Raw genomic sequence first — 144,179 nt, 5'->3', positions numbered from 1 at the left:
GGAGAGAAGGGGGAAGGAAGAGGGAGGGAAGGGGGAAGGAAGAGGGAGGGAAGGGGGAAGGAAGAGGGAGGGAAGGGGGAAGGAAGGGGGGAGGAAGAGGGAGGGAAGGGGGAAGGAAGAGGGAGGGAAGGGGGAAGGAAGAAACAAGGAGGGAAGGAAGAGGAAGGGAAGAGGTAGGGAAGGGGGAAGGAAGAAAGAGGGAGGGAAGGGGGAAGGAAGAGGGAGAGAAGGGGGAAGGAAGAGGGAGGGAAGGGGGAAGGAAGAGGGAGGGAAGGGGGAAGGAAGAGGGAGAGAAGGGGGGAGGAAGAGGGAGAGAAGGGGGAAGGAAGAGGGAGAGAAGGGGGAAGGAAGAGGGAGGGAAGGGGGAAAGGAAGAGGGAGGGGAAGGGGGAAGGAAGAGGGAGGGGAAGGGGGAAGGAAGAGGGAGGGGAAGGGGGAAGGAAGAGGAAGGGGAAGGGGGAAGGAAGAGGGAGGGGAAGGGGGAAGGAAGAGGGAGGGAATGGGGGAAGGAAGAGGGAGGGAATGGGGGAAGGAAGAGGGAGGGAAGGGGGGAAAGGAAGAGGGAGGTAAGGGGGAAAGGAAGAGGGAGGGAAGGGAGGGAGGGAAGGGGGTAGGGGGGAAAGGAAGAGGGAGGGAAGGGGGAAGGAAGAGGGAGGGAAGGGGGAAGGAAGAGGGAGGGAAGGGGGAAGGAAGAAGAAAGAAGGAGGGAGGGAAGAGGTAGGGAAGGGGGAAGGAAGAAAGAGGGAGGGAAGGGGGGAAGGAAGAGGGAGAGAAGGGGGGAAGGAAGAGGGAGAGAAGGGGGGAAGGAAGAGGGAGAGAAGGGGGAAGGAAGAGGGAGAGAAGGGGGAAGGAAGAGGGAGAGAAGGGGGAAGGAAGAGGGAGAGAAGGGGGAAGGAAGAGGGAGGGAAGGGGGGAAGGAAGAGGGAGGGAAAGCGGGGAAGGAAGAGGGAGGGAAGGGGGAAGGAAGGGGGGAGGAAGAGGGAGGGAAGGGGGAAGGAAGAGGGAGGGAAGGGGGAAGGAAGAAACAAGGAGGGAAGGAAGAGGAAGGGAAGAGGTAGGGAAGGGGGAAGGAAGAAAGAGGGAGGGAAGGGGGAAGGAAGAGGGAGAGAAGGGGGAAGGAAGAGGGAGGGAAGGGGGGAAGGAAGAGGGAGGGAAAGGGGGGAAGGAAGAGGGAGAGAAGGGGGAAGGAAGAGGGAGAGAAGGGGGAAGGAAGAGGGAGAGAAGGGGGAAGGAAGAGGGAGGGAAGGGGGAAAGGAAGAGGGAGGGGAAGGGGGAAGGAAGAGGGAGGGGAAGGGGGAAGGAAGAGGGAGGGGAAGGGGGAAGGAAGAGGAAGGGAAGGGGGAAGGAAGAGGGAGGGGAAGGGGAAGGAAGAGGGAGGGAATGGGGGAAGGAAGAGGGAGGGAATGGGGGAAGGAAGAGGGAGGGAAGGGGGAAAGGAAGAGGGAGGTAAGGGGGAAAGGAAGAGGGAGGGAAGGGAGGGAGGGAAGGGGGTAGGGGGAAAGGAAGAGGGAGGGAAGGGGGAAGGAAGAGGGAGGGAGGGAAGGGGGAAGGAAGAGGGAGGGAAAGGGGGGAGGAAGAGGGAGGGAAGGAAGAGGGGAGGGAGGGAGGCAAGACAAGGAAGAGGGAGGGAAGGGAAGGAATAGGGAAGGAAGAGGGAGGAAGGGAAGGAAGAGGAAGGCGGAACGAAGAGGGAGGGAAGGGGGGAAGAAAGAGGGAGGGAAGGGGGGAAGGAAGAGGGAGGGAAGGGGGGAAGGAAGAGGGAGGGAAGGAAGAAAGAGGGAGGGAAGGGGGGAAGGAAGAAAGAGGGAGGGAGGTCAGGTCAGGTCAGGTATGGGAGCATGTGCCAGAACAGCACGTCGCTGCGTCCACTTTCCGCCGGTACTCCAGGGGCCTCCGTCTGGCCATCCCCCAGGCAGATGCCAGGCCCATCCCCATCTCCTTGAGATGATGGTCAGCCTGTTGCAACCATGAGGCACGTGGTCGACCCACTGGCCTCCTCCACTCATGAGACTCCCTCGCTGAGAGAATCTGGTGAGCAGGGTCAGAGTCAGGCAAACGAGCCACATGTCCATACAGCCGCAACTGACGCTCACGGACTATGCAGGTAACAAATCTCATCCGAGTCTCTCTCAGCAACCGCTCGTTGGACACAAAATCCGACCAGCGATAGCCACGGATTCTCCGAAGAGACCTGTTACCAAAGGAATTAAGTCTCCGTCTCAGATCCTTGGTCAGAGTCCAAGTCTCGCACCCATAGAGCAAGACTGGAAGTACCAAGGACCTGAAGACTCGGACTTTTGTCCTCCCGCACAGGTACCGGCAGCGCCACACCCCATGATCCAGTGAATCCATGACTCCCCAGGCCCGACCCAGACGTCTATTGACCTCTGACTCGCAGCCAGCAGAGACATGAATATCACTGCCAAGGTAAGTGAATCTCTCCACGACCTCAACATCCTCACCACAAACAGACACAGACAGGACAGCAGCATCCAAGATGTCACCGAAAGCCTGGATCTTAGTTTTGACCCAAGAAACCCGTAATCCCAACGGCTCCGACTCCTCATTCAGCACCTCGAGGGCCCCCAAGAGGATGTCTAAAGTCTCCGCAAAGATGACTGCATCATCTGCAAAGTCAAGGTCCGAGATCTTGACATTCCCAAATGACGCACCGCAACTTGATCTCTCCGACATCCTCCCTAGAATCCAGTCCATACAAGTGCTGAAAAGTGTGGGGGCAAGTACACATCCCTGACGAACTCCAGTAACAACTGGAAATAAGTCAGAGATGGTACCACCACACTTCACAGCACTCTCAGTACCAGAGTAGAGTTCAGACATCAGATCGATCAGTTTTGGTGGCACCCCACGAAGACCAAGAATCCTCCAGAGGACATCCCGATTCACTGACTCGAACGCTTTACCGAGATCAACATAGGCTGCAAGCAGCCCCTGCCGAAACTCTCGTCTGCGTTCGGTGAGGACACGAAGTGCAAGGATACGGTCAATCGTTGACCTCTTTGGTGTAAAGCCTGACTGCTCTGGACGCTGGTGCTCAAGCAGATGGTGGCGAACCCTATCGAGAATTATCCGAGCAAAGACCTTGCCCGGCACTAAGAGCAGCGTCACCCCTCGGTAGTTGTTGCAGTCTTGGCGATCACCCTTCCCTTTCCAGAGAGGGACAACAAGGCCCCTCTTCCAGTCAGTTGGGATGATGCCTGTGTTCCAGGCAGAGCACAAAACTGCATGCAACGACACGAGTGCAGCATTTCCACCAGCCTTGAGAAGTTCGGCATGGATGCCACAGATCCCTGGAGCTTTGCCCCGTTTCAACTGGTTCACCGCAGCCCGTGTTTCCACAAGCGTAGGTGGACCACAGTTGATTCGAGGGTCAGCAACAGGGATTGTAACACCCTTGACGTCCAACTCGACAGTTGGGGGATCAGCCTGGTACAACCGCTCAAAGTAACCGGCCCAGCGGGCCTTCACTTCAGACTCCTCTGTCAAGTGCCTACCACTCTCCGCTCGAACTGTAGTGCTCCGAGGGATGGGCTTGGATGAACGTAATGCGCGAATTCCCCTGTAAGCGGGACGAGAATCACCTGTCCACAGGTGATGCTCTACCCCCTCACAGATTCCTCGCACATAGGCCTCCTTGTCCACCCTCAGTGCACGTACAGTTTTACGCCTCAGCTCCCTGAACAGCTCAGCTCTGCCATTCAGCCTGGCCCTGCGACTCTGGTCAATGGTATCCAGTGTCCCTTGAGAGACAAAATTCTTCTTTGCCCTGCGGTGAGCTCCAAGGCATCCACCGGCAACATCAAGGACGGTGGTCTTGAAGGCGCTCCACAACTCTTCAGGACCCCCTAAAGCACCCAGACCCCCCAAGTGTCCACTCAGCCTGTTCGCAAACTCCTCAGCTACTCTCTCATCTCTGAGCTTGGCAACATCCAGCCTCGGCTGGGATGGTGCCATTCTCCAGGATTTAAGGTGCAGCTTTAGAGTTGCTACAACAAGCCTGTGGTCAGTATTGAGGAACTGAGCACTCCGGTAGACCCTGCAGTTCTGGATCATCCTCCAATGACCGTCAATGAGGACATGGTCAATCTCCTTTGCCACACCGCCAGCGTTGGAATACCAAGTCCAGCGATGAGCTTGTGGGTGCTGAAACCATGAACCAGCCACCCTAAGTCCATGACTTCTTGCAAAGTCAAGGAACTTAGTGCCATTCTGGTTCATAGTTCCTGACCCATGGGGACCAACACACACCTCATAACCGTCCCTATCAGTTCCAGTCGATGCATTGAAATCCCCCAAGACTAGAAGTGTATCTCGTCTGGGGCACTGATCAACCACAGACTCGAGCGTGGCGTAGAATGCATCCTTCACGGTGAGATCACTCGCCTCAGTCAGAGCATAAACAGAGACCAGGGAAATGACACCTAAGGAGTGACGAATCCTTAATCTCATAATACGCTCGTTGACCGGTGTTACCTCAATTATCATTGGGGTCAGCTTATTGGACACAGCTACAGCAACTCCTTGGGTATGGTAACCATCAGAGCGACCAGACCAATAGTAGGTGTAACCACCCACCATTATCTCGCCGCAATCCGGTCTCCGAACCTCAGAGAGAGCTGCAATCCCGATGTCCAAACGCTTGAGCTCAGATGATAACAGAGACAGGTGATCATCCTCTCTTCGGGATAGGACATTCCAGGCACCCACCCGAAGGGACCGCCTCAGGTTAACCCAAGGAGACCGCCGTCTGGTGGACGACACTTCAGCACCACTCCGACACACTCTCCCGCAATCTGACCCAGGGATGTTACCCCGTGGTTTCCCTCCTATCAAAGATTGGGGGTCCCGAAGGCTTTGCCCCAATCCCGTCATCCGGTGAGCTGCCCTGCGAAGGGAAGCTGCACAGGAGGTACTCCCACGGAGTGGGTTTTCAGATTTTTTAGCGTTTTTGCGTTTTGCGGAATGAAGGGTTTTACGGTGGCCGGAGTGCAAATCCTGCCACCAACCTCCTAATAAGAAGTGACCCAACTGCAGGAGGACGTCCGCAGACACAGTAGGGCACTAGATATGGATGGCCGTTGGCTCACAAGGAGCTCCTCCGCCCTTTGACAGGTTTTGTTTTTAATCCTGCTGGGTGTCCATATCCAAACACCCTCCTCACCAGAAAACCTGGTGGGGGAGACGGTTTAGTCGCCGACAACCCGACCATGGAACAGGTTAGTACAGGTTTACATGGTACCTGTAGCAGGTCACAGATCGAACCTGACCTGACAGTGGGAGAGAGGGAAGGGGGGAAAGGAAGAGGGAGGGAAGGGGGGAAAGGAAGAGGGAGGGAATGGGGGAAGGAAGAGGGAGAGAAGGGGGAAGGAAGAGGGAGAGAAGTGGGGAAGGAAGAGGGAGGGAAGGGGGAAGGAAGAGGGAGAGAAGGGGGAAGGAAGAGGGAGAGAAGGGGGAAGGAAGAGGGAGAGAAGGGGGGAAGGAAGAGGGAGAGAAGGGGGAAGGAAGAGGGAGGGAAGGGGGAAAGGAAGAGGGAGGGGAAGGGGGAAGGAAGAGGGAGGGGAAGGGGGAAGGAAGAGGCAGGGGAAGGGGGAGGAAGAGGGAGGGGAAGGGGGAAGGAAGAGGGAGGGAAAGGGGGAAGGAAGAGGGAGGGAAGGGGGAAGGAAGAGGGAAGGGGGAAAGGAAGAGGGAGGGAAGGGGTAAGGGGGGAAAGGAAGAGGGAGGGAAGGGGGAAGGGAGGGAAGGGGGAAGGGGGAAAGGAAGAGGGAGGGAAGGGGGTAAGGGGGGAAAGGAAGAGGGAGGGAAGGGGGAAGGGGGAAAGGAAGAGGGAGGGAAGGGGGAAGGAAGAGGGAGGGAGGGAAGGGGGAAGGAAGAGGGAGGGAAAGGGGGGAAGGAAGAGGGAGGGAAAGGGGGGAAGGATCAAAACTAATGGTATTTGGTAAAGGCCTGCATGCAGTATGTATACACACACACACACACACACACACACACACACACACACACACACACACACACACACACACACACACACACACACACACACCCTTTTATTCGTATTGATTATTTTGTAGGTACATGAAGACATACTTGCACCCCTGTAGGATTTTTAAAACGTGAACCAAATCACCATTGAGTACTCTGTATATCTTAAATAATTCGGAGAAAAATTTGAAGTAACAAAAAAAGTATGAATCTCACGTTTCAATATAATACTGTTACAGATGTGGAAACCATGCACACTCAACATTCAGGTCCCAAAGTTAGTTATGCCGGTAAGTTCATGTGTAGTCAGGTCCCAAAGTTAGTTATGCCGGTAAGTTCATGTGTAGTCAGTTCCCAAATTAGTTATGCCGGTAAGTTCATGTGTAGTCAGGTCCCAAAGTTAGTTATGTCGGTAAGTTCATGTGTAGTCAGGTCCCAAAGTTAGTTATGCCGGTAAGTTCATGTGTAGTCAGTTCCCAAATTAGTTATGCCGGTAAGTTCATGTGTAGTCAGGTCCCAAAGTTAGTTAGGCCGGTAAGTTCATGTGTTGTCAGGTCCCAAAGTTAGTTATGCTGGTAAGTTCCTGTGTAGTCAGGTCCCAAAGTTAGTTAGGCCGGTAAGTTCATGTGTTGTCAGGTCCCAAAGTTAGTTAGGCCGGTAAGTTCATGTGTTGTCAGGTCCCAAAGTTAGTTCTGCCGGTAAGTACGTGTGTAGTCAGGATCCCTTTCCTTTTTGTTTCGTGGGAGGCTCAAAAACATGCGTTGTGACGTCTTTAGTTTGGTTATTAAATCTTTACATCCACGAACCCACCATCTACCATCCGGCGAGCCATCGAATAACCATCCCATTTGCATGATCCTTCCCCCATCACGATTCACTACCCACCCGCTGTCCACAAGCATTCTGACTTGCCAGGGCAGGGTCTTGCAGCCGTTCTTTGCCGCTCCCACCAACGCTCCTTCCACAAACGTTTTAACTCTTGCACCAACGCAACATGGATACTGTTACTCTTCGAGAGCGGAGCCACATGGAGAATGTGGGGTCTCCGAACAGGGGCCACGGCTCCGCCCGGTGGGGTGCGGCCGTGGGCCAATGAGGGACGGACAGCGAGATGATTCTCGCCAAGGCCCCTCCACTTGTGGGAGGAGATATATATCTCGGAGACTCGGAGGGTTGTTGTCGTTGGCGCTGGTGGTGTCTGAGAGCAGGGCAGTGCGAGAGCAGAGCAGTGTGAGAGCTGTGTGTGTTTCACGAGGGAGGTGGATAAAGATCCCCCAGCACGCTCTGAGAAGAAGTACTGGAGTTCTGGAGTGGTCATGTTCATCATGGTGGTTGTTACGGGAAGAGTTCTGTGGACCCCGACCATTCACAACCTGAGCTCTGCCAAGAACGAGTCCCCCACGTGTGACTGGGACCAGGCCGACGACCATTGGCAGGTGCCGCAGCACGGAGTACCCCCTTTCTCCGACGGCCAGGTACCCATTCGGACTCTGACCCCTGGCTCGTCTCTCTCTCATCGGCTGGAGGGTCCAATAAAGAACTACAGGGTTTCTTTTATTTTTGTGTGTGTGTGCGTGTGGGCCCGTCTATCAGTAGAATTGTTTCAGTGTTTATTTCATCATTGTAAATACTGCATTGCATATTCGCGATAAGTCTGCCCTGTGTCTTTATTTTACTGTAAATAAATTATTAGAAATGTTCCCAGCTCGTTTCCGCCCTTTCTATTCTTTATTTGGTCCAGCATGGTCTGAGTTTAGACGGGGTTTTATCCCCAATAATCCGTTAATCCTAGCCGGCACGGCTTTGGCAGTTACCACTCGGCTGCAACCGAGCCGGAGTTGGTAGTCGTTAGTTGGAACTCGACCGCAGTCGGTAGCGTGACCTGGTTCGAGAAAGATGTGCCGAGGGCGTGAATCCCCAGTAGCCAAGACTGCGTGGTTATTTAGGTATATTGGGATCTAGACAATTAACCCTATGCCACGCGGTCGAGACATTGGTGTTTCACGGTCGATTAATCGACCCGCTGGCTTCAGAGTTATCCGGAGCGACGGCCTATAAATTCCGGGGAGTCTGGTGGGAGACGGCGTAAACTGCCCCACCTAATAGTCGTTCTCGCCACCGACCCCCAGCCCACAACAATACTATGAGTATACTTAACAGTATATAATCATTCGATCAAAGCTACAGGAGAGGCAGAAATTAAAACTTCTTGTATAACGAAGGAATGAATTGATATCCTAAAATCTTGTTATGCAATTAGTGTCAGGTTGGAATCCCACTACTGACACCAAATGTTATGGCCCAGGGTTTGAGGTTCGCCACAAGGGGAAAGTGCTCTGGTTCCTCCTAAGCATCCGGTCTTGAGGCCACCAGCAACCTGGTGGGTTGCAAGTCAACCACAAATGCCTATTATTACTGTCAATCCTGGCAAAGTTCTACTTCATGTGTTACATTTCCGTTGGATTGGTATGATCAAAGGGGGCTCGTGCCCTCAATATGTACTTGTCTTTTCTTATCTGATCAGGTGCAGCGGAGCAGAGATGCCAAGTACGCACCGGCTAACATGTAGAGCCAGTCGGTGGGGTACAACTTCCCAGCTAAGAATACATGTGGACTATGTTGGACCAATGGAGGCAAGGACAACAGAGACAGATTGGAAAGATCAACCAACAATCTATTCATTTACACACATACACAAGCAAGCAATGGTGAAAAGCACATTATTTACAGCTCTTTATTCACCAAGCAAGTAATCATTAAAGCGAGTATTAACAACGAAAAGGCACAGGAGAGTAGACTTAACCCTAATACATATTCTTAGACAAAAGACATATGGCCATCATTCAATTTGGGAAGAAGACAAGAAAAAGAGAGAAAGAAAAGAACGGAGCAGGGGGTCAACTCCTTCTCTCACCTCACACAACCCAACGGGGCTGTGCCGGTCCAAATAAACTGGGGGTGGGGGTAGGGGTGGGAGGATGGGTAAGATTGGTGGTGGAAGGGTGATGCGGTACAGTGAGATGCGCAGCTATATCTCTAAGGGTTCCAGCACCAGTAGGCAAGTCCTCTCTGGAGATCCTCCATTTCTGCTGTGCACCTGGGACTCGCAGTTCTACATAAACCCAGCTGCATTCTGGGCTTTCTTTTCTGCTCTCCTCCACACTATGGGCTCCTTCCTCTCTCTCCTCCGCACTCCTTTCTGCTCCATGCCGTGCAAGGTTTGAGGTGACTCTGCTCCATTCACACTCTGGGCTTTCTTCTCCTCTCAGGATATCGCTTTCTTGAATCCTGTCTCGTGCGAGCCTCTTTCTCATTGGTGTGCACCTGATGGGGGTTGTGGCCACAATACAACTTATGGAAAATGCTGCTGTCCCTGATTGAGCCTTCAACGCAGCCCTCACTCCACCCCTCGTGTGCAAGAGATGCGGAAGGTGCCTTCAGCCCCTCCCTGTGCGTGCAAAACGTCCTTTGTGCTGCACGTACTGCTCGCATGCAAGAAGCACCATACTAGATTGTGAATAGGAAAAGCATTGTACTTCACTGAATGCAATGAGCGTGTGAAATACAAGAAGGAAGAATCAGGAAACACAGAGGAGGAAGAATGCAGGAAATGCAATTCGGTGCTAATTGGGAAGATCACTTGTTTACAGTGAACAATGGGTGGATGGTGGTAAATGATTAAAAAAAAAAAGAGAGTTGGTGTCAAAGCCACCCAATGCTCACCTGTTTATACATTTATCGTTTTTAAAAGACAAGTCTAATAATATTTTTTATAAAGCATTGCAGTGAAGTCTGATCCAAATAATTTTAAAGCAATATATGTATTTGTATATTGTAACCAGTAAAAAATAGTGTGGTAGATAAAAACATTAGAAAGGAAATAACTTGCACCAAAAACTTTAACATTTTCACGCTGACGCTCACGCCGGGGGTATCGCTATAGCTCTCTGTTCTTCAAACAGGCGACCTCAAAAGGAACCTCCATGCCAAATATCAGCATCCTAGGTACACATATTAAATGAATGGCAAGCTTCTTAAAAATAACTTGCACCAAAAACTTTAATGTTGATGTGCTACAAAAAAGTTAAGTTCAAAACAGGTCAAAAATTTAAAACATTCAAAAATTATTTTTTAATTTCAACTTCACTCATAGACTCCTTTCGAGAAGGACTGGAACCTCCCATGCTCGGGGTTTGTAACTTGAGTCTGAAGGATTAACTTGAGTCCGGGGCTAAAATGACTTCTGGAAGGGCTAGAGACACGATCTCGGGATCCATATCGGGGTTTTTGAGGACGGCGAGTTCAATAGTGTCATTTTCAACACCACCTGAGGTCATCTTCAAGGTCAAAAGGTCATATTTCAAGGTCAAATTACTGAATTTTGGTTTTTTTTTCCCGTTTTTGTGTCTAACTCATAAACGGTGAGAGATGGCTGATTGTAATAAGATGCAAGTGTGTAGAGCTGTCAAACTTTGATATTTATTGTCATATATCGTATTACATAAACATTATATGCATGTCACAACACTACGCCTATTACAACTATGTCTATGTCTATCACTAGTTGGGGAGCTTTTCTTGCCTCCTGAGGCATCCCAAAGCTTTTTCTTTGTCACTTACATTGAGGACATGAGCTTTCAATAGAATGTTAGCTAAAGTAGTACATGCAGCATTACTACTAGCTAAAGGTGCATCTACAGAGGATAACAGCTCAGCAAAATGAAATCGGCAACGCATTTTAGTCTTGTCATACAAATTATAGGCATTATGTACAAAAAAGATGGTTGACATAGTCGGCACACTCAATCCACCTCTATTCAAATTATCTAGAAACTCAGATGACACCTCGTTACCATCTTTATCATCAATGATCTCCTCCATACTAGTGCAATCGCCATATTTATGAACAAGGTGTCCGGCCAAATAAACTACTTTATGCTTAAGGGCATCGTCAGACCCCAAGAGATCCTGAGTGTCTTGAGGAGTAATCTCGTCAATGAGTTCACTTCGCTCATCTGGATTTATGGAAGTTGTACAGTTCTTGTCGCAATCAATCACACGAGAACTAGATTTGGGCATAATGTCATGCTTAATGAGTGTTTGCAAATTTACAATTTTAGCTGCAGCCATAATATCAACTACGTCAATGTAGAAGTTTCCACCGCTTCTTTGCCTGGCTTGGCCGAAAAACTTTTCCAAGGCTTCATCTGCAAATAGAGCAGGAAGAACGTAGTCAAAGTATTTCTCTGCCAGAAGCAATTTGGCAGCATCCACATTATTACGTGTGGACACAGTGAAGGCTTCAGCAGTTTGCTGAGTTAGCTTCAGCTTATGACAACCACCTCCTTGCCATGCGCAGGTAGATATAATTTGGCAGGCCTGCTCCAGCCTAGTGAAACTTGTACAGTCTGCTGTCAAAGGCTGTCTGGATTCGTCGCGCAGATGAATAGCTGAGAAACGGTCTTTCACGTTCATCATCTTGAACCACTCACTCATTATCTGGGTGAGGATGATTGTGCCTTCGCTGATGCCCAGTGCATCCTTGAAGGTCTTGAAAGCAGCGACAGTCTTCTCATTAAACACTTGGCATACCAATGGTACGCTCTGGCGTTGAAGGGGCTTGGGGAAAACAGCGGTGTGCGTCAGCTTGGTTAAGTGAATAGGAGTAGCCCGGTCGATCTCATAAACCTTCTGAATATCACCCCAGTAAGCTTTGTACTCATTACCATCTACGACAAATGAGAGTGTCTTGCCATCAACAGTAATCCAGTTGTTGCGAACATTTTTGAAGATGTGCACGTAGTCGTACACTAAGAACATAGATTGCTCTTGAATTGACAGCACTTGGCAACTTCCTGGTCCTTCAAGTTTTGAATAAACACTGCGGTTGGTATTGCAATTGTCACATCAAAGAAATCACAGTACCGCCAGCACCAACTACAGCTGATGCAGCTTCGATAAGGAGTTCCTTCAGCTGATCGGCAGTTAGTTTTTTGTAGGGCAAAATGCGTAGAATATAGCGTGGACCACCGAAATGGCAGGCAACTTCAACAACCATAGCATGTGAAGCAAGTATTTCGTGTTCACCACCCGCTGCTGCATTTTGAGCATATCCTACAACATGCCCTCCAGAAAATCGCAATGTCTCGACCAGCTTTACCTCGTCAAACATTAAATTGACCAAACGCTGCTGTAGTTTAAGCTGGTTCAACAAAGTTTTGAGGTTGGAGTCCTGCTGACTACTAGCAAGCATCTGTTTTACCTTTTTTGTTGATGGTAGAATGATTAATCCGGATCGACGAATCATTTTGTATGCACTGGGTGATATGTTGCGAAGCCGTATTGTGAAAATCATAGTATCAGTATCAAATTGGCGACGATCAAGAGGTTTGAACATAAGATGCAGCTGCGACAGAAGGAAGGTGAAATGAGGAAGCTCTTTGCCTAAGTCATCCAACAGAGCTGGCTTATTACAAGCTGAAGAATTTCCTTGCTTGTGTATTCATAGATGTTAACCTGGTCAGTTATGGATCTAACCTGGGACCATTTTGAGAGCAGGCTGTTCTTCTGCAAAGGAAAAAGTCGTTTGGGCACCTCAATGCCATCTTTCTCAACTCTATTCAAGAATAGAAATCCAAAAGGTGAGTGAACTTGTTGGAAATGAAAGAACTGCTTGACAGTTTGTCCAGTAGTATCAGTTCTTGATAGGTAAAGGTTTTCCTGGTCTTTTATGATGTTAAAGCCAGGAAAATAGGAGCTGATTTTAGCACAGACGTGGTCGAAATCTTGGATATTGTCTGCAGCCTCATCAGCTGCCTGCATCTTCTTAGCTCTTGATTCTGACGTAGAAGATGATGTTGGGCGTGGGGCTGAGGTCACCTGCTTCAAAGCCGATTTCGGTACTCCAGGAAATATTGATGGGGGTTCTTTGGGTCGTTTGCCACCCCTAACTGACACCCAATCACAATTGAAATCTCACAAATATATATATATATATATATATATATATATATATATATATATATATATATATATATCTCCTTTAAGCACCTCAAGCTTTCTTTCTCATTTGGCATTGCCAATATCCATCTCTCCCTCTCCTCAGGATCTTTTGGGAAGGATATGACCTTTACATAAGGCGTCCCATCATAGTTTCCTCTACAACCAAAGCAACTGCAATGACGTGGCATATTGTCACCAAAGCAGGAAACAACACAAATATCCTGTGAGATCACCAGCGGGACAGTTTCTGAAAGAGAAACAAACAAAACATACATTAGTTAACGATGATAGAAATCAGCAAGTAGGTGCAGTAGGTGCACAATGTCATGTTTTGTCATAGAATTTACAAGTTTTCCTCTACGAGTTAGACACAAAAACGGGCAAAAAATACTAAAATTCAGTAATTTGACCTTGAAATATGACCTTTTGACCTTGAAGATGACCTCAGATGGTGTTGAAAATGACACTATTGAACTTGCCGTCCTCAAAAACCCCGATATGGATCCCGAAATCGTGTCTCTAGCCCTTCTAGAAGTCATTTTAGCCCCGGACTCAAGTTAGTCCTTCAGACTCTAGTTACAAACCCCAAGATCGTGACGTTCCAGTCCTTCTCTATAGGAGTCTCTATGGTTAGAAGTGAAGATTTAGCCCAAAACTGAATTTATCGAAAGTTGGTGGCAGCCATTTTGTTTTTCACCTCTAAAGGTGGAATTTCTAGTATTTTATATTTACTAGTAAATACAACCCGTGGCTTCGCTGATGGGAATATTAGGGGGGAGGGAAGGAAGAGTGAGGGAGGGAAGGAGGAAGGAAGAGGGATGGAGGAAGGAAGAGGGATGGAGGAAGGAAGAGGGATGGAGGAAGGGAAGGAGGAAGGAAGAGGGATTGAGGAAGGGAAGGAGGAAGGAAGAGGGATGGAGGAAGGGAAGGAGGAAGGAAGAGTGAGTGAGGGAAGGAAGAGGGAGGGGGAAGTGAAGGAAGGGAGGGAAGGGAGGAGGGGGGAAATGAAGGAAGGGAGGGAAGGGAGGAGAGAAGAAAGGGAAGGAAAAGTGAGGGAGGGAAAGGAAGGAAGAGGAAGGTGGAGTAAAGGGAAAGAAGGTGGAGGGAGGAAGGGAAGGAAGAGAGATAGATGGAATGGAAGGAAGAGGGAGGAGGGGAAGGTGGAGGGAAGGAAGAGGGAGGAGGGGAAGGTGGAGGGAAGGAAGAGGAAGGTGGAGGGAGGGAAGGAAGAGGAAGGTGGAGGGAAGGAAGAGGAAATGGAAAAAAAAATCCTGAAGGGTGCGAGTCTGGCACATGGCTGATTGTGATTCAGGATAGCTCAGAGATGATGAATCAACAACAAAAAAAAAACTTCATAATGACGCCACAACATGCTTTTTCACATTTCCGCTGGACTATAATTAGACGGGGTGTCCGCATCATTTTGAGCACGTCATGCACGTGCTCTCCCAAGTGCCCTTTCAATATTACATGATAAAACCACATGTGGAAAAAGAGCGACATCGATTTCGAAGATTCATGCACCGCCCAAATATGGAGCATCGTGTCCAAACGTCTCTATTATTGGCTAATCATGGTCACGTGCACAAACCTTTCACGAGAACTGTTCAACCCTCAAGACGCGAAACACGGATTTTGATGTAAAAAAAAACAAACAAAGCGCTGAGGCCTGTGTGTTACTTTCTCAATTACTTTCGGGTTCACATTTCCGCTCAACATTCGAAGCATCAAGTCCGATGTGCAGCTCGTTTTATTTACCTCATCTGTCTTCGCAGCGCTTGTATCGACTTCGTTTAAAATAGATCATCCGATAAAAATTTTCCTCACAACCGGAAGTACTTCCGTCCATCTCGGCAAGGACGATTCGCGAGTATGTTTACAACGAGGGAGGGTTTGAAATGTGTGTTCACGTTGATATGTCAGAAATCCGCTTCACCTCCGTCCTTCGGTCTCCCCAACAGGCCAACAATGAGCCCTCCTGACAATGATCCTGAACAATTAATTATTCGTCGGACGATTGTTATTTTCCACATTTTTTTTTTTCGTTGCTTCTCAGTAACCGCTCGTTTTCCTCCCACACAGGTCACGGTCACCATGTCCGTCGAGCCTCTTGACGGTAAAATTAAGAGTTTTGTGAAAGGTTGTACTCCCTGCCGGATCGCCCTGGGCGTGTCCCTCGTGGCTTCTGGCATCTTCGTGCACGCACAGGCCAACAAGCGGCCACGTCTACCCATGCGATACGGGACCATCGCCATGGAGACGTTTTCCTTCGGTACGTACCGCTACCGTCGTGCCTACCTTCCAGAGGACTTGCACACCGTTCACAAACTCGGGACGTTTCCTTTACACCTTTGGCCCGTCACGTTTCCTCGTGCCCCCCCACCCCCACCCCTCCACCCCCAACTCCCCCACCCCTCTGCCCCAACTCCCCCACCCCTCCGCCCCCAACTCACCCACCCACCCCCTCCACCCCCAACTCACCCACCCCTCCACCATTCAACTCACCCACCCCTCTCCAACCCCACTCACCCACCCCTCCACCCCTCATGATCACCCATCATTTGATCGCCATCGTCACCCATCGCGCATTTTGATCGCGCCATCGTTTGATCATCCCATCTGATCGCCCGCGCATCGATTTTGAATAACGCCATCGTTTTGATCGCCATCTTTGGAATCATTGCCATCATTTGATCGCCGCCATCATTTTGATCTTGCGCGCATCGTTTTGATCATGCGCATCGTTTTGATCGCGCGCATCGATTTTGATCGCGCATCGTTTTGATCATCGCCTGGATCATGCCCATCGTTTGATCTTGCGCATCGATTTGATCGCCCGCATCGATTTGATCGCGCCATCGATTTGATCGCGCCATCGATTTTGATCTTGCCCATCGATTTTGATCGCCGCCCATCGATTTGATCGCGCATCGATTTTGATCGCGCCCATCATTTGATCGCGCATCGCATCGATTTTGGATCGCGCGCCATCACTTTTGAATACGCATCGCTGATGCGCCATCGCTTTGATCCGCGCATCACTTTGGTTCACGCATCACTTTGATCACGCGCATCGCTGATCGGTGGCATCACTTTGATCGGTGCATCATGCTGATCTTGTGCGCATCACTTTGATCGGTGCGCATCACTTTGATCGGTAGCTCATCCTTTGATCGCCGCATCGCCATCGATCATCGCGCCCATCGCCATCGGATCGCTCGCCGCCTTCAGCACTCAGCTCGCCCCATCATCACCACTCAGCTCGCCACCCACCCCTCCAACCCCAACTCACCCACCCACCCCTCCACCCCTCCAACCCCAAACTCACCCACCCCTCCACCACTCAACTCACCCACCCACCCCTCCACCACTCAACTCACCCACCCCTCCACGCACCCCCAACTCCCTCACCCCTCCACGCACCCCCAACTCACCCACCCCTCCACGCACCCCCAACTCCCCCACCCCTCCATGCACCCCCAACTCCCCCACCCCTCCACGCACCCCCAACTCTTCTGCCTGTTCTTCATCACTGCCTGTGCTCCAGATGCTCCCATTGCTTCCTCAATTTCACTGTTTCTTGCCTTCAAAGCATTGGATCCATGGTTCTGATTGTTTGTTTTTGTTTTGTTTTTTTGCCATTATTCGATGTATTATGGTGCACAACGATGATTCATGTTTTGCAGCCTTACTGGTGTGGGGTGTTATCATTCTGGTTGATCCGGTCAAAGGCAACAATACGTAAGTGCACTTGGACATTTTCATTTGACGTCATAGATGATCATCTGATCATCTCCACACCAAGGGTGCCAGAGGCATTATGTTTCTGGGTTGTTCCTCCGTCCCTCTGTCCGTCCGGATTTTTGTTTACATGATAACTCAAGAAATATTGGACAGAATTTCATCAATCTTGGTAAAAAGAAACCAGATCGAACCTGACCTGACTAAGTAGCAACTCTAAAGCTGCACCTTAAATCCTGGAGAATGGTACCATCCCAGCCTAGGCTGGATGTTGCCAAGCTCAGGGATGAGAGAGTAGCTGAGGAGTTTGCAAACAGGCTGAGTGGACACTTGGGGGGGTCTGGGTGCTTTGGGGGGTCCTGAAGAGTTGTGGAGCGCCTTCAAGACCACCGTCCTTGATGTTGCCGGTGGATGCCTTGGAGCTCACCGCAGGGCAAAGAAGAATTTTGTCTCAAGGGACACTGGATACCATTGACCAGAGTCGCAGGGCCAGGCTGAATGGCAGAGCTGAGCTGTTCAGGGAGCTGAGGCGTAAAACTGTACGTGCACGGAGGGTGGACAAGGAGGCCTATGTGCAAGGAATCTGTGAGGGGTAGAGCATCACCTGTGGACGGGTGATTCTCGTCCCGCTTACAGGGGAATTCGCGCATTACGTTCATCCAAGCCCATCCCTCGGAGCACTGCAGTTCGAGCAGAGAGTGGTAGGCTCTTGACAGAGGAGTCTGAAGTGAAGGCCCGCTGGACCGGTTACTTTGAGCGGTTGTACCAGGCTGATCCCCTAGCTGTCGAGTTGGACGTCAAGGGTGTTACAATCCCTGTTGCTGACCCTCGAATCAACTGTGGTCCACCATCGCTTGTGGAAACACGGGCTGCGGTGAACCAGTTGAAACGGGGCAAAGCTCCAGGGATCTGTGGCATCCATGCTGAACTTCTCAAGGCTGGTGGAAATGCTGCACTCGTGTCGTTGCATGCAGTTTTGTGCTCTGCCTGGAACACAGGCATCATCCCAACTGACTGGAAGAGGGGCCTTGTTGTCCCTCTCTGGAAAGGGAAGGGTGATCGCCAAGACTGCAACAACTACCGAGGGGTGACGCTGCTCTCAGTGCCGGGCAAGGTCTTTGCTCGGATAATTCTTGATAGGGTTCGCCACCATCTGCTTGAGCACCAGCGTCCAGAGCAGTCAGGCTTAACACCAAAGAGGTCAATGATTAACCGTATCCTTGCACTTCCTGTCCTCACCGAACGCAGACGAGAGTTTCGGCAGGGGCTGCTTGCAGCCTATGTTGATCTCTGAAAAGCGTTCGATTCAGTGAATCGGGATGTCCTCTCGAGGATTCTTGGTCTTCGTGGGGTGCCACCAAAACTGATCGATCTGATGTCTGAACTCTACTCTGGTACTGAGAGTGCTGTGAAGTGTGGTGGTACCATCTCTGACTTATTTCCAGTTGTTACTGGAGTTCGTCAGGGATGTGTACTGGCCCCCACACTTTTCAGCACTTGTATGGACTGGATTTTAGGGAGGATGTCAGAGAGATCAAGTTGCGGTGCATCGTTTGGCAATGTCAAGATCTCGGACCTTGATTTTGCAGATGATGCAGTCATCTTTGCGGAGACTTTAGACATCCTCTTGGGGGCCCTCGAGGTGCTGAATGAGGAGTCGGAGCCGTTGGGATTACGGGTTTCTTGGGTCAAAACGAAGATCCAGGCTTTCGGTGACATCTTGGATGCTGCTGTCCTGTCTGTGTCTGTTTGTGGTGAGGATGTTGAGGTCGTGGAGAGATTCACTTACCTTGGCAGTGATATTCATGTCTCTTCTGGCTGCGAGTCAGAGGTCAATAGACGTCTGGGTCGGGCCTGGGGAGTCATGGATTCACTGGATCATGGGGTGTGGCGCTGCCGGTACCTGTGCGGGAGGACAAAAGTCCGAGTTTTCAGGTCCTTGGTGCTTCCAGTCTTGCTCTATGGATGCGAGACTTGGACTCTGACCAAGGATCTGAGACGGAGACTTAATTCCTTTGGTACCAGGTCTCTTCGGAGAATCCTTGGCTATCGCTGGTCGGATTTTGTGTCCAACGAGCGGTTGCTGAGAGAGACTCGGATGAGATTTGTTACCTGCATAGTCCGTGAGCGTCAGTTGCGGCTGTATGGATATGTGGCTCGTTTTCCTGACGCTGATCCTGCTCACCAGATTCTCTCAGCGAGGGAGTCTCATGAGTGGAGGAGGCCAGTGGGCCGACCACGTGCCTCATGGTTGCAGCAGGTTGACCATCATCTCAAGGAGATGGGGATGGGCCTGGCATCTGCCTGGGGGATGGCCAGACGGAGGCCCCTGGAGTACCGGCGGAAAGTGGATGCAGCGACGCGCTGTTCTGGCACATGCTCCCATACCTGACCTTGGTAAAAGGGTAAAGTAAGACAGGGAAATTAAGTGATTAGATTTTGGGCCAGATATGATAAAGGTCAAGGGTCAAATATGTCAATACTCAAGTGTTTGTGCGGGAGAGCGGAGGCATACCCGTTGACTACGAACAATCGAATTACTGTAGTTTTTTTGTTGTTTTTTTTTTTGCTGGTACCTAAAGTGACCCAGTTTGGTTGAGACCCGATTTGAGTAGTTTGCAGCTTGTGCTGTTGAGTTTCATTCGTTTTTCTTTCTCCAGGCTGTTAAGTCGTGAACTTATCTCTGCCATTTAAAGACCCTGCTGGTTGGAATTGACGAATATAACTGAAATTATGCCCGACAGGGTGGCCTGAGTTACTTTACACCTGTTAAATCTCTCTCACCCTGCTCTCTGCCTCCCCCACCGGAGAATGATGGAGTGCGTACAGATACAATGACTGATTAATTACTGTAGGTGCTGCACAATAAAACCTCGATATTAAAAGAGTTTAAAAATGAATGTTTTATTGGAGAGGGATAAAACGACTTTCAGGCCACCCTGTAACATCCATCCATCCATCCATTGGGACCATACTCTGTGTAGAGTGTTGGTGCTGCTCGAAGCAGTCTCCTTGGCTATTGGGCACAATCCTGGACGGGTCGCCACTCCGACACAGGACACCAACATGCTGGCACTCATTTTACCGACCTCGGAAGGATGACAGGCTGAGTTAACCGCACCTGGTATTAATTCAACAGCTGATCGGGATTTGAACTCAGGACCTTAGTATCCCAAGCTCACCACCCGAACCATCACATTCTTCCATTCACTTGATGTACCTGTTCATCAAGGTACTTGTAAATGGACTGGAAGGGCACTCGGTAGAGAGCATACCTCCATCACGTAATGCCTGATCCACAAGAACATATCGGGCCCAATAAATACATTTGTTTAAATATCATGCTGTGCGTCATTTTTGGCCAAATCTCTCAATGGTGAAGAATCACTTCAAAAATCAAATAATTCTCGCATCCGGATTCGGATGCTGATCTTCACCAAAATCGAATCGGTTCATCCTTGCCACACACCCAACGTGTCCAAAATTTAATCCGGATCCGTCCACAACTTTTCGAAATATCCTGCACACAGACAAACAAACAGAAAGGGGTGAAAACATAACTTCCTTCACCTTCGGTGGTGGAGGTAATAAATGGATATGTTTAATTATCGCAAGTGCGTGAAGCAAAAAGTGGGATTCAGCAATTGGTTCACGTCTACACAGACGAATGCCAGTTTATGAATGCCAGTTTTTAGGTCATCTCTAACGAGATGACCTAATAAAACCAGTCTCGATGTCCGTACGTACGTCCCCATTTTTTTCTTCCTATTTTCTTGATATTTGGTATGTGGGTAGATCTCGATGAGGGATGCACGACGGTATGACCTTTGACCCAATTGAAGGTCAAGGTCAACGTCAGGGTCACTCCAAAGTTGCTAAATTGTCCATTTTCAAAATCTATCTCCTCCGCCGTTTGTGATCCGATCTTCAAAATTCCTTCGGATTCTGATAATATGGAACAATATCTAAATTTGGTCGGGCCGGTTTTTTTTAATTCGTCCTGGTTATCGAGTCACGTGTCTTCAAAGTTGGAAAAATCATCGATGTGATACGGTCAAAAAAAAAAAATTCGCCGATCTTGAGACTTGGTATGTGGATAGATGTCGATGAGGGATGCACGACGGTATGTCTTTTGACATGATTGAAGGGCAAGGTCAAGGCCACTCCAAAGTTGCGAAATCATCCATTTTCAAAATCTATCTCCTCCGCCGTTTGTGATCCGATCTTCGAAATTCCTTCGGATTCTGATAATATGGAACAATATCTAAATTTGGTCAGGCCAGTTTTTTTGAAATCCGTCCTGGTTATCGAGTCACGTGTCTTCAAAGTTGGAAAAATCGTCGATGTGATACGGTCAAAAAAATTTCGCCCGATCTTGATGAAACTTTGTATGTAGGTAGGGGTCGATGAGTGTTGCACAACGGTATGACTTTAGACCTGATTGAAGGTCAATGTCAAGGTCACCGATGCTGTAAACTTGTGAAATCATCCATTGTCAAAATATAATCCGCCATTTATGACTCAGAAATGTAGTTTGATTTCTGAGGTCCGGTTTCTATCCTTTTGAAGACACATTGATCATAAATGTTCCAAATCAACCATTTTCAAAATCTATCTCCGGATAACTCAGAAATGTAATTTGATTTCTGACGTTTTCGATTCCTTTTTACTCACGGGCTTTCGTCTGTACGTTGAACCAAAAGACAAGACGACATTGAAGCCATTCTAAGCCGATCAGAGATCCACATCTACAGAGCTTCAGAGATGACCGTCACCCCCAACCGGGGGTAATTTTTTTTTTAATGAATGTCAGGAACAACTTGACGTCGATCTAATGTTATATTTTGGACATAATCGGAAAACGAACCTGCAGTTTAGCAGTACTTTGGCTCTGAATTTGGCTCGATCTTGCACAGAGAGTGATGAGATAATAATTTGACTCTGCTTGCCTGCCTGGCACTCAAAACTAAATTGAAAATCATTCAAAACAGGAAACTTACTGTTTTTTGGTGACGTCATAAAGGACACAAACAACAGGCATGTAGAACTAATGTAATGTGTTAAATAAGGTGGTGTAAAAGACTGAATTGATTGTGAACTTCCAAAAATTTTTTTTTTTTTAATTCCAATTGAATTATGTGCTTGAACACTGGAGAACACAAATCGCCGTTTCGGCGCTCTCAAACCCCTTCCGTTTAGCAGTACTTGGACAAAATATTATGGCGTTTTACATCATCTCAACCAATCAAATTTTCCGCTCGCCACCCCCACCCACATCCTTTTTTTCTCAACACTGTGAGGTAAGCTCTTTGATGAACTCTGGTTTTATCAGCGATACCCTTTGCGAGATTTGATTTTGAAGCCGACTTCTTACAACCTCTAAGGCTCGTTGAAGAGTCGTCATGGGAGTGCTATCATGCTCTCACGTGCAGATCGACAATGCAAGACGACATAAGACCTGCATCGCCATCAATTGGCGGCACTTTTCTCTGCGCAGTCAGTGTAACTGTTTTAGAAATAAATCTCCTTCCCAAAGGGATGTCAATCTATGTACCGGCTTTGTCCACACTTTATCCTCTAAATGCTGAGTGTCAAGCAAGGAAGCAGCACTTACCATTTTTCAAGTCTTTGGTATAACTGGTGGGTCTGGTTTGACCTGCCGACCTCCCAGACTCGGTGCGGACGCTCTCACCACAATGCCACTGAGCTTGTTTAAATCAGTGGATCGGTGCGGTACTTCCGATTGTAAGGAAATTGTTGGTGAGCATGTCTGCAATTTACATCGGCCTATGTACAGGCTCACAATTTTATTTTATTTTCATCAGCAAAATGACATTGGATGTTTTTAAGGAAAAATGTAAAGTAATTACGGGAAAGATGATCAATTTTGTGTTGGTTTTTTATTTTTTTTTTTCAAATGAGCCTGACTCCAAGGCCAATGGAAGAGATACTCCATTCTTCTAACATTTGCATTAAACACTTCATTCCATGACTGTTGCTGAAATTAATGTAAAAGTTGAACATGTCAAAAACAACAACTAGAGGGGAGCACTCGGTAGAGTGCAAAACCTCCGCCGCCAATACTGCTAGGTCACTCAAGTGAACCTGATATCCTATTCATTCAATTTGACGTCAACAGTGCTCACAGAGTTATAGTTTGCAACTTTCCCTTTTACTTATAACTTTTACATACTCAATTCATTCGTACTCACTACTCAATTCATTCTCTAAAAAAAAATTTAGAGAAAAAAAAACTTAGACAAAATTTTGTTTTTTTTCTCTAACAAATTTTTTTTTTTTTTGGTTGGAAATCACTTAAAACATGTAGAAATGCAAAAACAAAAATTCAAATATTTTTTCAAAATGGCCGCCATAGCGGCCATATTGGACTATGGACCAAGTCCAAAATCTAATGGCATGATCCTTGGACCATACCTAATCTCCCCACCAAGTTGCGTCGAAATCCGTCGGAGTTTTTTTTTCCATAATACTGTTCACAAACAAACAGACAGGGGTGAAAACAGTAACCTCTGTCCATCTTCGATGGCGGAGGTTAATAAGATCATGTGCTGACAAGAAGATCAGTCAAAAACAACAATATTCTCCAAACAAACAGTTTAATTTGCAGTTGTTGTTCAACAATCTTAAAAGTGTCGCTGGAGGCTGGCAGAAATAGCCGAGAAGTTTACGCACTTGATTATGAGCTCTCTCGCATGCGTTTGAATCCTGAACCAGCTGTAAGCTGCCATTGTGATGTTTCACATACATGATACAGGTGCTACATCAATGTGCGTGCCGTCCAGCACAAGGATGTTAAGCTGGGTGTCCGACTTACCAGCATTGGTCAATGGTAGACGTTCAATTTATCGCGGGCTCTTTCGTGAATAGGTGAATTATCGTCGGTGTCCTGTACAAGTTCGACAAATTCCTACCCAAATAGGCTCTGGTTGAACGTAAGGCCTGGCCAGCCGATTCGCGAAAAACATTCCGGTCAAAACGTCCCCACGGCCAACTCCCCAAGGTGGTGGTGGGATCAAATGTGGCGATTTAATTATGAATGTTAATAAGCAATACAAGTAGGTGATCCCTTTTTAAGTGTGAAAATCCATGTTTTATGAAGCGTAAGGATCATACAATGGTTCTTTTTTACAGCGGTTTCGGTCATGTTGCAAAAGTAGGTGACGCCAACTTTCCGTCGGTACGAAGATGAAAGCGGCACGGCACTATCTTTTTCACTTTAATACAAAACAGACATTTTAACTCTGGCTGTGCATCATGATGAGAGATGAACTGCAGTATTAAATGAAGTTATTTTTCAGATCTCAAAGAAACGACGCCTCACACTCGGTCAAAAATGTCAAGTCTGAATGAAGAGGAATAAAAATGCACCATCATCTGCTCCACCTGATCATATTGTGTGTGACTTGTTTTATTTGTTTGTTTGTTTGTTTTTATCTCGAATGCATAGCCATGACGTCAAATGCTGGAGTTGTGATAAAGTGGGATGTGTATGTGTGTGGTTAACAAGAGGAAATGGAAAAGCAAAAGGCCTCTTGTGTCAGACAGACTTGAAAGTTGCTGTTCAAACTGATGCCGTTTATTTTTCTTTCATTCTTTTTTTTTTTTTAAAGCTTGGCAGAGATTTAAAATTCCAGGAAAAGGTGATTTTGGAATTTGTCTTGTTAATGGCAGCCCCCAAAGCGACTGGTGCAATGTTGATAGCGAAACCAGAAAGCCCCGTCTTCCTCTACGGTCTGCTCCATTGTTTTCTGACAAAGGGTGGTGGGCACGATTACAGATGACTGTCGTCGCAGCACAGTGACCAAGAAAGCCATGCATTAATTACCGCCCTGGAAACTTGGCCCAGGAGCGCGGCGAACCCCCACGGACAGCTTGTGCTGATAGCACGGTTATCCTTTCATCAACATCTGAGATTCTCAATTATAAATTTAACAGGAATTTAATTTAAGGCCCTGGCATATTTTTGGTTTGTGCAACTTGATCATTTTGAAGCAGTTTCCCCCCCCCCCCCCAAATAATTTTACATCTTGCGTGAATAAAATGTTTTCATGGCTGTTACACATAAAACTGGCCCTGATAATGGGAACACCCCCCTCTCCATATTTAAAAGATTGACTGAAACTGAAAATAAACGAGAATGTGGCAATTATGGTGTTTATGACCTCATGGAGGTGTGTGCACTAAACCTTGGAGATTACACCGTTTTCTGGCTGAAATGCCATCATTTTGACTTGTGAATGGTTACTAACCAATTACGGTGAAACAATAGATCGTGGAATTGTTTCGAGAACTCCCTTTCGTCCTCCATTCTTAACTGCTCAGTCATTTCAATCCCTCAACACTAATTGTCACATCTGGATAAAAGCCCACTGCATGTATTCTTTTTTTGTTTTTGGATACTACTACTACTACTACTACTACTACTACTACATCGTCGAGGCTCATGGAAGAATGAGAACACTGATCGGATCAGGATGCAACAGAACAAAGGGAACAGTGTGTGCGTGCGTGCATGCGTGCGTGCGTGCGTGCGTGCGTGCGTGCGTGCGTGCGCGCTCTAACAGCAGGGTTGAAGGACAAACTTGAGGGAATCTTGACCGAATGAGGAGTAGGGGTGGATTAAATGGATACAAAAGCAAACTTGGGAAAGAAGAATTGGAAGGAGGTCGGATTGATGGTGGTGTGTTAACAGCTGGAAACAATCTTGATTTTGGATGGGAGATGATCTGAAATGGTGGTGAAAATCTGTGTTTAAGACCTGGAGGGAAGAATGAGGATATTGGTTCGACAGGTGGGGGTGGGGGGGAGAGAGTGGAGGTGAACAATGATTCTGGATTTTGGGAGTTTCACCAGAAGGGGGTTTCATGGTGGACTAAATGCACCCTGCCAAAACCTGGGGTGGGGGGGTACAAAGCATGGAATGAGCAGAGGGTGCAAGACCAGAAAGGAGGCAGTGGAAGACAGAGACCACCGACCTGTCTGCATTGGCGATGTGATAGGCCTGGGAGATGCCAATGATCTTGAAGGTCTTGGTTTCCGTGGCATCAAGCTGAGCAAAGTGTGAAGCAGGGGAACCAGCCCAGAAGGGAGAGCCGTACTCCATCAAGCTACGCATGAAAGCCTTGTAGTTGAACAGGAGCTCAGGTGTGCCAAGGAAGAACTTTGTATGATGGAGGATGCCCAGTCGGCAGCTACCTTTGGAGGCCAATTTTGAAATGTAGTTTTCCCAAGAAAAGGCCGTGGCTGATCGTGAGACCCTGGAGTTTCGATTGCAACTTCCTCAAGTGGATTGTTCAGAAGGTATCTGGGGGTGGGGGGGGGGGTTGCCAGATGGTGCTTTTGGAGAGAGATAGTCAGTGTGAGATTTGTCAGGATTGAAATACATATTCCAAGTGTATGACCATCTTGTGAATAACATCAGGAGCAGTAGATATATGGGAGACCAATCCTGAAGGTTGCTTGCAGTCCCTGCCAATTTGCTTGAGTGAACTGCCAGACTTGCTGACGTTGAAGCAACTCTGATAATAGCCAGAGAGATGTTGACCTTCACAAGCATATGATCAGATGAACCAATTGGAGCAAAGGAAGAACAGTAAAGATTTTGCAGGGAAGTTGGTCATCACCAAGTCCAGAATGGAGGATTTACCATTGGGAGAAATCTGGGTTGGAAAGTTCACAGATTGAGTCAGTCCTATGGAGTCGCAGAAGTCCTTTTCTTAAGTGCCATGGCTGGTGAGAGAGGTAACACCCAAGCAAGTTGCATCTTCTTCTTGCGTATGGCAGCTTAGCTGCCAGGGTGGCTATCATTTATTGGAAGCGCGACTGTCGCTGATGCAGTGCCCCTCTACCAGTACACACTGGTACTCATTTCGCCGACCTCGGAAGGATGACAGGCTGAGTCAACCCCCTGGTGTATTAATTCAGCAGCCGACGGGGCTTGAACTCAGGACCCTAGGATCCCAAGCCGCCACCCTAACCACTAAGCCAACACCAGGCTATGTCAAGTTGGATGATGACAACTGAAATCACCACATATGAGGAAGAGAGAGTTGGGATGAGCTTTGGTTTGAACCTCCACTTAAAGTGCCATTGCGGAAAACCCCATTTTCATTAATATCTGAAAAACACTGCATGATAATATCACAAATAAGGTGTCTATACCCATGTTTTTGTGGTGAAATATTACAATGCCAACTATAGTGCTTGACAAGTCTGAAGACGACTATGGTTCACGAGCGGTATTTGACGATGTAGATTGTTTCAGAAGTCAAGGATGAGACGATGTGATCATTTTTGACCAAGTTATAAAAATGATCAACATGATGTGGTACGAGTGACACGTTATTAACTGCAAAATGTCGAAAACCCGGTTTCGTTCAACAACTTTAAAAATTTGACCTTTGCATAACCTTTAAACGTCCCAAAACAATATTGTGGACATTAAAATAAGGAAACAGGATACGTGCTATAGCTTATTGGAGTTCGTTCGTCGAAGAAGGTCAAAAACCCGGTTCGATTCCCACAACTTTGAAAATTTGACCTTTGTGAACTTTAAAGGTCAAAGGTCAAGGATTATGACCTTTGGTGCAAAACTTCTTCTGGAACATTCCAGGAACAATATAACGTCATATAGGCTATATGGCATTTCACACTCCTCGGATTATCCATACTTTGATGAAATCAGCGTAAAAACAAACTTGAAGGGGGCGCCACGGGCAAGGTGTTCGAGATAGAGAAAAATGGTTTCAAGACTTTAGGTGGGGGAATGACCTCAAGATTATGCATAAAAAATATTGTCATCCTAGCTCTCAAAGTTTGGGCGGTCGTCTGATTTTTATGTCAAAATTCGAAATTTTCTAAGTTCATGACCTTGTGACCTTGACCTTGGGACTAAAATAAAAAGTGGGGCTATGCAGGTGTCATTCGGCTAACCAAATACCGAAACCCCTGTCAGATTCGACAAAACCCCAAGGAGAAGATGCAAATTGAAATCGGCTACCCCCTAAAAACACGTTTTTTGGGCGTGGCTCCGCCCATAATGGGCGGACAACGCCCATAATGGGCGGACAACGCCCATAATGGGCGGACAACGCCCATTTTCAGGAAAACAACTGGATCATGATATAAACCTCCCACCTAAATTTCATCAGGATCAGATCAAAACCCACGGAGCTATGCTCGGGACAGACAGACAGACAGACAGACAACAATAACGAATATAGTGGTCACTTATATTTTTCGTGAACCAAAATTGTTGAGTTCACCCTGAAAGTTGCCTACTGGAGTCGTACCATCTCTGTCTTTTGTTACAATGTGGCAAATAATGCATTGGTCTCTGTCCCTTTTTGTTATTTACAGATCATGGCAAATGATGCCCCCGTTTGTATAATTTGCAAAGAAAGAGGAGAAAAGAAACATGCCCTGAAGTGTTTCAATTCCAGAAACTGGGAAACAGCCAAAAATGCTGCTAGATGGCGAAAGGCAATTCAAAGTGACAAGTTTTCGAACACCTCGGAAGAGATCAGAACAGCTGAGGGCCCAGAAGGCAAATATTACCACAGTTTGCCTCAGTCGATTCTGTGCTGTTAAGAGAGGAGCATCTCCAAGCACAGAACCATCTGAACCACCTCAGGAGACCACTCGTTCAAGTTCCGATCGTCCTTCTACCAGCACGAGAGGCGTCCTTGGACAGGAATGTCTTTTTTGTGGACAGAAGAGGAAGAGGAAGTTGCAGAAAAATGAACCCCTCAGCCAATGTTTGATCACAGATGGGAGCAAGCAATCCTTCTTGCTGCTAAGAAAAAGTGTGATACCTGGATCATTGGACTCGGGGAAGATCTTATTGCAAAGGAAGCCAAATACCATAACACTTGTCGTCGTGACTATGTAAGATTGGATGTGACGGATGAAGAGCAAACGTCGAATCGGAAGATGCACGTTGAAGCCTTCAAAAAGTTGTCTAAAAACAAGTAGCTAAAAACAAAACTCCCATGTTGGCGTCAGTAATTTTCAATTTGTACAAAGAAGAATTTCTTGCTCTTGGAGGAACACAGGATGACATTGATAGGTACTCTACACAAAGCCTGATATCGAAGATAAAGGAACGATTCCTGGAAATCCTCATTGACAAACGAGCAAACAAATCTGGAAACCCTGTATTCCACTCATCGCTGACGTCTGCTGAGGCATTTGCTGTGCTGACTGATTCCAATGAAAAGATTGAAGAAATCAGGTGTGCTGCCATGGCATTGTGGACAGAAATTCTTGCAATCCCCCAATCAAAGACCCCATCACCCACTTCAGTTCACACCCTGAAGGAAAATTCCCCAAGTATCTCCGATCAGACTCTCCTATTCTTCCGTACTCTCATCTGTGGGTTGCAATCAGAAATTGGTGTAAATAACTCCAATAGGGATGTCATCGAAGTGAAGTGAAGGTAAAGTAAAGCCCTTCCAGTGGATGGAGTCAGATGCAGCTCATGTGATGGCATTGCGATCTCTAACAGTATTTGGTTCAGTAGTTTTTGAAACACATACAAACAAACATGACTTGAGCTCTTTTTATCAAAGAACATTCAGTTTGGAGATACGTATTGAGAAAAACAAACAAACAATGGAGAACAAGAAGGAAAGGCAGAAGGACATTAAAGTCGAATGAGATCATTGCAGTGGGAAAACATATTTTTTGTTTTTATTGATATGTTTTTTTGAAGCGATGAGGGGAAGTAGGATGACCTTGAGGATGTAGAAAATACAGTAATTGAGAAGAAAGAAGCAAAAAGAGGAATACGGAGACGAAAGGGACATATTTCACAGCAGTTTATCAGAGGAGCGGCTGAAGTAGACCTTGAACAACACAAAAACTAATTTGATTAATAGAGCACAACAAGGTACGATTTAACATGAAAAATTAGATGGAAACACAAACAGCAACACAGGGAGGAAGAGACAGGGTGTTTCACAAAGAGTGATGCAACTTTAATTGTTTATTTACAAGGAAACAGAAACCTTAGGAATGTGAACCAAACATTTCTTGAAAGTTGATGACATGGTATTTTCTATCTCTGATTGCTATTGCAGTTAGTTACTACAAGAGTCCGTGAGAGTCCAAGGTCTGAAATTGGCATTTACACGAAATCCTTGAAATTGACATTCTCGATGTGTGCCCTTCCACAGTTCAGACAGGCATTGATCCTGACTCCAAAGTTCTGTCCAACTTCCTTGTAGGTCCAATGTGGCACTGACTGGAGGTAGTCTGACACCTGCTTCAGATCATCCAGTGTGGCAAGGCAGTTGTCATAGATAGAGCCCTTGGCAGCCCCCTAGAACCAGTCGTCCAGAGGGTTCAAGTCTGGGTTCTGGGGTGCCCAGTCATGAGCGGTACCCAGGGCAACGAGGCAGTTTCTGAAGAGCTTCCACAGAAAAGTGATTGTGTCACTAGCTGTATGCGGGGGTGCACCATCCTGCATAAACCAGGTCATGCTGAGCTGGTTTGGGGTGACCTTTTGGGTTATATCATTATGAAACTTCTGGAGCATGGCCCGGTTGCACTCACCGTTGATCGTCACCATCCTGCTGTTGCCATTCTCAAACCAGTAAGGCCCGAGTGTTCCCCATCTGGCATTAAAGGCGCAGAAGCATGTGACCTTAGGCCCTTTCAGGCACCTTTCAGTGATCTCTTCCGGTGATTTTGCCCCCCCCCCCCCCAGAAAATGTGATTCTTGATGGCACTGTTCAAGTAGAAATGGGCTTCATCACTGAACCAGATCAAGTTGATCCAGTTTTGGTACAATTTCATTCTGTCACTGAGCCAAATGCACATATCAAGTCTCCTCATGTCATATTGACTCAATTTGTGCCTAATAGAGATGATGTATGGGAAAGGCTTCAGTTCCTTAGTTAGGATATGCCAGACTGATGTTGGTTTGATGCCGAGCTCCCAGGAGCACCGGCGGTGGGACTTCATGTGATTTCCCATTGCCGAATCGCGCACAGCGTCAATGTTGGCTTGGCTCTTCATTACTGATGCTGGCATGCCGCTGTTGCCCTTGCTCTGGTTGTGCACTGTACCCTTGTGCTCAAAATGCTTCACAATACGTTGAATGCAACAATTTATGGGTCCATCACGTGTTCTGAGGTCGTATTCCCGGCAAAAGTCGACATGTGATTTCGTCTCGCATCACAGTGCCACCACTTTTGTCTTCTGCTTCACAGTCAATGGCATTGTTGAGCTAAGGAGCTAGAAATCCAAAAGAACAAATACCACGATAACACCACCCAACCCTGAAAAGGAAAACGGTATTGGTCAAAAAAACAAAGAAATGGCAGGAAGTCAAAGTTATATCAATCTTTTAGAAACACCCTGCCTGTATAACAGAAAAACACGACAAATCTGGTTTGGAAAACTTGCATTTAAATGAGGTGGAAGCAGCAGCTACAGTTTCAACCAACATGTGGAAAAATCCCTGAACCAGAAGTCTTTCCTTGAACATGTTCTTTTCCACCCCCTGCCCTCTATCTTTAAACCACACCCCAACTCTCTCCCAAATTCTGATTTTTGGCGTTCAATAAAAGTGAATTAGAGAAACAGATTTATTTCCTGAACTGACACTAACCTGGTAAAAGGGTGATGTTTGGGACTGAAAGGATAGCTTGGAGATAGCTCAAAAGCAAGTGCAGGGTCTCGTCTGGGTTGGGATTCTCGACTCGGCCACAAACTGTTACCCTCGTTTCACATCCGACAGTTTATCGGACAGACGTTGAGCCAGAGGATCTGTCTGCCAGCACTAATCGTTGGTGGATGGTAAACATCCCACAGTGTCTCATGAAGAGTAGGTGAGTTATTGTTGTCACCCTGAACAATTACAAATTCCTACCCAAACGAGCTTGTCTTGGGATCCCGAAGATCCTGAGTCCAAATCCTGCTTGGCTGTTGAATTAATACCAGGTGGGGTTGACTCAGCCTGTTATCCTTCTGAGGTTGGCAAAATGAGAACCAGCTTGCTGGGATGATCGAGCCATTTGAGTATCCTGTGTCAGAGTGGTGACCCGTCCAAGATTGTGCTCAATAGCTCAGGAGACTGCTTTGGCAGCATGGATGTTCTGTACAGAGTATGGTCCCATTCGATGGAGGATATAGTTTTTGTCGCTATCTCTCGATGGTGAAGAATCACTTAAATTCTAGGATACAGATCCGGATCTTCACCAAAATCGAATCAGTTCATCCTTGTCACACACCCAACCTGTCCACCAAATTTAGTCCTAATCCATCCATAACTTTGAGATATCCTGCTCACAGACGAACAAACAGAGGTGAAAACATATCCTCCATCCACTTTTGGTGGTGGGGATAACTGGAACAGCACTCTCACCTCATGCATTCATTCTGAACAAAAATACCATCGTTAACTGAACACAATATCTTATGAGCCCATACATACATCCGTATCATCCATGCACCCTATTATGTCAAATAGTTTCTTGGCGTGGGTTATGAACATCATAAATTTAATTCTTCACTTGAATCGGGTCACAAATCAGATGTATGAAGTTTCAGATTTTTCGGATAAAGATTTCAATTCAGAGATAGCAATAAAATATTCTCCATGAAGAGTCCCTCACATGTTTAAAGTTTTGCATCGATCGGACAAGCGGTTACAGAATTTTTTTTTTTTAAAGCAAAATGATACAGAGGCGGACACACAGACAGATACATACGTACGTGAGGAGCATTGCAATCGTCTCGCATCCCTTTTGGGGCGAGAATAATTACACGTACATGTACAGGAAACGAAGGAATCCAAAAAAAATTGGCAACTCCAGGAAAGCAGGTCATATTTGCAAATGAACCTGATGAGGCAAAAGTAAACATTTGCCTTTTTTTGATGCGAGGGCATGAGTTAAAACAACAAATGATAACCTCTCGTGGGTAACAGAGTTCAAAAACAGGTTTTATTGGCAGGAACCAGTTTCAACATATGAAGTGACATTTTTGCAAACGAGCTGCACTGCACGGAAACTCTTTGAAGCAGCATTTTAAATGCTTGGTCCCTTGCCAACCCAAACAGTGCATGTCATGGCATCTGACTCTACCGTTGTCACCAGAACCACGTTAGGCAGCCAACTATTCCACAGGAGCAAATTTTCTTGGCAAACGCTGCCTAATAATCATGCGTTATACATTTACCGACTAATCCAAGAACGACCATGTACAGTGCACTGCAATCCTCCTGTAAACAAAAAAAAATGGAGCTATGATGTCACAAACGTAGTTAAAAGTTCACTCGCTACTGGCAAGTCGGTTATAGAAGTTGACGTGCTGGGTTTAGCCACAAATGTGGGTGTTTGGATACCACTGAGCGAATAATGCAAACGTTGTATGCAGGTTTTATTTTATTTTTTTGTACAGACAGCCTGCACACAAAACTCCTTCACTATATATGGTACTTGGACAAACATCTTTTAGAAGTTCGTCATTTTGGTTATGAACCATAGGTGGCTTGTAACTAAATTAATTGGCGAAAAGTGGGTCTTTCGGTGAGAAAATAAAATGTGAAACAAGCATTTACAGCAAACATCCGAACTACGTTCCAGACTGCTCGAAAGATCCATAGGTTTTCGTGGTGTTCTGCATAAGAAACCACACATGTTTAAGATGGTTAAAATGGGCTTTTCCAACAAGTATGGAAAAAGAGGACAACTGCAAACTTCCAACAATGTTTTTTTTTTTTTTTAACTTTTGAAAACCGAAGCTTGCATACATCCGCTGTGGGCAAGACCCTCTGCTTCTTCCAAATGGTCTCAACCTACAGCCGTCCTGCTGGGTGCTCCAAATAGAACTTTGGCTTGTTCCACTACAGTCCTAGAAGGAAACTCAGGTAAGGCACCGTACAGGCAGCGTTGAAGGCCACGGTACAATAAGTGGTGTAACGGTACAGCAACTCCACCCTGGCATGCTTCCTCGCCTCGCGCTGGTTGTCCGCTGGAATTCCAAACAGCCTGCCCAGACAAACACATACAATAAGGACAATCGACCATAAAGCAAAGCTGGTTAAGCTTTTCCCCCACACACACAATTGCAGACAACCATGTTGACATTTTGTTGAGATGGATTGGTTGAATTGTTCCATTAGGTGTTCCCAGCTCAGCACAAGCTCATCATGCTGGGGTCTCAAGGATCAAATCCCATGTACAATACGTCAAAAAGTGCATCAACGTCTCTCTGATGTCTTTGTCCTTTCATGTGAAATATGCACATACCCCCCCCCGCCATATTTCTGCAGGGTGCTCAAGGTTCACCCCACCAGCAACCCTGTTCTGGTAAAACTACCAAAATCAAGAATCACTGCTCACCTTCACTCTTTCATTCCTCTTTTTTTCCCCGCCTTTGGAACAAGCTCCCACACTCTCTTCAATCCCATTCATCCCTCCAGGTCTTCAATACAGCTGTTCACCACCATCTCTTATCGTCCCCCATCCAAAACCACGATATTTTCGACCTCCGTTAATCCTTTCTACAAATCTTCTAATGTTTCTGTTCCCCACTGTTTTGTCCTTTCCCTCTCCCACCCCTCTTGTCTCATACACCCTTGTCGTACGTTCACTGTGTTCGCTCTCATACGAGCCTCGACATTGTATACAAAAAATTAAAATACTAACACATTACCTATATGGTGATTGCGTCACCCCCCCCCTCAGTGACACACACACACGCACGCACACACACACACACACACACACACAGCTGGCAAATCAACAAAAAAGCCTCACCCTTCCCCTCCATGCACTCAGGCCTTCAACCTCCCCACCCCCATTCACCGGCTTCACAGAAACCCATCAACACAGGTCGCCCGTTGAACTCACAATTTGAGAAAACAATCAGAAACTTGAAGGGCACTCGATCGAGTGCATACCTCCGCCCTGTAATGCCTGATCCACGAGAACATATCGGGCCCAATACATTGAGATATCTTGCTATGTATCGTTTTTGGCCCGATCTCTCACAATGGTGAAGAATCCCTTTAAAATGCTAGTAGTCGGATACAGATCCGGATCTTCACCAAAATCTAATCAGTTCGTCCTTGTCACACACCAAACCTGTCCACAAAATATCATGTGGATGCGTCCACGACTTTGTGAGATATCCTGTGCACAGACAAACAAATAGAAGGAAAGGGGTGAAAACATAACCTCCTTCACCTACGGTCACAGAGGTAATAATAGCAAACCTGCATAACCTCCGCTGCTTCAGAGAAAAGGCAATTATAAAGGGTGATCCTGAAGGGTTATAAAGGGTAATTATAAAATGTTATAAATGGTAATTCTAAAGGCAGGTGGCTTAGCGAAAAAATAGTTACAAGAGTTACAAAAGCACCAAAAATTGACGAGTAGTGATGGGTAGAAACATGAAAAAAATCCCATGCTGATAAATAAATAAATAAATAAATCAGTCCATGTTAAGGGTGTAAAATCCAAGATGGTCGCCATGGACAAGTCAGAATATGTAGTCATTCTTTCAGTACTAGACCTGATAGAAACATCAATCAAATGTCTTTTGATATGTTTTCAGATACAAGTAATCGATTGAAATCATTTGTTTGAAAAAATTTTCAAGAAAAAAGATGGCAGCCATATTTGACTAAATATGGCTCAATAGAGCCATTGCTTAAATACTTTTTCTTGTACGTGGTTATCGACAGTGCCTATAGAAAATGTACACCCCCTTTTCAAAATTTTCACATTTGTTACCTTGTATCCTAGAAATAAAATTCATTAAATCAGACTTTTTCCACCTTTATTTACACATCGTAACCCACAACTTCCATGTGAAAAACAAATTATACAAATTTCAGAGAATTAATTAAAAATACAAAACTAGAATATCTTGGTTGGATAAGTGTCCACCCCCCCCCCCCCCCACTGAGTTAATACTTGGTGGAAACACCTTTGACAGCATTTACAGCTGTGAGTCTGTTTGGATAGGTCTCTACCAACTTTGCACACCTTGATTGGGAAATATTTACCCATTCTTCTGCACAAAACTGTTCAAGCTCAGTCAAGCTGCGTGGGGAGCGTTGATGGACAGCAATCTTCAAGTCATGCCACGGATTTTCGATTGGATTGAGGTTGGGGCTCAAACTGAGCCACTCAAGGACATTTATCTTTTTGTTTCTTCGCCCCTCCAGTGAAGCTTTGGCTGAGTTCTTCGGGTCGTTGTCATGCTGAAAGGTGAACTTCCGTCCCAATTTGAGCTTTCCAGCAGAGGACAGAATTGGGGTCTTCAGGACAGACAGGACAAAAAAAAAACAGGCAAGCTGACAGGACAGTTTTGCTCCAGGATGTTTCTGTATTTTTCTCCATCCATTTTCCCTTGTATCCTGACAAGTGCTCCAGTCCCTGATGGTGAGAAACATCCCCTCAAAAAGGACTCAAAGTGGGCTTTTTCGAGTAAACACTTGCTTCTTGCCACCGTACTGTGCTTTCCTTGTGCACAGTACTTGTGGAGTGCTTGGGATATTGTCACATGCACACAGTGACCAGTCTTTACCATAAAGGCCTCTTGGTGGTCTCTCTGATGTTTTCTCCTTCCTTGGTCATCTCGTTTGGAGGGACGGCCTGATCTAGGCAGGGTCTCGGTGGTACCACACACCTTCCACTTCTTAATGATTGCCCCTTGACTGTGCTCCAAGGGATATTCAAGGACTTTGAAATATTTTTTATACCCATCTCCTGATCTGTGCCTTTCCACAACTTTATCCCGGAGGTCTTTGGAAAGCTCCTTGGTTCTCACGGTTGAGTCTTTGCTGTGAAATGCACTACCCAGCAGAGTAAACCTACAGGAACAGCGGATTATATTCTAAATTAATCAGAATCACTACAATTTAACACAGGTGGAGGCCAATTAACTTGGCGTGTGATTTTGAAGGTGATTTGTTACACCTGAGCTAATTTACAATTGCGATTATAAGGGGGGGGGGGTGGGGGGTGGACACTTATCCAACCAATATATTCTCGTTTTGTATTGTTAATTAATTTTCTTAAATCTGTGGAATTTGTGGGTTATGATGTGTAAATAAAGGTGGAAAAAAATCTGATTTAATGCAATTTCATTCAAGGCTGTAAGGCAACAAAGATTAAAATTTTGAAAGGGGGTGTTGACTTTCTATCAGCACTGTATATTGTGGACAGATGGTATATCTAAAAGTGATTTAATTTTTTTTTTCTGGAATGAGGATCTCCATGGAGCTTATAGTTATTTATTCAAATCGAAGGAAGAAAAAAAAAAGAAAGCAAAGAAAGCTGGATGTTGAACCAGATTGCCATGATGGATTATAAAAAAAAATAAAATCTGAAAACCATCAAATATCCATCATTTTTATTGAACTCAAAAGATCGAAACATGAATGTCATACTTCAATGGCAGTGTTTTTTTGTTTGTTTGTTTGTTTGTTTTTCTTCCACAAGTGCAGCTGCACAGATCTACACGAGTGAGTCCAAGTTTTGCACATTTACAACAATGACAGCCACGTTCAGATTTGCATTCACACTTTATCAGTGTTGTGCAGGCTTTGGCAGCTTCAGGTTTCGTCATCCTTACCGGATTCCAATGATTATCCTGCATTGTCCAACCCCAATCTTCTGGCTCAGGAACAAGTGGCCGAGTTTGACAACTTGTTGACCAAATACAAGTTTGAAGGACTGCTCTCTTGGTGTGCTGTAGCAAAGCGTCCTTTGTTTGTGGGAACTTTTCAAGGCTCCTTCTCTTTTTTTTTTTTTGAAGAATCGTTCCCTCTTTGCACCGTTCACATTGTCCATCAGCGCTGGTTTTTCCATCCATGATGACTGTTAAATGCTCCAGATGATTGAAATGCTTAGAATCTGCTTCAACTTCCTCAAATGGGTGATTTTGTATCAACAGAAAGGCACCTGTAATCAAATGGTAGCTCTTCCATGCTTGCAATGCAACTTCATCCCCCCCCCCCCCCCGTTTCCTGAAGAAGGCAGATGTGGTATCACAACCGGTGAATGCATGGAATATAGGAAGTGCCAATGATGTTTTCTCCATGGTGATACAGATTGAATTGATACTGTACAGACAATAGTCCATGCCACCACCAAATACTACCCAGAGGTCAATTTCAGGACAAAGCTGCTGCAGATCAAACGAGAAGGGCACTCGGTAGAGCCGATACCTCTGCCACGTAATACCTGATCCACGAGAACATATCGGGCCCAATACATTTTTTAAATATCATGCTATATATCGTTTTTGGCCCTATCAATGGTGAAGAATCACTTTGAAAATTAAATAATTATTGTATCCACATCCGGATTCCGATCTTCACCAAAATCAAACCAATTCATCGTGGTCATACACCCAATGCGTACACCAAGTTTCATCTGAATCAGTCAACAACTTAAGATATTATGCTATATATCATTTTTGGCCCGATCTCTCAATAGTGAAGAATCACTTTAAAAATTCTAGTAGTCGGATCCGGATCCAGATCTTCAAAATCGAATCAGTTTGTCCTTGTCACACTCTCAACCTGCCCACCAAATTTAATCTGGATCCATGCACAACTTTTTAAGATATCCTGCACACAGACAGACAGACAGACAAACAAAGACAGAGAGGGGTGAAAACATAACCTCCTGCACCTTCGGTGGCAGAGGGTATAATTGGCCTCTCAGAATGACTAGAATATCAGTATCGACAGTCCGTACCAGGATTTTCTTCGCCCCTTCAAGAAGTGCATGTACGATGTGGACTATTCTTGTATATGCCCCCTCATATGTGCAATCTGGCATATTTTTTTTGGCCAGTAGTGTTTGAGACAACTTCAACACCCTTCGTGATGATAATGGACTTAGACTGGCCATGGTCGTTTATCCACAGTCTGTGTCAGATAGGCAAATAGCTCCGATTTGTTTGTGGACCCAAGCAGGAAATCTTTCCATTTCGATGGCATCTGTTTGTGGGCTGACCTTCAGACGGATGCCACTGTCTCTTTTTTTCCTTGTTGATGCTTTGATACTGTGTGGCACATAATGGTCCTCGACGTCATCTCCCCTGTCAGTAACATGCTGTAGCTCACGTTCAAGTAAAGGTGAGAATACATTCTCTGCATAATATATGAAATTGGTGGCAGTCGGTAGAGCACGCACGAATGCTGCCCCATCAAAGATTTTGTAATCAAACATGTCAGGAATTTCATTTTGCCAACTTGTATCGAAGCATCTCATGAGGTCTCATTTAGTGCCTGTCCAAAGTTTACCATAGTCAGATAGACCAGGGGGATAATCTGCTTATCATGGGAGAAGAACACGTCCAGATCACCACCTCTTTGCTGGTTAGCGATGTATAGATGACCAAAAAAAGGTGTGCATCAATCCGGGCAGATGCAAGCTGTTTTGCTTTGGGGGTTGATCTTGAGCTTCGGTGTCTTAAGTAATGGTAAGTTGTTTCGTTTAATTGAGTCATGCATTGACTTTGTTCTGTCCTGCAGAACATCCTTCTGAAACCTTTGGTTTTGGGATAAACCAAGATTCTCAAAATTGCGAACGGTGGAAAACACAAGTTGATCCGCACGTTGTCGTGTCCGCAAGACAAGAAGCTCCAAACAGTCATCTCGGAATGGATCCCCATATCCGTTCATTGTTTCGGTGAGGCTGTTCACTTGATGTTGGAACGACTTCCGTGTTGAAAGGCCTTCCTCGTGATGTCGGTCGTCGATTTCTTCGTCATTTGATGACAAGTACTCGTTTTCAAAGCTAGTTACGAGTCGGGCTTGTTCAGGACCAGAAATCATCCATCTCCTAAACGCATCAGGATTCTCCGTAAGGTTTATTCTAAACCCCCTTTCCCCTTTACTTTTTGCATTTTCTTGTCCGTGTGTTTGGCCATTAGGAGTAGCCGAGAATCGATGGTTCTTCACGACGACCCAATGCTCCTTCAATTTGGCTTGAACAGCTGGTGGCAACGATTTCATGTCGCGAAGATGAACATTATCCCTTCAGCTGTAGTTGTAGTGGTCCGGTGCAAGGAAAGGAACATAAGAGATTCCAGTACATCGACATAAAGTACAAAGTTTTTGTCTCTGTGACCTGTGACAAAGACAACGATGAGGATCTCCACTCTCTTTACGATGTCCCAATACTGAAAGGTTGGACTTTTTTCAACCATGAGAGAGGAGGGTGCTGCACTGTATTGGGAGAGGATAGAGCAAGGATGGGACAGAGAAAGAGAAAGAGAAAGGGGTGGGGGTAGGCTAGGCGAGTTAGCAGAGAGTATATGTTATGCTATATAAACAACACACACTTACAAGTATTGATGGACGAGCGACTCCGTAAGCCTAAGATCTGTGCGGAGAAAGAAAAAAAACAACAAACAAAAAAAGGACAGCGTCCATTTGTGGAGCACCTACCCACACCGTTATAACTGACATGTTAGCGCTCTGACAGCAATCGATGTTTTATATGATAGTGGCAAAGAAAAGACGGTAGAGGGGATGTGGTTGGATTCCTGGATAAGTATCACAGAGTTGATGATTGACGTGTTGAGAGAAAAGGTTTTACAGTTATTCCCTCTGCCACCGAAGGTGAAGGAGGTTATGTTTTCACCCCTTTCTGTCTGTCTGTCTGTCTGTCTGTTTGTTAATTGCCGGAATCCTTCGGATTTCGACAATTATGTTGGTCGGTTGTGTGTGTCATTCTGTCTGTCTGTGTGTTTGTTTACCCTGCAGCAGCCACACCGTTTCAGCGATCATGACCAAACTGGGTACAGACGTCGGCCATGGTCCAACTTAGACACTTGTCGTTTTTGGTGAATCTCGGTCAAAGGTCAAGGTCAAGGTCACCGAAAAACCGAAATTATTATTTTCGCAATAACGTCCGCTAAAATGGTCGTATCGACTTCAAACCAAATCCAAAATGTGCATCTTCCAATTCTGCATCCAACCATATGTCTCATTGGGGTGTCACACCAACATCCTTCTTAGCGGTCGGGGGTCGAAGGTCAGGGGGGTCGGGTCAAAACTTTCAAATTGCGATGAAAACGCCATTTCAAGTCTGATTGACTTCCAAGTTATGATCATGACCAAACTAAGTGCTATAACTCATTAAACAGTAGCACTATCAACTTATAAGAACCAAATTGATTTCCAGGTTTTTGTTTTTTCAGACATCATGGAGATGTGACAAAGTTATTCCGGCAATTCCTTGCTCAACGAGCAATTTCATTTGTCTGTTTGTGTGCAGGATATCTCAAAAAGTTATGGACGGATCCGGACGAAATTTTGTGGACAGGTTCGGTGTGTGACAAGGATGAACTGGTTGGATTTTGGTGAAGATTCGGATCCGGATCCGGCTACTGGAATTTATTAAGCGATTCTTCACCATTGAGAGATCGGGCAAAAAATGATATATAGCACGATATCTCAAAAAGTTGTCGACGGATTCAGACGAAACTTGGTGGACAGGTAGGGTGTCTCGCAAGGATGAATTGATTCGATATTGGTGAAGATCCAAATCCGGATCCGGATGCAAGAATTATTTAATTATCAAAGTGATTTTTCACTATTGAGAGATTGAGCCAAAAACGATATTCGCATGATATTTCAAAAATGTATTGGACCCGATATGTTCGCGTGGATTCGGCATTACGTGGAAGAGGTAAGCGCTCCACCGAGTGCCCTTCTCGTTCAGTATTATTGAATCAAACATCTGCTCAGGCAAACCAAATGCGTTTATCTCAAAATCCAGCTCTTCCTTGCATTGTTCATGCCTTGTACAACTTCACTGCTGGTTTTTTTTTTCCCCCAGATCTACAATCACCTATATACATTGCACATACACCACACCTACCTGAAATGTTTGCTTCAGGATTTTCCCACATATTGGTTACGAATTATTGACTGGTGTGTTTAAGGCATTATTTCGATACAAATGAACTCACCGTCGTGAAAGACCAACACTGAAAACTCACCAGCATGCTAGGGGGATGGAAACGGCCTTGAGGATGACTCTGGTGAGCACCAGAAAAGGAAGGCCGAAGGTGAAGCGTAATGCACCGAGGGTCAACATGCGACTTGGGCTTTGAACAATGGCCAGCCGATCAGTCAGACCTGCTGGAGCCAGGCCCAGTGCATGAGTGTAAGCAGAGCCGACTGCGATTCCCGTCCCAAGAGCGAGAATCTGTGCCGTGTCACCGCGTGACGTACTCCAGTCGTCGAGTTGGAAGGAGACGAGTGCCAGAGCGAGGTTGATGGCAGCGACCACGGATGGCCATTGGAGTTGAAATGCATCGAGTGCTTCCATTTGAGGCAGGATGATGGCCAGGAATAACGCGGACAACGCAACACCTGCAATAACATCCTGACGGGGCAAAAGAGAAGACCAATTACACAGTCCATTATTTAAACTGACATAGAAGCAATGAAGTTAGATTGTAGAATGTAGACCATAGATTTAACATTGACAGAGGTGTAGGACCGACAACACAAGATGGTGATAGGTTGCCATCTTAAATGATTGGAAGGAAGAGCAGACTTAAAAGGTGATTCCACAAAGTGGGAATGTTGGGTGATCAAGGAGGGCAGGTGCAAAGAAAGTTTGCTTTGTTCTACACATCTTCATTAATCCAGCTCCAAAACACCAGCTTCGAGGGAATACATTGAGAATACATCATTTGTACTTTTAGTATATTTTGAAATCTATGGAGGAGACGTCTTCAGCAATTGAGTATTGCAAGGATACACAACAGGAGAGTGGAAGCCGGCCTTGAACTGACCGACACCAGAGGATACATGCATATATATATATATATATGTATATATATATATATATATATATATATATATATATATATATATATATATATACACACACACACACACATATATTTATGGTGTTGCGCTTCTGTAAAACCGCATGCCTCCAAGGCAATGGCACACAACATACAGTGATCCCAAGGCAGTTATTTCAATATGTGTATTAGTCCGTTCCATATGTCTAGTGGGTAAAGGGGAAAGATGCGTTGCGTGGAACTCTTTCAGTTCGATCTCTTATAACCTGTAAATCTCACAGTTCTTCCATTCATTTTCTTTCTCTCACACGAAACATGCAAGCAAGCACGCACGCCAATCAATAGGAAGTAAGCAGGCGTGCTACGAGCGTCGTCCTCGTCCATTCGCGCGCCAATTTTCCATTCAAAACCGCGCACCGATTCTCAACCGCCATTTTGCTTCACACCTTCATTCAGCTCACCAAACTGTACCACGCTCACCACAACCACTTCAGACAACTATGAAAAATCCCCGCATCGACAACATGCTGATATATTCCCACTGCAAACGTGACCTTCATTCACAATTCCATCACAAGGCACTTCAACCTCTTCCACACAATACTACATTACAGTCCGCTCACTACAAATGCCACAACATGTTCGTACTAATCTACAACCGCCGCATGATCATTGAACTCTCACCATAGCCTCGAAGGACCCGGTGAAGACGTAGGTCGGGTTATTTCGGGGTATAACTCGAAGAGTGAACATGCACTGGAACTCGTTTAGGGACCGACGGGTGGCACAGGGATTTCCCTACAATCCCACATTTGACTGGAGACCAGCGCACGTTCGGGGCTGGAGAGAGCGTCCAAAAACCATGGCCCGATGTTACACTCGGAGATCCGACGCGTGACAGGGTCAGCGAGCAACTGAGCCATTTTTTGTGTTCGGGGCCTGGCTACGACCGCTATGGACCAATGGGGAAGCGTGATTTCACTTCCAGCCCCGTTTGATCTGATTTTTGGCTCCTCCCCTCGTCCAGGGCTCATATAAAGAGCAGTTCGGAGACAGAGTTGAAGATCGCAGAGCAGTTCGTTGTTGGTAGATCATTGGGGACAGGGAGAGGACGAGCGGGGACAGGGGAGGAGCAGCATTCGCCAGACATCGGACCTTGCCAGTGAGACAGGTAGCGCAGAGCGAGGGGCGCCACAAGTCCACATGATCAAGCGTGGGGTCACGCGTTACTGCTACGAGCCGAAGCTGCTCCATTCCAATTGACGCTCATTAGATTAAATCGACACTTGCACGAATAGGATAGGGTCTTTCTTCTCATGCATCTTTCTTCTACCATCTCTCTGGTCTACTGTGGATGCACAAAAGAGCAATCAATGCAGGCAAAGCCCAACTGTTCTTTTCAGGGCAGGACTCAAGAGCGCACTAAAAGAGCGAATCAAACTGACTTAAACCTCCCATTTTTCCTCTTGCACTATGCCGCACCCCCCATGTTGTGTTACACTCGCACCTCACACTCCAACACCCAAAATACCCTCAGTATTCCTCCCTCCATCCTTTTCCTAAGTGTTCTGGGATGCGCTGGTCTGCCGGCCACGCCAGGTGTTGAGAGATCGTTATTCCTCATCTGCTTCTTTCTCTCTGGGCTATCTCGAATTTTGCTCGTGTGTGTGTGTGTGTGTGTGTGTGTGTGTGTGTGTGTGTGTGTGTGTGTGTGTGTGTGTGTGTGTGTGTGTGTGTGTGTGTGTGTGTGTGTGTGTGTGTGTGTTGATGCCTGTCAGAGTGCAACTTTAGACTTTGTAAGAACTAACGGGATAACTCTGCACTGTCTCCTTTTGTAACATTGTTTGCCTTTTGTCACACCCCACAAATTCCTTGCTTTCCCTGCTGTACATTTGCAATAAACCCCATTTACTGTGCCACATAACTTTCCTCACATTCTGGTTTTAAATAAATGTGATATTTAGAAATGTACCCAGCACATTCTTGTCTTTTCCTCCATTAGTTCAGCATGGCCCACACCCGAGCTTAACTGGGACGTTATTCCCCACAAATATGTTTCATAGCCGGTACATACTTGTCAGTTCCACTCGGCTGCACCTGATCCAGTCGGTAATCTGATTAACGCAAGTACGTACCGAGGGTGTGATCCCCGGTAAGGAGGTCATGCGTCCTTATGGAAAATGGTTATTAGATGGAGGACCCGAAGTTACGTGGTCAAGCAAGTTATTGGTGTTCGCGGTCGTTCAGTGACCCGCCGCGACACAAAGTTATTTGTGTGCGATGATCTGTGGTTCCGGTGAGTTCAGAGAGGAACCCGAGACAGCCCCTCCCTCGTGGTTCACCCATGCCAGGGCCGCCAATATATATATATATATATATATATATATATATATATATATATATATATATATATATTGTGTCCACCCAGTTAAGACTAACCTGGATGGAGAGCAGAACGGTTCTAGCTTGGAAGCGAACATGTGATCCTTGGAGATTATAGCACATGCGGGATGGAGGGAGGGCAGCAAAGGTACGTACCGGAGGTGTTCACCAGGACGGACGCATCAGGGTTTATATTCAAACCCACAACGAATACACACACACACAAGCAACTTTAATAAACTAGAGTTTAATGAACATAAATCAAATGTTTATCATGGAAATAAATCATGGTACATGCTTGGGAGCCTCATTGGTATGCAATGCTGTCTTGCCTGTCGCTGACGATTCGCCAATAAGCGATGAAACCGGTCCGGCAGTTGAGGGGGTGTGTAGCATTGGGATTCTCATGTGTGTACTATTTGTGAATGTCTTTATAGCTGTGGGGGAACTCTGGGAAGGGTTTGATTCAGCATAGCACTTACCTTGTATAGGCTTACCTTGTCCATTTGAGATTGGACAATATTTGATGGGGGTTTTGTCCATTTGAGGGGGGTTTTGACCCTCAAAAATAGGTATTTGCTCTCTCTCCGAAACTACACACAATTTCCATGAAACTTGACCACAACCTTCATCACCCTTGATGTACCGAAGTTTGTTCACGGCATTTAAAAAAAAAATTCAGGTGTTTAAGGGGGTCTGTGAGGGGGTTTGAGTCACTGTTGCTCCTGATCCAGGTGAGCTTCAAGACATATGGTCCTATTTGTTTTTTTTTTTTAATATTTTTATTTCTTGTATAATACATATACGAACCTATATCTGATTATTTTTTGTCTGTCTGTCTGTCTGCGACCGCTGTTTCTCGACAACCACTGGTTCGATCTAATTGAAACTTGCCAGGAATATTGCTGGGGACCTGAGTATGTGCCTTTTCAAGGTTTGATATTAATCGGACAAGTGGTTCCCAAGTTATGGCCATTTATTTACAAACCAATGACAGGACACGGTGCTATGACATCACAATTCTTCTTCTTTTTTTTTGCACGTACGGCCACACACGTATGGGCACGCACGTACTGGTTATGTAAATGTTAACAACACACCCCTCTTCCACAAATGCCGCTTCCCACCTGCTGCTCCCAACTACTGAAGTAAAAGAATGCCAACAAGGCCTTCATATATAACTCAAAGTAGTACTCCTCTCCTCTCGGGGCTGGCGCTCCAGCATCCCATCCGTCAGTCTTGGAGTTTGGAATCTAAAACTCAACATTTTTGGATTTTCTTGCAATGAGGCCGAAGCCTGGTGTTGGCTTAATGGTTTGGGTGGTGGGCTTCGGATCCGAGGGTCCTGAGTTCAAATCCCGCTCTGCTGTTGAATTAATACCAGGTGGGGTAGACTCTACCAGTCATCCTCCCGAGGTCGGCAAAATGAGTGCCAGCTTGCTGGTATACTGTGTCGGAGTAGCGACCCGTCCTGGATTGTGCCCAATAGCCAAGGAGACTGTTTAGGCAGTACCAATGCTCTGAACAGAGTGTGGTCCCGATGGATGGGTGGAGGCCGAAGCAAAAGACCTGTTGTTAAATCACAAGCAGGTTAGTGACTTAAAATAAAAAATAAAAAAATAGACTCTCCTCCGGTCTCACTCCCTCTAATCTCCCACCCTCCCCAGCATCTTCAGGATGCAGTCGTTCTTCAAGTAACCCAATTCCTGGTTAAACTTCCAAAATCCAGGCCGATTGCATACCTCAACTACATGCTTCCTCTTTTCTCACTTTTGTGAAACCGCATTCCTGAGGCTGTTCAACGTGACTCTTCCCTCTTGTGCTTCAAAGCAGTCGGTGCACCAACACATCATGTAACCCCCCCCCCCCATCCCTGTCCTGTCCACAACGAGCACCACATACCCAAACACACGGGTTAGTACACTCACCAGGACGGTGTGCATTCCCATGTAGATCCGACTCAGTCCTACAAGCAGGCACCACGTGCAGGCGAGGCACAGTCCAGGCACGAAAGGAAACTAAAGGGCAAAACAAGAAAGGAAATCACTTCATGAATGAATTGCATTGTCCAAGAAAAACACGATTCGCTCACTCGGGTTTCTATGGAGTTGTAAGTTTTCCTGCTAAACGGGACCGACCTGTAATCCGGCCAAAAATTCAACATTTTAAAGGTCACCTCCACCATGGTAGAGCAGAGAGTACAATTGAATTGTTCAAAGTATAAATATGTGCTTTGCCCGAGGGGCCAGCCAGGTGACATGAAACGTGTTGCTGCAGAACCTCGTCATGTCAGGTTCACATGGAATAGAGATCGAGGTGTCACCATCAAATCCTCCCTGGATGATGGATTCATGACAATAGCCCTTCCTACCCTTCGTCTCATCTCCATCTCCCCCCCCCCCCTCAAACACTACCCGAACCTCTCTTCCCTTTCTCATGTTGATTAATCCCATTTTTACCACCACCTCGTGCACACGTTAACATCGGTGGTCCCCAAAAAAAATCAACCGTAGAATGATCGCTCGATTGTCATGATGCTTCGGAAATGTGAAAGTGCTCCGTGGACCATGGTATTGTACTACCTCTGCACGACCCAAGGAGCAGTACAACAGGCTAAAGGGAAGCAAGGTGGCTGCCATGGCATGCGTCGAGGGCATGCTGTACTCGGAGTTGTAGAAAGCTTCCAGTTTTATCACAGGAGGCGAAGCCGGCCGAGGCCAGCGGATGAGATCTTTGGCCACCTGACCAATGCTCATCCCCCAAGCCCACACGAGACCGACGACTCGAGCCAGGGTCGGGTCCACGATCCAGAAGAGCGACGGTAGGAACAGGGTGTAGAAGGTCTCGTTTCCAAGCTCAGCAGCAGTCGAGAAGGTGTAGTAGAGCACCTGGTTATGAGCCACAAACATGACGTCCTCAACGACCGCAAGGGAGTTCTTGCGACCTGTTTTCCGCACTGAATTCAATTCGGGGGTTGAGACTCTTCCTTCTCGAACAGGACAATTGAATGGCGCTCTCCTGGCCTTGCAGAGCCCAACGCACGAGCCACCCTCCTTCATGTCGAAGTCGCAGGTCTCTCCACCCTCATCGGAGCACCTATTCGTCATAGTTGTGCAACCGCTGCAACTCGTAGTGCAGCTGGGTGGTTTGACAACATCTTCATTTTTATCAGAACCACCGCACTGAGCAAGACCGTCGTTCGGGACACCACCGTTGCTCAAGGAGTGAGGTCCACGCCGATGAAGTATTCCATCACAAGCATTACCTTTCCAGGAAAAGTGGTCTCCGGCGGTCTCGCCCCCCACGACCTCAAGATGTTTGTGACCAACAGCTTCACCATCGCCATCTCCTCGTCCATTCGCAATCTCCGATCCACCCAAACAGCGGTCTTCACCCCCGGCCGCACTTCCACCAACACCCACCTGGGTTTTTCTCTCAACGGGTTCACCTTCATCGGTCTCGTGGTGCATTTGATGTCCATCGACGTCGTCGTGGTCGAGTGACGCCCCGACGCCCTGGGAACCGTTACTTCCAGACTTGTTCCCACGCCAGTCGTCGTCGGCCGCCGACGTCACCTTTTCGCACCGTTCCTCGTCAATCCTCGGACTCCCCTTGGCTTTCCATCGCGTTTCTGCGGCTCCCTCTGCGTGCTTGACCCGATGAAAGCGTCCGAGGCCTGTCCCGCTCCGACTGAGCGCCTCCACCCCGCAGCGCCATTGGAAAGCGGCCACGACGGCTGGATCCTGCAACCAGAGCCAAACGGCGGCCATTCCCGATTGTTCGTTCATAATGGCCCCGTTGTCCGCGCCCTGCGGAGGATCCCGTCCGTCGATTCGCACCACGGGAGGCGGCTCGTCGGACCCTTAAAGGTGCCTGGACGTCAAAATGCGCAACGACCTCAAAGCGGCCCTTAAAGGCACCAGCCGAGCGAGCCGTGGTGTGGGTGGGCTCAACGGACGGGAGTAATAACAAATAAATTGTTAACACGCACGAACACTCTTACAGCGATCTCCGCAAGAACTCAATGAGCGCAGAATCCCAGTTTGGGTCGATGGTTGGCAGCAACTCGTCCGATTTGCCTTTGAACCAAGCTGGGCTGCGGACTCTCACACTCGGCTCGTAAGTGTGGGTGTGTGTGTGTGTGTGCGTGCGAAACACACCACCATGCTACATCCCTGTTCCCCAGGCATTGCCCACACTCTTTCCTTCCTGTTGCAACTGGCGGTTTCCTCTTACTCAGGACACGTGTTCTTGCCGCTCCCCGCCGATCGCAGGATCATCAAGCTGCTCGCGGTGGGTTAGGGTTTAATGAAGACGCGGTGACCACGATGCACCGATGGGACCAACGGTTAACTGTGATCGGGTCGTGGAGACCGGAGACCCCGACCCGACCCAACTCCAAGCCACAGATTACGTTGAGTACACATAATGATACGGTCCACCCGTCTTAAGCTTGGGTCCAAATCCTCGCACAATTTAACATCAAAGCGGCGAAAGCCGAAACAATCAAGCGATTCGAGTTCATGTGAAGTGGCAGTTTGAAGTGGCCCGTGGTTATCACCTGGAGTAATGGACGTCCGCAGGTGTCATTCAACAAGTCTGTTTACTATGCACGGAACCTTCGCTCTTATTAAAGAATGGGGTTCAAACTTTCGGTTATTAAAATCGCAAAGCAAAATAACTGCGACGTCACGAACTTCAATGACGTCACTCTTCACGTCTACAAAATTACAGGAACCTGGGGTATGTTCGGTTACCGAGTCTCTTACGGAGCGCACGCCAAGTGCAATAAGCACTCCGTTCGAAACTGTTGCGAAGGAACGGCTGGCTTGGCAAGCGCTACCTAACTGCTCGGTAACCGAACTTACCTGAGAGTAGCATTCCCATGATTTACCTGAAACACGAGTCTGGTGTTGGCGTAACAGTTAAGATGGCTGGCTTAATAGCTTAGACTTAGAGTCTTGAGTTTAAGCCCTTGTAAACTGTTGAATTAACACCAGGTTGGTTGACTCAGCCCGTCACCCTTTTGAGGTCACAGGGGGCATTGTATCAGCGGCACAACCATGCCCCCAGAAAATGATGGAGCCAGCAGCCACAGACTGCATACAAATCTATACTAATAAATGTGTGTGTGTGTGTGTGTGTGTGTGTGTGCGTGTGTGTGTGTGTGTGTGTGTGTGTGTGTGTGTGTGTGTGTGTGTGTGTGTGTGTGTGTGTGTGTGTGTGTTGTTCAAAAAACATAACATATTCTTTCTTAACTCCCCTACCCCCACCTCTCTCTCTCTCTCATCCTTGCTCTACTCTCAATACAGTGCAGCACCCACCTCCCACACTCTCTCTGTGACTCGACATATCCGGACAGTGGTTCTATCTGGGCGGTGTTTATGTCTGGAAGGGAGTATGTCTCCGGATGCTTCCGGGTGGTATTTGGCTCTGGACAGCTTGGTTCTGGATGCGTCCGGGCAGTGTTTGTCTCCGGGTGGTATTTATAGTATGACTTGTCGAAAATGGATTTCAGACATTATTTTGTTTCCATCTTCACTATTAGTCTTTGCAGAATCATTTTGATGAGACGGTATGAATCATAATTCAAGCTCCACCACACACCTGCCTTCCCTTCCACCACCCCTCCTCTCTCCTTTCCCCTCTACCACTTAACTCTCTCTCTTCCCCTTCAGTATTTCCGTCAGCAAAGCGATGGGTGGTACTTGCTAGTAAATAAATAAATCTGAAGCACTCAAAAATGGTGAAAATAAAATAAATACACAATGCGGACGAACGAAATGACGCCATGTTGACGTTGAACGTGAGAGTGCGCGGTTGTAGCAAATGTTTTTTCCATTTCCCAGAATTCTGAGTTGGATTTTCAGGATGACTCAGAAGTGAAGGATACTCACCTGTGAGCTGTCTCATCCGAGTTTGATTCCCAAACCAATCGTAAACCATCATCCTGACGTTAAGTTGGGTGTCACACTTTTGACTATTTTTTTTTTTTTCTGGAACAACGTTTTGCAAATGAGTGCGCCAGATATTAAGCTGGGTGTTCCACTCATGGACGTAAAAGATTGCAGTGCCTTTCACATAGGGTAGGCCCATGTGCAATGACAGCTTGGAACAGATTCCCAAATCCTGCCTTAACCTGCAGCACCACATGCCGGAGAGACCAGTCGAGAGTTGGTTCTGAGCCAACAGAAGGTTGGACACTCGACAATTCCTGCAAAGAGTTTGAGACTTGCAACACAAAGACTCATTACGGCTGGGAGGATGGCTTAGGCATACACTCACCTCCAAGCTGTCTCACCTGGGTTCGATTCCTGACCCAGCTACAAGCTGTCAGTCTGGTGTTTCACAGGCAGGGCGATTTATCAATGTGTCTGTGCCGTCCCTCAGATGGACATTCAACTGGCATTCCGTCTGCCAGCGTTTGTTGGTGAACGTTAAACATCCCACGGTGTTTCATGAAGAGCAATCAAGGTACCACCAGCACCCTGGAACAAAGTACTGATTGCTGCCCAAGTTGAACGTCAATCCGGTGAGCAGGTTTGTGAAAGACTCGAGCCACTTGGCCAAAAGGTTGGAAGAATTCGGGTGTTCCAGGATGAAGAGGAAAAGAAGAAGAATTTCCCACAGATCTTCAGCAACGAAAGGAAAGCAACTTCACACCACAATCACCGGGCAGCGGCACCCAAAGTGTGCAACTCGATTGGGAAAGCGAAACAACCGACTTGATAGAGCACGCTCGCAATACCTGCGTAAAATGCAAATTTATTTGAGTTGGTATCATATGGCATTAAAATCAATCTGCACTTCAAAACTACTGCAAAGCACATTCCACAATCATCAGGCATTTCAACAATATAATATCCAGGAAAATATTCAAGAACAGGACCCCCTCACGCTCCCCCCCCACCCCGCCCCCCTATAGTCAGGTGTAATTGTCCGTACATGAAAGCTAAAGCTTGTGAAACACAGCAGACCTTCGCCAGTTAGCATTAAGCTCGGTCACCAAGCCTTGCCACACGAATAATTATGGCATTTCGGAGGGGGAAGGGGCACATGGTTAGATAGGACACAGGGCACGTACGGTTCATCAGCCAATCCCACCATGAAGTGGCCCAACAATCTTAGCGTTTAATGCAAGTTAGTGCTTGTCGCTCGATTAAACAAACAGAACACACACACACACACACACACACACACACACACACACACACACACACACACACACACACACACACACACACACACACACACACACACACACCGATATTGACAAACGGCAACATTCACTCTCGGTGTATTGTCAGAAAAAAGGAGGAAAGAAAAACAAAATCAAATGTACATCAAAGATGTAAAATTGAAAAGAAAAGGCGGTTTGGTTTTATCGTCAATATAATTACCGAAATTTACATCGGAGAACTCGCCGCAAATGATACTTCAAGTCGTTTATACATTGTACATGCTTTTTCATTTAATCACGTGAACATTTCTTTTATTCAAGACTTGTGCATGTGTGTATATGTGTATATGTATATATATATATATATATATATATATATATATATATATATATATATATATATATATATATATATATATATATATATATATATATATATATATATATATATATATATATATATATATTTGGAGCTCAGGTCGAATGCATTTGGGACAGACGTGTGCACAGATGCGACATCCATGCCCGACGCTTCCTGGCAGGTCCCCTCCGATGACCAGTGATCCGCATCGCATTCCCTCGATTTCAACCACCCACCCATACACGACCTGCTTGCCGTTACCTCTGCACCCTTCCACATCTGTGACCTGCTTCCCATTCCATCTCATTTTGTCACCACCACCAGTGCAGAGGGCACCAAACCTACGAAAGGCAGAAAAGAACAGGATGGACAAAGAAATGTGGAGTTAGACATTTCTACAAAAAAATAACAATAATAAACTTTGAGAACTAGATGAGGTTCTTGAACACATTTCATTCAGAGGTAATTTTTGATCATCTGTTTCGAGATGGGACCGGGCATGTGCAAGGATGTGATGCTGCAATACCTACAACTCTCACAATCGGACCTTAACAGAGAGTGCGCCAGCACTATCTACGTCGGGATGGCGCAGGAAACAAAAACAAAAACAACAACAAAACAGTCAGCCCCACCCACTATATACACAACTGAAGTTGGAGTATCTTCTCAAAAAAGTTACTTAGGCTACATATGAGAGCCTACCTGGTCTGTTCAGCTGATTGTCAAGGCAGGGATTACTGTTCATGACTCCAGACCATGGCAAAAGCAAAAAATAAAAATAAAAAAGCAAAAAACCGAGATCGGTCAAAACCGGCAAATCTTCTCGTTCATAATCACATCACATAATATAGTGGACGTAAGCCTGGAACTTCGAAGACACTTTTCTCTGAACATATCCTGTTCATACTTCCGAAATCTTCACATTATGTGTTCCATGGATTTACGCAGGTGATAGTGGATTCAAAAAATCGAATATAGATAGAATTTTCAGAGGGAATCGATGACGTCACAATCAGCAGCGTTCGGCGGCAAACCGACGGCCGGGTTCCAGACAATGTGCTTTACTTAACAAAGTCCATGAGTTCAGGACGTTTGTTCAACTCAGCATTTTATCCTGCCAGGTTGTTAATCTGTTGATGGAAGTAATATAGAAACGATGAATATGTCAAATCGTTCGTGTTACTCATCCGGCACAATGTGTCATGACCAACAATCTAAAGCGACCGGTCTCAAACGCTACCATGGGCACCCAGACACGCCATCAATATGAACTGAACTGTTGAATGCGGTGCAAAAAATCCAAAGAAACTACCGTAACCGAGTGTTGTGATCCGTCCTGTACCCCATACCCGTCGAAGACGGGTATCTGCTAGTCATAATAATAATCATCTTCACACGCGTATTTCCGAGCTGCCTCTCTTAATGGCAACGACTCCGGTACAATCGGACAGAGCTTCACTTGGTGCAGCATCATTTGCTACCGTAATTTTCATGGCTTGAAAGAATTCCACGAAACATATGTAAAACTGCATTCCTCATTTCTTGTGACCATCTCCTTCCTTGTTTACACTTTTTAGAGTACCATCCCTACGTCCATTTGCATTTTTACCTCCACCACCGATGGTGAAGGAGATTATGATTTCACCCCTCTCTGTCTGTCTGTTTGTGTGCAGGATATCTCTGAAGGTTGTGGATGGATTCGGATGAAATTTTATGGACAGGTTCAATGTGTGACAAGGACAAACTGATTAGATTTTGGTGAACATCCGGATCCAACGACTAGTATTTTAAAAGTGATTCTTCACCATTGAGAGATCGGCATGAACTAATATATTGTTGTGGTGCCGGTTTCGGTGGCGAGGACGACCGCGAGATGGAGCAGTCGGGCCATCTCCCACCGAACGCCGGAATTGAAAGGTCGTCACCCCGGATAACTCCGGAGTCGACGGGTCGCTTAAAGGACCGTGGTCGCCAATATTTTGACGGCGTGAGGTCGGGTCCACTTGTCTAATTCCAATTTACCTAAGTACCCACGCCGTCTAACTACCGAGGAAGCCACACCCTCGGCCAACTTTGTCCGAACCGACTCGCTGTTACCGACTCGGATCCGGCATAACCGAGCGGAAGTTACCAAAGCCGCGCCGGACCAAATGAACAATTTACGGCACAAACGGCCTTCCTAGTTCTCAAGCACGAACCATACTGGGCCAATGATAGAAACGACAGGCAACGAGCTGGTACATTTAACAGGGGTTTATTTACAGTAATCGGGAAGGGAGACACAGAGCAGAGTTATCACGAATATGCAGGCAATGTACTGTGAGCAAAAGCACTTAACAATTTCTACTTATAGGACGGCGCCACCACAGACACACACACACACACGAAAAGAAAATGGACCACACCGGGTCTTTATTCGGTCCTCCAGCCGAGGAGAACAGTTCAGCTGGGGGGACACAGTCTGGCTGGGTACCTGGCCGCCTCGTGCGGTTTCACCGACTCCAACCCACCACGGTGGGACTCGAACCCACGACCTGGAATCCAACGAGCCCACGATCCTGGCTGTCACGAACACCACCACAAGCAACCCCGGAAAAGACCGCAGACCAAGACCGTAGACGACGACTGTGGACCAAAGGGCCAAGAGAAAAAATCCCAGACGACAACGACTTTGGTGTCGACACCTCACCACCTTTATCCTCCCCCCCCCCCACGGGTCAAGGGAACCACTCTGAGGTAACTCGCCTCCAGATTGGATGAGCGGTTGTCGGGCGATCAGTGGCCTCCCCTTATTGGATTGGACGAACACTCCATCTGGCTGGGGTGGAGTCGGCCCTGAGGTGATGAGCCTCCTGATTGGTTCGGTGGGGGGAAATAGTGGCCATCCGTGATTGGAGGAGGTCCGGTGGGAGGGGGTGACGACCACCCTCGCCCGATGCGTGTCTGAGAACCCATACAGAACAACCAGGGGAGCACCCTATTCCCCATCCACCCTTATAGTGGGGAGGGGGGATTTCGGGTCGGCTGTCAGGCCGGCCGCTGTCGATTGGACGAGCTCACGGTGGGCAGAGGGAACCTCACCCCTGTACGTGATACGTTGCATGTGGGCGATGGATGGCGATGGTGCGAGAACGAAGGATTGATTGGTTGGCGTTGGGTATTGCAAAAATCTAACTAGAAAGAAACTTCGCAGCGCACACATGTAATTCCCTTTAGACATAGGGAGGAATCTAACTATACACATACTTATTGAAATAACTAAGCTTCGGGACTGCTGTCTGTTTGTGTGCAAATGGCTGCCAGATTCGTAGCAATATAGCACGATATCTCAAAAAATTGTGGACGGATTCGGTTGAAACGAGGTGGACAGGTTGGGTGTGTGTGACAAGGATTGATTCAATTTTGGTTAAGATCCGGATCCGGATACGAGAATTAAAAAACAATTTTTTAAGTGATTCTTCATAATTGAGATATGGAGCCAAAATGATAAGTACAGTGCCTATCGAAAGTGTACACCCCCATTCAAAATTTTCACCTTTTGTTACCTTTGATCGTGGAATTAAATTACATTAAATCAGACTTTTCCCACCTTTATTTCCAACCCACAACTTCCAAGTGAAAAACAAATTATACAAATTTCAAAAAATTCATTAAAAATACAAAACTAGAATATCTTGGTTGGTTCGTTTCCACCCCCTTGACTTGATACTTGGTGGAAGCACCGTTGACAGCAATTACAGCTGTGAGTCTGTTGGGATAGGTTTCTCCCAACTTTGTACACCTTGATTGGGAAATATTTTCCCATTCTTCTGGACAAAACTGTTCAGGCTCAGTCAAGTTGTGTGGGGAACATCGATGGACAGTAATCTTCAAGTCATGCCACAGATTTTCGATTGGATTTAGGTTGGGGCTCTGACTGGGCTACTCAAGGACATTTATCTTTTTTTCCTTATCCACTCCAGTGTACCTTTGGCTGTGTGCTTCGGGTCGTTGTCATGTTGAAAGGTGTCCCAATTTCAGCTTTCTTGCAGAGGACAGGTTTTCCTCTGGGATTTTTCTGTATTTTGCTCCATCCATTTTCCCTTCTTTCCTGACAAGTGTCCCAGTCCTGCTGATATGATGACAAACATCCCCATAACATGATGCCGCCACCACTATGCTTCACAGTAGTGATGGTGTTCTTTGGGTGATGTGCTGGTGTTGGGTTTGCGCCAAACGTAACGTTTTGCATTTAGGCCAAAAAGTTCCATCTTGGTTTTGTCAGACCACAAAACTTTTTTCCACATGGCTTCAGAATCTCCGGAGTGGTTTTTTTTACGTACATCACACGGGACTCAAGGTGGTCTTTTTTGAGTAATGGCTTCCTTCTTGCCACCCAACCGTACAGGCCAAATTTGTTTACAGCTTGGGATATTGTTGTCACATGCACACAGTGACCAGTCTTTGCCATAAAGGCCCGTAGCTCTTTCAAGGTTGCCATTTTCCTCTTGGTGGCCTCTCTGATCAGTCTCCTCCTTACTTGGTCATCCAGTTTGGAGAGACGGCCTGATCTTGGCAGGGTCTTAGTGGTACCATATGCCTTCCACTTCTTAATGATTGTCCTGACTGTGCTTCAAGGGATAGTCAAGGCCTTTGAAATATTTTTATACCCTTCCCCTGATCTGTGCCTTTCCACAACTTTATAACTGAGGTCTTTTGAAAGCTCCTTGGTTTAGTCTTTGCCATGAAATGCACTACCCAGCAGAGGAAACCTACAGGATCAGCTGATTTTATTCTGAAATAATCAAAATCACTTCAATTGAACAGAGATGGAGGCCAATTACCTTGATGTACGATTTTGAAGGTGATTGGTTACACCTGAGCTAATTTACAGTTGCTATTATAAGGGGGGTGGACACTTATCCAACCGTGACATTCTAGTTTTGTATTTTTAATTAATTTTCTGAAATTTATAGAATTTGTTTTTCACTTGGAAGTTGTGGGTTACAACATGTAAATAAAGATGGAAAAAGTCTGATTTAATGCAATTTAATTCCAGGCTATAAGGAAAGAAAAGGTGAACATTTTGAAAGCGGGTGTGGACTTCCTATAGAAACTGTAGCACAATATCTCAAAACATTGTGGATCATGACAAATCTTGGTGGATGAGTTGGGTCAGTGACAAGAACAAGCCGATTCGATTTTGGTTCAGGTCCAGATAGAGATCTGGCCTCTCAATGGGATACAAAACATAAACTGTTCAGTCTGGTGGAGGTATGAGATCTACCAAGTGCCGTTCTAGTATTGCACTTTACGAAGAGTATCAAGAAAACTGAAAACAATATTGTATCCCCTTCTCTCAAGTGATGTGCTACTGCATGTTTATTCAAACTTGTAAGAGGTTTCATAATGACCTTAATGATAAAAAAAAATAGCTCCGCAAAGCGGGCATAACCCCTCAGCCCATGCATTGTAAAAGGAAGCAGTGATATCACGATGATGCAGTCAGTTAGAGCACGTTGGACGTCATATCAAAAATCAGACTTCAAGATGGCTACTGTGGCGGCTAGTGAAAATCGCAGCACGCCCATTTTCGAAAGGAACCTTCCTCTGCTCAACTCCAACACACACACTGCAAAAATGCATTTAATCGGACAAGCCAAGCCGTTCTCGAAATTGACGGAAACCAAAATTTGACAGACGGACGCCCGGACGGACGGACAACGCCAGTGACGACAATACCCCTTAGCCCAATTCGGGCTGAGGGGTAAAAAATCCTTTTTTTTGTTTTTTAAAAGAAAGACATTTCATGATGACGTTTTTAACGGCATGCACGTGCAGTGCACACACCTGCATAACTGTACTGCCCTAAGCTGCCACTCACATTCACATGTGGCACACTTGTACTTCCTCCATTACCCTCTCTGATTTGGATGTACCATGTACTGTTGCAGAGCATCAGCGGTGCCAAAGCAGTTTCTTGGCAAGCATTATACTGGGTGGTTTGCCATTGCTGTCTCAGCAGTAGTTAGGGCAGGAGTTTAGAATTTGTTCAGAGTGTCGTCTCTCGCTAACCTACTCTTCGCGAAGATCACAATGGGATATTTAACGTCCACCAAATGATCCCGGCAGATGGGACACCCAGTTTAACGTCCATCTGAAGGATGGCACACAAATTGATGAATCACACTGCCTGTGTAATACCGGGATGAGTTTATAGCTGGGATGGGATTAAAACCCAGGCGAGACGGCTTGGAGGCGAGTGTTCCATTGACCCTCCGATACGAGTTATCCACTCCTGGAGTTTTATTCACTCGCACTCCCCCAAAGGCTTTTAAAACTTCTTTCTTCCTCACAGCAAACTCGATCCTCCAGAATCTCTTCTTTTACTCCAGGTAAGTGACTTCTCATTCTAGAGATGCTGATCCAGAAATGCTTCCTGTCCTTATCTCTTCAAAAGCACAAAAAGACCCACTGTTTATGCAAAAATGCAGTCTATCACAAGTTCATAAGTAGAATACAATTACAAGCTTCGTCCTTTATCTTCATGTGCATCCAAAAACATGAAGGGTTGACCCTATTACCTCCATGACACCGGCATGACGTAACCAGCTGAGGGAACCAGCTAGGCCTAACCCATTTGCAGTGAAACCCGTTTTGTGTGGCCAGAATGCAATGCACAAATTACTATTTTGAGATTCCTTAATCTGTACTATGCAACCACTTTTGCTTGGCACCAGGGGTTGACCACACAAGACAGGTTTTACCCCAATTATGATATGATGCAACGGTAAAAAATACAGAAATTGCACATGGCATTACCAAGCTCAGCAAGGGGCTTTTCCATGTCATCCTCTGTGAAGACTCGGCGTGGGAAGGGTGTCATTAGGCCAAAGTTGTTGCTGCCACCATCGCTGTATGGACCGCCCTCATTCACACCTTCAGGAGTCCAGTTCAGCTGCAGGTAAAGTCGTACTGAGGCAAGGCTCTCGCGTGCACCAAATACACCCGTGAGCTGTTTCCCATCAGGCAATCGGAACTGCAGTTGGGATGTGGTGTATGGACAAAGGAGTAGGAGTGAAGGGAGGTGGGATAATTTTGGGTATTGTAACAGAAAGGGAGACTCATACAAGGTAGCCTTCATGCAATTATCGAAATATCACAAAACAATACGATAATGATTGGGGGGGGATGTCGAGCAGGGCAAATGGGGCAGCACCTGTAGCCGGCACTCGCTGTACTCCTTTGGTGCTTTGCCTTCAGCACTGGACATAGGTACAGACATTGGTGCTGTGGACAATTCACCCTGCTCTTCACCACCATGTCCAAACTGCAGTGTACAGGAAGAAGAACAAGATGCCATTCTGCCTCAAAAGTTGAATGACACTGTTATTGCTGATGTTAAAGTACAAACTACTGGCTAATCGAGCATTTACAGTTTGTAATCCATGACACGAATATTCACAGGCAAATCGAACGAAGGAAAAAAAAATGGATCAGGCTGACAGCTATTCCCATCAATCATCGATGGGCTCCACAGTGTCCAGATTTTCAAAACGGGTTCTCCACCTTCTCTCCCGCCACATAAATTCCCAATCCATCCTCAATTGATGCAAAGTTAACAGAACAACTCAAACTGCAAAATGTGGCCACTGAAAAGGCCCAAAAGGCACAGCTTTGAATCGCAACTGCTTTGTTAATGTGGCCTACGGTATACACAAGCTCCTCTGGAGCATCAATCACAGGAGAAAAGAACATCCAGTTTTTTAATGTATTTGTAGAGGACTCCTCATACAGCACCTTCTTGGCTCGCTCAGCCTTATCATGAGCTATTTTCTCTTTTACTCGCTGCCTGCAAAACAATCAGAACAAAGTGACAAAATAGCAAAATGGTAGCACGTTGTAATGAGCATCAAGAGAACGGCTTACAATCTTCCTGGCACATGACGTCACGTCAACGGAACATTCTGACTTCGAATAAAATGATGAATGCTCCTGGGCTGCACCTTGCCAGCTTCTCCTCTTGTTTCTCACGCGTGCGCTGTTCCATCAGCTGATGCATCTCAAGATCACGGAGACGCTCACGTGCCGAGCCCAGTTCCTGGCCATCACGGCGTCGCTGCTTCTCCCTCTCCACCTCGGCCTGCCGCTCTCGCTCCTCTCGCTCGACTCGTGCTTGCTGCAACCGCTGCTCAAGTCTGCATGGCATGGTGACATTGAGAGCGATCTTGGATGAAACATAAAGCCGAATCCTAAATTTACGATTTCATGCAAACTTCTTGCTGAGATGGCTGAGTGCAGATCATTGCAATTTGGAACTAGAATGGCACTCTGTAGAGCACATACATCCACCAGGCTGAACAGTGAACGTTTTGTATCCCACTGATAGCCCGGATCTGCATGCAGACCTTAACCAAAATGGAATCGGCTTGTTCTCATCACCTAACCAACTCATCCACCAAGTTTTGTAATAACCTGTCCACAACTTTCTGATATATTGTGCTCTGCATCGTTTTTGGCTCAAACTCTCAATTGTGCAGAATTACTTTTTTTTAAAAATAAATAAATAAATGAATTATCGTATCAGGATATTCACAAAAATCGAATCAATTCTCCTTGACACACACCCAACTTGTCCACCAAGTTTTGTCCGAATCCGTCCATAACTTTTTGAGATATCCTGCCCACAGACACACAAGACAGACAGAGTTGAAAACATAACCTCCATCCACCTTCGGTGGCAGAGGAAAGTAGAAAAAGCAATCAGATTGCAGACACTCACCATACCAGGAATTGTTGAAGTGGTATTGTGCTGGTGTGTTTGTGTAACCGATACATTGATGACGTAGTTTATGTTTATACAGCGGACAAAGACCTTTTCATTTTTAATGTGTAGATTCATGTTCCAATTGGATGTCTTTTATAGACGTGCATATGTATTTTATGGATACACATATTCTGGTGAGGTCGATAAGTTTTTATTCATTTATAGAAATACGTACTTTATAGACAAACGGACCCAAATCCAACATCCTCTCCTCTGACAAGGGTAATAATTTCAGCTTCTTAATTCTCTGGGCCAAATTTTTTTCGAAATCGGTGTTTTCACACATTTTGGGGTTTTATGAAAATTTGATGACAAAACAGTCATTCATGCTTATGAACATCCAATATTGTGTTGAGGACGTAGAAAATGTCACAGCCAATCAATGGAGATTTGGGTAGCATCCACGAGAACGAGAAAGAAAGAAAAGAGATCTGAAGAATCGTGAAGAGGTACGCACACTCGCCTCTAACCTGCCTCGCCTGTGTTTGAATCCCGACCCAGCGATAAACTGTCATCCCAGTGTTTCACATGCAGGGTGATTCATCAGTGTTTGTGCCGTCCCTCAGATGGTCATTCAACTGGGTGTTCCGTCTGCCGGCATTCGTTGGTTCACGTTCAAGATTCCATGGTGTACTTCCCAAAGAGTAGGCGAGATATCGCCAGCACCCTGGCCAAATTACAAATTCCTAAACTACAGGGTGCATTGCATCAGCTGCATAGCCACACCCTCAGCCAAATGATGCTACCCCGCAGTCTTGTGCTGCATAAGAAAGAATATGACGACGACGACCACTTTCACATCGCAGAAAAATCGGTACTCTGTCTTCTACCACCTTCTTTCTGGTCTTGCACTCTACCCTCTCAGTGCTCATCAATTCTGCCCATGGTGTTGGTTTCCTGGACTTTTTCCGCACAGCTCGATCCAATATGGCCCAGAGGTATTCAATGGGATCCATGTCAGGAGACTGACTTGGCCGTGGAAGTCACTTGATCCCATTTCTGTCCTGCCATTCTTTGGTCTTTTTTGGAGTGTGTCATGTTGCTCCATCTTCCATGAACAGTGTTGTTTTTGACCATCTGACCATTGGAGAAGACGGGGAGAAGTTCATCCTCAAGGATAGAAATGTATATCCGAGAGTTGATGTTGCCAACACACTCTACAAGCTCTGACCGAACAGTACTCCAGATTGCTCCCCACACCATCACTGAAAAACCACCGTGTTTGACAGTTGGCTGCAATTGGTTCAAAGAGAACTCTTGAGTGGGAAGTCTCCAGACCCATACGTATACAGTCAGAAAATTGAGCAAATTGGGACTCGTCTGAAAAAATGACAGTTTGCTAAAACTCCAATTGTCTAGTGACCATCTCGTCAGCCCACTTCTTTCTCCTTTGAATGTTGGCTGGTCTAAGAAGAGGTTTTCTCCGAGCTGCTCTCCCATATTAGCCCAGTTGATGAAGGTACCACACTGCAATTGTTGAGCTAACTTGAATCTCCTCTGCAACATCTGCTGCCTTGCAATGGGGAGTTTTCTCAATGGACCGCTGAACAGCTCGAAGACACCTTTCTGATGGCCCAGGTCGACTAGAACGGGAAGCTGTGGATTCCTTGCCTTCACTGGTGAATTGCACAATCACCCGATTGACTGCAGAAAGCGGAATGCCAAGGTTCTAAGCTATTTGATGCTGGCTGACTCCACCTTCCGATCGGCCAACAATTCGTCCACTTTGAAAATCACAAAGGTCGTGTGCTCCCTAGGTTCGAGACCGCTAATTGTCGTACAAGACCCAGGAACTCATTTCTGCAAATAAATAGTTGAATATTCAGATAAATCGCCAAGTAAAACTTGCTTTACACAGATTAAATGAATAAATTTAAGGTGTCTATTTAACTCTGTCATGTCTCCGTATACAGAGTATATATTGTTGTGGTTGACGAAATTCACAAACCACCATTCAGGTCCCTTAGGTGAGATATCTCTGTAAGTATATGTGTAGTTAGGCCCAAACCCGTTGTCTAGAGGGAATAAATGTCATTCATGCGGGCTGCGACTCTTCAGGATAGCCGTTTTTCTTTTACTATCTTTATTTTGGACCAGCCGCCATTATTACCACCACCAACCACGTCTCAACAGCCATCGCACAACAACCACCAACCACAACGCCGCTTCACAACAACAACCACCAACCACAACGCCGCTTCACAACAACAACCACCAACCACAACGCCGCTTCACCACAACCGCCACGACCTTTACCGTCACAACTCGCCACCATCGCATCCACACCATCTCGCGCCACTTGTGGGCACCGATGCTGGACTCGTGTAGGGCGCGCACCGAGCAGCGTGTTCAAAAACATCACGGACTTTCCGCAGAAAACGGATCAAAAACGACTCACGCCCACTTTTGTTCCGTCCAATCGGTGAGCGAGGGGCGATTTGGCCCCGCCTCCAGGGCGTTGGAGGGCGGTCGCTATATGCGAATTCATGGATCAAAAAGCATTCACGCCCACTTTTCCTCGGGCCAATGGGGAGCCAGCAAGAGAGGTGAAGGGTCGGAGGCAGAGGGTCAAGGGTGAAAGAGCGAAGCCACGGGGCTTATAAAAACGGCTGCGTTCGTCAGTCAAGTTCAGTTCAGTTGGAAGTTGGAAGTTGAGAGTTGAGTGTGCGGAGTTCAAGAGAGTCGTCGGTGGAGCTGGAAAGAAGTGGTACTAGTCAGAGTGAAGAGCACGGAGCTGTGGAGAGGTGACGGCGGCGAAGGCGGACGAGGGGGTGCCCGCGTCGGTGCCGGGAGCTGCACAGGGAGAGGCCAGAAACGCGACCGAGGTCGAGGAGGAGACGCTCGCCGCGGGACCCGAGTCAGGGTGATATCCTCCTTCCCCCGAGCATCAGCAACCCCCTCCTGTTTCCCCCTGCGCTGAGATAGTGCGACAAAAGGGGGCCCCCTTTCCCACCCCCCTACCAGACACTGTCCGCGAGGCCCGCGGAGTTGAGGCACCACCGCCACTTCGCGTCTCATCATCAGACGGGTAGGCCCGACCCGGTCTCGGCCCCAGGCCCGCCTCATCCTGGAGGGTGGTTTTCTTTTCTTTTGCTTTGGGAATATGTGTTGTCGGCGCCGTCTGTGAAGTAAAATTGTATAAGTGTTGCCGTGTGCCCGGTAGTCGGTTAGATCTGCATTGTTGCATTTGCTTTTTGTGTAATATTGCATTGTCTTCTCCTTTTACATGTGCTTTTGGTGGAATTGTATATGTGTGCTTTCCGTTCATCGCGAAATAAATGTGCTTATTGTTGAACTGTTTTCCCGCTTCGCTTCGTCTTTTCTTTCATTGAATGTCCATCTTGCTTCACGTAAAGGGTTGGTCGTGGGCTAAAACGCCCGATAATCAATCGAACCGTCGAGGCCGACGAATAACACCGCTCGGTTATCCCGATAGCACGGAACGGGTCGCTTAAAGTGGCCCATGTCCGAAGTCGACCTGCGGCGAGGTGCGATCGCCCGGTCTACCCTCCGTGTGGGTACTTAGGTAGGTCGAATTTGGCGAGCAACCCTATCCCACGCGGGGGCCGATTGGCACGATCGTGGTGAGACCGAAAGGTCCACCCGTGACTGGTTCCCGGCGTTAGTCCGAGAGGGTCACGACTGGATTGTCCGTCCGGTGGGCGACGTGCCGCGATTCGAGTTACGTGGCCGTCCGCACGCCGGCGGGCGAGAATCCGCAACACTGGTGTCAGGTCGTGCGATATAAACTCATCGCCCTCCTCGCGGCACTGGTATCGGAGAACGGGAAAACGGGCTCTCCTGTCTCCAATTAAATTCACGGGAATCGGTCCAGGGGTGAGAGGAGCGACGCCCGATTCCCTCCAAATTACGAGCGAGCTAAATTAACCCTTTACGAGAAATAAGATGGCGTCTCAAGGCGAGCGGGAGCCGGGGGTATTAGGTATGTGTCGTCATGTAGGATCCATGGCCCAGGTCGGTTCTTTTTATAATTATAACCCCACCACTAACTGTGGTCAGTGGGAGCGGCTTGAGCACGAACTTTGCTGGCAAACGGAGTCGCACAATGGCAGCGCGATCGCACCTCAGTGCAGCACGGAGCGGGCTGATATTAATGGCACAGCACGAGGCGTGAGCTCCCAGTCACCGGTTCAAGGCACGTGGTCACGGCATGTGCCAAGGCAGGCGTGGCAGGATGACTATGCGAGCATTGGCAGGCTTCAGGCACAATTGGGGGATGTCTTGGAAAAGGTGAAGCGTTATGAAGAATATATCGAGGAGGTGCAACGTGGAGTGGACGAGTCACAACGGCACGCAGACGCGCTTCAGAAAAATTACGTGTACGGGGGACACAGCGATTGGACGATTTACTGGAACGAATTCGGTGGCAAAAACATGACTTGGCCAATAGAGTCGACAAATTACGTGGGAAAAAGAATTTGGTAGTGTTTTATACCCGTCAGTTGGAATATGCGAAGAGCAAACTGAACAAAAGAATAGAGGAACAGCAGATTGGTATCTCCCAGGAAAGGAAACAATGGGAGGAAGAATGGAAAACCGAGCTCGAAAAGAAACAAAAGGAGCACGACTTGGAAGTAAAACAATTAATGGAAAAATTATTGGAGCAAGCAAGGCGGTTCAAAGAACTGGAGGAGAGAGTGAGGGAAATACAGTTGGAAGAGAAAAAATGTGAACACGATGGGGAGTTGGAACAATTGAAGGAAGAGATAAGAACAGGCAATCAGGAAAGAGAAAGCCTAGAATGGAAGATAAAAAGAGGAGAGAGACAGCTCGAGGAAAGGGCGGAGGAATTGCTGGAAAAGTCAGAACAGTTCGAAGAACTGCAGGGAGAATTGAGGGAGGAAGGAGAAAGGAAAACAAAGCTCAAAAAGGAAAAACGCGAACAAGATGGGGAATTGGAACTACTGAAGCGAGAGGTAAGGGCAAGCCAGTTTAAAAGAGAAATCCTGGAAGGGGAGATTAGAATGGGAAAGGAATGGCAGAAAAAACTAAATGAATACAGTAAAAAAAGGGACGAATTGAGGAGGGAAGCGGTGGAAAGAAGAGATGAAATGAGTGAAGAAGCACGCAAATTGAGAAAGGAATTGGAAACAAAATCTTCTGAGATACTGAAACACGAAAACAAAGAAAGAGGATTACAAGACGAACTGAGGATGTTAAAAGAGGAAAGGAAGAGAACAGAGAATGAAACGTTAAGGAACCACACTGAGCAGATTGAACAATTAGAAGCCAAAGCAAAGTCGGAGTGTGCAGAGATGAGAAAGGAATTGGAAAAGAAAGTTTCTGAGTTACAGAAACACCAGAACAAAGAGAGGGAACTACAAAACGAACTGAGAGTGTTAAAAGAGGAAAGGAAGAGAACGGAAAATGAAACTTTAAGAAACCACACTGTACAGATCGAACAGCTGGAAGCGAAGGCCAGATTAAAGAATGAGGAACAAGAAAGAGTACTGAAAGAACAAGGAATGAGACAGGAGAAGGAAATCAGCCAACTGAAGGAAACCACGAGATTGCAGAATGAGATGCAAGAAAGAGTAATGATGGAAGAACGAATCAGACAGGAGAAGGAAATCAGCCAACTGAAAGAAATAACGAGATTGCAGAATGAGGAACAAGAAAGGGTACTGAAAGAACAAGGAATGAGACAGGAGAAGGAAATCAGCCAACTGAAGGAAACCATGAGATTGCAGAATGAGATGCAAAAAAGAGTAATGAAGGAAGAACAAATCAGACAGGAGAAGGAAGTCAGCCAACTGAAAGAAATAACGAGATTGCAGAATGAGGAACAAGGGAGACAGTGGAATAGGAAATACAAAGAACAAGGAATGAGACAGGAGAAAGAAATCCGTCAATTGAAGGAAATGATGAGATTGCAGAACGAGGAACAAGAGAGACAGTGGAATAAAAAACTGAAAGAGTATGAATTTGAAACTGAACGACAAAAGGAAAAAAATAGGTTGGAATACGAGGAGAAGTTGAAGGAGCAAGGAATGAAGCAGGAAGGAGAAATCAGGAGATTGAAGGACACAAGGAGATTGGAGAGGGAAGAACGAGAGGAACAATGGAATAGAAAACAAAAAGAACATGAATCTGAGGTTGACCAATTGAAAGAAAAGCTGAGGTTGGAGTACGAGGAGATAGACAAAGAACAGCGAATGAAACACAAAATGGAGATGAACCAAATGAAGAAAACCATGAAACTGGATAAGGAAAGACAGGAGAGGAAACAAGGAAGAGTAATGAGACAGCAGCGAATGAAACACAAAAAGGAGATTAACCAAATGAAACTGGAGAAGGAAGGACAGGAGAGGAAACGAGGAAGAGTAGTGAGAGAACAGCGAATGAAACACAGGTAGGAAATGAGCCAATTGAAAGAAACAATGAGATTGGAAAACAAAGAGCAGGAGGAACAGTGGGAGAGAAAACAACAACTATATGAGTGTGAAATTGAACAACTAAAATGGAGAGCGAGATTGGAGTCAACGGAGATTGAGGAGCTCCGGAGGGAGAACGAACAGCTAATGGGGCTCAGAGAGAAAGAACGACTCAGATGGGAAGGAAAAAGGAACCAGGAAGAGACAGAAATAAGGAACAAGGAGAGAAAATGTATAGAGACACGGGAGACAAGAGACGAGGTGAAAGTAATTGGGAGGGAGAGAAAAGAACAATTAAGACGGAAAGCAAGGAGGAGGTACGCAGAGATCGTGAAAGAGCGAGGAGTGAAAAACAGGGAAGGATGGGAGCGACTTAAGGAGAAAGCAAGGTTGACCTACATAAAGATAAGGGAAAGACGCCAGAAAGAAGCGGAGACCAATAGACACGAGGAGACGACAGAAAGAATAAAATGTATAGAGACACGGGAGATAGAGGGAAGACTACACGATGAAGACGGGGTAAGTGACGCACACACACACACGGAGGTAGTGGAGGATAATGGGGGTGAGCTCGCGGACTGGGTAGAGACCCGGTGTGAGCAGTTGGATGGCCTCCTCCAGGAACGAGGGGAGGGAGTATGCCCCCTTGAGGCGAGTCACGACCAGGTGAGTTCGGTCGTGCTTTGCGAGGTTGAGGGGAGGAGTGCTGCGAACGGGTGCACGGAGAGCTTGGGGGGTATAGAGGCCCCGGAGACCCTTGTGGGGACACGAATCCCCAGTGTGGTTGTCCCTGTGTGTGTGGTGCAAGGCGTGAGTTCGTCCCCGTGTGTGGAAGCGACCCCGTGTGTGAGTGGTGTGGTGGCAAGTGTGCCGGAGGGCGTGCTTCCCAGCGCGCCGTGTGTGTATGAAACACCGCGGTTGAGTGCCCCCGCGTGTGTGAGTGAGGCACGGTGTGTGGATGAGGCACCGCGGGTGAGTGCCCCCGCGTGTGTGAGTAGTATGGTTTGGGTGAGTAGTATGGCACGAGTGAGTGGAAGGCCGCGAGTGAGTGGAGCCACGTGTGCGAGGGAGATGGCATGCGTGAGTGAACGGCCGAGTGCAAGGGAGACCGTGTGTGTGAGAGAGCGGTATGTGAGGGAGATGTCGGTGGGCATGTGTGAACATGCAGCCGCGTCTCCCGGTGTGAGTTTAATGGTGAGGTGTGTTAGCGTCGTAACACGCAGGTGTGCGTGGGTGGAATGGAGGCGACGACGGAGACATGTGAAGAAAGAAAGCCGAGTAGCGGCTGTAGTTGTTTCGGGGACCGTGCCGGGTTCGCCCAGCAGTGAGCACGCGGTCCGTGCTGTGCAACGCACGAGGCCGCCACGTGCTCGCTTGCGAGAGTGAAGTCCCGGTCCGGAAACGCACGCGGTGGATTTGCCGATCCCGCGGACGGACAAAGTTTAGGCAGGATTATGGATTTGGACCGGACGGGTTCTCCACGCGATCGTGTGTGTTAAGCTCCAACGGGCAAAACACATGTGTTCGCGTGGGGAACCCCTCGAGACGTGGGGCTTGTGTTTTTTTTTTTGCGCACGGTGACGTCATGGCTGCACGTGGGGTTGGAATCCAGCAGGAGGGGTATCCCTGCCGGATGGTACCGTCCAAGGAGGGACGAGGAACACGTGCAGCTGCATGACGTCACGGGCAGGTGCAAAGTGCGCGAGTTGCCGCGCTGGTGCTGCGCATGGGAGAAAAAAAAAAACAAAAAAAAACAGCAAGCCTCACTTTCGGGTGCACAGGATTCCTGTGCAAGGGGTGGGAGACCCCCTTACCAGGGCACAGGATGGAAACTAGTTAGGGGGAAGGGTTAGCTTAGTTAGACCGACTCCATGGGGCAGGGGTAAGTCCTCATGGAGTCCGTGGAATGGATTAGTTAGAGGGATTGTAGCCAGATTTAGGTTGGAAAATTGATTAATGGGATTATTTGGAGACCGTGACAGACTTGTGAATGTGTAGTGGGGACGTAGCTTAGCTACGTAGTGTTAAAAGGAACGTGCTGTAGTTTAAGGGACGACGTGGGAGCACGAGTTAGTTAGGGGATGCAGATAGAAGGATGGCAGAGTTCAGCGGTGAGTGTGTTGAAGAGTTGGTGAGTGAAGTGGAAGCATGTGCTTGGTGAGTGAGTGAGGCCAGCGGGTCTGTGTGTGTGGAGTGAATGGGGAATGCATGGTGCGATGAGTGATTGGGGGGAGGAGTGACTCCCGCCCAAGGGACCCCGGGGTCAGTGTAGAGTGAGTTAGGGGGTTAGTCAAATTTACAAAATGGAGGTCGTTTTGTTGTTGGTGGGAGTGTAGGCTCGAAACCCGTTTGGAGGGGTGCAGGAGCCCTGTTGACAGGCTGGGAGCGTGGTGGCGAAAGGTGAGTATCGCTGAGTGGGTACCCCGGGCACCAGGCTAGTCGGCCGTGGTAGGCCAAGGGCCCATGGGGGGCCGGGATAGCGTAGTGGGCACGGGTGCGCCTGCTTGGTGCGGGGGCCCGGGGCGCCATTAGCCGCGTGGGCAGTGTTGTGGGCACGGGTGACCCTCGGAAAGGGGCCCGGGAAGCCAGCCTGCCACGTGCGCGTCTCAGGGGAGGTGCCATGGGGGGCACTCCCCGGTGTTAGGGAGCTGGTAGGCTCGGAGGCAGTGTAGTGCCCGGGGGTGCCATCGTCGGAGAATCGGCAGAGGGTCGTGCCTGCCAAAGGGAGCCACGTGTCCCAGCCATGAGACCGTGTGAGGGCACGGAGAAAAAATTGGGGTGGCGAGGCCCGAAATGATGAGGACACCAACACAGGCGACGGGAATCTGGGTTGGTAGAACCAATAGTTTAAGCGAGAGGCGCTTGTTGAAAGCCCCGGGGTAGTTTAACAGTTAAATGGATAGGGTAGATTAGGAAGTGTACCCCTCCGCACCATCCATCCCCTCGCTCTCGTTGTGGGCCGCTGGACCCACTTTCGTTATAGATCGCCGAACTCTGGGGAGGCCATTCTGAGGCTTGAGTTGGGCCTCGACACAGGACGGCTCTCCCTTACTCCCCTCCGGGAAGGGAACGTAGGGGTTGGGAGTAGGCTAGGTGACAGAATAGGTTAGCCGAACAAGGACAGTACAGGGGGTTAGGGGACGATTTATAGTGGGGAAGTAAAAGAAAAAAAAATAGTAATAAAAAAATAAGTTGGGGCTAAATTGGGGTTTGGACAAATTAAGGGAGTGGGTATGGACAGTGACAGGCAAAGGCGATAGGTTGGGAGGGAGACCGTAGGGTAGGTCCGAGCCCACCTTCCGAGTGGCCAGCACCACCGCACTCCCTCCACCAACCTCCACTGAACGGCAAAGGCTGGCCAGCTTCATCTGCTGGCTGTGTTGCTGCAAGGCCTGTGCCGGCCCACTTCATCTGCCGGCTGGCTGTTTTTCTTCAAGGCCTGTGCCGGCCAGTTCATCTGCTGGCTGTTTTTCTTCAAGGCCTGTGCCGGCCAGTTCATCTGCCGGCTGTGTTTGCCTGCAGCGGCCTTCTTCTGCAGGCTGTGTTTGCCTGCTGCCTTTGCCATGCCATGCCCACTGCCCCTGTTCACCAGCCCCGTTCAATTTTTGCTTTGCCCCCCCTGTTCATTGCCATGTGTGCCAGGATCAAGGCAACAGTTTGCAAGCTGCAAGAACTGCCCTGTTGGCAGCTACAACACGGGCCTGCAGTGGCGGCCCGTGCACCGTGTTTGTGTTCATCCATCCATTTGTTGTGCTCATTGCGTGTGCCACTTGAGCTGGCACGGAGACTACGGTTGTGCAGCCCATGCACCGTTGTGGTTCACTGCGTTCAGTTCAAACCATTCATCCATCCATTCGTTGTGTTCATTGCGTGTGCCACTTGAGCTGGCACGGAGACTGCGTTTGTGCAGCCCATGCACCGTTGTGGTTCACTGCGTTCAGTTCAAAAAGGAAGGCCTTGGACTGCGTGTGAGCAGCCGGCCACGTTCCCTGTCACCTGCATTGTTTTGAGCCAGAGACTGCATGCGAGCAGCCTGGCTCCCTGTTAACTGCTTTCTTTTTGCAGAGTTCAGTGATCCTGGGCCATGGTTTAGTGTAAAATTTGTAAGTTAAGGTTAAGATGTACTGTACATATGAGTGCGCCCCCTGGCATGTTTGTCTTAGCGCCGGCAATTTTATTTAAGTCGTCCGTGTGAGTGAGTTTGTTTAGGTAGTTACTCAGCCCTTAGGTTATATATTTTGGGGACACGAATACCATGAATGTCGCACTCAGGGATTCGTAGGTAAAATGTACAAGGGGAAAACTACACATGATGGCACACGAAAATTTGACGACTCGGGACGAGTCTGTAAAAAGGGGAGGGGGTAGTGTTGTGGTTGACGAAATTCACAAACCACCATTCAGGTCCCTTAGGTGAGATATCTCTGTAAGTATATGTGTAGTTAGGCCCAAACCCGTTGTCTAGAGGGAATAAATGTCATTCATGCGGGCTGCGACTCTTCAGGATAGCCGTTTTTCTTTTACTATCTTTATTTTGGACCAGCCGCCATTATTACCACCACCAACCACGTCTCAACAGCCATCACACAACAACCACCAACCACAACGCCGCTTCACAACAACAACCACCAACCACAACGCCGCTTCACAACAACAACCACCAACCACAACGCCGCTTCACCACAACCGCCACGACCTTTACCGTCACAACTCGCCACCATCGCATCCACACCATCTCGTGCCACTTGTGGGCACCGATGCTGGACTCGTGTAGGGCGCGCACCGAGCAGCGTGTTCAAAAACATCACGGACTTTCCGCAGAAAACGGATCAAAAACGACTCACGCCCACTTTTGTTCCGTCCAATCGGTGAGCGAGGGGCGATTTGGCCCCGCCTCCTGGGCGTTGGAGGGTGGTCGCTATATGCAAATTCATGGATCAAAAAGCATTCACGCCCACTTTTCCTCGGGCCAATGGGGAGCCAGCAAGAGAGGTGAAGGGTCGGAGGCAGAGGGTCAAGGGTGAAAGAGCGAAGCCACGGGGCTTATAAAAACGGCTGCGTTCGTCAGTCAAGTTCAGTTCAGTTGGAAGTTGGAAGTTGAGAGTTGAGTGTGCGGAGTTCAAGAGAGTCGTCGGTGGAGCTGGAAAGAAGTGGTACTAGTCAGAGTGAAGAGGACGGAGCTGTGGAGAGGTGACGGCGGCGAAGGCGGACGAGGGGGTGCCCGCGTCGGTGCCGGGAGCTGCACAGGGAGAGGCCAGAAACGCGACCGAGGTCGAGGAGGAGACGCTCGCCGCGGGACCCGAGTCAGGGTGATATCCTCCTTCCCCCGAGCATCAGCAACCCCCTCCTGTTTCCCCCTGCGCTGAGATAGTGCGACAAAAGGGGGCCCCCTTTCCCACCCCCCTACCAGACACTGTCCGCGAGGCCCGCGGAGTTGAGGCACCACCGCCACTTCGCGTCTCATCATCAGACGGGTAGGCCCGACCCGGTCTCGGCCCCAGGCCCGCCTCATCCTGGAGGGTGGTTTTCTTTTCTTTTGCTTTGGGAATATGTGTTGTCGGCGCAGTCTGTGAAGTAAAATTGTATAAGTGTTGCCGTGTGCCCGGTAGTCGGTTAGATCTGCATTGTTGCATTTGCTTTTTGTGTAATATTGCATTGTCTTCTCCTTTTACATGTGCTTTTGGTGGAATTGTATATGTGTGCTTTCCGTTCATCGCGAAATAAATGTGCTTATTGTTGAACTGTTTTCCCGCTTCGCTTCGTCTTTTCTTTCATTGAATCTCCATCTTGCTTCACGTAAAGGGTTGGTCGTGGGCTAAAACGCCCGATAATCAATCGAACCGTCGAATAACACCGCTCGGTTATCCCGATAGCACGGAACGGGTCGCTTAAAGTGGCCCGTGTCCGAAGTCGACCTGCGGCGAGGTGCGATCGCCCGGTCTACCCTCCGTGTGGGTACTTAGGTAGGTCGAATTTGGCGAGCAACCCTATCCCACGCGGGGGCCGATTGGCACGATCGTGGTGAGACCGAAAGGTCCACCCGTGACTGGTTCCCGGTGTTAGTCCGAGAGGGTCACGACTGGATTGTCCGTCCGGTGGGCGACGTGCCGCGATTCGAGTTACGTGGCCGTCCGCACGCCGGCGGGCGCGAATCCGCAACAATATTGTTGCGGTTCTCGGAACCGCATCCATACAACAGATAGGTGTCCCAAGACGGTTATTCCATTATTATACGTGGAGATAGTCCCCTTCCTTTTGTTTAGCGGGACAACAAGGGAGTGCGTTGCGATGATCTAATAGCTCGGGTTGCTTCAATCATTTTTTCCTTCATTTCATCCCCACTCTTCTTCTTTTCTGATTATTCCTGAGGTAAATCAGCCACGTGCGCCTTCGCTGTAAGGTGGGTCCTCGTGGAGGCCAGCGCGTGCGGCGCCGCGGTGGGGAAACTGCAGCGCCGAGTCATGTGGTGTGCTAGTTGGTGCTGGACTATTGACTCGAGCTTCCGATGGTCTGGGGAAAATTGCCGATTGCATTAAAAAGGCATGCAAGTACATACCTCTTAAGAGGCTGCACGAATGGTGTTTTTCACGGCACAGGAAACACGGCCAGCACAACGCCCACGCTGCACGAAACATGTACAGAGGCCGATAAAGCCGACTCCACGCCATGTTGGGCAGGATACGAGTGTGCAGGTAGAAGCAGCTTGATCCTTTTTAACCTCAATACCCGACACATATTGGTATTCGCCCCACGTACATGCTAGCGGAGTCGTGTGACCGCGAACGCTGGCCACGTGCATAATGGCGGAACCGTGTGCACTGTATGAAATGTGCTCGAAAGCAGACACGTATGCCGCTCGTGAAACGTGCATGGATTTATCCATGGCGATGTACCTTCGGTCCTCGCGGGCAGTGATGGATTCTCCACGGATGGTGAACGTCTTCTCGTCTCTGCGGCCAGCGAGGCTGCGATCGAGCCAGGGAATGTACAGTGTGGGCCACGTTGGCGCGCGCGGAACGAGCGCATTGATCAACGCTGGTCGAACGCCCGAGCGCGCATGCGGAACCCTCAGCCGGGGGCTTTTGCAGGATGATTCACATGCCAATTTCGGTGTGGGCGATTCATGTCATCTCATGGGTTCGGTGCGCAGTATTGCCGCTGTTTGAGGTGGCGTTGCCGGAAACGAAGTGAGGCGGTTTTTGACCCAAGCTGGCGGACCATGTGAGGGGTCGGGGCCAATCAGAGCGCCCGATTCGGGTGATGACGTTTGTATTCGGCATGGTCCCTCCCCCCGAGCTGCGGGCCCTATAAAGGTCGGGGCATTCCCTCTTGCCCAGTCGGTCTGTTTCCTGCTCCTCGTCTCCGCCCACGCCACGCCTCGTCGACACTGCCACGACCCGCCTCCTGCTCCTCGACTCCGCCCACACCACGTCGACCCCACCCGCCTGCCTGGTCCCGCCTGCTACTCCACCCTCTGGACTCTGCCCCTTCTCCACTCAAGCTCCTCCTTCACGAACACAGTCTACACACGTGCGGCTTGGGCCAGAGACAACGCATCCACTGTCGGGTACCGCACCCCGGAGCATTCCCCCCCCCCCGAAGCGTACTGGTGGCACGTCGTGCTATCGGGCGCACAGGTACCGAGATCATAGCCTCAACTCCCCCCCCCCCACCTCCCTGGTTGCAAAACTCCCTCTTCATCGGGTTTTCTGTGTCTGTGTGTGTGTGAGTGCTGGCACCTGTCTGCTTAAGTAAGACCGCAGAAGATCGTTATCGTTATTGTTATTATTTTTGTGTTGTGTCCCCTTTTGCAAGTTGCCTGTTTATTGTCACACCACGCTTCTTTCTATCCCTGCATTACACACCCCAATAAATCTTCACTGTGCCACATATCTTTCCTTGCCTGCTTGTAAATAAATTATTATTATTAGGAATGTTCCCTGCTCGTTTTTGCCTTTTCTTCCATTGGTCCGGCATGGTCCGAATCCAAGTTTAGCTGGGACTTTATTCCCAACCATCCGTTCCTTTTAACCGGTACGTCCTTGGCAGTGTCGCTCGGCTGAATCCGATCCGGTAGAGTGATCCAGTTCGGACAAGGCGTACCGAGGGCGTGTTCCCCGGTAATTAACTCACGTGATTAATTAGGTAACCTGATTAACCCATAGACGGGAGGGACCCCAGGTCACGCGGTTGAGTTATTGGTGTCCACGGTCAGTTAAGCGACCCGCCACGTCACGGAATTATCCGTGTGCGACGGCCTACAATTCCGGGGGGCTTGGTGGGAAGAGAGATAGCTTCCCCCACCTAGAGGCCTTCTCACCCGACCCCCTGGCCCGCAACAGTTTGGTGTCAGGAGTGGGATGGACCCATAAAAAAAATTTGCGGGATTCGAACCCGCAACAGTTTGGTATCTGGAACGAGATTCAAGCCAGGGGTGTGCTAAGCAACAATATATATATATATATATATATATATATATATATATATATATATATATATATATATATACATATACATACATACATACATACATACATACATACATACATACATACATACATATATATATATATATATATATATATATATACATATATATATATATATACATATATTGTTACGGTTGTGGGGGTAGATGGAGGAATTGAATAGGGAAGTTTGAATTGAATCGAGTTGTTTGGTTCATGGAACGTGAAGGAGACATCTCGATGGAGTTAAGTAGGGAAACTGAGCTTGAGTGTTACTTGTCATCACACGGGGGTGGTGCAGTGTTAATTTGGTAGGGTTTAAGAATAAGTTCCCCCAGAATGTGATTTCCCCCCCCCCCCCGGTAACGTATTCCTACATTTTTGCATTTACAAATGAGCCAAACGTGTCGAGCAGGCAGAAGCCCCGCCTCTAAGGATGACGGCAGGCGAAGTCATGCCCCCGAGGCTGATTGTTGGGCGTGACGTCAGAAAGTCAAACGTGCCGAGCGGGCGGAGGCCCCGCCTTCCCGGGTTTTGTGCAAGCAAGCCATGCCCTGGAGGAAAAAGTGGTTCGGTGACGTGAATCGGTCAGAGTTGATTTGAGGGAAGGAACGCACGAGTGCAGAATGAGGGACGCACGTGTTCGAGAAAGAACGTAGTTTGGAGATGGCCTGTAAGAACAGGGCTTTATGGCTGGCTTTCCTTCGACGCATGAAGACGAAGACGGCACGATTCTTGTATTCGTGTTGAGACGATTTGTCTCGCATGGTGAACCAAGACGTTAGCCTTTGGCTCTTGGTAGGGTCATGAGGAACGGATCCTGAGCCTTGTGTATGTCAAATAGGGGGTCGGTGAGGACGATTGATGCACGAAGCAGCTGCACGGGGTCTCTGAGCCTTGGTGTTGAATACCGCTCACGAATGGCCTGATGTACGTTTGTCCCCCTGCGAGAAAGCCACTTGGCACCATTTTGCACGTGTCCACATGTGCAAGTAGAAGTGCCTCGATTCCAAGTTCCATAAATACCATCTTTGCGCCAAGCTACGTGCCAGAATAAAGGAAGGATTTTCTTTTATTTCGTTTCCCCTTGTCTGTATTTAAGTCTGTGTGTAGAGGCGCCTCAACTTTGAGTTTAATTTACCTCACGTGTTTATAATCATTACATTTATTATTATCCTTTCTAAATATTTGTCTATTTTCATTAAATGTGTTCATTTGAAGAGGCTGTATCCGTTTCTCATCCATCTCTCTTCTTCTTCCCCCATGTAATACTGCACTGTTCAAATATAACACCTTTTCACCTTACCTCTTCACCTTTTCCTTCTTCTCTTCCTCCGAGACCATTTCCTGAGATTCCACAGTCACAATACTCGCAGATTCTTCTTCAACTTCCACTTCCTCATCTGCAGTCACAAATAAGGTTACGGTGAGGTTTGCATTTGTTAGAGGGCCACAAAAAGCGCTTCAAATTTTCATCCCAAGAGTACATTTCCACCTATCAGGTTGAGACTAGTTTTTAAATTGCAGGAGTCTGCTCATTACATAAATACATCTTCATAAAACAAATCACAAAATATAGAAATGGCATAATTGCATCAAAACATCCCAAAAGAAACGCCATCAAATGCTCTTTTCTGTTAGCTCGAAGTGATGAACAAAGTGAAAAATTATTTAATAATTCCACCTGTGCATTTCTGCACAAGACACACAGACACAAAGACATTCTCAAAAAGTTTCTTCAACCGAGCGAAAACGCATCCCTGAATAGTCCGAGGAGAAGAGCATATATATATATATATATATATATATATATATATATATATATATATATATATATATATATATATATATTATCTCACTTTACAAAAATGTACATATTTTGTTGTAACTTTTTACTTTGATGTATTATAAACACAAGACTCAAAGAAATGATAGAGTAGACATTCTGTCACACATGTGCAGACCCAAAACATTTATTCTGTGGAAACAATGTGGCATACTGTGCATATCTGTGAAAAGGGGGGAAGGGGGGGGGGCAACAAAAGTGAGTACACCCTATGTACTTTCTCACATTGAAGCGTTATTGTTTTCAGTATTTTGTGTGTCCACCATTGTTTTTGATCATAGCAGTTATTCTACTCGGTATGGAGTTGACCAGTGTTCCACATGTCTTTGCTGGGATCCTGTTCCACTCCTCTACAATGACTTGTCGAAGTTGCGTGATGTTGGACACCTTTCGTCCTTCAACCTTACATTCAGGATTCCCCACAGGTGTTCTATTGGATTTAGATCAGGTGACATACTTGGCCAGTCCAACACATTGACTTTCGACTTCTTTAGAAAGGCAGTTGTCTGCTTGGAACGATGCTTCCGATCGTTTTCGTGCTGAAATACAGCTCCTCTTCCAAGTTTTTGCAGGGAGGGTAACATCTTCTCCTTCAGGATGTCAAAGTACATCGTAGAATCTATGTTTCCCTCGATGAACTTGAGCTCTCCCGTACCGGCAGCACTCATGCATCCCCAAACCATGACACTACCACCACCATGCTTGACAGTAGGGATAACGCACTTGTCTTGGTACTGTTCCCCAGGTCGCCGCCAGACACGCTGCACTCCATCAGATACAAACAAATTGATCTTCGTTTCATCAGACTAGAGGACATGTTGCCAGTAGTCCAGGGGCTTGGATTGATGTGCTTCAGCAAAATGTTTGTGAGCTTTCTTGTGGCTCTGCTTCAGGAGAGTGTGCGACGACGCCCATGGACGTAAACACCTTGGACGACGCCCATGCAACCCGATACGATGGAGTGTGCGACGTATGGTTTGCGCACTGACAGACTGGCCAGAAGCTGTAGAAATCTCTTCAGCAATCATGGCGGCACTTTGTCGTCTGTCATGGAGAACTAGATTCTGAACTTGGCGAACAGTACGTGCAGTCATCTTTGCTGGTCTGCCCTGGCGAGTGCAACTCATCGTTGTACGCTTCTTGGAGAACCTCTGGATGACCTTGGCCATGGTGTTGGGGCTTACTTTCAAAGAAGCACTGATCTTGTATACTTGGCCATCTTTATGTCGGGCAACGATTCGATCTTTGACATCTTTAAAGAGCTCTTTACCATGAGGAGCCATGCTGCTTTCTCAATAGCGATTGGTACAGTGTTTCCGATGCAATTATTTCTTCAGCAAGCAGATAGACAATTACTGCATTGAGTACACTTCTTCACTTTTAACATACCAGGGAGGTTGCAGATCTATGGACATTGTGTGTATTGTTTGGTGCATATTTGTACCTTTAACACTCTGACTTAAATATGCAGAAAATGATGAAAATGGAAGCTGTTTTACCATGCTTGACTTACTTCTTGTGCAGACAATAGCAGGGGTGTACTCACTTTTGTTGCCTCCTCTTTCAGAAATATTCGTAATACACCACATTGTTTTGATGGAATGGCAGTTTTGTGCCTGTATACATATTACAGAATGTCTACTCTGTCATCAACTCTAAGGTTTCGCTTCGAGTACAGCTGCTTAAAAAGTTACACTGAATTATTTACATATTTGTGAGGGGTGTACTCACTTTTGTGAGATACTGTATATCTATGTATATATATATATATATATATATATATATATATATATATATATATATATATATATATATATATATATATATATATATATATATATATATATATATATATATATATATATATACATTGTTACGATTCTTGCCCGCCGGCGTGCGGACAGCCGCTTTTAGCCAAATCACGGCCGTACGCCCACCGGACGGACAATTCAGTCGCGACTTTCCGGAACAACGCCGAAAACCAGTCGCGGGTGTACTTCAAGCACACCACAACCTTGTCCGCACTCTACCCGCCCTCCAGGGTCCGATCGCCAAATAATCGATTTACCTAATTATTCGCGCGGGTAGATTACAGAGAGATTGTACCTCAGCAAGGCCTGCTTGGACACGAGCCGCTTAAGCAGCTCGCTCCGTTTTTGGATAACCGAGCGGGGTATTATCGCGAGGTCTCACTGGACCCGATTCTATTATCTGCGATTTAAAAGCCCACTACATTCCGAGGGCAAGTTGGCAGTTCAATTGGGAAAAATGACGCGATGAACAGGTCAACATTTAAAGAAGCACATTTATTTCCAAACAACACATAAGCACGTAAGCAGTCATGCAATGAATGGGAGAAGCACGCATTCAATTATACAGCCAAACACAATGCAAATGAAAGAGCTAACACCGTCTATCTATTATGTACAGTCACTTATACAGTTTTACTTGACGGACTCGGAGCCACAACTTTCATACAAAGATCAGGTCAGGTATGGGAGCATGTGCCAGAACAGCGCGTCGCTGCATCCACTTTCCGCCGGTACTCCAGGGGCCTCCGTCTGGCCATCCCCCAGGCAGATGCCAGGCCCATCCCCATCTCCTTGAGATGATGGTCAACCTGCTGCAACCATGAGGCACGTGGTCGGCCCACTGGCCTCCTCCACTCATGAGACTCCCTCGCTGAGAGAATCTGGTGAGCAGGATCAGCGTCAGGAAAACGAGCCACATGTCCATACAGCCGCAACTGACGCTCACGGACTATGCAGGTAACAAATCTCATCCGAGTCTCTCTCAGCAACCGCTCGTTGGACACAAAATCCGACCAGCGATAGCCAAGGATTCTCCGAAGAGACCTGCTACCAAAGGAATTAAGTCTCCGTCTCAGATCCTTGGTCAGAGACCAAGTCTCGCACCCATAGAGCAAGACTGGAAGTACCAAGGACCTGAAGACTCGGACTTTCGTCCTCCCGCACAGGTACCGGCAGCGCCACACCCCATGATCCAGTGAATCCATGACTCCCCAGGCCCGACCCAGACGTCTATTGACCTCTGACTCGCAGCCAGCAGAGACATGAATATCACTGCCAAGGTAAGTGAATCTCTCCACGACCTCAACATCCTCACCACAAACAGACACAGACAGGACAGCAGCATCCAAGATGTCACCGAAAGCCTGGATCTTAGTTTTGACCCAAGAAACCCGTAATCCCAACGGCTCCGACTCCTCATTCAGCACCTCGAGGGCCCCCAAGAGGATGTCTAAAGTCTCCGCAAAGATGACTGCATCATCTGCAAAATCAAGGTCCGAGATCTTGACATTCCCAAACGATGCACCGCAACTTGATCTCTCCGACATCCTCCCTAAAATCCAGTCCATACAAGTGCTGAAAAGTGTGGGGGCAAGTACACATCCCTGACGAACTCCAGTAACAACTGGAAATAAGTCAGAGATGGTACCACCACACTTCACAGCACTCTCAGTACCAGAGTAGAGTTCAGACATCAGATCGATCAGTTTTGGTGGCACCCCACGAAGACCAAGAATCCTCCAGAGGACATCCCGATTCACTGTATCGAACGCTTTACAGAGATCAACATAGGCTGCAAGCAGCCCCTGCCGAAACTCTCGTCTGCGTTCGGTGAGGACACGAAGTGCAAGGATACGGTCAATCGTTGACCTCTTTGGTGTAAAGCCTGACTGCTCTGGACGCTGGTGCTCAAGCAGATGGTGGCGAACCCTATCAAGAATTATCCGAGCAAAGACCTTGCCCGGCACTGAGAGCAGGATCAGATAACCAAGATATATATACAAAGATATACAAAGTTATACAAAGATAACGAAGGAAAAAACCGCAGGACAGACGAGGGGTAGACTGGACCTCTTTGGGTCTTTATTGCACGGAGCCGTGGAGACCGCAGAGGCTCCGCGAGGCCGCGCAGGTTACCTTCCTCGCTGGGGAAACCCACGACGTTCCGTCACCACGGCAGCTAGCGTAACCACGGCTCGGCCGCGGCCTGGTGATTCGGGCCCCAGCCAGCAACGCCTGAGAGGAACGAAGGGGTCTTCGCTCTTTTTGAGTTGATGCTCTCTTTAAGAACCCGTCCGTCCCTCAGCGATACTCGGTCCGTTCCGAAGCCCGATCACCTCAGACCGTTTGGTGCTGGTTGGCGAGCTCTCTCCGGCTCGCACACGAACACGCAGCTCCGCGTGGCACAGCAGGCTTGGCCGTGCTCCCAGCTTGAGTCTCCTTCGCTCTCCTCATCTTCTCCACCGACTGCAGGCTTCAGGCTCCAGGTGCTCCGAACCCCGACAGACACTCCACCGACTGACTTTGCTTGGCGTTCCGCTCACCCTTATATAGGGCCCGAGAGATGAGGTTTGGCCTTCGCGCTCTCACCTCTGATCTCTGACCCCCCCCCCCGCTGGCTCCGCCCCTTTCGCTCTCTTGATCCGAATCTCGGACGAAGCTTGCACAGAGCGGACGTGCGCGAGATCACCGACTTGCGCGGAGAGCGGATGTGCTCAAGATCACCGACTTGCGCGGCGAGCAAACCCCCGCGTGTGCCTGCAGCGATGCCGTTCGATGCGGACTCGCCGTGGCTGGCGCAAAGATGGCGTCGCTTCGGAGATGAAGGTGAGGCGATGTTGTTCGTGTTGATCTATTGGGGGAGATGTGGATTAGGGGATGGTGAGATGTCGTTGTGGAGAGGGTGGTTGGTGGCTGGCGTAGTGGAGAAGGTGGTTGGTGGTTGGCGTGGTGAAGGTGGTTGGTGGTTGGCGTGGTGGAGAAGGTGGTTGGAGGTTGGCGTGGTGGAGAAGGTGGTTGGTGGTTGGCATGGTGGAGAAGGTGGTTGGTATGGTGGAGAAGGTGGTGGTGGTTGGCATGGTGGAGAAGGTGGTTGGTGGTTGGCGTTGCGGGGAGGGTGGTTGGTGGTTGGTCCAAAATAACGATAGTAAAAGAAAAACGGCTAACTTAAAGATCACAGCCCGGGTGACACGAATAATTACCTTGAGACAACGGTGGGGAAATCTATCTGAACACAGACTTATCAGCATAACTGATCTAAGGACCAATATGGTGCTCTGCGAATTTCCACAGCTGTAACTATATATATATATATATATATATATATATATATATATATATATATATATATATATATATATATATATATATATATAAACATAAACATATATATATATATATATATATATATATATATATAAACATAAACATATATATATATATATATAAACATAAATATATATATATATATATATATATATATATATAAACATAAACATATATATATATATATATATATATATATATATATATATATATATATATATATATATATATAAACCATATATATATAAACATATATATATATATATATATATATATATATATATATATATATATATATATATATATATATATATATATATATATATATATATATATATATATATATATATATATATATATATATATATATATATATATATATATATATATATATATATATATATATATATATATATATATATATATATATATATATATATATATATATATATATATATATATATATATATATATAAACATATATAAACATATATATATATATATATATATAAACATATATAAACATATATATATATATATATACATATATATACACACATATATATACATATATATATATATAAACATATATAAACATATATATATATATATATATATATATATATATATATATATATATATATATATATATATATATATATATATATATATATATATATATATATATATATATATATATATACATATATATACATATACATATATATATATAAACATATATAAACATATATATATATATATACATATATATATATAAACATATATAAACATATACATATATAAACATATACATATATAAACATATATATATATATATATATATATATATATATATATATATATGATAAAATAAAAGAACTTTAAACATTCTGTGGATGAAAATAAAAACGCATCAAGTAACTGCAATCAACCAGTAGTGGGCACAGCACCTGTATGCCAGTTGCCCCCATAATCACACAATCCCCAATGCCCTCAACAAGCAGAGCACAAAAATACCTGCACACAAGTCCTCCGGTGTCGCATCCGTGGGTGGTTCTTCTACTTCGGTCATGGGGATTTCAGTGGAGCCGAGCTCGTTGCCTGCAAGTGGCGTGTAGGGCTCGTCTATGTCTGGATCATTGGAGTGCTCAAACAACCTGTATAGACACAGTGCAATGACTTGTGAAACTGCCCACACAAGCCCCCCACCAAATTGTATTGTTAACTTTACATGTCCAAATGACATTTTAAAAGGATTTAACATAATGTACCTTATATTTTCCAAAGATGGAGCACCAAAGGATGAAAAAACGTATCCAAAATACATTCTTATGAAACAACCCCAGTTGCTGTCAAAACTGCAGCATGGGAAATGATAAGCAACTCTTATAATCCACCCATGTCATAAATCAACTAGAACGGGCACTCAGTAGAGCGCATACCTTCGCCAACACTACATTTTGCCCCCCCCCCCCCAGAAACCGTTGATTGTGAGGGTATTTAATCTCATACCACATCTGCCATCTCATATGTCTTATGAAGGCTTAAAAACATTAAATTTCCTGCTGTTTGACACTGATTCACGTACATTGTACAATTTCTGTATGAACTCCCTGACCTTTTTGGGTGTCGGTGTCAAGTCAATCTGATGACAACTGGTCACATTATAAGAAATTATTTTCTGGCATTTTAGGGGCATTTAGCACACACGCGTTTCTGTTTTTCTAAATAAGTTATTTATTGTGAACAAACAAACATTCATTGTACAATTAAAACAGTTAATTGTTTTGTATTATTTGAGAACAACTGAAAAACTAACAATGCACGGTTCATACAAAAATTAATCCTGCAAAAGTACAATGCCCAAACTGGTAACCAAAGGGACATATTAGCCTGAAAAGGAAGTACAAGAGTTCGTCTGAACTAACTACGTACATCATTTGACAAAACACGAAACATGGAAGAATAAAGTCACTGTCAAATATTACACATCACAGGATAGGGAATTGAATTCTAAACATTTTGAATCTACTTACATGCAAATTGTATAAGAATTGACCGCGTTATGATAATAAAGGTCGTTCACCCCCCTGACCTTTGACCCAAACTGCTAACAAAGGTAATGACGTCATTGTGTCATATCGTATATCACAAGATTGGGCATTGAATTCACAACATTTTGGCATTGGTTGCATGCAAATTGGATAAAAATCAACCGCACAATGGCAAAATGACGATTTTGACCTTTTCATGACCTCGACCTTGACCTTTGTACTCTTAATTTTGTAATTGGTATTAGAGTGTGGGGAACAGAACAGTCAACATTTTGGTGTTGGTTTCATGCAAATCGGATAAGAATTGACCGTGTTATGACTAAAACCGCACATTTTGCAATGTCGTGACCCCCCCTGACCTTTGACTCCCAACCGCTAATAAGGGTTATTATGTCATTGTGTCATGTCACATATCACAAGATGGGGCATTGAATTCTGAACATTTTGGTATTAGTTGCATGCAAATTGGATACAAATTGACCGCGCTATGATAAAAAGACGATTTTGACCTTTTCATGACCTTGACCTTTGACCCGATCGCTCCCAAAATCTAATCAAATGGTCCTTGGATAATAACCAATCATCCCACCAAATTTGCTGCGATTCAGTTCAATACTTTTGGAGTTATGCCACGGGTTCCCAACCGGGGGGAAATTTCCCCCAGGGGGGAAATTTGGGTGTTTCAGGGGGAAATTCTAGTCTGGAATTAAAATTCTGGAAATTATCAGAAAATAATTAGAAAATAATTTCTAGTAATAGCCTTCTGTTCTTCTCTTCTCAGGAGTACCCGTTTCCTGAACTTTACCCGCTTTCATTCTTATGTTTTATTTTCTTTCTTCTTTTTTAGTTTGTTCTTTTCTATTACGTGTCTTAATATGATCGCTCTTGTTCTTTTCAGGTCCGCAAGTGATCATGTCGAAAAAATGGATATATTCAGAAGCATATCTAGACTTCGGTTTTACGTTCATTGTGAATAACGGGGAACATCTGCCACAATGTGTCATCTGCACAAAGACCTTGGGGAATGGTAGCATGAAGCCATTCCAGATGAAGCAACACCTTCAAGGATGCCATCCCGAACTACAGAACAAGGATCATGAATACTTCAAGCTGAAACAAAATTATCTGAAGAAGATGAGACTGGTCTCAACTGGAACGTTTCGTCAGCAAACGGACGCTATTGTGAAAGCGTCATACGAAGTCTCGTACAAGATTGCGAGGGAGAAGAAACCACACACAATTGGTGAAACATTGGTGAAGCCCTGTATGCTGCAGTGCGTGAAGTTGGTCCTTGGTGAGGCTGCCCACAACAAGATGACCCAGATTTCCCTTTCAAACAACACCATTCGGTCACGGATCAATGATATGGCTGAGAGCATCAAGAACCAAGTTGTTCAGAAGGTTCGAGGGTCACAGTTTTTTTTCGATTCAACTCGACGAATCGACAGATGTTGCGAATCTGTCCCAGCTGTTGGTCTTTGTTCGTTATACCACCGAAAAAGGAATTGCAGAAGAATTACTCTTCTGCAAACCTCTCCAGACCACGACCAAAGCTCAGGATGTGATGGACCTTATCAATGACTTTTTCAAAGACAGCAACATCAGCTGGGAGTCTCTGGTTGGGGTGTGCACGGATGGTGCCCCAGCCATGCTCGGCTCTCGATCGGGGTTCGTCACGCTCGTCAAGCAAAAGAATCCGGCAGTGGAATCGACACACTGTCTGATCCACAAAGAGGCGCTTGCTTCGAGAACTCTCCCCAAGAACTTCAAGCAGCATCTCGAGACTGTCATCAAAGTCGTCAACTTTATCAAGGGTTCCGCTCTGAACACTCGGCTGTTCCGTCGGCTCTGTGAAGGCATGGAAGCCGACCACGAATCGTTGCTGTTTCATACTCAGGTGAGGTGGCTCTCAAAGGGAAACATGTTGCAGCGAGTCCTGGAATTGTTTGATGAGGTGGTAGCCTTCCTTCGGGCCCAAGAGAATGTTGTGCTTCTGGAGGCGTTGAAGGGTGAGTTTTTCCGTGTGCGGCTGTCCTACTTGTCCGATATTTTCAGTGCATTAAACGAGCTCAACAGGAAACTGCAGGGCAAAGGGACCAACATTCTTTTTCAGTCGGACAAGATCAGAGCTTTCGTGGCTAAACTGGAACTGTGGAAGAAAAGAGCGGGGAGTGGAAGGTTTTCCTCATTCCTCGCTCTGAACGAATGTGTGGAGGATATGGAGGATGGTCTGCCTGATCCAATAGCCAAGGATATCAAACAACACCTCGAAGGCTTGGAGGAAGAATTCAAGTATTACTTCCCGGGGATCACAAACGAGAGCAACGAGAACAAGCTTATCAGAGACCCATTTCAGAGGAACGTTGATGATGTGCCAGAGGCGTGGCAGGAAGAGTTCCTGGACTTGAAAAACGACTCTACAGCGAAGGATGCCTTCCAGAATATGGAACTGGAAGAGTTTTGGACCCAAGTCCGAGGAACCTACCCGCTTCTTGCGACCAATGCTCTGCGGATATTGGTCCAGTTTTCTTCCACCTACCTGTGTGAGACAGGATTTTCGGCACTGGTACACCTCAAAACAAAGGCACGCAACAAGTTGGAGGTGGAGGCGGATCTTCGCTGTGCGCTCTCCATAACTCCCCCAGACATTGAAGGACTCGTGAACGGCAAACAATGCCAGAAGTCACACTAAAATGCTGTGTTCTTATTCAATACAATTTAATGTTAGCTGTGTTAGTGCATTTGAAAAATAAATTAGTAAATAGTCTTAGTGTGTTTTAACTGTTCTTTCTCTCATACACATGAAGGGGGAAATCTGGATGGTTGAATTGGGTGCAGGGGGAAATGACAGAAAAAAAAGGTTGGGAACCACTGAGTTATGCGAATAACAAACAAAACACATATTCACAAATAAATAAATACACAGCGATCAAAACATAACCTTCGCAACAAAGTTTGCGAAGGGAATAAAAATTATTATTATAATAGAAACACAATTCCACATCTGGATGCTGTAACCCATACACAAGTTGGTAAAATGGCAAAAATTAAAAAAAACCCACGAATGATCACTCACTGAGTAAGCAAATAAAAATGCAAAACATTGTCCAATTTTGGGATTGAACGCAAGCAAATTGCAATTTCCCATTAATTTGATAAGTACAGTATACAGCAATTTTAAATCACTCGCCTCTGAGCTGTTCAGTTTGCTTTTGAATCGCAACCGAGCTATAAACTATCACCGTGGTATTTTGCTGTCTCACAGGGAGGCATGTGTGTGTGTGTGTGTGTGTCATCCGTTGGTTAAAGCACCTTCGATCCAATGTCAGGCCTCACCCATTGTTGAAAAATTTGGCCCAGAAACTTTATTCAGCCGGCTACAAGAATATGGGAATTGGGGCTGTTAAAGAAGTAGTAGTAGTAGTAGTAGTGGTAGTAGTAGTAGTAGTAGTAGTAGTAGTAGTAGTAGTAGTAGTAGTAGTAGTAGTAGTAGTAGTAGTAGTAGTAGTAGTCGTGTAATGTTGTTAAAATATAGTTTGCTGTGTATAAAATTGTGCTAAAAGGACTTCGTTCTGACTCTGCTTGGTAATTATGCGAGCCGTGGGACAAATGAACACATTATTCAGGTTAATATAATCTGAAAGTGCGGGCGTGTCAGCATATACAACTCTTACCAATCCATCGCTAAATTAACACCTTGGTTTCCAGTCACAGCCAATGCCTTCTCCCTGCAAAGATATAATCAAGCCATGTTGTTCTCCCTGTACAGTCTTTCAACAAATCAACACCATGTTTGGAACACAAGCACGCACAAACTGGTTTAATTCATTCTGCGGTAAAAACAGGGTGAATTGAATACCATACACTTGACTCACAATTTTACTAAAATAGCAAAATAACTCGAACAGCACTCTTCGATGTTGCAACGTCGACAGATATGCCTCTGCCCATATTATTACAACATTATAATACTTGTACCAAGTTTTAATCCTGGTGTTGGCGCAGTGGTTAGGGCAGCGGTTTGGGATCCAAAAGGTCCTGAGTTCAAGCCCCGTTGGGCCACTGAATTAATACACCAGGGCGTTGACTCAGCCTGTCATCCTTCGGAGGTTGGCGAAATGAGTACCAGTATACTGGGCTGGTGTATACCCCGGTTAAAATAGGAACACCATATCCCGGTGTCGCAAGAGGCGACCAGGGTTGCGTCAGGAAGGGCATCCGGTGTAAAACATGTGCCAAATCACTATGCGGATCATAAGGATGATCCGCTGTGGCGACCCCTAACGGGAGCAGCCGAAAGAAGAAGAAGAAGAATACTTGTACCAAGTTTGATTTAAATCCCTTCAGCTGTTCTCAAATATCACATTTTTACATGACGTGACCTTTGACCTCTTGACCCAATAATCTAATCAGTTTATGTATACATCATGATACATACTTGCTCCAAGTTTGACTTGGATCCTTTCAGCTGTTCTTAGGTTATCACGGGAATGAAACCTATCATGGACTCTGACCTTTGACCTTCTGATGCCACCATCTCATGAGTTCATCTATGCATCATACTGTATACTTACACCAAGTTCTGTCAAAATCCCGTCACTGGTTCACAAGTTAGTGCGGTAACATAATTTTTTCCCAACATGACCTCTGACCTTTTGACCCAAAAATCTAATCAGTTCATCTTTACATCATTATACATGCACGAAGTTTGACTTGGATCCCTTCAGCCATTCTCATGTTATTGCGGTAACGAAAACCTATCATGGACGCAAGGACGGACGCACGGACAGCCGGATGGACAACCCGAAAACATAATGCCTCCGACGACTTATAACTTCAATCCAGGGCTTCAAGCAAGTAGTTCACCACCATCTCATGGATTACCTCATCTCTACCCACGATCTTTAAAACTGCAATTGGCCTCCTTCTCCTCCTCTTCCTCTTCCTCATTCCCTTGTGTGTTTTGTCCATATATGGCCCAACATTTCCTTTTTACCCTCATGTCACTCTTCCACACAATTTTTTTTCAACTCAGACCTTCTTATTGCACAAACCAAGTTCTGACATGCCAACAAGGGCTGTGGATTCACTCTCATCAAACAAGCTTCTTCCATTTCATCGTGCCAACATAGCCTAGTTGGCAAACAGCTTTCATTAAAAAGGTCGGTCAAACCACTCTGAATTCCATCATTGTGGAAAGCTTTCCATGAACAGCAGAGTAGCTTTCAACTTCCCAACACAAACTATTCAGGCAGAATTGGCACGATGTTTGAGGAAGAACATTTTGTTTGCCTTTCTTCAGTTTAGTCCTCGGGGTCAATCTTCGGCGCATGTTTAGCAATTAAACTGGTTCAACTATTCTGATAGTTTTCCAGTCAACACTCAGGAGACGGTCGTCTTTTGTTCAAAAGCCATTTGGAATTTTTGCATGGATAGCCTTTTAAGTTGGAACCATGAATACAACAGAGTACTGATCTCTGTGAAAGAAAGTGTTCGTCTGGGGAATACTAGTGTTGGTGAACAAGACAAAATAGATTTCATGAACTAAAATATGATTATAGTACGTTTTGCTGCTGTGGGAGATGACGATGAAAGGCCAATGCTCGAAATATCAGCCACACCTCATTTCCCATGGAATAAAAATACCCTCATCAACTTTTACCCGATAAAATCCACGGTTAATAAAACTTGAATGCAATTCAAGTAGTGTGCTGCAAGGAAAATTAAAGACGTTCAAGGAAAGAGATAAAACAAGAAAAAGAGCAATCAGAGATTGCAGACCCTCACCAGGACTTGTTTTGTGTGGTGTATTGTGTGGTGTATGTCTACTGGTGTGTTACGTAATTAGTAAGAGACAATTAGAACTGCCACTTTATCACTGCTGGCAGTGATGACCGGGTACCAAGAAGTCCCGCTTTGATGCAACGCCGCTTTGATTGGACACCTGACCCTGACCCATGACGTTTTTCATTATTACTGAATTGAATTTAGAATGGGATTAAAATAAATTAAATTCATATCAGATGGAAGAAGACTAAACAGGTTTGAGTTCTGCATTGGAGTCATCAAAAGGAACCCGAACAAGCAAAATGCAAAAATAAAGTAATCAGGAGGAACATGGATAGGATTCACATTTCAGCGGCGACTCCTCCACCCTCAAACCCAACCAGGCACAACCAAGTGAGCCTTATGAAAAATAAAAATCAAAAAAATAAAAAACAACCCAGATCAAGATAATTAAATTATTCTGGTTGCCAGACCATGTGTCCAATCAAGTTGAAATTTAAACCATATATTCCCCATCACTACTGGATCATAATTGTGAAGTTTCATGTCGATTGATGAAGCGGTTCCAGACAAAACATTATTATCTTGCCAAAACGAAGTTTTTGCAAGATATGTTAGTCAGCTTGTATGTTTTTTTTTTGTTGTTGTTTGTTTGTTTGTTTGTTTGTCTGTCTGTCTGTAATCACGTATAAAAAATTCTGCAGAGCACAGTTATCATTGGAAATTTTTGTAACTTCGCATATCAGAGGCCTATAGAGGTCCCTTTCAGCGCATAAAATTTTGAAGGTCAAGGTCAAAGGTCAAGGTCACTTTGTTGCAAATCAGGGGTCGATGAAACCGTTATTTTTTGAGTAATTTTGATCGGATCGTCTTCAAACTTCATGGGAATATAGTTCATGGTCTGGCGCTCAGCTGATTAATTTTTGGTGGCGATTGGCCTTGACCTTCATATGTTCTTTTATTTATTTTTTTTTTTTTTTTTGGGTCTGTAATCACGCATAAATCACTCTGCAGAGCACAGTTATCATTGGAAATTTTTGTAACTTCGCATATCAGAGGCCTATAGAGGTCCCTTCAGCGCATAAAATTTTGAAGGTCAAGGTCAAAGGTCAAGGTCACTTTGTCGCAAATCAGGGAAGTCGACGAAACCCTTATTTTTTGAGTAATTTTGATCGGATCGTCTTCAAACTTCATGGGAATATAGTTCATGGTCTGGCGCTCAGCTGATTAATTTTTGGTGGCGATTGGCCTTGACCTTCATGGTTGCGCCTGAGGTCAAACATATTTGACTCCAAGGTCAAATTTTCAAGCTTTAGGAACCATATTGTGTAGTACCTCAAATTGAACACCTCGATGAGTACTTTCTAGATATGTCAAGCTTGAGACATTATGACATCATTTGGTGATGTTATGAGGAAAAAGCATATTTTTCATGGTTACTCTGTAAAACGATTCTCATCGGAATCTCTCGTAGGCAGATATTCCTCAAGGAGTCGCTCCTGGTGGATAGCAGCTCTGTTCACCTCAGTGTGACCTTAAAGAAGTCACACGTGGTCACCTTTTGGCAAGATACGGGTCACCCTGCGAGTGACATTGGTTTATTTTATTTAATATTTTTCTTCAATCCAACATGGCTGCTAAACCATGTAACCAATCAATTATCCCTTAATGAATTTGTACACCCATGGCTTGGGGAATATTTGTGTGAAGTTTCCCCTCGATCTGTCCAGCCGTTCTGGAGAAGATGTTTTTGTAGGTTTTAGGGTAAATCCAATGTGGCTGCCAAACCATGTGACCTCTGATGTCATATTGTGTGAATCTTTTGTTCCTCATGGGTAGATGGTAATACGTATAAAGTTTTGCCTCGATCTGTTCAGCCACTTCAGAGAAGAAGATTTTTGAAGGTTTTTTGTTTTATAAAAAAACCAATATGGCTGCCGAATCACGTGACCGATGATGTCAGCAAAAAAAATTCTGTAGACTATTTTATCCCTAGATGACCCTCAAAAATTTTCATACTGATCAGATGTAACATTCTACATATGCAATTATGACGTCATAATAAAGGCACCTATGACGTCATTTTAAAAAAAAATCACACTTATTCCCCATGAGGAGTACTTGCTATGTACCAAGTTTCAATTTTTTCCTTGGTGCGGTTTCAAAGATACAGAGGTCCATAGTTTTTCCGTTTTCCCAACATGGCTGCCACACCACGTGACCTATGACTTCAAAATTATGACATCATTCTCCATGAGTAGTCGCACCTTTTGAAAAAATTTTGTCTCCATCCAACAAGCGGGTGCGGAGAAAAACACGAAAGTTCTGTGCAGACAAACAATCAGACAGACAGACAGACAGAGACAGACAGACAGACAAATGAAAAATCACTCAAAGAGTGACAACTTGGCGAAATGGAACGGCACTCCATGGAGAACATACCTCGGCCAGGCTGAATGGTTTACATTGTGAATGCCACTGATAGGTCGGATCTGATTCCGGACCTTCACCAAAATCGAATCAGCTTGTTCTTGTCACCTTACCAACTCTTCTACCTCGTTTTGTCACAAGTCATCCACAACTTTTGGAGATAACATGCAGTACATAGTTTTTGGCACCATCTCTCAATGGTGATGAATCACATGAAAAATTCTCGAATCGGGATTCAGATCTTCGCCAAAATCAAATCAATTCTTCCCAGTGACACTCCCAACCTGTCCACCAAGCTTCATCCGCATCCGTCCACAACTTGAGACATCATGCAATATCGTATTTAACCCCCATCTCTCAATGGTAAAGAACCAGTTAAAAATTAAACAATGCTCGTATCCAGATCTGGATTGATATCTTCAACAAAATTGAATCATTTCCTCCTAGTGGCACTCCCAACCTGTCCACCAAGTTTTGTGTGAATCCATCCATAACCTTTTGAGATATTGTGCTATGTTTCGTTTTTGGCCCCATCTCTCAAAGGTGAAGAATTACTCAAGAAATTCTCAGATCTGGATCCAGATTTGGATCTTCACCAAAATTTAGCATTGCTGTCCTTGGCCGGTCAATTACATACACATAATTTTCAGAACGATTGCTTGAAAACTGTGGCCAAAAATCCTGACAAACAGACAGACAGACAGACAGACAGACAAACATACTTGGCAAAAAAAAAATTTGAAATTTTTTCACCAAGTAACAAACAGACCCAAACACAATACCCTCTCCTTTGGTGAGAGTAATAATCCAAGAGACACTAATGCTTCTATTTTTACATGTAGTCATCCTCATCTTTGATGCACTTGCTGTAGTTGTCCTTCAACCCATATATGGTAATAAAATGCAAGCTTTTAGATTGTTCAGTCAACCATGTTGCGGATACTTTAATCAGTTAGTAGTAATCAGTGAATTGGTGGCTATAGAGTGGTCAAGATAAAAGTAACTCGGGGCTAAGTTCAGGCTAGCCAGAGGGTGATCTAGCCTCATGAAGCAAGTCAGATATAGTGGTATGCAAGACTAGATTGGTGTACAGACAGGTGTGTTATCATGAAGGAGGAGCACATCTTTGGTGAACATCCCACAGTGTTTGTCCTTCATGGCCTGCCATAATATTCCCATGATTTTAGTTTTGTGAGGAATGTAGTCAATCAGCAGGGTTCCCTTGGCATCCCAGAAAATTGAGACCACGATCCTGCTGGCTAAAGCTCAGGTATGAAATTTATTTGGTGTGATGATCCCTTGTGCTTCAATTACATGGATTCCAATTTCCTTTCAGGAACCCAGGTGGTAAGGCCATGCTTGGTTGCCATTTATCAGGCAAGCAATCAAGTCGGTTGGATCCGTGACAAATCATTTGAGAATCTCAAGACATGATTCCAGCCGTTGCTGTCGATCGTGAGTGCTGAGGTTTCAGGAACCCTATCTTGCAGAGGCTTCAGACATGCTGAGTTAATGGTGAAAATGCTGCCGAAAGACATTCCGAGTCTGTGAATATTTTGGCAACCTTAACGTGACAATCTTCCACGATCAATGACTCGACCTGGGCTAAACTTTGTGTCGGTCGCACCTGTCAGTCGTTAGTTTAGTCTTTTTGCACTGAAAATTAAATGTGAATCAGTCTGGTAGTTTTCATGTATCCAAACTACAGGATGCTTGTGAGCACGTTGGTTACGTATATCTCAATAAATATATCTCAATATTAGGTATTCTTGATTGTCCCTTCGTGTATTTGTAGAAAAATAATTTCTGTGGTGATCAACAAATTTGCATCTCATCTTCATTTATAATTATATATATGCACGCATTTATGACAATCATCTTGATGCTGTAGTCAATATTTCATGTTATTTGATATTAATAATTGTGTTTGTATGTGTCTTCCATTTATATATGGTCGAATTACCATACAACCTTAATTTAAAAATTACCCCCATGTGGGGGTGACAGTCATCTCTATAATGTTTTTTACTATCATAATCGATGAACCGTTGCCAGATATCTCCTAAAATGACAGACTAGATAGGTTTTGAAAATGGCGACTTTCACAACTTTCGTGACCTCGTGACCTTGACCCTGACCTCGAATCTGGAAAAAATATGTCGTTAGGTATCACTCATCGACCTCTACCCACATACCAAATTTCATCAAGATCGGAAGTAAAAAGTTTTCTTTGTACCGGGAGGTGTTTTTGCCCATCTTCCAGGTTACGTGGCGGCCAAACGGGACGGAAATTAAAAAGTCTGTCCAGTTAGATACAAGATAATATTTTTTACTATCATAATCAATAAACAGTTGCCGAATATCTTGTAGAATGGCAGACTAGATAGGTTTTGAAAATGGCGATTTTTATAACTTATGTGACCTCATGACCTTGATCCTGACCTTGAACCCGGACAAAAGTTATATCGTTGTGCAACACTCATCGACCTCTACCCACATACCAAGTTTCATCAAGATCGGAAAGAAAAATTGACGGACGGACGTACGGACATTTGGTCCAGCTTTATTAGGTCATCTCTGTAGAGATGACCTCATAAAAGTATTCACCATTTCCACTGAAGTTGTTCTGATTTTCTTAGCTTTATATATTGCAATGCATTTTATGAGCATAACCATGTATAATTTGGTGAAAGGCCAAAAAAAGCCCACAAATTGGAATGATATATAAAATAATGAAGCCAAAAGTTCAAACATGATCAGTCAAGTTGGTGATTGGTTCACATAGAAAGAGAATAGTGTGGCTCTCAAATCGTTCTTCATATTAAATGGGTAACATGAATATGGGTGGACAGGCACCCCTTGATCACGGAATCGTGCCCAATGCAAAAATCCAGTGTTCACTGATTATATATATATATATATATATATATATATATATATATATATATATATATATATATATATATATATATATATATATATATATGTTATTTATTACACTTCTGTCAAAAGTGACTTCCATGGGTAATAAATGGAATTGGCATCTTTTGTTTGGGCTGTGCTTGTAAATCTTGCCAATTATATTATTTATATATCACAATTGCTGAAGACAATAGTCATGAGGCCGAAAAAAAAAAAAGTCCATTATTCCGATATTCGGTATCCCGTATATACGTAGGCCGATATATGCTCGCGTGTCATGTTGACGGCCAATTAAATGGCCGCCACGCCCCACAGCAGCTTCAGTTGAATGAGCTCAATTGATAGGCTTGTTAGCGCTCTACTGTATGTATTACCTTTATGAAGGAGACTGCGTGTGTCCCAGTTAAATGGCGGACACTGGGTCATGTGGTTAAATTGTTGGTGTTCGCGGTCGATTAGTGACCCGCCGCGACATGGACTTATTTGTGTGCGACGGCCTCTATTCCCGGTGAGTCCAGGAAGAACCAGGGATACCCCCACGAACCCGGGTCCACAACATGTATGTGTATATATATATATATATATATATATATATATATATATATATATATATATATATATATATATATGTGTGTGTTTTTATAAATATGTATATATGCACCCCAGCAGATATGCTGTCGGACTCTGAAATTCGTGGATTCACGATTCGTGTATTCGAGGATCATAAAGTGTGACCTGTTTCGTCATTCACGCTTCACGTATTCGCAGTTTTTTGTTTGTTTGTTTTTTAACACTTCAGGACTGGTCTCCTATATCCACCTGGAAATTGGAAATCAGCCAACGTCACAGCATTATATTAAAAAGGTGCAAAAGTGGATCCCCTTAACTACAGCCCAATTAGCTTACTGCAATTCCAATCATCAGCACGGTCAAGGAATCCATCATCGCAGTTGACTATCATCACAGTAATGGTAAACTACTCCAGATCCATCATCGCAGTAATGGTAAACTACTCCAGATTTATCACCACTTGGTATTGGGTCCTTTAGTTTTGAAATGACATTATGGATGGTGCATTGAGGCTTGTAGGCTCCACCAAACCATGCACCATGTACTATCCTGCCAATCCTTTCAGAAATGCCTCGGTAGTATGGCAGTACACAGTGCCCAAGCGTTTCTGGCTCCTTCCGTTCTGTCTGTTTTGGTTCTTTCAAGGTGCGGAGTATCACCATGCTGTACCCATTTTTGAGCAGGACTCCTCGAACTAATCTGACTTCTTTAATTGCATTGGCTTTGGGAAGATGACACCATCCATTCCCGAGCTGGCAAGGTCCGTGCCGCACTACCACGTTTGAAAGGAGATTGGGTTGCAGGAGTTAAAATGCAGTAATCTGTTGGTGTGCGTTAGTTTCCTGTAAACCAAAGTTTTTAGGGAGTCGTCAGGCTTACGGTGAACCTCCACATGCAAAAAGGCCAATTTACTTTCTTCAATTTCAATTGTGAATTTAATGCTGGGGAATACCCAGTCAAGGTGCCCCAGGAAGTGGTCGACTATGTTTGTATGCATAATGGCAAAGGTGTCATCCACGTACCTGTTCTAGTATTGTGGGAGCCAATTCTCATGAGACTCAAACATCTTTTGTTCAAGGTCCTCCATCACCAAAATAAAAAAGTAAACCTCCTCCATTTGACCTCGAGCAGCAGCACGTGACCGGGAAGAAAAAGTGGACATGTGCCGAGGCTCGAGGTCTATTGGCCTGAGGAAGCTGGCTGTAAAGTGGGTGAAACATCACCTGAGATGATTTGCTTCTTGCATCGTTTTGCCTTCTGTGTACCCCATCCCTTGATGTAAGTAAATTGATTGCATTACATTGTGTTTGACTTTGGGACATTGTTCCATGGGACTGTTTGTAAAAACTCCATTTAGATTAACAAACGCGTTATGTTTACACATACGTTTTTGAAAGTTTTCAAATCGCAAGCCCCCTGAGTTTGAGCATGGCAGTCTAGAACTCTACTTCTTACGCTCAACCTTTAGTTCAAGCTTCCAAAAACGCTCGGCGAGCTTGCAGGTCTTGACCCGGTGGGCTGGGACTAGGAACAAGGGTTTATCCTGTTACAACACTCGTCAGGAGTGGCGTTTGGGACGCTGGTTTAAATCCCAATATATATATATATGTATATATATATATATATATATATATTGTTTCGCCATACACATATGCTCCATTATACATACATTATTCATTGAAGACGCAAGATGCAAACTTCAGCTTCCACTGCCCTGAAAGTACTCACACGCGATTGCGAGGGAAACCCATTTCCATCAGGCTTTCAAATGTTGTACTGTCAGCCATAGTTGTGGGATGTCAACTGAAAACAAAACAAAACACAAAACAGGAAAAACCTGAGTACGTGAGATGAAAGAGAATTCCCATCAAACACTGATGCAACTGTACTACATTTAGAGCGACCACTGCACTGCCGTATACACCATCCTTCAAATTACAATAAAGAACAATAAAATTACCCACCTCTAAAGAAAATAGCATTTAAAAATTAATTGTTTCCAATTCAATTGTAATAGTGCTTATATTCATTGTAAGGAATTGGGGCTTTGTTATCACCAATAGGACACGTTGACAAGTAATGCCTGATAAACTACAACGGCACTAGGTAGAGCGCATACCACCAGCAGGCTCAACAGTTTACGTTTTGTATCCCAACGAGAGGCTGAATGTGGATCCGGACCTGAACCAATATCTAATCGTCTTGTCTTTGTCACACACCCAACAAGTCCACCAAGTTTCGTCCAAATCCGTCCACAACTTTTTGAGATATCCTGCACACAAACAAACAAGAAAAAGAAATCATGCCGAGCACAATACTTGCAAAATCCACCCCGCCCCCCCCACTGGCTTCAAAGGTTGTCATGAATCCATCAAATTGTCCATTTCATTCAAAGTTCAAGTCAATCGGATGAAAATTGATACTTTTTCAGATTGAAATTGATGATTTTAGAAGTGTGACCTTGAGTTGACCTCAAAAAATTAGTTGTTTTCCAAATTCAGTGATGCAATATGCAAATCCTGTTCAGCTTTGAAGTCAAATCGGATGAAAAATGACAATTTAAAAATTTTGACCTCAAGATGACCTTTGACCTCAACACCAATAGGCTTCTCAGTTGAGACGACCTCTTCGACGAGGTAAAGTTTCATGACGATCGGTTTAGAATTGTGACATGTCGGCGATTAAGACAGACAGACAGACAGACAGACAGACAGACAGAGACAGACAGGATCGACTGACCAATCTACTTGAAAAATCTTCGATTTTTGCAAGTAAACAGACAGAGAGAGGGGTGAAAACATGACCACCTTGACCTTTGGTGGCAGAGGTAGTAAAACATGCCATGACGTCACAATCACTTACATCGCATTAAATTCTGAACGACATCTCCTCGAAGTACCAAATGCTTGTCGCACTAATCTGAGTAATCATATTCCTGAAATATTACAAACATAGTGCACTGGTAATATGGTATTAAATAAATAATGATAATAAAAACACAGACGTCTGGAATCGAACATCTGCAGTGTAAATGTACAAGAAGTTACAGATGGATTATATTATCGAAACGTCGACGAGACGGCAGGTTTGCCGGACAACGCAGGTACAGTACACCTCGCAGTACAGTGCGAGCCCGCCGTCCAACGTGTCGGATAGCGCCGGAGGATGTCGGGGAAAACTAGGCCGCAGTCCCGCGTGGCGGACGCGAAGACCGGCTACGAAAGGGCCAAAGGCGGCGATGGAGCCTGAAATTGTGGGGAACACGTGGCGGCCCGGTCTCGTCATTACACCAACAGTATTAACTAACAATGCGTCGATTAAAATCGCCTTCGGATCCCTCGTCACCCCCCCGTCACACAACAAACACCACACGACGCTCACTGGACTTTCACCAATCCTTCGTTTCCTCACTTGTGATCAAAAAAGGAACGCGTCTCTCCTCTCGTGTGAGAACCTCGTTTGACCATTGAAGGCGATTTCGGCCTTATTGTAATTTTACTCACAAGGCCGCCTGTGGTACCAGGGTGCTGCCAACAAGGGAAGTCCGCGGCGCTCTCAGGATCCCCCCCGCCAAAAAAAAAAAAAACACCACAAAAAAAACTACCACTAACCCAGCAGCACGAACAAGCACCACCACAGACTCCACTTTCACTTCCCTTTCCGTAAACATCGAAAAAAATTTCTCACCCGACTCATCATATTTTACTTCCCCCTGTTAATTACGATTCTCTTTCACACCATAACCAGACTGGATCGCGTGGTCTGAAGGACGTAATTATTAATTAATAATAATAATAATAATAATATGTCGGCGGACATTCTGACCCCCCCCCACCCCCGACCGTCTTTACGTACCAAATACTGGACACAATGGCACGAACAACGAACCCGAACCCCCCTCATGCGGACTTAATAAATTGATACCCCCTCCCAGGTACACCGTCAATTTGCCTTTTCATCATAACTAGTGCGTTTCATCATTGTACGTGCAAAAAATAAAAAAATTAAAAATAAAAAGAATTGTGACAAAAATTGTAACGTCATAGCACCGTGTCCTGTCATTGGTTTGGTAAATAAATGGCCTAACTTGGGAACCACTTGTCCGATTAATATCAAACCTTGAAAAGGCACATACTCAGGGCCCCAGCAATATACCTGGCAAGTTTCAATTAGATCGGACCAGCGGTTGTCGAGAAACAGTGGTCACAGACAGAAACACACACACACACACACACACACACACACACACACACACACACACACACACACACACACACACACACACACACACACACACACACACACACACACACACACACACACACACACATTGCTGGAATTATAGATAGATACTTAGATTACTACAAACACCGAGCATGGACGGAGGATTTGTGTTCCACTCCTGTCTGTTTGTCGTGTCTATCTGTGATGTATACTGGAATGTTCGAGGATTGTCACCAGGGGGTGGAGTGTGCGCGTGCGCGTTGAAGCACTTTGGTTATGGTTTCCCCATGTCTGAGTTGTGTGCACATTTCCTCAGCCTACAAGAACTCTGCAAATTTGCTTATCCAGGATACAAGTGTGTCTGTCTGTCTGTCTGTCTGTCTGTCTGACTTTGCATTCCTAAAACACTGGACAGACTGAGTTGAAAACTGGCGGTTGTTGTACTCGAGGGATGCCCATGGTGGTTTTGGGGGATAAAAATTAATTAATGACCTCCCAGTTTCTGGATGGGGAGAGCACCCCAATTCTCTTTGTAAATGTGTATCGTATAGCACAACTTGGTGGGTATTATAAGTCGTGATATGCACCAGGCAGGGTGGGTGGTAGCGAGGATAAGCTCTTACTAACCTATAAAATGCCCCAATGGCACGCGACATGAAAAGCCTCTGATGGACAAGTCCAACTCCAGGCCTTCGTGTGGCAGAAACGTTTTCACTGACAGGAGAAGGGGCGAAGGCCGGGTATCTAGTGCCTCAAAACCGGACGTTTTGGGCAGGTGGCGCTCGTTAACCTTGGTTGGTTGCCCATCTCGGAAAAGGAACTCAAAAACCTCCACTGCCTTGTGGCTATACCCCTCCATGGGAAAAGCCAAGGGAGAAAACCCTGACAAAACATCCGGACTTGGAGTCCGTAAGGCAGTCTGATGTTGATTTCAACGTCCTTCTGGCAGCTCCTTCGATGCCACCTGGTGCCAAACTGTATCAGCTTTGACCTTTCCTTTGGAGTTCATCAGTTACGTGGAGAGGGAGGACTTGCTGCATGGGTAACAACTGGTTCTCCATTTCAACTTGCCCACGATTGTGCCTTGATATGAAGAGGACACTCCAGCTTTGCCTTGCTGCGTCGACAAAATACAGGACGCAGCAGTTTACCGGTTGTAAGCCCTTGTACTTGAATGGCGTAGAGTGCGGCGCCTGGGGTGCCTTCTGATGGTGGGAGAGATTTTCGGATCTCACTGAACAGCTGCCGCATGCCTCCAGCTGGGCAGTCCCAACCATTAAGGTTCTGTCCCACAACAGTTCACCTGGTCCACTGGGAGTGTAGGGCAAGTGCTCTTTCAACCTAAAAAGTTGACTGAAAATATTGCACCAGACAAAAGAAGAAACAATAGAAGAAAGACGGCAGCACTCAAGTTGGGATGCTGGAATGCACGCACCATGAGGACTGCTGGTCTGTCAGAAGACATCCAGGATATAAATGACATCCACAAAACTGCGACGATCAACAATGAGCTCAGGAGACTTCAAGTTGATATTGCCATGCTCCAAGAAACACGCTTGGCTGCGTGAAAAGGACTACACGTTCTTCTGACAAGAGAAAGGACAGGAAGACACAAGACAGCATGGTGACGGGCCTGTCAACCTCATCAACGTTAACACACCAACCCTTTACTCCGCTGAGAAAAGAAATGAAGAAGTGAAGGATGAGTTCTGACAGGCTTGTGTCCATCATTAGCCAGGTTCCTAGACAGGAACAGCTATTGCTGCTTGGCGATTTTAACGTGAGAGTGGGTTCTGATCACGACTCCTGGTCTTCATGTCTGGCACAGTATGGAATATTGGTAAAATGAACAAGAATGGGCAGCGACTCCTAAATTTGTGCACTTGTCATGACCTTTGTATCACTAATTCCTTCTTCCACATGAAGCTTCAACACAAGGTGCCGTGGAGACATCCTCAATCAAACTACTGGCACCAGCTGGACTTGATCATTATGAAAAGTGCTCTCCTGACATATACCTACCACTGCGCTACTGATCACTGATTGATCCGTTGTTAGGTCAGGCTCTATCCAAAGACGATCTAGTATCACTCCAATCCAGCAGGGAATCCTTGTATTGAATGTCAGCAAGACACCGCATCCGGAGAAAGTAGAAGTGTTTGTTAAGGCCCTGGATGATGTGCTACATGCAGATCCTTGACATGGCGATGCTCAGCAGAAATGGCACCACCTGTGAGGGGCACCCCTTCACAACACAGCAATATCAGTTTTCGGAAATAAGCAGGGAAAGACGAACAATCGGTTTGAGGTGAACTCATCCCAGTCATTGAGGCAAGACGTGCAGCACTCACTGAGTACAAGCATTCTTCCAGTCAGAAGACAGTGCAGACACTTAGAACAACCAGAAACAAGGTCCAGAGAACAGCAAGATGCTATGCTGAAGACGACTGGCTTCAGCTCTGCCAAAGCATTCAGTCTTGAGCTGACATAGAAAACATCAGAGGTATGTACGACGGTATCAAGAAGGCTGTAGCATCAACGCAAAAGAAGACAGCCCCTCTGAAGTCTGCTACAGGCGTGATCATCCATGGCAGAGGCAAGCAGAAGGAGAGCTGGGTAGAGCACTGCTCCAAGCTTTACTCAAGGGAAAACACTGTCTCCGATTCAGCCTTTGAATACAATGGAGTGTCTGCCCATGATGGGGGAACTGGACGAGAAACCCTTCATTGAGGAACTGAGAAAAACTACCGAAAGTCCAACAGCAGGTCAAACACCTGCAAATGATGGAATTCCACCAGAGGTGATCAAGTGTGGGAAGAGCTCCCAACCAACACATCTGCAGGTGCTTCTCTGTCAGTGCTGAGAAGAAGGAATCGTACCACAGGACGTGAGAGACGCTAACACAATCACGCTGTATAAGAACAAAGGTGACAAAAGCGACGAACACTTACCGGGGGAATATCTTTGTTAAGTAGTGTTGGAAAGCTCTTCGCATGCATTTCCTTGAACAGGCTATCGGTACTTGCTGACGGGGTATACCCAGAGGAACAGTGTGGCTTTAGAGCAGAAAGGTCCACAATCGACATGATATTCTCATTGAGGCAGCTGCAAGAGAAATACAGCTACTCGACATTGCCTTCATTGACCTCACCAAGGCATTCGACCTTGTGGGCAGAGATGGTCTAGGTTCAATATTCTGGCGAAGATTGGCTGCCCGCCCAAGCTTCAAAGCGTGGTCCAGTCATTTCATGCAGACGTGGAAGGAACAGTACAGTAAGATGGTTCATAATCTGAGGCCTTTGACATCCGCAGTGGAGTCAAACGGGGGTGCGTTCTCGCTCCCACTCCATTTGGGATCTTCTTTGCACTCCTGCTGAAACATGCCTTTGGATCATCAACTAAAAAGGATTTACCTCCACATTAGGCCTGATGGGAAGCCGTTCAATGTCTCTCGTCTGAGGACAAAAATCAAAGTACGTGTGGCACTCATCAGAGAGAAACTTTTTGCCAATGATGCTGCAATGACGACCCACACAGAGGAACAGCTGCAAAGTCTCGTGGACCGTTTCTCACAGGCATGCCAGGATTTCAGTCTGACAATCAGCCTGAAAAAGACCAAAGTGATGGGTCAAGATGTTGAAGAACCTCCTCCCCTCCCTCCTCCCACAATGATACCGGGTGTTGCCCGGGATCTAACAATGTATATCTATTGGACAACCAAAATTAAGCACCTATTTGAAGACAGACATCACCCGTAGCTTCGCTGATGGGAATACTAAGATTGAAGGGAGTGAAAAAGTGGAGGGGGGAGAGAGAGAGCGGGGAGGGAGGGAGAGAGACAGGGAGGGGAGAAAGGAGGGGGAGTGAGGAAGGGGGAGTGACGAATGGGGTAGGGGAGGAAGGAGGGGAGAAGAAGCAAGGAAAGCGGTGGAGCGACACTTCACCAAACGTCGCTATACACTCTGGGAGGAGGGATGGGAGGGATGAGGAGAGGGAGAGGCCGCCAGGAGATGTCCATGGGGGTGGAGTGGGGAAGGGGTATGGGAGGAGGAAAGCATGAGGGGAGGGAAGGGAATGCAGCATGAGGGGAGTGAAGGGAATGCAGTGAGAGGGGAGGGAAGGGAAGACAGAGAGAGGAGAGAGAGGGGGAAGGCAGCATGGAGGGGGCGAGGCAGTGAGAGTGGTTGGGGGAGGCAGTGTGAGGGAAAAGGTAGGTCGCATGAGGGGAGGGAAGGGTGAGGGGGAGGCAGCATGATGGGGTGGAATCCATGTGAGGGGTGAGAGGTAAGCAGTGTAAAGGAAATGGGAGGCAGTGTGAGGGGAGGGGATGGGAAGGCACGGCAAGGGAAGGGGAAGGCACGGTGATGGGAGGGGACGAAGGCAGCGTGAGAGGAGGGTAAGCAGCATGAAGAGAGGGGGTGGAAGATAGCATAAGGGGAATGAAGACAGTGTAAGGGCAAGGGAAAGAAGCACAAGGGGAGGGTAAGCAGCGTACCAGGCATTACCGGGGTGATAAAACACGCCCAAACAGCGTTTTCTCTTTCTCCGCCATGTTCAACATAAAAACCGGCAGAAAATCTGTTCCTACTTCATCTTCTTCTTCACTGATAATAATGTGAGTCTCAGTCAATCGTGTTTCTCATGTCGATTACATTCAGAAAATGCTGATTACACACCGCCTTTTAAAGCATCACATAGCGGGTCGCTCTACTTGCAACACAGGTGTGGAAAGGATACGAAAAAGCAGCTGATATTTCAAAAATGTATGAGCACGATTTTTAAAGGGTGAAAGTAAATTCTTATTCCGTTTTTTTTTTAACCAATTACACAAAGATTGGTATTCCCATGAGCGAAGCGATGGGTCTTACTTCTGGTTGCTTTGAAACGAACAACCAAGTGGCTTAAGCACTCAACCAAGCACTCCAACAGAACGGTTGGCTTGGCAAGCGATTACCAATTGCCAATCAGTCATATAAACCCATGCAGCCGAAAATGCCCAAGCAATGTCTGAATTAGAAAAAATGAACACTTTTAGGAGTCGGAGCTGCTGCTAAGTTCAATTCTGGAGCTTAAATTTTGTAATTCGGTTTAGTTTAAGAGATTCTCAAGGTTACAGCATGTGCGGAAATGAAATAAAGCCATGAACACTGGCGTCTCCAGGCATTTATAAGCATTGCGATGTATCCAGAGATTTATCACCATGAAGAACAGGCATTCGATGATATGATTGAGGAAAGTGAAAAAAAAGAAGCTTTATCGTTAAGAAATCATTGCGGCCTGTTCCAAGTCAAGGCATTGTTGAGCAGGTCGAACAAAATAGGAAATTAAACCCCAGCGAGGGAACCGAGGATGCGCCTGAAGACCCTAAAGAGAGCAGTGACCGAGGATCGCCTGATAAAGGATATAATTAAATAAGGCCGTTAATTATCTTCAAAAGGGGTCTTTTAATGAACCCAAATACCGAATTTTCACTCTTGCACTTCCTTGGAATTTTATGAGTATGTATATTATAGATTTAGGCTGCTAGGTTTGATGGTTTTGGAGTAATGGAGGAGACACAAACACACATGTATTAGTATAGATTGTGAACCGTGGTGTCTGTCCGTGCGTTCGTCCGTCTCCTGTTTTCGGCTGCCGCTTCTTGTGCTTCATTGAAAAGCTCAACATTCACTTTTGAAATGATGGGAGAACAGGCGTGAGTAATGTTGATGCCAAATTTTATTTTGTCCCTGTAATGTACTCAATGGACAGGGACGAAGGCTCTGAAGTGGGAACAACAGGTTTAATTCGGACGCGGGCACAGCACAGCACAGCACAGCACAGCACGGCACAAGGGCGGGTCACGTGACTCCGCTTATCATAAACTACCGATACATCTCAGCAACAAGGATATTTTGCACACTTTTCAGACAAATCCAACCTCCACCGCCATACGTTGCACCACCATTTTGCGGCGGGGCGATATAAGTATTTCGGAGCTTTAGTTTTGCCATTTAGATTAACTCAAACTTTTCCCGCCATTCGGGGCGGGTACTCATCCTTGTGAGCTAGTACATTAAATACGAAGTAAGACGAGACACATAACCAAGGGGTAAACGATGTAATCATTCGCACATTTAAACATTCATCGTTCCATTTTTGCCCGGTCTGCCACGAAAAGATGAATTTGTACTTTATTTTTTGACTCGATGTGTAAACAGCAGAACTATGTTAAATGTCACGGCGACCAAGGCAAATCAATAAAATGAACGTTTGTTTTTGGAGCCGATAGTCGGGTCCGTGGTGGTGACCTCGCATGAATTCCGACGGTCCGTGGTGGTGACCTCGCATGAATTCCTACGGTCCGTGGTGGTGACCTCGCATGAATTCCGACGGTCCGTGGTGGTGACCTCGCATGAATTCCAACGGTGCATGGTGGTGACCTCGCATGAATTCCTACGGTCCATGGTGGTGACCTCGCATGAATTCTGACGGTCCGTGGTGGTGACCTCGCATGAATTCCGACGGTCCGTGGTGGTGACCTCGCATGAATTCCGACGGTCCGTGGTGGTGACCTCGCATGAATTCCGACGGTCCGTGGTGGTGACCTCGCATGAATTCCGACGGTCCGTGGTGGTGACCTCGCATGAATTCCCACGGTCCGTGGTGGTGACCTCGCATGAATTCCGACGGTCCATGGTGGTGACCTCGCATGAATTCCCACGGTCCGTGGTGGTGACCTCGCATGAATTCCGACGGTCCATGGTGGTGACCTCGCATGAATTCCGATGGTCCAGGCAGCGGAGCGGTACGTCATGTTGGATAAAGTCGATTCCATGATTGTCCCATATTAAACGGGACTCATTTCCCGAGTTAGGAAAACCTGCGAGTTCTGCCCTCCTGCTGACCCTAACGACCTTTGTCCGTCGCTACGAATACAAGGTTACCCGTCACGTGTTAGTGTAGAGAGCAGCGCTGGCCGGTAGTTAAGGCGTGGTGAGTTTGGTTGAGCTGGTTAGTAATAGTTTGTGCAGTGCAAGCACGACGTGTCGAGACGAGCGAGGAAAGGCGGGAAATCGGGAGATTCGTTGGGTTCGGGAAACGATCGACGAGCGTCGGATCGAACGACGAGCGAAGATCAAGCGGTGAATGTGAAAGGAACGAAAAGTGCGTCGTTCGACATCGATCGGAAGTGCAGAGTGTGGATTAAAATAAATCGGAATTCCACACCAGGCCGGAGCGTCTCGTCGGTCGCCCCTGGTGTCGCTAGGCCGCAACGGATCGGCGGTCATGCCGCCTGGATTTACGGCCACGGCCCGAGCTGGAGGCCCAGCCGTGGCCTGTTTGGCCTGTTACCGTGTTGGTTAATAAGACGAGACGAGCCACTCCCGGAGCTCCTCGCATCAGTCGGGCTCTCGACGCTGGTGAGTGCAAATCCTTGTTCATGTTTTCCAATTAAACGGCTTGTTTTGTGAGATTGGAGTAAAACGCACGACGCGACTTCGTAACTTGTTACATACCTGGAGATGGTTACCTTTCTCCTGGTTCGAGTTTGCTCTCCACTGGATACACAGCTGCATACAAGTAAACACTGTTGGTCACAGTGGGGGACAGGGTCGGTCTCTCCTGGTAACGCTCGGAGGGTGCAACTCGGTTACCTCCTGGTTACGCTCGGAGGGTGCAACTCGGTTACCTCGCTCCTGCTTACGCTCGGAGGGTGCAACTCTGTTACCTCGCTCCTGCTTACGCTCGGAGGGTGCAACTCGGTTACGTTCGGAGGGTGCAACTCTTACCTCCTGGTTACGCTCGGAGGGTGCAACTCTTACCTCCTGGTTACGCTCGGAGGGTGCAACTCTGTTACCTCCTGGTTACGCTCGGAGGGTGCAACTCGGTTACCTCACTCCTGGTTACGCTCGGAGGGTGCAACTCGGTTACCTCCTGGTTACGCTCGGAGGGTGCAACACGGTTACCTCGCTCCTGCTTACGCTCGGAGGGTGCAACTCTGTTACCTCGCTCCTGGTTACGCTCGGAGGGTGCAACTCGGTTACCTCGCTCCTGGTTACGCTCGGAGGGTGCAACTCGGTTACCTCGCTCCTGGTTACGCTCGGAGGGTGCAACTCGGTTACCTCGCTCCTGGTTACGCTCGGAGGGTGCAACTCGGTTACCTCGCTCCTGGTTACGCTCGGAGGGTGCAACTCGGTTACCTCGCTCCTGCTTACGCTCGGAGGGTGCAACTCTGTTACCTCGCTCCTGCTTACGCTCGGAGGGTGCAACTCGGTTACGTTCGGAGGGTGCAACTCTTACCTCCTGGTTACGCTCGGAGGGTGCAACTCTTACCTCCTGGTTACGCTCGGAGGGTGCAACTCTGTTACCTCCTGGTTACGCTCGGAGGGTGCAACTCGGTTACCTCACTCCTGGTTACGCTCGGAGGGTGCAACTCGGTTACCTCCTGGTTACGCTCGGAGGGTGCAACACGGTTACCTCGCTCCTGCTTACGCTCGGAGGGTGCAACTCTGTTACCTCGCTCCTGGTTACGCTCGGAGGGTGCAACTCGGTTACCTCGCTCCTGGTTACGCTCGGAGGGTGCAACTCGGTTACCTCGCTCCTGGTTACGCTCGGAGGGTGCAACTCGGTTACCTCGCTCCTGGTTACGCTCGGAGGGTGCAACTCGGTTACCTCGCTCCTGGTTACGCTCGGAGGGTGCAACTCGGTTACCTCGCTCCTGGTTACGCTCGGAGGGTGCAACTCGGTTACCTCGCTCCTGGTTACGCTCGGAGGGTGCAACTCGGTTACCTCGCTCCTGGTTACGCTCGGAGGGTGCAACTCGGTTACCTCGCTCCTGGTTACGCTCGGAGGGTGCAACTCGGTTACCTCGCTCCTGGTTACGCTCGGAGGGTGCAACTCGGTTACCTCGCTCCTGGTTACGCTCGGAGGGTGCAACTCGGTTACCTCGCTCCTGGTTACGCTCGGAGGGTGCAACTCGGTTACCTCGCTCCTGGTTACGCTCGGAGGGTGCAACTCGGTTACCTCGCTCCTGGTTACGCTCGCAGGGTGCAACTCGGTTACCTCGCTCCTGGTTACGCTCGCAGGGTGCAACTCGGTTACCTCGCTCCTGGTTACGCTCGGAGGGTGCAACTCGGTCACCTCGCTCCTGGTTACGCTCGGAGGGTGCAACTCGGTCACCTCGCTCCTGGTTACGCTCGGAGGGTGCAACTCGGTCACCTCGCTCCTGGTTACGCTCGGAGGGTGCAACTCGGTCACCTCGCTCCTGGTTACGCTCGGAGGGTGCAACTCGGTCACCTCGCTCCTGGTTACGCTCGGAGGGTGCAACTCTGTCACCTCGCTCCTGGTTACGCTCGGAGGGTGCAACTCGGTTACCTCGCTCCTGCTTACGCTCGGAGGGTGCAACTCGGTTACCTCGCTCCTGGTTACGCTCGCAGGGTGCAACTCGGTTACCTCGCTCCTGGTTACGCTCGCAGGGTGCAACTCGGTTACCTCGCTCCTGGTTACGCTCGGAGGGTGCAACTCGGTCACCTCGCTCCTGGTTACGCTCGGAGGGTGCAACTCGGTCACCTCGCTCCTGGTTACGCTCGGAGGGTGCAACTCGGTCACCTCGCTCCTGGTTACGCTCGGAGGGTGCAACTCGGTCACCTCGCTCCTGGTTACGCTCGGAGGGTGCAACTCTGTCACCTCGCTCCTGGTTACGCTCGGAGGGTGCAACTCGGTTACCTCGCTCCTGCTTACGCTCGGAGGGTGCAACTCTGTTACCTCGCTCCTGGTAACGTTCGGAGGGTGCAACTCTTACCTCCTGGTTACGCTCAGAGGGTGCAACTCTGTTACCTCCTGGTTACGCTCTGAGGGTGCAACTCTGTTACCTCCTGGTTACGCTCTGAGGGTGCAACTCTGTTACCTCCTGGTTACGCTCGGAGGGTGCAACTCTGTTACCTCCTGGTTACGCTCGGAGGGTGCAACTCGGTTACCTCGCTCCTGGTTACGCTCGGAGGGTGCAACTCGGTTACCTCGCTCCTGGTTACGCTCGGAGGGTGCAACTCGGTTACCTCGCTCCTGGTTACGCTCGGAGGATGCAACTCGGTTACCTCGCTCCTGGTTACGCTCGGAGGGTGCAACTCTGTTACCTCGCTCCTGGTTACGCTCGGAGGGTGCAACTCTGTTACCTCGCTCCTGGTTACGCTCGGAGGGTGCAACTCGGTTACCTCGCTCCTGGTTACGCTCGGAGGGTGCAACTCGGTTACCTCGCTCCTGGTTACGCTCGGAGGGTGCAACTCGGTTACCTCGCTCCTGGTTACGCTCGGAGGGTGCAACTCGGTTACCTCGCTCCTGGTTACGCTCGGAGGGTGCAACTCGGTCACCTCGCTCCTGGTTACGCTCGGAGGGTGCAACTCGGTCACCTCGCTCCTGGTTACGCTCGGAGGGTGCAACTCGGTCACCTCGCTCCTGGTTACGCTCGGAGGGTGCAACTCGGTCACCTCGCTCCTGGTTACGCTCGGAGGGTGCAACTCGGTCACCTCGCTCCTGGTTACGCTCGGAGGGTGCAACTCGGTCACCTCGCTCCTGGTTACGCTCGGAGGGTGCAACTCGGTCACCTCGCTCCTGGTTACGCTCGGAGGGTGCAACTCGGTCACCTCGCTCCTCCTGGTTACGCTCGGAGGGTGCAACTCTGTTACCTCCTGGTTACGCTCGGAGGGTGCAACTCGGTTACCTCGCTCCTGCTTACGCTCGGAGGGTGCAACTCGGTTACCTCGCTCCTGCTTACGCTCGGAGGGTGCAACTCGGTTACCTCGCTCCTGCTTACGCTCGGAGGGTGCAACTCGGTTACCTCGCTCCTGCTTACGCTCGGAGGGTGCAACTCGGTTACCTCGCTCCTGCTTACGCTCGGAGGGTGCAACTCGGTTACCTCGCTCCTGGTTACGCTCGGAGGGTGCAACTCGATTACCTCGCTCCTGGTTACGCTCGGAGGGTGCAACTCGGTCACCTCGCTCCTGGTTACGCTCGGAGGGTGCAACTCGGTCACCTCGCTCCTGGTTACGCTCGGAGGGTGCAACTCGGTCACCTCGCTCCTGGTTACGCTCGGAGGGTGCAACTCGGTCACCTCGCTCCTGGTTACGCTCGGAGGGTGCAACTCGGTCACCTCGCTCCTGGTTACGCTCGGAGGGTGCAACTCGGTCACCTCGCTCCTGGTTACGCTCGGAGGGTGCAACTCGGTCACCTCGCTCCTGGTTACGCTCGGAGGGTGCAACTCGGTCACCTCGCTCCTGGTTACGCTCGGAGGGTGCAACTCGGTCACCTCGCTCCTGGTTACGCTCGGAGGGTGCAACTCGGTCACCTCGCTCCTGGTTACGCTCGGAGGGTGCAACTCGGTCACCTCGCTCCTGGTTACGCTCGGAGGGTGCAACTCGGTCACCTCGCTCCTGGTTACGCTCGGAGGGTGCAACTCGGTCACCTCGCTCCTGGTTACGCTCGGAGGGTGCAACTCGGTCACCTCGCTCCTGGTTACGCTCGGAGGGTGCAACTCGGTCACCTCGCTCCTGGTTACGCTGGCAGGGTGCAACTCTTTTACACCCTGCGCTCGGGTCGCGCTCGAGGCTGGTCGAGGCTGGTCCCCGGTCGCGCTCGGGCTGCGGGTTCGCCCCCTTCCCCGGTCGCGCTCGGGTTGTGGGTTCGCCCCCCTCCCCCGTTCCCTTGCTTGCAGTGGGGCACGCTTCCTCCCCCTTCCAGCCTCACTTGGTGTGTGCGTTCACCCTCCTCCCTGCTTTGTACGTGGTTTGTGTCAGCCCTCCTTTCTGGTTCTCTTTTGGGTGCATGTCCACTCCCCTCCTGGTTTCACGATGGGTGCGCCTCCACGCTCTCCCTCTCTCCTCTCGGCCATTTGTGTGGTGTGTGATTGATACCTCTCGTGTTGAATTTTGTGATATCTCGTGTTGGTCTTTGAATCAACCGCTTGGAGACAGTTATTTGTTTTCAAAGTTTGCTAAAAATCTTGGATTCATGTCATTCTGTAAAATCTTCGTGAGAACCACTGAATTGATTGAAATTAAACTTGAGATACCTCATTGATAGACTGGGGTGTTTAATGTTTGCGAAGCATCTTTATGAAATTCTCGTGGGGTATGCTTACACATTGGTCGCAATAACAAACGATGCCCTTCCATTGTCTCGGTTATTTTCATTTCTTTTGTGTTCTTTTTCTTTTTTTTGATTTATTTATATTTTCATTTTCCTGATGCTTTCTGACGGTTCTGTGATGTAATTTTATTTATTTTTTTGATATTTTTTTATTATTTTAATTTTTTCCCTTGCGTATGAGCTTCGATGTCTGTCTGCACACAAAATTACCATGCTTCCCCATTGTTTCTGGTTGCTGACCTGCATGAATTTTTTTCATTTATTTTTTCTTTTTTTTTCCTTTTTTCCTTTACGGATGCTTTCCAAAGGTTCTGTGATTAAAAAAAATTTTTTCTTTATTATTATTTTTTTATTTTTTTTTCTTCCCGGTGTGTTGCTTTCGATGTTCATCAGCACAACATTTCATCTTTCTACGTCACCCGGAAGGTACCGATCTTCAATATCATTGGTTGGAATGAGCTGTATTTATTAGATATTGGCCATTTCTATATGGTATAAAATGTCCAGCTTTTAAAAGCTTATGTCCTCACATCTAACGAGATGACCTAATAAAACCAGTCTCGATGTACATACGTCCGCATTTTTTTTTCTTCCGATGTTCTTGATATTCGGTATGTGGGTAGATGTCGATGAGGGATGCACGACTATGACCTTTGACCCGATTGAAGGTCAAGGTCACTCCAAAGTTGCAAAATCGTCCATTTTCAAAATCTATCTTCTCTGCCGTTTGTGATCCGATCTTCGAAATTTCTTCGGATTCTGATAATATAGAACAATATCTAAATTTGGTCGGGCCGGTTTTTTTTAATTCGTCCTGGTTATCGAGTTACGTGTCTTCAAAGTTGTTAAAAATTGTCGATGTGATACGGTCAAAAAAATTTTGCTCGATCTTGATGAAACTTGGTATGTAGGTAGGGGTCGATGAGTGATGCACGACGGTATGACTTTAGACACGATTGAAGGTCAACGTCAAGGTCACTCCAAAGTTGAAAAAAACATTTAATTTCAACATTATCTCCACCATTTATTATCCGATCTCGGCGGAATTTCCAACGGATTATGATAGTAGGGTACAATATCTGAATCTGGTCGGGTCGTATTTTTCGAATTTGTAAGTTGATTTCTGAGGTTTTCTATCCTTTTTACTCACGGGCTTTCGTCTGTACGTTGAACCAAAAGACAAGACGACATTGAAGCCATTCCAAGCCGATCAGAGATCCACATCTACAGAGTTTCAGAGATGACGTCTCCCCCAACCGGGGGTAATTTTTTTGAGCCTCTCATTTTGTACACATTTGAATGGGCGACCATTTTCTTTCCGTGCTATCTCTACATATATCGTACTCCATGATAGTCGTGACTATATTCCATGAATCCTTCCTTGGTCACCAAGGTTTGGCTATAACAACCAAATCACAAAATGCCAAATTTGAACGTTTTGCATGCTTCCTCATTTCAACTCTAGGATATACTGATTGTAAGTATTGATTGATTCAAGCAAGTCTGGTTTGAATGAATTGTTTCTATTATTATTATTATTATTATTATTATTATTATTATTATTATTATTACAGCGCAGCGATGGAGCATGAGGGCATGAGTCATGAGTCATGCTGGGAGCGGGGGAAGGGCGGGAGAAGGATAAGAGGAGATCTTCTCCTTGTTCGTGTTGGGAATGGGATGAGTAAGCTTTTTGGTTCGGCAGAGAGTAGCCGTTCAGCAGACCTTCGGGTCCTGTTTGGCTTGGGTTAGGGTTGAGGCCTTCGGGAGCTTTTTGCTTCGGCTGGTTCGGTGAGCTTTGGCTGCGGCCTGGCTTGGGAGGAGGCTTTTTGCTTTGGCGGTTCAGTGGGCCTCGGCTTCTGTTTGGCTCGGGAGAGCTTTTTTGCTTTGAGTTGCTTTGTTTGGTAGAAAGTTGAGCCGATTGCTCGGCTCGAGCTGTGAGTGGTGGCTTCTTCTTCTTCTTGGTTCGTGGAGCTCTTTGTTCTCCATTTTGGTTCCTGGCTTGTTTCGACTCATCGACCTCTTCTTGGAGGTGGTTCCTCAGGGAAGCGACGCATCGACAGGAAGGATCGGCGCCTCGTCTCACCAGCACGTGTTGAGAAGCGCGGGAGGATTCGCGGGAGCTCGGGAGGGATTGCAGCTCACGGCAATTGGATCCAGCTCGCTCTCGCTGGAGCCCAGGTCCGAACAACTTTAAGACCACACGAGGTGGAGAGGTTCGAGATAGGCTTTGGGTTTTAGCTCACTTGTCATCTGAGCTGAGGCTCGTTATTAAAGGCCTCTGCCACCATTTCCTGGGTGTGTGTGTGTGCGTACATGTGTCCGTGGGCCCGTCTAATAAGTAGGAAATTGCTAAGTGCTCTGTTTGCTGTAAATGTTTGCATCGCATTTCGTATAGTCGGTATAGTTCTGCTCTTACGTGCTTCCCTATTTCCCCATGATTATTAATAAATACCCCAATTGTTCAATGTTTTCAGCTCGTCACGTCGATTCTTTCATTGACTGAGCATTTCGTGTGTTGGGAGTTAGAAAGCCGTTGGTTTGCCGTAAAAGGGGGACATTTGGAACGACGGTTCTCGGCGATTAAGCCGCTCGGAATCGCGCACGGGACAGGCTCGCCTCGGCGGTTTGTTCCGTACGAGTTCCGTCGAAGGTGGAATACCCCGGTAGTTGGATCACGTGGGTATTTAGGTACATTGAAGATTGGCAATCGACCCTACCCCACGTGATCTGCCTATTGGTGTATTTCGGTTCTTGTACAAGGACCCGTCGCTCGGAGTTATCCGGGTGGCGATCTATATTCCAGGCGATCGGTCGGGCCGACTCGACTTGCGGTTCCGTTCAGAACGGTCGGTTGGCGTCCGACGGTGCACCGGCCCGTAACAATATATATATATATATATATATATATATATATATATATATATATATATATATATATATATATATATATATATATATATATATATATATATACACACACACACACACACACGGGAAGCCTTTATTATGTGAAGTTAAATCCATCATTCAGCTTCATTGGGCCACAGCCAAACATGAAGCTAATATTATAAAAGAAATTTTCCACCAAACTGCTCTCAGTGCCGGGCAAGGTCTTTGCTCGGATAATTCTTGATCGGGTTCGCCACCATCTGCTTGAGCCCCAGTGCCCAGAGCAGTCAGGCTTTGCACAAAAGAGGTCAACGATTGGCCTTATCCTTGCCCTTTGGGTCCTCATCGAACACAGATGAGAGTTTCGGCAGGGGCTGCTTGCAGCCTATGTTGATCTCTGTAAAGCGTTCGATTCAGTGAATCGGGATGCCCTCTGGAAGATTCTCGGTCTTTGTAGGGTGCCACCAAAACTGATCGATCTGATGTCTGAACTCTACTCTGGTACTGAGAGTGCTGTGAGATGTGATGGCACCATGTCTGACTTATTTCCAGTTGTTACTGGAGTTCGTCAGGGGTGTGTACTGGCCCCCACACTTTTCAGTGCTTGTATGGACTGGATTCTGGGGAGGATGTCTGAGAGATCAAGCTGTGGTGCATTGTTTGGGAGTGTCAAAATGTCTGACCTTGATTTAGCAGATGATGTAGTCATCTTTACGGAGACTGCATATCCTTTTGGGGGCCCTCGAGGCACTGAATGAGGAGTCTGAGCTGCTGGGATTACGGGTTTCCTGGGTTAAAACTGAGATGCAGGCTTTTGATGACATCTTGGATGCTGCTATCTTACCTGTTTGGTGAGGCTGTTGAGGTCACAGTCAGGGGTGCAAATTAACGGCCGCCCGGTCGCCAATGGCGCCTAACTTTTGTGCTGGGCGGGTACACAATATTGCCTTACCTGCCTGGCTGGCGAATCACTGGTGATTCCTGTTATTTTGTACAATTTGTACTAGCTTCTCCACTAGTTTTCTTAACTAGAACTACTGTTTTTGTCCGCAGAAATCCGTAGAAATCACCGGTAATTCTGCGGAGGCTATTTTGTCTGATTTCATCTCGTTCCAAATCATGCGTGATTGCGTGAGATTTGACCGTTTGGCGTGGTTTGGACGCATTTTCTCATGCCCAGGTTGGTTAAATGAGTGAATTTGAGTGAATGAGTGAGTTTCATGGGTGAGGTTAGGTGAATGAGTGAGTTTGATGAGGCTTTTGGGTTAATGAGTGAGGTAGATGAATGAGTGAGTTTGATGGGTGAGGTTGGGTGAATGAGTGAGCTTGATGGGTGAGGTTAGGTGGATGAGTGAGTTTATATGTGATGTTGGGTGGATGAGTAGTAACCCCCCCCCCTCCACCCCATCGTCCATCAGCCACAACCACCCCCACAACCACCCCATCACCCGCAAAAATGCCCCCCAGCACTACTCACAACCCCCCTGCCCCCCCATCACCCACACAAAAAGGTCCCCCCATCACCCACAACCTCCTCTTCCCTGCATCATCCCCCTACCCCCACCCCACTCATCAAACTCTCATCCACCCAACCTCCTCCATCAAACTCACTCAATCTGCAAACCACCTCCATTAAACTCACTCATCCAACCAACCTCACTCATCAAACTCACTCATGTGAGTATATTAAAAGTGTTTGATATCAAATTTGTGACTTTTGTCTTTATTTTATTGGGCCGGTAGAAATTCTGCTGCGCCGGTAACTTTTTCTAGTCACCGGCCTTGCTGGCCGGTGGATAAAAATGTTAATTTTCACCCCTGACAGTGATATTCATGTCTCCGCTGGCTGTGAGCCAGAGGTCAATCAACTTCTGTTGGGCCTGGAGTGTCATGGATTCACTGGACCATGGGGTGTGGCACTGTCGGTACCTATATGAGGATGAAAATCCGAGTCTTCAGGTCCTTGGTGCTTTCAGTCTTTCTCTATGGATATGAGACGTGGACTCTGACCAGGGATTTGAGACGGAGACTTAACTCCTTCAGCACCAGGTCTCTTCGTAGAATCCTTGGCTATCGCTGGTCGGACTTTGTGTCCAACGAGTGGTTGCTAAGAGAGACTCGGATGAGATTTGTTACCTGTATAGTCTGTGAGCATCAGATATGGCTGTATGGACATGTGGCTCGTTTTCCTGACGCTGATCCTGCTCACCAGATTCTCTCAGCGAGGGAGCCTCGTGAGTGGAGGAGGCCAACGGGCTGACCACGTTCCTCATGGTTGCAGCAGGTTCATCGGCATCTCAAGGAGATGGTGATGGGCCAGGCATCTGCCTGGGGGATGGCCAGACAGAGACACCTGGCATACCGGTGGAAAGTGGACGCAGCAATGCGTTGCTCTGGGGCATGCTCCCACACCTGACCTGTTACCTCAATTATGGGAGCCTGCTTATTGTACGCAGCACAAGGTACTCCTTGGGTATGGTAACCATCGGGGCGACCAGACCAGTAAAAGGTGTAACCACCCACCATGATCTTACCACTATCCAGTCTCCAAACTGCAGAGAGTGCTGCAATACTTATGTTCAAATGCTGGAGCTCAGGTGATAGCAGAGACAGGTCATCATCCTCTCTTGGAGTGAGGACATTTCAGACACCCATCATCCTCTCAGGTTAACCTGAGGAGGCCGCTTTCTGATGGACGACACCTCAGCACCACCCTGCCACACACCACCATTACCAAACCCAGGAACGTTAACCCGTGCTATTCCTCCCATCAAAGTATGGGCGTTCCATAGGCTTTTCCTCAATCCCATCATCCTGTGAGCTGCACAGGAGACACTCCCACGGAGTGGGTTTTTAGTTTATTTGCGGAATGAAGTGTCTTACCATGACCGGAGTGCAAATCCTGCCACCAATCTCCTACAAAGAGGTACCCAACTGCCGGATGATGTCCACAGACAGTTGAACCCTAGATATGGATAGCCATTGTCTCAAAATGAACTCCTCCGCCCTTTGACTTAATTTTTCAAATCCTGCTGGCTGTCCATATCCATTCACCCTCCTCACCGGGAAACCTGGTTGGGGAGACAGTTTAGTCACTGACAACCCGATCATGAAACTGATTAGTCCAGGTTTACATGGTACCTGTAGTAAGTCACAGATCTAATGTGGTGGCCTGACTTGACAATAATGACCTGACCTGACCTGGTCCCCTTATTAGAACCCGAGTAGTCTATTAATTACGTGCTATTGGAACATGGGTGGACTGTTAATAATGTACTATTTGACTGTGAGTTCGTCTATCAACTATGTACTATTAGAATGCGAGTCGTCTATTGATTACGTATTAATTGTGCATCAAGTCTATTATTGGCTCACATGGAGCGTAATTCCTGGGAGCTTATAGGAAGGCATGTCGTCTGTCCGTAAATATTTGCTTTCTGCTCCGAAACTACACAAACAATTTCGATGAAACTTGATTACAACCTTCATCACCCGGCATGTACCAAAGTTTGTTCATAGCATTAAAAAAATGATCGGTTTTCCCTCCCAAAATAGGTATTTACTTTCTTCTCCGTTACATATTTTATGGGTCATCCACACCTTCCAGCGGTTCCCTCATTATCTTATCCAGCTGCTGCCAGGTGAACACCCAGGGGTATTTCCCTTATTTTTAATCATGCAGCACACAACCCTTTTCTCAACTTCTTAGCAAAGACAGCCCACACGAAGGATCTTTAGCTCAATCGCTTTTAATCCCGTCTCCTGCTCCACTCGCTCGACAGCCCGCTCGTGTCACTCTGGGTTCCGCCTCATCAGTTCGGGTTCATCATGCTTTCATTAATATCCATGTAACTCCCAATACCACATATTCCTTTTTTTGTGAAAACAACAACTGGTCATGAAAACCCCAAAAGAATAGTAAGATGTCACATGACAAAGTCCTTGGTCCATTCAGGAGCTCGACGGTATCTCATCCCATGACGAACACCTGGTATAAATACTTGTGGAGGCATTTGTTGGACATGGCTATTTCCCTTATAGTCCTCAGAACCTGTCGCACTTCCAGCAGAAAGTCCATTTGAGTTCTGAATTGCAGGTGCTAGATGAAATGCATTCCACATTTTCCCATCAGAGAGTCTGAAGGTAGCAGGGACTCTCTGTTCACTGATCTTGAGGGGTTGGGTAAACTTGTTTTGTCCTTTGTGGTGTAGTCCAGGTTTCTGAACTCGCACGAAGGAACAACATTGGAAGGTGGAAGGTTTCGCTCCCCGACGCTCGTCTGTGTATCGTTTCGACTTCTCTTGTTTCTGTTGAACACAGCGTCTCACATCCTCGAGTCTTGCAGCAGGTACGCCGATTTGACGATCCCAAATGTGCAACGTGGTATGCAATGCATGTCCATGTAGAAGTTCAGCAGAGCTCTGATGAGTTGTTGCATCTTCTTGTAGCTCAATACGTTTGCAAGAAGTCGGGTACGAATGATTTCCAGGGCTTCCCTTCGAGATTTGCTGTATGTAAACAGTCCTTAAACACTCTTGTATGACCTCTTCCTCTCCTCTTCATGTCCATCCATCAGGCTGACATTTTCCTCGCCATGCTCTGTCTTCATCATCTCTCACTTACTTTTTACTCATGCGAGTTCAGATCTTACGACCCCAGTAAATACTGAACCGAGGTTGATGTTTAACTTCCTCTAACTAACCCTGTCCCACTTTACACAATGTCTGTTGACTGTGAATTCCACAGTCCTTGGCAGTAGAAAGAAAGGATCATTGATAGGATGCAGTTGATTTCTTTTGTGCAACTCCTCCCCAGTTATTCCTCACATCCACCAACCCCTTTCCAGAAACCCATCACAACCCCACTGTGCTTCCTCGATGCAACGGATCGTGAAACTCCCACGACTACAGGTCGTACATCTCTGAAGAGCGTCCCAACCGTAGGTACGTGTCTTGCGTGCGGCCAAAAGCGCCAGCCGGTTGACGTCCCAGTCATATCCATGTTAAAGCGGCTCGTGTTCGGAGTGGCAAAACTTTCCCCACTCATTGAACTTCTTGAATGGCTTCATATCGAGCAGGTTTTTGTTCTCTGGTGGTGCTTCATGTTCTTCAACTCTTTCCATGTTAGCAATCTGAACAAGATAAGATTATTTTGTTGATTTGTGCAATTTTTTTTTTTTTTTTAAGTTATTTTCCATTCGCTGGATGTGCATGTTCAAAGTCCATTGTGCAGCTGTTGTGGCTTCAATAATGGTTAGCATTATTCAAGTGTGTGTAGTTTCCATTTGTTTACATGAATGCTTAAACAGTTTTTTCAGGAGTGGGAGTAGAAGCAGCAGGTGCCAGGTGGCTCGGGAAGAGAAAAACAAAAACCTTGTTTGGTTTCTGTGCCAACAATTTCCTGTTTTACTTTAATTTTAATTTTTTGGGGTTAAAAAAAAATTTTTTTTCAAAGGTTACTGAATCCATAATGCAGTGGAGGGACGATCCTCCACGTAGGTAGGTGTACAATCATCTCTTCTCAATTGTTTCTCATGATCCCCACACTTTTGGAATAAAACAGGGGGGGAGGGGGGTATTGTAGTCTGTCCGTCCATCATTCTACCCCTGCCCCCCCCCCAAACGGTTGTGCAGAAGTTCATCAAACTTAGAAGTTATGATCTGCACGTGGAAAGAATTTGCGAGAGCCGTATCATGTTTGGCTCCGTTCCCTGGTGCGGGGTCAAAAGGTCAAATTCCAAAAATGCAATTGTAGGCACAAACACTTTGAAACTTTCTTGAATGAAACTTTGTAGATGCAATGAACATTAGGAGATGCGTTAAATTTCTGCGTTTTTTTTTTTGGATTTGGCCACCGGTTCATGTCACAACGGTCGAAACAGAAAAATTGAGGAAAACACAATCTGATAATTGGGTGATTCTTGTTGTTGGAACTTTTTGCCATCTTTTAACATTGTTGCTTGAGGGGGGGAAGCGTTGGGATTTGCGATGGTGTGCCGTCGACTTCGCTCTCGTTTTGATTGGAATTGTGTGGAAGAGGGGAGTAAATGATCACTTTATAACATATCATGCATTGCCAGAATCAAAAAGTGTGGAATAGATGTTGTTGCAGCTATTGCATATTACTTGGCAGAGGTCTGCTTTTCCACAGCTCCTGATTGTAGCATCCAGATATGTTCGATGACCTTCATGTGAAGACTCTGTGTTGCTCGGGAAAGTAGGTGCAGCCAATTCTGCATCTTCCAGGTGAAGGTAGTTCGAGATGTATGGCATGCGGAACTGTTTTCCTGTAATCATGGTGTACTGCAAAATTCTTTGCTTGTGTATACCATACCATCCATCATCCATCATCCATCCATCCATCCATCCATTGGGACCATACTCTGTGCAGAGCGTCGGTGCTGCCTAAACAATCTCCTTGGCTATTGGGCACAACCCTGGATGGGTCACCACTCCGACGCAGGATACCAGCAAGCTGGCACTCATTTTGCCGACCTCGGAAGGATGACGGGCAGAGTCGACCCCACCTGGTATTAATTCAACAGCCGAGCGGGACTTGAACTTGGGAGCCTTGGATCCCAAGCCCACCACCCTAACCATTAAGCCAACCCCAAGCATACACCATACCCTCTTACCACTATACCAGCAAGACATTTTGCAATATCGAACACATCACTGCAACAAGGCGGTGTCACTTGCCATACATCCCAAACCACCTCTGTCGAGAAGAGTTGCAGCAAATTATCTTCCACATTTGGCAAAATCTGAATTGAGCTTTCATAGGTTAGTCTCGAGTCTAGACTCTCGAGGTATTGCCACTGAGCTTATATAGCTGAGGTTCGAATTTCGACCCAGCTATAAACTGCCCTCCTGTTGTTTCGCAGGTGGGTTTGATTCATCAGTGGGTGTGTGTGCCATCGCTCGGATGAACGTTAAGCTGGGTGTCCAGCCTGCCAGCATTAGTTGGTGGACGTCAACGATCCCACGGTGTCTTTCGTGCAGAGAAAGCAAGCTATCGCCAGCACTCTGAGCAAATTACAAATTCCTGTTCTTACCTGCAATGGACACTGCTTCAGTGATTTATTTATTATTTATTTAAGAACCTTCTTCCTGTTTTTTCTCATTTTTACCCCATTTCAAATCAAACCTTGTCCAGCCGTTGTTGTACATCAAGCCAAAAGCGACGTCAATGGATTATTTTTCAGACTCTTTCATCGTCCGAAACATCTCAATAAGGTCAGAATGTAACCTCAAAATGCAAATCATCTTTCTCATAATTGCAATAATCCGAACTATCCCTTTAAATATTGATTGGAGTTTGATGAAGATCTGGGGACCAAATTTTTTTTTTGGGGGGGGGGTGGGTAGGTGACAAGAACAAGTCGATTTGCTTTTGGTAAACATCCGGATGTAAAGATGCAGATCCGGCCTCTTATTGGGAAACAAAACGTAAACTGTTCAGAGTCTTCACATTCGGGTCAGCGAACACGTCTGGATCTGATATTGGGTCATTCCTGTTGTTGGAACTTTTTGCCATGTTTTAACATTGTTGGCGGAGGTATGCGCTCCACTGAGTATCGTTCTAGTTTGCTCCTTTGAATCGGTGTGCTTGTTGTTCCAAAATGGTTGGTATATATTTAATCCGCTGAAGAAACTGGAAACTAGTCCAGGTTGAATCGTCCTATTTGGATGGTCATCTTTGGAGCTTTTTGTTTCTCTAGTCGCACAGCTTTTGCCCTTTTTTATCTGAATCTTTACCCACGAACTGGGTACGTCTAGCCAGTCGAGCTCGACGGTTTATCCTGCGAGCCCGACCGGCTGGTGGGTGGACATTGACCGAGCAGAGCGCCAATCGACAGATGTTTGCACTGTTCCAGGGTTTGGCAGTTCTTCACCTGGATTGGATCCACAGCTTTCTAGCGTCTGACACTGTGGACGCGCTACCGTCACTCGCAGTCGTGGCGACAGTGGTTGGTACACACATCGACACATCATACCTCGTATTCCTTTGTGACGCAATGTGGCACACCGCTGCTACTTCATGTACTTAACCCCTGAAATCCACTTGTCAGGGCAGCTGTCAGCATGGGTGTGGTGTGGCTTGCCTTCCGTGCTGCCCTCCGCTTTGCCTTCATCGTCCTGAACAACGCCATCACCATACCCTCGTACCTGCTCTACCTTGTGCTGTTGCTTCCACTGCTGCTCTTTGCCCCTGACCTTTTCTGGGTGATTGAGGGTGTCATGTTTCGCTGGCTACTGGCTCTGGTCGCCTCCTGGGGTTGGTCCGCTGGCTACACAGGTGGGCTAATAAGCATGTGTTTCCTTTTAAAAATAATCCTTCTTTCTTTTTTTTTCTTTTTATCCTCCTGTGTTGACTTGATGTGTTTGTTGGTTTTGCTATTAATGTGTGTTGTGAAAGTTTTGTTTGGCTTGCAAGTTTGTTTTTTTTTTTTTTTGCTTTCTTTTTTTTTTTACCTTCTTTATTGTGAATGTTTGTTTTTTGCTTTTTCCCGTTGGATTTGTCAACGTGCTAACTAATAATGTGGATCGGTCGTCGTGGCCGCCTGTACATTGCGAACGACTGGCCCTGAAGATATCCATAATCGAATGATGGCTTTCCACTTTGTTAATGAATCACCACGTCGACCGACTGTTGGCTCGTCTTGGTTACAAGATATCAGGGAGGTGTAAATGCTGAAAAGGTACAAAATTCCACAACGTGCGCGTCCGATTATGCATCTCTCCAATCTGGCTGTTAGTTTATTTGCCTGTTACACCATTAGCATGAACTAGGTGTACAAACATTTGCTGACGTGCTGAGGATGTCATCATAAAGATGTGAATTGGTCTAAAGTTGTTTAAATTGAAAGTGACTTGTAAAAGATTGGGGATAAGATGTTTGAAGTTGCCCGCAAAGCGCGACGTTTCGGGCCTTGCCCTTCGTCGGAGCAATGTAGGCAAGCTCGACTGATCCAGACTTGTGAAAACATTGGGGTACGTGATGGTGATGTGTGGGTGTGGTTGTGAGCAGACAACGTAGAGGTCATGGTGGATGGGTTGTTGCTGTTATATTGTTATCTTGATGATATTTTCTTTGGAGTTCGTAGGAGGCGGGACTGTTGCAGTGATCTGGGTGGTGAGGGTGGAAAGGGGATTCCTTTGCAAATTAAATGTTGTGGTTGGAGGTTGTTATTATGGCAGTGTTTAATTATTGTCGGGATATAAAAAGGTATTTGTTAATTCCAGCACAAAACTACAAAACTAGTGGTCTGTGTTGGTATGCCTGGTGTTGGCTTGATGGTTTGGGTGGTGAGCTTTGGATCCTCGGGTCCTGAGTTCAAATCTCGCTCGGCTGTTGAATTAATACCAGGTGGGGTCGACTCGGCCCGTCATCCTTCCGAGGTCGGCAAAATGACTGCCAGCTTGCTGGTGTCGGAGTGGCGACCCGTCCAAGATTGTGCCCAGTAGCCAAGGAGACTGCTTAAGCAGCACCAACGCTCTGCACAGAGTATGGTCCCAATCTCCTCTCCTCCTCCTGCGTTGGTGGCACAAGAGAATACAAATGTGAAAATGAAATGGTCAGAGCAAAATAGAACCTACGTTTGTTCGCCATGTTTTCTACAACGAAGGGTAAAGCCCGAAACGTCAGCACCTTGTGACCCTACACGGTGGATAACTATAGACATTTTAACCCCATGAAGTGAAAAAATGGGGTTAAGCAATTTGTTCATTTCTGTTTATGATCAAGGAACAACTTGATTTAAATCTAGTGTTTTATTTTGAATGCAAATCAGAACACAAATTGGAAAATGAACCTGCGGTTTAGCAGTACTTCGGCTCTGAATTAGTCACGCGGACCTAGAGAGGAGTGAGATTTATTATTATTATTATGTTTTTTTTTTTGTAAACTCTGCCTGGCTGACAGTCAAATAAAATTGAAAATCATTCCAAACAGGAAACGTACTGTTTTAAAGGACACAAACAACAGGCACGAATAACTAATGTAGCATTATGTAAAAGACGCTGCAGCGATGGCAGTAAACTTCCAGAATTCTTTTGTTCCAACCTTTAAAATATTAATTTTATTTACATTGAATTATATACGTCAACACTGTGGAACACAAATGGCCTCTTTTAGCACTTTCAAAACCCTTCCGTTTAGCAGTACTTGGACACATTAGTTTGGCATTTTACGTCATCACGACCAATCATATTTGCCGCTCACAGGCCTCGCAATGTCCTTGTTTCTCCAGACAGCGCGGAGTAAGGTGTTCTATGAACTCTATAATTTTCTTGCGTTTTAATTATTTTGACCTGGGGAGGAGGGGTAAGGTTGTGGTTGTGATGAGGAATGACTGACATTGCGGAACGATCGTGGTAGTCGAGGAATTATTGGAGTAGTTTGGATTGTTTTCATGGTGTAGTGTTTAATTGCTATGGTTATGGTTTGGTGGTCGGGAGGTTGTCGTGACGTACATCGTCGATGCGGCTGGGGGTTTGTTAGTCCACGTACTCGTAAATGATTTTCTTTTCTTTGCGCATTTCATGGTCCATGTGTTCAATGCAGTGATGGAATGGGGTGCGGATGTCTCGTCGCTAGTGGACGACGAAGCCTTGGTTATGGCAAACCACCAGTCTACCGGAGATGTCTGTACTCTCATGATGTGCCTACAAGACAAGGGAAAGGTACGATACATATTAACACCATAAACTTAAAACTATACTGCGCTTCCTGATCGACAAATATTTTCTAATTTGATCAGACGCGTCAAATCGAGATGGTGGCGTTGGTGGTGCTGTGCTCGGAAACCTCCGGTCGTACCACCAGCCTGCTATACTATCGTCTTCCTTATCAAAGTAAAATTTTAATCCTTTACTGATGTGAGCCACTATGCTGTTACATGCAATTTGAAGAGGTTAAAAAAAAAAATCCTCGTTGAAGTTCAGTTTTGCAGGATGGAGGATTTTTTAAAATATTTTTTTTTGATAGCTTCTTTTGTACTTAAAAAGGTAGTCTGTACTTCAGTCTTTGAGAGGCCTCATCTTCATCGACAATAATCCTTTGAATGGCGTGCGTGCGTGCGTGCAGGTTGTGCGAAATGTAATGTGGATTATGGATCACGTATTCAAGTTCACCAACTTCGGCATCGTTTCAATCATGCACGGAGACTTCTTCATCAAGCAGGTACGGTTGGCCTATCGTGAACCCGAGAAGAGACTATTTTGGACCACCATGCTCTTATGACATTCGCGGAACTCACTGGCAGCAGGCAATTGATAATTGTGCCAATTCTCACGGCATGTTGTTGCAAAAGATGTTGTGAATTATTGAGTGGTGATGGGGCAGCCAGCTTCACATGTTAGTCAAAAGAGGAAGTTTCTTCCCGATTCATTCCCCCTCTTTTAGCGCTGCACGGGAAACAGCAGATTTTTTACCTCCGCCACCGAAGGTGGATGGAGGTTGTTTTCACCTGTCTGCTTCTTTGTTGCTTGGCAAAATATTTTTTCCAAGTATGTTGGTCTGATCGCGTCTGTCGGTCTCACACGATTTTTGTCCACAGTTTTGAAGCAATTGTTCTGAAATTTTTGGTGTATGTCGGTGACGGGCCAAGGACTGCAACACGCATTTTTGGTCACGATTCAGATACGGATACTAGAGTAAAAAAAAAAAAAAATTTTTTTTTTTTTTTAAGCAATTCTTCACCATTGCGGGATGGGGCTCTCTCCCTCTCTCTAACGAGTACAGCCTGTGGCTACTGGTTGCATCGTTGGTTGGGACGCGGCGATGCCGCTGATGCAGTGTCCCCCTTACCAGTGCACTGGTACTCATTTTGCCGACCTCGGAAGGATGACAGGCTGAGTCAACCTCCTGGTGTATTAATTCAGCAGCCCAATGGGGCTTGAACTCAGGACCCTAGGATCCCAAGCCAACACCAGGCATGAGATGGGGCTAAAAACAATTTTTATCATGATATGTCAAAAAGGTACGGACGGAGTGATTCGGATGAAACGTGCTCGACATGGATGTGTGACTAGGAAGAATTGATTAGATCTTGGTGAAGATCCGGATGCAGAAACTGGAATTTTTTTTTAGTCATTCTTCACCATTGAGAGACGGGGGCCAAAAACGAGAAAATAGCACAATATCTCCAAAAAAATTGTGGACGGATTCTGACAAAACTTGGGAACAGGTTGGGTGTGTGACGAGGAAGAACTGATTTGATTTTGGTGACAATCTGGATACGAGAAGTTTTTAATATTGTTAGTGATTCTTCACCGTTGAGAGATGGGACCAAGAACTATAGTGTGTGTGTGTGTGTGTGTGTGTGTGTGTGTGTGTGTGTGTGTGTGTGTGTGTGTGTGTGTGTGTGTGTGTGTGTGTGTGTGTGTGTGTGTGTGTGTGACAAAACTAGGGGAATGAGTTGGTTAGGTGACAATAAATGCCGATTTTATATTTTGGTTCAGGTCCGGATGTAGATCCGGCCTATAGGTGGGATACAAAACGTAAACTGTTCAGCCTTGCGGAGGTGTGCACTCCACTGAGTCCTGTTGTACTTCTTGTTGGATTTGATGTTGTATTTGTTTTTTTTTGGCTGCTCTTAGAGCACCCTTATTCTGGCCATTTCCATCTGTGTGTCTGTCCGCGAAACTTTGGTCAAGCCTAGGGGCGAAACCACTCAACCGATTCCAATGAAATTTGGTAGGTGGGACCAATATTTCTGGGAATCGTGTGCTTTCGAATATAGGACTCACGGGCCCTAACAACGGCATAGCAACGACCCTTTAAAGTGGTCGAAAAATCGAAGCTTAGAGTTCTGTGCACAATCTATCTAGCTCCCTTCATGCCAATTTGCAGCCCTAACAAAAAATATTTGTAGGAGGAAATAGGTTTTGGGCGAGTCCATGTCGAACATTTCAGAAACGGTTAATTGCGAATATCTCTAAGAGAAAGAGTCTGATTTTGATGAAACTTGGGTGAAATGTGTACAATGTGGCTCGCATGTACACAAAAAATGAATGGTTGCTATGCACACCTCCGTTGCTTAGCAGCAGCTAAAATACTTTATCGTACATCGTACAATTTTTGTGGACTGTACAAAAAAAATCAATACCTCTCTCATGATGTGCCGACAAGACAAGGGAAAGGTACGATACATATTAACACCATAAACTTAAAACTATACTGCGCTTCCTGATCGACAAATATTTTCGAATTTGATCAGACGCGTCAAATCGAGATGGTTCGGTTGGTGGTGCTGTGCTCGGAAACCTCCGGTCGTACTATATTTTGGACCTCCGAGGGACCTGTTTTTTTGTGCCCAAGGAGAATGTCTTACAGCATCATATAAAAAAATAAAATCTTCAGCGAATCGATAAATGGAATTACCAGGGCTGCCATTTGTTAGAGTCTCTTTGGAAACATGCCTGAAATTTCACAAGGCGGGTTTCTGGGCGCAAACTAAAGGCCCTGTCACACCTTGACGATTTAGGCAGCGTATGCTGACGTATGAAAAATTTATTGAATACGCTGGCACACGTCGAATACGTTATGGGTAAGTTTTGTATACGTTAAGAGCACGCTGGCATACGTTGTAGTCTGCTGAGCTCGTCGACAAATTTTAACATGCTTGAAATTTTTCGACATATGCTGGTGTATGACTCGCACGTTCTGCATACGCTGGCCATAAGTTGTAGGCACGTTACACGATTGTTGACACATGTCGACACATGTAAGTTACTCACGAGTCTAAACACGTCGAGGTAATGTTTAGCGTCAGTGTTCCAGACTCCCTGGTTGTTTTTGTTTTTTTTTCTTCGGCATGACGGTGATGTTGACACTTCGATTTCTAGTGCGGTTATAATATAATATAATATAATTAATAGGCTGCCGCTCAACGATTTAAATCATAACCGCACTAGAAATCGAAGTGTCAACATCACCGTCATACCGAAGAAGAAGAAAAAAAACAAAAAACCAGGGAGTCAGAACACTGACGTGAACCATTACCTCGACGTGTTTCGACTTATGAGTAACTTATAAGTAACGTGTGTCAACAATCGCGTAACGTGCCTACAACTTATGGCCAGCGTATGCGGAACGTGAGTCATACGCTGGCATACATCAAAATATTTTCAATATGCTGAAAATTTGTCGACGTACTCTGCGTACTACAACGTATGCCAGCATGCTTCAGCGTGCTCTTAACGTATACAAAACTTACCCATAACGTATTCGACGTGTGCCAGCGTATTCGGCAAATTTTTCATACGTCGGCATATGCTGACTAAATCGTCAAGTTGTGACAGCGGCTTGACACTTCGATGTCTAGTGCGGTTATGATTTGAATCGTTGAGCCGCAGCCTTTTAATAGGCTACGCCACGTGATCGTCGGCGATACGCAGCCGCGTGCTGTGCATAAGTTAGACTATCGTTGGGCATAGGTTGTGAACGCCGACAGCACGCTCAGCATTCGTTGATATAAGTTATCTATATGTTATCGAAATGTTCTGTGTACGTTACTAATACGTTATGCATACGTCCAACTCGTTATGAATACGTCCAAAACTGGAAAAAAAAAAACATCAATAGTTCAGCGTACGCCAGCGTTTTACATCCATTTTGATACCTTGCCATACGCTGGCTAAAACGTCAAGGTGTGACAGGGCCTTAAGAGGGCTGTGATAATCATATTTATTGTGCTAATTTGATTGATAGCTTGTTCATGAATATCGGCGAGTCGCGTCGGCCAGCTTTCCATCTATAGCGAGCAGCCATGTCGCCTACCGGCTTGTCTCTAAGTAAGTCTCTTGGAAGAAGCAATGACAGAGTGTGGTGGATTAACTGATTGGTGGAGGGGGCTTTGTTGAAGTCATCAAACTCAGATCTGGATGGATGAATGTAGCACATGACCACCATGGTTTTTCTTTCATTCCCACAGGGCAAGGCACAGCGTGAGCAGCAAGTGGCGAAACTCGAATCGCATCTTTCTAATGTATGGCATGAGAGGCGGCGTCGCTGGCTTGTTCTTTTTCCCGAGGGAGGCTTCCTTAGAAAGCGGCTTAAGATTAGCCAACGTTATGGAGAGCGTCGTGGTCTGCCCACACTGCATCATGTGACTCTGCCTCGCACAGGGGCCATTTTGGCGGCACTGCGTGCCCTGGTCGCTCCACAGAGGCTTGAGGAACCCAGCTCGCTCACCCACGACATGGGAGCCGGCATTGTTGGCAGGAATGTGACCGCTCTACAAAAAGACTCTCTGAGCACCTCAGGCGGTTTGGCCTGCACGGACGAAAGTGCTGCTTTGCATTCAGACGTTTTGGACAATTGCCAATCGGTCATTTCTAAGGACTTTTTCCCAGCAGCCTGCCAGAATCCTGTCCCTTTTAAAGAAGTGCTCAAACCCTTTTATGACGGAGAATCCCTGGCAGTAGCATCGCATCATGGATGGACGGAATGTAGAAATGAATGCACGAGGAAGTGTGGGGTGAAAGGTCGCCTTAATGGGCAGGTTGCACCATCCAGAGAAGGTGGGTGTAAAAATTATCTTCGTCTTTCAAATGAAAAAGTCTGCAATGTATTCGAGGATAATCTTGGTTTACGTGCCAAGCAATGGAGCATGACCTAGTGCGGCGTTGGGCACGCAGGGAAAGGCTTGCGGCGAGGTCTGCATTGGCTTATAGACGTGACCATCGCGTACCCAGGTGGCAAACCAATGGACATCCAGACGTGGGTACTCGCCCTCCAGCCGCCTGTGACGACGCACGTGCATTATCGGTGAGTTTTCGGCAGCATTAGGTGTACCATGAATGTGAATGGAAGGAGAGCTGGAGGCCGTCCGAGGAAAACGTGGGATGTGTTGCTGAGCGTTAAAGTCCTGACCTGATCAGTTAAATTGGTGAAAGGCCTGATCTTAGAGTTAAAGGCCTGACTAGAAGGCGAGCAAGGGATCCTGCAGCCTGGAAAGCAGCCATTATGTGAACCATGGCGGCTTACACATGCGAGCATGGAAACGGCCATAAAATGATGATGCCGCCTTCCGTTGCCCTCTCGTTGCATGATTAAATCTGCAAGTTTTGTTTGAAAGAAAAACTTGACAGACTGTGGACATCGTGGCACGAACTCTCCCAACCTTCCCTGTTGTCTCTTAAGGAGTAACGATTCAAAAAGACTCATTTAGATTTGCCAATTCACCGGTCCGAATAGCCGTGCCTCTGCGTTGTCACGGAATTTTGCTCGGGTGGTTTCGGTTGTGTTCCACGGCGGCCCGATCACGGTGATGCATGATGCTGTGCTTGACCCCAATCCCAGTGTGTTTCCCATGTGCGAGGTGCCTCTCGAGGACGAGCGCCTTGAGGACTGGATGTACCAGCGTTTCATGGAGAAAGAGCGGTTCCTGGAATACTTTTATCGCACCGGTACGAAACATCCAGCTCGACTGTCGTCCGATAATTTTGATGATTCTGAAAACATTTGAAAATGCAGCCTCGGGGACAGTTGTTCTGCCCCCATGACCGACCTTTCATTTTTGTTTTGGAACGCCAAGATGACGTCACGCCCAATTGTATTTCACAAATTGGCTGACATTGGTTAAAATCGCACCCAGTGTCCGAAGGAAGCGGTGCAGTTTGACATTTCCTTCTCGTGATTCTCGGCACCCACAGGGCCCCCTTGTGTCAATTCAGCATCGACATTTGGACTTACCAAATATTGGAGACGACGCCACTTAAAAAATTCATCGTACTAAAATACGGCAATTCTCTGTATGCATCTTCTTGCGTATAGCAGCTTGGCTGTTGGGTAACTATCATTTTGTTGGGCACCACTATGCTGCTGACGCTGTGTCCCTATACTAGTACATTGGTACTCATTTCGCTAACCTCGGAAGGATGACGGGCTGAGTCGTCAACCCCACCTGGTGTTAATTCAGCGGTGATGGTGGCTCAAACTCAGGACCCTAAGAACCCAAGCCAGCCAACACCAGGCTGCAAGGCCCTATCCACTTAGCCAATGCCAGGCTTTCTGTATGCATGAACCTTATAGAATGGAAAACCAGTTCACTGATCGCCAACAAACTTTGTATGTATGATTGGGATACCTGTGAGCCGGTCATGATCACAATTACAATTGGCCCCTTAGCAGCTGAGGGTGGGGGAGATGACCTGGATAAAAAGCAGAATGTTGTTCTTCTTCTTTCGGCTGCTCCCGTTAGGGGTCGCCACAGCGGATCATCCGTTATGATCCGCATACTGATTTGGCACAGGTTTTACGCCGGATGCCCTTCCTGATGCAACCCTGGTCGCCTCTTACGACACAAGGATAAGGATTGGGTTTCGCCATGATTCCGGGCTGCCCTACACCCTCTCATAGCGCGGCCCAGCACAGAGCTCCCATCCTCAAGCGATCCTCCCACCCAAGCCTCCGAGTAGCCGGATTACAGGCACACGCCACTACGCCCGGTTGGATAAAAAGTAGAATAATGGATGTTTATTACTCCTGCTCAAGTTTGAATATGAAAAGGAGGGGGGGGTGGAGAGTGCACAACCATGGTTATTATAAGGGAGTAGGGGTTATAAGGGGATTATACATTGCATAGTGCAAGATAATTCACTTACACCATAATTGACTGCTGGAGGGAGCAGGTATTTACGAGTTACATTAAAGGCTAACAAGAATCTATATTCCATGAGAGAGCCTGCTCCCCCCCCCTCCCCTTCCCCACTCCTCGCCCCCCCCCCATCCAAAAGGTTGATTGGAGAAAATACCATTGGTCGTTAGTCGGAGACGATTTGAATGTGACAGTCCTTACCGCTCTCACATGTGGAGGGTTAAGATTTCACTTCTTACTCCCTTGGTCTCCTTTGTTTGTTCCATTTTCCAGGAGCGTTCCCGGCAGCAGATGGCAAGACGAACGCCGTGCCTCGGGCCATGAGCCTCAACAATTCCTGGCTCTTCCTTATACAGCTGTGGGCGTTTGCATCGGGTGCAGCCTGGTTCACCGTACTCTACCGTGCTTACTCGTGGTTTATATAGCCTGACTGGTGCTCCTGGCCAGTCCCGCTCACCTCACTACCGATGGATCTTCCTCTCCACTTGTTTATCCGGCCTTTGGTGATTGCAAGGTGGCATGAGTTTTGTTTTATTTATTATGATTAAAAAAAAAAAATTATTGTCCGGTGTGGCTGAGGGCAAGTCTGTATGTGTGGTACTCGATGACGCAAGGTCAGTTTGCACACAGCATCCGAGTCTTTGTTAGCGAATCTGACAATCCATCAAACAAATGCTGCAAGGGGAGGGTGTGCGAGCACGTCGTGCAGTTGATGACCGGATGTCTCGTCCAGCGATGGTGACGATAAGTATATTGTGTTGTCTACTTTCAGTTATACATCCAAACAATATAGTTGTGCTGGATTCTGCCATAAAGTTCCAAAACCAGTGCTGTGTTAGTTGTTTCGTATGTCGAGTGAATGAAAATTGCATCGGCCCAGCCTGCCTACGACACCTTTACCAAACTCGTGAGAGTGAGATGGAAAGCGGCGTGGAGGTGAGGGTGAGGGTGAGGGTGAGGGTGGGGCACAGATCAGGGAACTGTTCCACCACGCACTGCCGATTGGTTTTGGGGGCTCGGATGCACCTCTTTGTCACCTGCGAAAAGCCGTTTGTGGGGGAGAGCTGCGAGTTGGACGTGTTGTCGCGGTGAAGTTTCTGCTATTCACGTCATGAATCGTGTTGATTACCGTGATCAGAGAGTTTGTCGGGGGGGGGGGGGAGAGGATGCAGGAGGAGAGGAGAAATTCGCTTTACGTTCTTCAACTTGTGAGAATGCACCACGTTGTAACGAGCCTCGCAACATCCTTTGATTATCATTTTATTTTTTTGAATGAATGTGTATTTCCTCCCTCACCCCCAACACCCCCTCCCCATCCCTCACTTCTCAACCGGGTGCCTCCATTCTCAGAAGTATCAGTTGCTTTAATGTTGGCTCCTCGAGCCTTGAATGTCACGTTCTTGTTAAAGGGGCTTTGTGACCTAATTTTAAGCATATAGTCCGCATCTTTTTTTTTTTTTCTTTAGTTGAAATAGTTATGAAATCTATCCAAGATAATCTGGCCCCCTGTTAATTGGAGACACCTTTTTAAATGTTATTCGACATTGACGTCATTAGTGGTCAAAACTGAAAATTACATCGACAGTAAACTGGGAATTTTGTGTTTTATTTTTTTGTTTGTTTTATCCAAGCCTGAAACGGGCTTGTTTAACCTCTTCATCTCGAAGTATGTCTCGTTTTCAAAACTGAAAAACATTTTGTTTTGCTATTTACTGTGAAGTAACTGAGGTCATCCACAGTCACACTTAAAGATATGATTGTTCGATTTTTTTTCTTTTTTTGTCGCCGCTAAGTGCACAAATGATGACCACCTCGAGAGTTCCTACAGGTATTTACATGACTGAGTTAAGGATGAGTTCTCACTCGAGTAACATGAATCCCAAATGTCGTACTTGTGCCAACACGCGTTCCCAAAGCAGCTTGGTGAGCCTGACGTTTGCAAGGCATATGACCCAATAGTGCTCCAGAAATTGAAACGGGAACTGAGGATCGCAGCGAGCTCGGCAATCGCATCGTCCTGACCCCAAGGCTCGTGGCAACCGTACAAAAGATTTTGATCGCGTTGGTTTGTTCCGATGTACTCTTCACCGGTGTGCAGGATCGGGTGGACCTCTTGATCCATTTGATCCCGCCGAGACACCAGTCACCAATATGCTGCTGGAAGGGAAATTGGGACAAGGCAGCAACTTTCGTTACGATCACTGCATCTGTTTATCGTCGGGATTTCTATTGCTTATTTGTTTTTTTTTTTGCTTTTTGGTTGCAGAGTTGACGGGTTTGAATTTTTGGCCAAATTTTAAGGATACCCGAACCCTCCGCACCTTCACTTCAAAGTCAGCGTTCTCTGAGTCTGGCTTCTTCCGTATTTTGTATTGTACTACAAAAATGTGTAATTGAGAAATACTACGCCTTGGAGGTGACACATGACATGTTGAAGCTGATGTCCCTTTGGTCGAATTTTCACAGTGTCTCTCAAGCAATACGACTTGCAAAATTTTCTTATTAAAGAAAAACATTACAGTTATGTAATGAGTGTTTGGTTGTTTTTTTTTTTGGTGTTTTGAATTTAAAAAAAAATTGTTGATGCAGCAGAACCGATGGGAAGACGGCTCTCGCGTTGAATATGTTGTTGGAGATTTTAAAAAATACGTATGCGATCTCTTTTTCTCAAGGTTCGATGCCGTTGAAGCCATCTCATGAGGATCACACTGGGTAGTTTGCCTGTACTTTCCTGCCGATTACCTGGGGTACGAGTTTTCGCCTCTTTGCAAAAGACAGTGCAGGCTCCATATCCATGAGTAGTAAACAACCGTGGCCGATGGGTTCTCAGCTTATCCCATGTAGCGGACGGCATGCTCATTAATGCGTTGTCTTGTCTGTGCAACACCAAGGTGATGGTTTATAGCCTGTTGGGGTGTCCTGTCATCCCACAAGATGAATGGCCTTTCCTCTCAAACAAAAATCCACTGCATGACTTCCCACAAGTTATTCTGTAAATCCTTTAGAAGGTCCTTGGATATCTTTCACCATGACACAGGATTTTATTGTTCAAGTGAAACTGAATCAGATTGCCTCAGGACCAAGTTTAAGCCGACGATGCTTCAAGGATGAAATGGTCCTTGATCAGTTTTTGTTTATTTGTGTGTTGCAATTCTTGGCTGTGAGAGTGAGGGTTTTCAACCATATTGTACGTGTAGAACCCTTGATGCACAATCAGCATAACCACACACATCTGACCCAGGAAGGTTTAACCTTGACATCTTTTGGAAACGATGATTAACGAGAACAGTGCTCGGTGGAGTTCATACCTCCACCCGGTTGAACGGTTTTGGTTTTGGATCCCCCTGATGGACCAGAGCTGGTCACCAAAATCGAATCGGCTTGTTCTTGTCAACCCAACTCATCCAAGTTTTGTCTGAATCTGTCCACAACCTTTTCAGATATCCTGCTCACAGACAGACAGACAAGAGTGAAATCATAACCTCTGTCCACTTTTGTTGGTGGAGGTAATATTTAAATTTGATTTTTTTAAAAATTAAAGAAAAAAAAAAGAAAAAAACCTTTTTCAGTCAACTAAACATATTGAACGGAGATTTAAACACATACAAAAGAAGTAGAAAATAGAATTTTGCACTAACGTGTCAATTTAATATATGCTAGTGGTGGGAGTATGGTAGCTATCCTTTCTTGAAGTGCGACTGTGTCACTGATGCAGTGCCCCTCTATCAGTACACACACTGGAACTGGTACTCATTTTGCAGAGAGAGAGAGGAGAGAGGAGAGAGGAGAGAGGAGAGACAGAGAGACAGAGACAGAGAGACAGAGACAGAGAGACAGAGACAGAGACAGAGACAGAGACAGAGACAGAGACAGAGACAGAGAGAGAGAGAGAGGAGAGAGAGAGAGAGAGAGAGAGAGAGAGAGAGAGAGAGAGAGAGAGAGAGAGAGAGAGAGAGAGAGAGAGAGAGAGAGAGAGAGAGAGAGGAGAGACAGAGAGACAGAGACAGAGAGACAGAGACAGAGAGACAGAGACAGAGACAGAGACAGAGACAGAGACAGAGACAGAGACAGAGAGAGAGAGAGAGGAGAGAGAGAGAGAATGAGAATGAGAATCCAAAATGGCTGACTTCAGATAATTTTTGTTGATAAGAGATTTGTGTGTCCTTTGTATAAGCCATAGAATGATGTTCGGTTGTCAGGTCAGGTATGGGAGCATGTGCCAGAACAGCGCGTCGCTGCGTCCACTTTCCGCCGGTACTCCAGGGGCCTCCGTCTGGCCATCCCCCAGGCAGATGCCAGGCCCATCCCCATCTCCTTGAGATGATGGTCAACCTGCTGCAACCATGAGGCACGTGGTCGGCCCACTGGCCTCCTCCACTCATGAGACTCCCTCGCTGAGAGAATCTGGTGAGCAGGATCAGCGTCAGGAAAACGAACCACATGTCCATACAGCCGCAGCTGACGCTCACGGACTATGCAGGTAACAAATCTCATCCGAGTCTCTCTCAGCAACCGCTCGTTGGACACAAAATCCGACCAGCGATAGCCAAGGATTCTCCGAAGAGACCTGGTACCAAAGGAATTAAGTCTCCGTCTCAGATCCTTGGTCAAAGTCCAAGTCTCGCACCCATAGAGCAAGACTGGAAGTACCAAGGACCTGAAGACTCGGACTTTCGTCCTCCCGCACAGGTACCGGCAGCGCCACACCCCATGATCCAGTGAATCCATGACTCCCCAGGCCCGACCCAGACGTCTATTGACCTCCGGCTCACAACCTGCGGAGACATGAATATCACTGCCAAGGTAAGTGAATCTATCCACGACCTCAACATCCTCACCACAAACACCTGTAGCAGGTCACAGATCGAACCTGACCTGACAACATCCTCACCACAAACAGACACAGACAGGACAGCAGCATCCAAGATGTCACCGAAAGCCTGGATCTTTGTTTTGACCCAAGAAATCCGTAATCCCAACGGCTCCGACTCCTCATTCAGCACCTCGAGGGCCCCCAAGAGGATGTCTAAAGTCTCCGCAAAGATGACTGCATCATCTGCAAAATCAAGGTCCGAGATCTTGACATTGCCAAACGATGCACCGCAACTTGATCTCTCCGACATCCTCCCAAAAATCCAGTCCATACAAGTGCTGAAAAGTGTGGGGGCAAGTACACACCCCTGACGAACTCCAGTAACAACTGGAAATAAGTCAGAGATGGTACCACCACACTTCACAGCACTCTCAGTACCAGAGTAGAGTTCAGACATCAGATCGATCAGTTTTGGTGGCACCCCACGAAGACCAAGAATCCTCCAGAGGACATCCCGATTCACTGAATCGAACGCTTTACAGAGATCAACATAGGCTGCAAGCAGCCCCTGCCGAAACTCTCGTCTGCGTTCGGTGAGGACACGAAGTGCAAGGATACGGTCAATCGTTGACCTCTTTGGTGTAAAGCCTGACTGCTCTGGACGCTGGTGCTCAAGCAGATGGTGGCGAACCCTATCAAGAATTATCCGAGCAAAGACCTTGCCCGGCACTGAGAGCAGCGTCACCCCTCGGTAGTTGTTGCAGTCTTGGCGATCACCCTTCCCTTTCCAGAGAGGGACAACAAGGCCCCTCTTCCAGTCAGTTGGGATGATGCCTGTGTTCCAGGCAGAGCACAAAACTGCATGCAACGACGCGAGTGCAGCATTTCCACCAGCCTTGAGAAGTTCGGCATGGATGCCATGAATATCCGCCGGGACCGCCTCAGGTTAACCCAAGGAGACCGCCGTCTGGTGGACGACACCTCAGCACCACTCCGACACACTCTCCCGCAATCTGACCCAGGGATGTTACCCCGTGGTTTCCCTCCTATCAAAGATTGGGGGTCCCGAAGGCTTTGCCCCAATCCCATCATCCGGTGAGCTGCCCTGCGAAGGGAAAATTCGGTTGGTAACAAGGTTGTTCGGTTGGTGGTTCCATAAATGGGTCAAGAGAGGAATAGGACTTACGGTGTCTTCAGCTTGAATATGAGATGTAACAAGGAAGGGTTTCTGGAAGTACTGGGGAGTGTTGGAGTACTGAGAGACCATTGGTCGAGACTATATTGTGAAAGAGACCACCGACCTGCCTGCGCTGTGACAGTCACAGACCTTGTGTTTTGATAAAGTCACACGTGATTCAAATCCAGGCAAGACAGATTGGTGCTTCGGCACCAATCCATTGGAGACATCGGTGCTCCATTGACCTCCGGTCAAAGGCCTTGTGGATTGTGAGTGGCCCTGATTTTCCAAGGACATAGTTGTATCGGGGAGGATGCTCAGTGTCCGGATGGCTTTGGAGGCTGGCTTTTCGATGTGGTTCATTCAGGAAAGTTCATGGCTGATGGTGAAGCATAGAAATTCAAATTCTACAGATTGAACTTCTTCCAGTGGATGACCGAGGAAATAGGTTTGTTTGTTCGATTATTATCCTTCTGGAGCGAGATTTTTCATGAGATTTTTCTGAGACTGAGATTTTTCAGGATTGAAGGACCTGCTCCGTTTATCACTATTGTCTAATCATTTCGAGATCAGCAGTTCCTGTCTGCCTGCCAGAGGGGGGGGGGGGTGAGGGGATATTGTATGACACCATGTAGATGTATGCAAAAAGGAAGAGAGTTTTTGCCTCGTTCTCAGAGTCCTTCGTGTGCTTTTTTGCAAACTCCAGGTGTGTTGTCATGTGCCATTTTCTCAGGAGTGGCTTCCATCTGTCCACTCTAATAAAGCCTAAATTTGTGAAGTGTTGTTAGGAAATTGGATGCACCTGAGCTCAATGTGGAGTGGCATAGCAAAGGGGTTGAATACCTATTGATGCAAGACATTTTAGCTTTTCATTTTTAATTAATTTGTAAAAAAAATTCCACCTTGTCACGACGGTATTGTGTTTAGATAGGTGACAATTTTTTTTAAAGTGAATCCATTTTAAATTTAGGCTGTAACAACACAATGTGACAAAAGTTGAGAGGTGTGAATACTTTCTGAAAGCACTATGTCCACAGGAGTGGTCCTAATGTCTTGTTTGAGATCAAGAAGCTCCTTCCATTGGTGAGAGTAGCAGAAGCATGTCCAGAGTTGTGACCAGGATGGAATCCAAACGGATGCTCAGAGATCGGGATATTTGAAAACAGGAAAAATTTGACATCGCAAGTAACGATGGATTCCATGACTTTCCTTGCAGAGATTCCATTAAACATTCATTAGATGCTGTGAAACACATCATGGAGCACAAGCAAAGTTTACTTAGTGGTTCGTCAAAATTATTGAAGGCAAAACAAACGTGAAGTGATTAGATCGGAAATTTTCACTTGGTACACACAGCCAATGCAGGGGGAAGGGCAACGGGCACATCATTTGAAAAGGCAGCAGAGTTTGAGGAAATGATCGATAAGGACAAAACACTTGGACAACAGAGTAATAGGTCACGTTTTAATTTCAGAATTCGAATAAAAGAATCCAAGGATTGTTACATCACATTTAATAACATTCATACGAGTTGTGCAGATAAAGCCTTTAATACATTCATCTGTCAGAAATCAAACTCCGAAACGTGACGATGATTTTTTAAAAATAAACAACAAAAAAACATTTCTCTCTATGTATTACAGAATTATTTATTCTTACGTAATACAATAAACTCTCCTGTTAATGTTCATTAATGGGACATCGACTCTCTTCCTTATGCAGCTCCCTGCAAATGGAGTTGATGTGTCGCCACTTGGACTGCAACCGGCTTGTGCTTGAGATTCTCCGTTAGTTTAAAAACTCCGTATGAACCAAGGTAGTTCAGGTGAACCAAACTCTTCAAAACGAATGTCACAATCGCACCGGTTTATCATCCCTCACTTTTCACCAAGCAGACAGAAAAGGTAAATAAAACTAAAAGTTAAACGTTTTTTAAATGTCAAATATAAATATTAGTCGTATTTGTATTTCTCATCAAGAGGAAATATCAGAGCCCATCCTCACGGAGCAAACGTAAGCCTCCATAGCAGCTCCACAATCTCAAAATGAGTCCATCCTGTACATACAGCGAAGTACCTGACATTCAAAAGTCTGTCCGCAGCAATGGGAGTTGGATTGTCGTTAAAAGGTTACACTGTGCAGACGGTACAGATATACAAAACCATTTCAAACAGCGGTATTGTTTACAACAACTTTGGGGAGATGGTGATGTCATACTGTCATCACTGAACAAATTTAATATTAAAATCTATGTCTCTATCACCAACATCTCCCCCCGCACCACCAGGAGGTTTCAGTTCTTGCGAATGCCCACGATGGCAGGTACATCAATACCGTTCATTTCTGTGTGTCCGTCCATCCACTGTTGGGAGAGAGGGGGTTGTAGAGGGGTTAATTAAACTCTCCCATGCTCCCTGTTTTATACTCGTTGAGTTTACCAGAATGGCCAGCTCATGCACGACCTCGGAGCTGGATACATGGATTTGCTTGCCAAGCATGAGGGTAACAACAAGCAATGTGACCGTCGAGTCCAGGTGCAGGCACGTCCACCACTTTTAAGACAGAGGTCAAGGATCATGGAGGAGCTACACTACCGTAGCTGGTATGGTAAGCACTTGGTAAGCAGTGTTTGAAATACCAGCTTATAATGAGTGTAATGTGAGAATTATGGTATGAAAATGGTATGGTTGAGCAGTAGGTGTAAAACAAACAGGACATCATTGGATCAGAAAACAATCAAGGGTGATCGAAAATGAAGCCGAACCAAACGAGGAATTACCGCAGGCTTCGAGCTGCTCCAAGCATGGAAAGCAAATGCATAAGAAAACCAGACAGTTGGTGTCAAAGCCACCCAATGCTCGCCTGTTTATACATTTATCGTTTTTAAAAGACAAGTCTAATAATATTTTTTATAAGGCATTGCAGTGAAGTCTGATCCAAATAATTTTAAAGCAATATATGTATTTGTATATTGTAACCAGTAAAAAATAGTGTGGTAGATAAAAACATTAGGAAATAACTTGCACCAAAAACTTTAACATTTTCACGCTGACGCTCACGCCGGGGGTATCGCTATAGCTCTCTGTTCTTCGAACGGGTGAGCTAAAAACAAAACATTTAGTTTACAAAATGGCAATAAGTAAGGAGAGAGGAGGGGATTGGGACCGTCATCTGTGCAGAGCGTTGGTGCTGCTTAAGGAGTTTCCTTGGCTATTGGGCACAATCCTGGACGGGTCGCCACTCCGACACGGTATACCAGCATGCTGGCACTCATTTTGCCGACCTCGGAAGGATGACAGACCGAGTTAACCCCACCTCATATTAATTCAACAGCTGAGCGGGATTTTAACTCGGGACCCTAGGATCCAAAGCCCACCACACACAGCATTAAACCAACACCAGGCTAATAAATAAGATATGACCACATTGTGAGAAAAGTTACTTTATAAACTATTTTGATGCACACTTTTGTTCATCCTCTGAGAAGCCAAAAAGAATACTCTCAGGTCCTGTAGCCAATTGTGGGTCCAGGATTTTGTTGGGTTTTTTTGGTGTTTTTGGTTCGTGGGCACCGGCAGTGACCACTATTTTCGTTGTGTCTGTGTGTCTGTCTGTCTGTTTGTGACTCTCTCTCCAGAGCATAGCTCCGTGACAGTGTTGGGCACAAAAGTGATAATCCGATAACAGATAATTATCAAAGTTAACTTTTTTATCGGACTATTATCGGAAGTTAACTTCCATTTATCGCTATCGGACCAGTTAACTTCCGATAACTCGATTTTTTAGTCCGATAATGTCCGTTAATTTTTTGTCCGATAACATTTTTATTGTTTTACTTTTTTTCACCATCAGGTAACATCACTATCAGAACGATGAGATCCGACGCCGCCATGATTTAGGAAATAGAACAACACAACGAGTCAACTTCCCGCGAGATTAAACTTGCACAAGGGGCGGAGCTTGTGCTCACACAGTTTGATGCGCATGTGCACGGCACTCCTCGATGGCGATGCGAGCCGACGCCAAAAAATGCCGAGGCACTGTATAAGTACTACGAGCATGGAAGAGCCGTCGGTTTACTAGCGGGAATACCAATCTTTACGTAATTACAAAAAAAATGGTTCGTGTTTGTTAGAAATACATTAAAATTGAAGAATTAAAAATTAAAAAAATTAAAAATTAAATTTTTTTTTTTTTACTAACAGCACATAGTGTCATAGAAGCCTGGTGTTGGCGCAGTGGTTAGGGTAGCGGCTTGGGATCCAAAAGGTCCTGAGTTCAAGCCCCGTTGGCCGCTTGAATTAATACACCAGGAGGTTGACTCAGCCTGTCATCCTTCCAAGGTCGGCAAAATGAGTACCAGTGTTCTGGGCCGGTGTATGCGCCGGTTAGAATAGGTGTACCATATCCCTGTGTTGTAAGAGGATTGCGTCAGGAAGGGCA

At 46.4% G+C, this 144,179-nt stretch overlaps 5 protein-coding genes across 46 annotated transcripts in view; 2 read left to right on the top strand and 3 right to left on the bottom strand.

Annotated features, from left to right (window-relative positions):
- The window catches only part of PACC1 (proton activated chloride channel 1), a 102,151-nt gene extending 77,242 nt beyond the window's left edge, over window positions 1-24,909 (top strand). For 3 of the 8 annotated variants that reach the window (XM_085851558.1, XM_085851559.1, XM_085851557.1), the window contains exons 9-11: window positions 15,084-15,273; window positions 16,688-16,742; window positions 24,062-24,909. In XM_085851558.1, coding sequence (XP_085707684.1) covers window positions 15,084-15,273; window positions 16,688-16,742; window positions 24,062-24,113 — 297 coding nt within the window. In that variant the 3' untranslated portion in view covers window positions 24,114-24,909. Of the gene's footprint in view, window positions 1-14,609; window positions 14,902-15,083; window positions 15,274-16,687; window positions 16,743-24,061 lie in introns of those variants that run through there. The other 5 variants (XR_015050603.1, XR_015050607.1, XR_015050605.1 and 2 more) reach the window with 5 other exon arrangements.
- Window positions 24,910-32,691: 7,782 nt separating this feature from the next.
- Window positions 32,692-48,736, bottom strand: LOC147014001 (sphingosine-1-phosphate phosphatase 1-like). The gene is made up of 4 exons (XM_085851522.1): window positions 47,531-48,736; window positions 46,877-46,966; window positions 41,748-42,136; window positions 32,692-33,760 (listed from the first exon to the last, which is right to left on the bottom strand). The coding sequence occupies exons 1-4, from the start codon at window positions 48,734-48,736 to the stop codon at window positions 33,616-33,618; spliced, it is 1,830 nt and encodes a 609-aa protein (XP_085707648.1). The 3' UTR covers window positions 32,692-33,615.
- Window positions 48,737-51,693: 2,957 nt separating this feature from the next.
- UBXN1 (UBX domain protein 1) lies at window positions 51,694-108,676 on the bottom strand. 15 transcript variants are annotated; one of them, XM_085851551.1, is made up of 10 exons: window positions 108,626-108,676; window positions 98,631-98,705; window positions 88,868-88,921; window positions 84,157-84,296; window positions 77,465-77,561; window positions 60,475-60,666; window positions 60,269-60,320; window positions 59,688-59,798; window positions 59,291-59,507; window positions 51,694-52,830 (listed from the first exon to the last, which is right to left on the bottom strand). In XM_085851551.1, the coding sequence occupies exons 2-10, from the start codon at window positions 98,687-98,689 to the stop codon at window positions 52,793-52,795; spliced, it is 960 nt and encodes a 319-aa protein (XP_085707677.1). In that variant the 5' UTR covers window positions 98,690-98,705; window positions 108,626-108,676; the 3' UTR covers window positions 51,694-52,792. The 15 variants fall into 15 exon arrangements, with proteins under 15 accessions (XP_085707677.1, XP_085707676.1, XP_085707668.1 ...); XM_085851550.1 differs by lacking the exon at window positions 108,626-108,676 and adding an exon at window positions 100,758-100,779; XM_085851542.1 differs by lacking the exon at window positions 108,626-108,676 and adding an exon at window positions 100,406-100,547.
- On the top strand, window positions 107,631-136,270 carry LPGAT1 (lysophosphatidylglycerol acyltransferase 1). Of its 18 annotated transcripts, none has more exons than XM_085851533.1 (12): window positions 107,635-108,529; window positions 120,353-120,489; window positions 120,590-120,651; window positions 120,988-121,084; window positions 124,018-124,110; window positions 124,213-124,439; window positions 126,708-126,826; window positions 127,230-127,325; window positions 131,080-131,668; window positions 131,786-131,915; window positions 132,450-132,556; window positions 134,020-136,270. In XM_085851533.1, the coding sequence occupies exons 6-12, from the start codon at window positions 124,226-124,228 to the stop codon at window positions 134,169-134,171; spliced, it is 1,407 nt and encodes a 468-aa protein (XP_085707659.1). In that variant the 5' UTR covers window positions 107,635-108,529; window positions 120,353-120,489; window positions 120,590-120,651; window positions 120,988-121,084; window positions 124,018-124,110; window positions 124,213-124,225; the 3' UTR covers window positions 134,172-136,270. The 18 variants fall into 18 exon arrangements, with proteins under 18 accessions (XP_085707665.1, XP_085707666.1, XP_085707667.1 ...); XM_085851529.1 differs by having other exon boundaries at window positions 120,957-121,084; XM_085851536.1 differs by lacking the exon at window positions 120,590-120,651.
- Window positions 136,271-141,173: 4,903 nt separating this feature from the next.
- Window positions 141,174-144,179, bottom strand: part of ASPG (asparaginase) — a 96,106-nt gene continuing 93,100 nt past the window's right edge. For all 4 annotated transcript variants that reach the window (XM_085851520.1, XM_085851518.1, XM_085851521.1 and 1 more), the window contains one exon: window positions 141,174-142,098. In XM_085851520.1, the coding sequence (XP_085707646.1) occupies window positions 142,030-142,098 (69 nt within the window). In that variant the 3' untranslated portion in view covers window positions 141,174-142,029. The remainder of the gene's footprint in view (window positions 142,099-144,179) is intronic.

The sequence above is a fragment of the Eptatretus burgeri genome, chromosome 13, assembly GCF_056783735.1.
Source record: "Eptatretus burgeri isolate ZD-2024b chromosome 13, Ebu_testis_v1, whole genome shotgun sequence".
In the NCBI taxonomy this organism is placed as follows: domain Eukaryota; kingdom Metazoa; phylum Chordata; class Myxini; order Myxiniformes; family Myxinidae; genus Eptatretus; species Eptatretus burgeri.
Note: the sequence above shows the minus strand (reverse complement) of the source record. Positions and strands in the feature narration are given on the sequence as shown.

Bases quoted from the DNA above. Each gene is read 5' to 3' on its own strand.
- LOC147014001 (XM_085851522.1), bottom strand. From the start codon at position 48,736: ATGAACGAACAATCGGGAATGGCCGCCGTTTGGCTCTGGTTGCAGGAT. The intron at 42,137-46,876 runs GTGAGTGTACTA...TTGCCCCGTCAG, and splicing joins TGGGAATGCACACCGTCCTG to GATGTTATTGCAGGTGTTGC. The intron at 33,761-41,747 runs GTGAGTTTTCAG...TTGTCTGGGCAG, and splicing joins TCCATCCCCCTAGCATGCTG to GCTGTTTGGAATTCCAGCGG.
- UBXN1 (XM_085851551.1), bottom strand. From the start codon at position 98,689: ATGGCTGACAGTACAACATTTGAAAGCCTGATGGAAATGGGTTTCCCT. The intron at 60,321-60,474 runs GTGCAGCCCAGG...ATTGTTTTGCAG, and splicing joins CAAGAGGAGAAGCTGGCAAG to GCAGCGAGTAAAAGAGAAAA. The intron at 59,508-59,687 runs GTGCTGCCCCAT...TCCCAACTGCAG, and splicing joins ACAGCGAGTGCCGGCTACAG to TTCCGATTGCCTGATGGGAA.
- LPGAT1 (XM_085851540.1), top strand. From the start codon at position 124,226: ATGGGTGTGGTGTGGCTTGCCTTCCGTGCTGCCCTCCGCTTTGCCTTC. The intron at 126,827-127,229 runs GTACGATACATA...GCGTGCGTGCAG, and splicing joins GCCTACAAGACAAGGGAAAG to GTTGTGCGAAATGTAATGTG. The intron at 132,557-134,019 runs GTACGAAACATC...TCCATTTTCCAG, and splicing joins GGAATACTTTTATCGCACCG to GAGCGTTCCCGGCAGCAGAT.